Below are 125,570 nucleotides of genomic sequence, written 5' to 3'. Positions count from 1 at the left end.
TATGCAATATGAAATTCAACTGACTATAAGCATTTAGCTCTAAAGAGGAACCTTAAGGCCGATTTACAGTTTATTCTTAAAGACTCCTATTTCTCTCTGGATAGGACATAGAAAGGTGCCATCCCAGAAGACTTTGTTGTCTCAATCTAAATATTTCACTCAATTATGGAACACCTAGGAAAGATTCGTGTTACTAAAACATGATTGAGAAGGGATGTCTTGGCATCACTGAGATCTGGGTTTCAATCTAGGAGCCTCCACTTAAAGCTGCGCATCAACTGCAAACCAGCTTCATTCCAACTGCCAACACCTTCAGGAGCACAGTTTGGAGCCTGTTCCTCAGACCACACGGCATGCTAAAGTGCTATGGAATCGATGCTCCTGCAACAGGTATCCACCAGTGACTACAGGGATTTGGTGCACGTTTCAGTTTGCTAAAGATGCCAGAAAACAATATACCAGAAATAAGTTGACTTTTACAATGGGGATTTATTAGTTTATAAATTTATAATTCTAAGGCCATGAAAATGCCCCAATTAAGGCACCAGTAGGATGATACCTTCTCTGAAGAAAGGCCGACGGCATCTGGAGTTCTTCTGTCACATGGGAAGGCACATGGCCAACGTCTGCTGATCCTTCTCTTCCAGGTTTCATTACTTTCAGGTTCTGGCTCTTTCAGTTTCTGTGGGTCCTTGCTTTCTTCTCCCAGAGCTTTTCTCTCCAAGCTCTCTGGGTGTTTATCTCTCAGCATTCTCTTTTTTCTGTCCTTTATCCTCTCATAAAGGACTCCAGTAAAGGATTAACACTCACCCTGAATTGGGTGGGTCAAACCTTGATCAAAACAACCTAATCAAAAGATCCCACCCACAATAGGTCCACACACACAGGGATGGATTAAAAGAACATGGCCTTCTCTGGGGTACACAACAGCTTCAAACCAGCACAGTGCATAAATACCCCTAACTCCCTCACTATGGTGGGAAAACTCTTACGTGAGTGTTCTACATTGTGGGCTTCAGTTTCCCACAGTGTTAGCTGGTTGATAACACAGCCTGTATTGGTTGCCTTCTGTCCTGTCCACTTCCCTCCTCCCTTACTGGTGCTTCCTTCACTTCCCTAATAAATCCCTTATGCTTGAATGTTTGTCTCACAGTCTCCTTCTGGTGAAACCCAAACCAAGTGGAGAAATATTAACACACACCCTGAAGGATATCAGTGAAGACTGAATGACATCTCTTGAAATGCCTAGCATAGTAGGCATTTAATAAATGTTACCCAGCCTCTTCCTCTCCTCAAAATATCTTATGAATAAATTTCTTCAAAAGTTCTGCCTAATGCCAATTATATTAATTAGCCATATCAAAGCAGAACTAAAAATGAAAACTGCTAACTGCATGCAATGTAATAGATGAAGAGGGGAACATTTATGTTCACTCACATCACTCCAGCCCCACTGGCCTCCAAGCTGGTCTTTGAACACATACCACGATTGCTCAAACTTGTCTTGGGGCTAGTGCACTTGTTTTTTTTTCCTGCCTGGGACATTTTCCTTCTGCATATTAAAATGTCTCACTCTCTCAGTTAATTCAGGTCTCTGCTAACGTGTCATCTCCTCAGAAAGGACTTTTCTGATTTCTCTTTGAAAATATCCCTATTCCATGCTTCTTCATTGCATCCATCATCATCTGGCAAGGTATTACTTTGTTTGCTAGTCTGCTTATTGTTTTTTCCTCCAAGAATGCAAACCCATGAGGGCATACAAGGATGTAGTTTTGAACACTGTTGAAATCCCAGTGCCTGACACATAGTAGATGCTTAAACATATTTGTTAAAAGAGAGATTATTGAATTGCTTGAATATTAAAACTAACTTTGCAGCCTATATTGGTGCCCACCAACTTCACTCCTGAGTCCGTCTTTCTTTCCTTCTTTGATTTTTCTTACATCATTTATACACTTGCACATTTTACAATTATTAAAATTAGTATCGCCTTGCAACTGAAGTAACTGAGATGAAGAGGCAATTTAATAGTACATAATGAAACTTGAGCAGACTAAGTCCTGATGAAAATAAAGAAGAGAGATAAAGAAAGATAACGCTTTCAGCCAGTGGTTCTCAATGTGTGGTCCTGGGCAAGCAGCATCAGCATCACCTGGGAACTTGTGAGAAATGCAGATTCTCAGATCCAACCCCACAGAATCAGAAACTCTCTGTGGGGTCCAGTGATCTGGGCTGTAACGAGCCCTCTGGGTGATTCTGATGCTTTTGGGGGAATGGAATATAAAGGAAGATCTTTTTAAGAGACATAATTCCACTCAAGTTCTGTATTATTGTAACCAAAATCAGGTGTCTAACAGCTCATTTGGAGTATCATCTTAGTGAGTAAACTTTGAAATATAGACCCCACATTGCTTAATTAATCTTTTGACGGCACTAAAAGAAGTGGTTGGAGTTTAGAACAGCCTTTGTTAAGTTGTAATAATTAGATTGTTTAAATGCTCACATTCTTTCAGAGATAATACATTTTATAACCCTCTTCTCTAGGCCCCTTGCTGCCGCAGGCATAACATAACAAAACAAGTTCAGGTCTGTACAGGCTACTAAAGGTTGCATTTGTCCCCCCAGTTTGGAAATTGTGGCGGTAAATGCCAATGCAGATGGCATTCACTGGATTCAGGTCCTCTCCTTCACAGTGGCCAAAAGAATAGGGTTTTTTGTGTTTTTTTTTTTACTTTGGACTTTATAAAATCTTCATTTACTTTCTATTGTCACTGATATCCCAATAAAATGTTATGTGGAATGACAAGCCTATAATTTCCACAAACCTTGAGTATTTTCCAAACCACAGTGCCATCTGGAGGAACTCTTCTCCTGCTCTTTATCCAGGGAAACTCGGAATGGACCAGAAGGAAGTGACGAGAACACCACGTTCTCAATCGGTTATTCCCTTTTCACTTGCCTTCAGATGCAATTTTAACTCTTGCATGGAGATGGTCTATTTCCTGTTTCTATCCTTTTAAAAGTCTTTTTATTTTAAATGGGGTATAGGATTTGACTGAATCTTAGTCACCTCCACCATTTGAGGCCTCAGTAGAGGCAAAGTTTTACAAAGTCACAAGCACCCATGACTAGCAGGAGGCCAGTACACCCTCAACAGCTGCAGAGAGGGCTCTTAACAAGGCTAAAAACCAACCAATTGTGGTTTTACTTTGCATTAATCTGATTAGTCATGACTCCAATCATCTTTTTGTGGGTTTATTAGTCTTTTATTTTTCCACTTTTGTGAAATGTCTACTCATGTCTTTTGCCATTTTTTATATGGCATTTATTCCTTATTGATCAATAGACATTCTTTATGTACTTTAGACACAAATCATTTGTTGGTTATATGTGTCAGGCACATTTATATTAAGTTCTTGACTTCATTTCACACTAACTGCCAATGTTAGCCTCAAACTGGCATGGTTTTGAGTACATGGCTGGAAATCCTCAGTTTTCTTTCTCTCACTCTCTTTCTGTCTTCAACTTTAGCCCTTTTTTCTTTTGTCTCCATTTTCTTCTGTCTCCTTTCCTCTTCCTCCTCCTCATTCTCTTCACATTCTTCTTGTTTACCCCCTGCTCCAATCAGCCAAGGCCTAGACAGGCAAGTTGTCTCTAGCTGTGTGAATTATTTTGAGGGGATGACCCACTGAACGTATGGCTCCTTGACTTTGAGCTGGGATGGAAGGGTGTGCAAGTGATTACAAACTTTCGGTCAAGTTCTCCTCTTTCACGCTCTGCAACCTTCGCAGAAGTGGAGAAGAGTGAAGGTAGACATGAGCAGCGCAAAGGGTTCATTTGTGATTCTTCGCCATCCTGAGTTAAGCTGTTTGAGTACCCAGCTTCGCAGTGAAACGGTCCCTTTCATGTTTGGTGATCACTGGGTTCATCTTTGGTCTCCCATGATCCCTGAGGCCATTTTAAAGAGCTTCAATACCTGGTGAGCACATGCCCTCAGGAGAAAAGCAGCAGCAGGATTCTGCTTATTTTTCTGTGCTCCTGCTCTTACCAGATTTTGGTCTGTTTATTCTTTACTATTTTATAGGCACTTTGGTGCTTTTGGAAATATACTTGTTATATTTAAGCTGAATTGGCTTTTATGAAGGAGACTTATTAGGTTACAAATTTATAGTTCTAAGGCCACCAAAGTGTCCAAACTAAGGCATCAACAAGAGGATACCTTCACTGGAGAAAGGCCAATGGCGTCTGCAACACCTCTGTCAGCTGGGAAGGCACGTGGCTGGCGTCTGCTGGTCCTTTGTTCCTGGGTTGCATTTCAAAATGGCTTTCTTCAAAATGTCTCTGGGCTTCTGTCTCTCTTAGCTTCTCTCAGCTTTCTGCTTGGTTCTCCTGGGGCATCTCTCTCTAAGCATCTGGGAGTCCTCTCTTAGCTTCTCTGGGGCAAACTCTGGGCTTCATCTCTTAGCTTAGCATCTCCAAACATCCTTCTGTCTGCATCTCCAAGTGTCTCCAAGTGTCAGGGTCTTTGTCGGCTCTTGAACTCTCTTAAGAACTCCAGTGAACTAATCAAGACCCATCAGGAATGGGTGGGGCCACACCTCCATGGAAATAATCTAATCAAAAGGTCTCTCACCCACAGTTGGGTGAGTCACATCTCCATGGAAACAACCTAAAAAGTCCTACCTTAATCAAAAGATTAATAAGTCTGCCCCCACAAGACTGCATTAAAGAACACTGCTTTTCTGGGGGACATAATAGATCCAAACTGGCACAAGCAGGATGGTTGAGTCAACATTTTTTAGACCTCTCAGTTAGTATGAAAATGGGTCACAAAAAATTTGACTACTACTAGTTAAGAATTATGAGTTTTGTTTAGTTTTCAACAGTTTGTCCAGATCCAGTATTGGAGACAAGCCATTTTCCTCTTGGTCTTCATTTGCAGGGAAGAAGTTTTATTCCACATTATCCTTTTCCACAGCCTATGGTCCTCCAGGTTCCCATTTTATACAGGATTCACCAAGGATCTGTCTCCTCACTCCCATGTAGCTTGATGTTCAGGGCTCAGTAGATGTTCTTTGGACAACCTTCAGCTTCAGTATTGTTTCCCTTCCTGGATTTGGTTTTGCTTGTTTTTATTTTATTTTTGAGAATATTGTTACTTTCTTGCCATTTCAGCAATACGTTATAAAATATTTTTAATAGCTCATCTCCCATCTGCAGGTGTTTCGTGAAAGACATTTGGTAAACCTAGACTACACTATTTTCAAAAACTGAAGTCTATCCTTTGACATTAAAGGTCTCTTACTGTGCAAAAATAACATTTTTAAGGTAGTTAAATCTATCAATACTCTTATTTGTTGTTTGGGCTTCATAGTCTTATTTAGAAAATCCTTCCCTATATAGAGGTCATGAAAGCATTCTCCCATATTTTCTTCCATCTGGAACTGATCTTTGTGCACCATGGTAGTCACTATTGCTCTCAAGCAAATAGCTCTGCCATTTGTCTCCCAGGTCCATCCTAGGATTGCACTTCCTGATTTGCCTGGGTATGATTGGGCCATCAGACCTATTCTTCAGCAATGAATCATGGGTGGAAGTAGAGTAGTCATTTCTGGGAGAGAGAATTTAATTGCTGGTTGAGACCCTCTTGGATTCTCTTTTCCTCTACCAGAGCGACTCCATGATACTCCAGATAGTGGCTGCTCCATCAGCCTCAGTCCCCAAATAGAAGCATCATGGAACACAGACCCATTCAATGGCTATGTAGCATGAGCAAGAAATGAACCTTTGTTGTTCTAAGACACTGAAATCTTGAAGTTATTTATTACAGCAGCATAATCCAACCCATCCTATATAATAGTATATAGTATTATGTACTATATAATAGTATTAGAAAAAGGGTTAACAGAAAAGCTAAAATGCTGTATGTTTGTTTAGGGGTTGGATGGTGGGTGGTAGGAAAACTGTTGTCAAAGTCAGAAAAGATGGAAATATATGTCATACATTGGCAAAACCATTACTATTCTTGTCACCTGCAATAACTTGGAAGGCAGATCAAGTACCTAATGAATAGGTATTCCTAAGGGAAGAAGTTGGTAAGCAAAATATGTAGCATGTGTTGTATATGTTGGTTGCACTGGGTGAATTATTACAGAAAAAAATAAGTTAGTGAGACTTGGCTTTTGTGTAAAAAGGAAAAACGGTATACAGGCAGTCCAGAAAGGTGGGGATTTGCAAGGTTTTTAGTATAGAGGACAGACAACTGCTATTTCCTTGGTCTCTGGATCAAGGAAAACCACATTCAGACCCAATGCAAAGATTCCCATGCATCACCTCTGGTGTAGAAATTCCTACACCTTCACAGAGGAGATTCTAATCTCTGAACTGAACCTCATGATTGGATGGAGCTTTCTGTTCATTAGGGAAGGGGATGAGTTTATTTTGCCTACAGGAGGCAACAGGGGCCAAATATTAAGTTCACCACATATATCCAGCTCTTTCCTTCTAGCACAGGGTGAAAGCACATTTTCTGGTTCTTCTGTGGGTGGTGCCATACTAGTTCTGCGCTGTGTGACTAGTTCTGGCCAATGAATTGTTAGTGGAAGTGATCCATGGCCAACTAGGTGTTGGAGAATTTAGTCGCCAAAGCAAGACCCTCACAATTTCTCTTTTCCTTGCCACAGTTATGTTATGTTCTAACAGTGGCTGATTTGTCACCCTGGTTCACCAAATGAAGATGATGAGAAGAGTTCCAGGTACACATAATAGACACACAGCATGGTCAGAAATTATAATTCTGTTTTTCTAAATCACATAATATAGCCGAATCTTACTGATACATATAAGGCCTAAGGTAGGGATTTCTTTTTCCAAATAACTAACCAATTTTTTCACCATCACTTATTGAATAATCTGTCTTGCACTATTCATTTAAACTATTCTTTAAAAGAGAATATTTCATACTGTACTGATAACCAATAGACCCTAAAACTTGTTCTTCTGATTAACAAAAAATCTAATTTTATGCCGCAATATTTTCTCCTTAGATGTAAAGATATTCCAAAAGGCTAACGATGCAAGATATATAATCAAGACTAAAAATCAAGTTTTCCTGTAAGCAGTGTATGGAGAGGTAAATGAGCAGCCTCCAAAGGAGGCCATTCTTAAAACACATCTGTACTTTGAACAAGTGGCAAAGAATAGACTGGCTAATAATGCGATACTACACTTGCTAATTTCAGAAATCAGGAGTCAGAGTTGGAATGACCTTAAATGGTTCAGTTTTATTTAAACACCAATCTTCTACTAGGAGGAAAGGCTCTCAACATTTAAAAAGAAGACATATCTCTGGGTAGATAATTTGAAGTCAGAGCAAGAAGGACAGCTGTATGTAAAAGGTGATGCTTAAGGAACCTCTGCCCTTGGATGCACATTTGGAACAGATTCTGTTCTGTAAGCACTTTGTCTTTAGAGTTGAGACAGAAGAGCATGTAGTCTTCTGGTAAGTATTCAACTATTTGACACTCTGATGCATGTTATAAATGAAAATTAGTAACATAATCCTTGTAAATTATTCCATATCACTAAAAGCCAAAAGTTAAATATCCATGAATATGTCAAAGATTTTTTAGCATATTTGAAAACTAGAGAATTATTTTTTCTGCATCAAAGGGACCAGAATCTTCTTGAAATTGCTCAAATAAGAAAATATTTTTAGGTGAAATGTGTGTGGGGACCATGCATATTTATTTGAAACACAAATGGACTTGGGAAAAGGAGGAAATTGAATGGATTTCTATCACTCTTCTCATTCCATTGATAGGAGTAAGGTTGACAGATATAAAATAATAATAATAACTCCAATTTTTAAAGAACTGCAAATTGTTTAATATATTCTCATACTTCCACTCAACTGCTGGAAATATCCTTTGTAGTAAGAAAAGGTATCTGCCCATCACAAAGGAGAGCATAGGAAGAAAAAAGTTTAACATCTAACTTATTACCATCGAGGAACTAATTTGGCAGAAAAGGTGTTTCTTTCATTTACTTTGAGGCCAGCAGTACTGAATGGTTCAGTGTGAGATATGTTAGTTATAGGAGGATTGATTCTCAATTTTTAAAAATTCTGAATGGAAATGATGCATTTATCAAACATTCGGCTACACAGGCTACAATAATACAACATCTTGGCTTTTGACTGTAAAATATTCACTCAATATATGATATTGATATGTATTATATCATATGCTATATTACACATAATATGATATCATTATATCATAATACTAATATAAGCTCACTCATCAAAAGCTATACAGGTCTTAGGCTAGGGCAAAACTGGAAAGCATTAATTATTACTCATGAAAAGAAATATCTGGGCTGATTACCTCTTTAGAAATATTGGGTCCAAATGGAATGAGGGGGGATGGGAATAATAAGTGAGAGCCCCATTCTTTAGTGGAGAAAAACTAGAACCACTGCTCTGGTCTGTGTAGGGTGTACTTCAGCTTCATTCTCCACTGGTAACTCTAATATTAGTATATTACCAATTATTCTTAAAAAACGAATATTAAACATAGGTACAAGGATATTTCATGTATTTTATTGTTGCATCCTGGGAAACAGAAATCATGGTTAAATTTCATATTAGTATAATATGATGTCCAACCAGGATGTGTTTTAGGTGTAAAAAATGTAAACCTTACTCTCCACCTCCCACCTTGTCCCCATGGCCCACCGCTCTAAATAATCCTCTGTGGGGGCTGACTTACTTGGGAGGTCCATGCTTTGCCCTTCCCACCTTCTCTGCATTTCTGCCTGGAATGCAGAAAGCTTCCACAGCCATCTTGAGACTAGGAGGTGGCCTGAAGACGGATGCCAGAGCTAAGGATGGCAGAGCAGAAAGAAAAGCCTCAGTCCAGAGACCCACAAAACTGCCATGCCAGCTCCAACCCACTGCCCCCTGGCTTCTTGTGCCTCATAAACCCTAGATCTCTTTCTTAAGTTCTTTATAATTGGGGTGTCTTTTACTACCGTCAAAACACAGTTCCTCACTGAACCAGTCCTCAGCTCATGGGAATGCCCAGGAAAGGATGTAATGAGGTAGTAATAAGATACATAACATATTATATATACACATACACACACACACATATACACTAACATACAAATATATAATATATATGACTTTATATAAATACAAATGTATGAAATTGCAACTTACCTTATAATATAAGCAGCAATGTCTGGTTAACTGACAGTTAAATGTTAATACAGTATCTAGAGGACTAGAGGTATTAGAAGTGCTTGAAATTAGTCTCGGTAGGTACAGTTTCAGAAAATCCACTTAAAATATTTGTTCTTGTTTTATTTATTGGCATAAACATGTATATGTACATATGTTCTGTGATTTTGACACTCAAAATTAAAAGAAAAACCTTGATTTCAGGATCCTTTTCTGGCTCTTATCAACTGCAGTTTTCTAATATAATTAAATACTATCAATGAGGGCTGAACAGAAATTCTGAGAACATTCTAGTGTCCAACTGTAGCATCTGATGCCACAAGAGTAGAATGATTTTTTCCTTTCAGGTGTCCTTGTAAAATACTATTTTAAAACTATGTCTAAAAAAAAAAAAAGGAAAAAAAACAAAAGAAAACAAAAAGAAAAATAGAAAAAAAAAAACAAAAAACAAAAGAAAAATTAAAAAGATAAAAGATAAAAAAAGAAAAAAGATTAAAAAAATAAAAAATAACAAAAATTTTTAAAAACCCAAAAAACTACGTGTCCAAAAACTGGAGGACATTATCGTTTCTTAGATTGGGAATAGATAAAATATATAATCAACCACTAAGCCAGGTCACTTGGCCTTTTGAAATCCCAAAGGAAAATTTATTCTGCTCTGTACAAAGAAGATAGAGATAAGATATCACATTCCAACCCTGAACCCCAGCACCCACATGGACATTAAGCCTCACAGCCAAGGCAGAGTAATGCAATTTTCTCCCAAGTGATGGGCCTTTTCCCCAGTGATCCCATTCAGTGGCTGTCAAGTTCAAAGACAGACTCTTTTAAATCTATTGAATCTTTTGCTCTCCCAGCTCTCTCCTTGATGATGAATTACAGAATATTCACAAGGGTCTGTACATTCTTATAAATTTACCTCATGCCAATAGCCTCATTATAGTCAGGAAAACAAAGTATGCTTTTGAACTTCTGGGCAGCATCTGTGTGAAGTAGACTAGTCAGCTCAATAAAGAAAATAAAAATAGGCAATTTTTCAGGTGTTCAATTCCTTAAAACTCTGTAAAGTCCCAGAAATGGGCCACCCTTTCAGTAAAAACACAAATCAAGGATTTTTTTCATAGCTGGCTTTCTTTCCAAGTTAGAAGGAGACAATGTTATAATGAAACCTCATGGCTCTTATCCTTACTAAGCCATGCTTTACCCACTGTGGAATAACTCCAGGTGAAACACACATGTGTTTAAATATCCTCTGACTCCTTGACAATGAGAAAAAAATCATTAACAAGGTAGGGAAAGTGAAAGGAGAATGGTGAAATTCGAACAGAAAGACAATTGGACAACTCCATCTTCACATTCTCCACCTCTAGTAGTTTTTAAGTTAATATCTAAGACACTTGTCCTGTGGCCTCTGGTGTTAAGTGACTCTTCTGTCACTTCTGAAAACAGTATCAACAAATCAGTCTCTGGTGTTTTTTCAGAAGTCCTTGGCATACCAGCTTCTACCTCTTCTCCTTCTGGGTCTCCACATTTATCTCTTCCTCAATTAGACCATGTTGGGAACCTACCAACTCCACAGTTCCCAGACCTTTTATCATAATAAGATTTTCCAGAAAACATTTGGATATGGATCACACAAATTATTCTGCCCCTTCAGCTCTCAGTAACAGGAAAGTGTCTGTTAATGAGATTTCAGTATTGATATACATCAACATTTTCCAGAAAGGAGAAGGCATCATTTTCAAAGTACAGGAAACGATTTCTCAAATGACAGGTTCAAAAAGCACAGGAAATAGAAAATGATGGGCATAAAAATTATGGTCATATAGGCAGATTATTTTTGACCAATATTTCTAAGCAACAATAAAACATGTGTTTATGATTCCTTCAATCTGGAGTCAGTACCTAGTGCTGCAAAAATCAACGCTCAATCAGATTAATTATTTCCTGACCAACGAAGATACTTTTATCAAGTTCACAAAATACCTGACTACGTAAAAAAGTGAGCAGTACCTGAAATTCAACCTCATCTAGGGAGACACATAATTTATTTGGTATCTGCTTTCTTCATTTCCCTTGATTAGCACACTCACAGAAAAATGGCAACTTATAGTATTTCCCAAAATGGGTTCCATGGATCACCAACAGATATTCCTTGACTGAAAGCATCTGTGTGTAGGAAAAAAAATGTGCTTCAATGGAAAACTGTGATTGTTTCAGATCACACCCTTCTCAGTTACCTGGTTTAGAATCTCATTCACTTTGAACTATTTTACCACTTTGTAAATTGTAGATAATTGACAGCAAAGCAAAACAATTCTTGTTTATAGACATGAAAATGTGTCCTGTCCTGTAGAGGTTCCCAAGGACTTTTCTTTCCTCTTGTGGAAAAATCAGATTTGCCTCCATTTACACATTCATTTTTATAGTCTTAATTTATAAATGTGTCTGTTTTTCAACCTCTCCTTTGAACTGTTTGTAACCTCTATCTGGTTCCCTTATTGATTATGAGTTAAATGAAATCTTTAACATGTATTCAATTTTAGTTCTATATGTCAGTCATGATTTTGCCCCTTTTTGAAAATTCTTTCAACATGTGTGTGTGTGTGTGTGTGTGTGTGTGTGTGTGTGTGTAAACTACATCTTTGGGAAAGGTTGATAAAGAAAACACAGTAGTTGGCTGAGAATTCTGAGACCTGGTTTCTACTCCAGACTGCCATTAACTACAGGACACCTTTCTTTTAAATTTTTTTTAATGGAAAATTTCAAACATATTAAAAGTAGAGAGAACAGTATAATGACCCTCCTTCCATTTAACCACCACTCAGCTTCACAATCATCAACTCATCACCACTCTTGTCTTCTATTCCTTTCCCCCAACTTTCCCATCCCCACTGGATTATCTTAAAGCAAATTCCAGACATTGCATCATTTTGTGTATCTCTAAAAGAAATGGCTCATTTTTAAAAAAGTATAACCATTATCACACTTAGAAATTAACAAAAATTCCTTAAAATCATCAAATATCCAGTTAGCATTCAGATTGCAACTTGTTGATTAATCACTTTCAGTCTCTGAATCTCTTCTTTGGCAAAGGGAGGCAGAATACATAAGATCCTGTTCATCTTTGCTATATTATTTGAAAATGCATCTTAGGGATGCCTTCCTTTTTTATGCAGTGGCTTACTCCTGAAATACTGAGCTTGATCTGAAATTTTAGGAATCATATCCTAGTTCATATGTGCCAGGAGAATTACTACTTAAAACCAGCACTGAATATTTGTGACTGAGCATCTCCCATTAGTGTGTTCGTATGTCTAGATTTAAAGGTGTCAGCTTTCCTAAAATGAGGCACCCCTTCACTACTGCTCTACTTTAAGAAGTCTTACAAAATGATCCGACTTCAACTCACAATCAATTACGGAAAAGGGTCTTTAATTTCCCTACAAGGTCATGAAGGTAAAGGTACATATCTCATATCTATAGGTTTGCCCCAAACATATAAACCAATAGGAACAACTCTGGGATCAAGAGACGGAATGAATTGTCTTCATTGTTGGGTACAGTAGCATAATTCAGTAATTTCATCTTTCATGCAGACCAAAAACCTAGGACACATTACCAATTCTTCTATTTCTTTTGCACCATCCACAGCCAATCCAGCCTCAAGTCCTATCAGCTCTACTGTTAAATTATGTCCCAATTCCCACCACTAATCACCACTTCTATTTCAACCACCTGGGTCCAACCCACCACCTCCTCTCAAATGGACGAATGACCAGAGATGAACTTAAAACTTAAGTCAAATCACATCACTTCCATGTTTCAACTCTCCAATAGCCTGTCATCACACTTAGAATAAACTTCATCCTTCTTCCCAGGTGGGCTTCCAGGTGTTAAATAATCTGATCCAACCCCAAACTTGATGTTTCATCTCCCCCTTGCTCATTTTGCTTGAAGGTATCAAACTTATTCAAGACCCAGGGCCTTTACAATTACTTTTCCTTCTCTTAGAAATACTTATCATCTAGATTTTTCTATGGGAGGCTCCTTCTCCTCATTCAATAGACGTTGACATATCACTTTCTCAGAGAGGCCCTCCTTGACCACCTTTTTAAAATTGCATCCTCTCTCCATAGTTCTGCCCTTTACCCTGCTTTATTTTTTTTCATAGTACTTACAAAAATCTGGAATTACATCATTTATCCATTTATTTTTACTTATGTATTATTGGTGCCCCTACAAGAATGTAAGCTCCTTGAAATCACAGGCTCCTCTCTCCTTTTCACTGCTGAGTCTCCAGTGCCTAGAATGAGGTACGACACATAGGATGCTGAACAGGGGCCCTCCATAAATCTTTGTCCATGTCCTAACCTCCAGAACCTGTGAAGATGATAAATGGGAAGATTATCCTGGATTTTCTGGGTGGGCCTTAAATGTAATCACAAGGATCCTTATAAGAGGCAGGCAACAAGGTCAATGTGATGTCGATGTGACAGTGAAAGCAGGGATAGGAACCATCCAGGAGCCAAGGAATTCTGGCAGCTCTAGAAGCTGGAGGAAGCAAGAAATGGATTCTCCAGAAGGGACTCAGCTCTACCAACATTTTGATTTTAGCCCTTAAGATTCATTTTAGACTACTGACCTCCAGAACTGTAAAAGAATAAATCTGGGTTGTTTTAAGTGAATAAGTTTGTTGAAATTTATTACAGCAGCAATAGGAAACTAATACAGATACCTTCAATAGCTATGTGCTTAATGAATCAATTACTTATTAGAGGCAATATAATGATTAAGAGCACAGCCTGTAAAATAAGACTGCTTGGGTTCATATCTCATTTCTGAGATTAATGAGATAATACATGGAAAGCAGTTAATCCAATCACTATATAAATGCCAGCTATATTATTATTGTGTTTTAAAGTTCAAAGAGAAGCCCTAGTCCTGTGTTCCTTAACCATGGCTGCACAGTAAAATAACTTGGTGATTTTTAAAATGCTCATGCATTACCTCCCAAAGGCAGGGCCAGCTACAAAATATTCAGGGTCCTATGCAAAATGAAAATGTGGGGCAACTGGTTCATAAATTATTAAGAATCTCAAAAAAAGCAACAGCAGAGCATTCAACGAAGCTCTAGGCCCTTCTAAGCCTGGGGCACCATGCAGCTATACAAATTGAATCCCCATGACGCCTGCCTTTCCCAAAGTTTCTGGAATAATTTTCTAGGGTGGTGTGCCAGTTTGAACCTGTTTTGTACCCCAGGGAAAACCATCTTCTTTCAACCCAATCTTTTGGGTGAAGACTTATTATGGGTGGAATCTTTTGATTAGGTTGTTTCCATGCAGATGTGACCCACCCAACTGTGGGAGGGACATGCTGATTAGATCATTTCCATGGAGGTGTGACTACACCCATTCAAGGTGGGTCTTGATAGTTTACTGGAGTCTTTAAGAGAGCTCAGGGGCCAACACAGACCCAGACGCTTGGAAATGCAGACAGAAAGATGTTTGGAGATGCTAAGCTAAGAGATGAAGCCCAGAGTTTCCCCGGAGAAGCTAAAAGAGGACTCCCAGATGCTTAGAAATGCCCTGGGAGAACAAGCAAGGATGCGTGGAAGCTGAGAGAGAGAAGCTAAGAGAGACAGAAGCCCAGAGACATTTTGGAGAAAACCATTTTGAAACCAGAACCTGGGAGCAAAGGACCAGCAAACACAAGCCACGTGCCTTCCCAGCTGACAGAGGTATTCTATATGCCATCGGCCTTTCTTCAGTGAAGATATCCTCTTGTTGGTGCCTTAGTTTGGACACTTGCATGGCCTTAGAACTGTAAATTTGTAAACTAATAAATCCCCTTTATAAAAGCCAATTCATTTCTGGTATTTTGCATAGCAGCAGCTTTAGGAAACCAGAACAGGTGGTATTCTGGTATTCATAATGCTTAAAAGCTAAGTTATTCCAATATACTGCCAGAGTTGATAACCACTGATATAGTCCAGCAACATTGTTTAATAAAACAAAAATACTGAGGCTATGTCCAATGCTGCCTCACCAACATACCACTAAAACATCCTATTGACAAGACAAAGCTGAGTTTAGTACTTACTGTGGTAAAGGGGAGCACTACCTTGACAGTGACATAGTAAGATCTCAATATGTACTGAGATTTGGAAGTCTCATTTAAGGTGGGTTTTTCAGTAGGACAGGACTTGGTTAGGACAGGGTAGGGATCACAATACAATAGTTAGGATCTGTGAACACAACAAGGCAAACTGATTTGTAAACTACCTTTTGATGCTTTCTATTGGGTCTGCTGAGTCTTTCAGAAAGTACCTAGAAAGAACAAATAAAATTATTTGCAAATTTTATCTTCTTGGGTAAATGTTCCCTGGGATATTAAAATTACATTGATGAAGATGGTGGAAAAATAAAGCCATGATAATATAGACAAAAAGCTATATAAATGGTCTAGAGTCCCATCCAGAAGGGTTAAACGATTTGCACAGTATTGCAAGTAGTGAGTCAAAGTAGAACCTAAAGGTTCTGACTTCACAGATAGATTCTTACCATTTTATAGGTTGCCACTATACAACACGTGACATGCAACCATCTAATTAAAACCTCTCAATTAACAATCTGAATTTTCACATAACATATTTCAAAGAACAGTATCCTCAGCAGCTATTTCACTTGCAGGAAAACAGTACTTCCAACTGGGCATTGATAACAGAAGAGCTCAAAGTATCAATTTTTCAGCCTTACAAAGATATTTTCAAATTTAAAGGTAAATGATGAAAAGTTTTATTGAGGATTTCAAAACTGTTATGCAACATATGTAATACATTCGTAAATTTTGTGGTTAAAGCAGAGAATACTGACTTGGCACGGGAATCGGATTTGAGAAGGCTTCACATATTATTTCATAGCTATTACTGTAAATGAAACATATTCCAGTCCTTCAGTGTATGTGTTTTCCCTTTTCCAAATGATACAGCAGTGTATATTTTAGAAAATTTTCTAAGAAATTCTCATCTTTCTGTATTTTCTTAGTTATGTCAAGAATAAGTCTTTGATTCTTGGATTTTATCTAAACCAGAAAAGTTGGTGTTCTAGACAATCGGCCCATATTTTTGCAAACTTTTACAGTAAGAATAAGTTCTAGTTTCTCATCAGCTTTAGCCATTTTTCTAAAAGAAAATTGATGAATGATCCTGTCCTTGATGGAGGGACCATTTGCTTGAGTAGATAATGTTATAATGCTAAGAAGAAAATTGCCCTCTGGAAAGATTGTTACGTATAAAATTAAATCACAGAAAAACAAATATATTAGCAGTTGCACACTCTTTGTTGAGGACTTGTGATGGTGGCACAGAAGGAGGGACAGAGGGAAAATTCTTCCTGCGCTGAAGCAGCAAATGCGAGAATCTCTTTTTACACCTTCAAGGCTGATGCACTTCTGGGCAGACAGGGAAGACCCGAATTGAATCACTAACTTGGGAACTCACTCTAACACCTTTCACTCAAATGTGAAACTTGCTGCAAGTAAATGTTGTGGAAGAGATGAAGAACAATTGTCTTATTTCTAGTTTTAGGTTGGAGACCTGAAGAATCAGAGTCAAAGAGAGAAAAAATAGTGGGGACAAGGGAAAGGTGGTAGACAAAAATACAGTCCTTAGAAGCAACAAATTTTATCAGCATGGACATGAGTGTTGAAACCTTCCCTCCAGAGAGGAATAGCAAAGCTCTGTCCCATTTCTGCCTTTGGCCATGCTTCTACCCAAGTAGACTTTTTATGCAAGTCAGAGCAGACTGGGATATGAGGCAGAGGAAAACAACAACAAAAAAAGACCTGTTGCAGGAAACACAGGTTTATTTCTGAAAAGAGGAAAGTAAAGTCACATAAGTAAAGAGAAAGGAGAAGTAAAAAGCAAAAGCTCATGTAGAAAAAGTACAGGGAGACATTTGTGGGGGAAGAGAATGGAGAGTAAGGAAGGAGTGAAAGTTGAATGAGAGAATAAAAGAAAGGAGATGGAGCTCTTAAGAAATGTTACTGTGGATAATGAATTGGACTGTCCTCATTAATTTTCCCGAGATAAAAGTAATTATTTACGCTCCCGAACTGAGTTTCTTTGGCTGGAAAGACTGGACCATGTAGAGTCACTGGATTTAGATGGGTTACATTTTGGGAGTGACCCTCCAAGTCTTTGGATTTGTGATGTAATACCCAATGCACCTTGGATAAAATTATCACTTCAGCCAAACTGCATTTTCATTAAGAAGGCCAGACTCTTGGAACAATGGAACAAAGAAGTAGGGACTTAAGAATGGGTCCCTGAAATAGCTCCAGAAAGCCAGAGCCAATGCAGTTGAGGTCTTGCTAAAATGAAAACTGTGATTTTGGTGGAAATGTATGGTTCCAATTTGAAAAGCAGGCTTATATACCAAGTATAATGGAGTAAAATTGAGATTTTTTTAAAAAAAGAAAACTAAACTCCCCTTGTGAAATTGCGAATTGGACAATACAGTTCAAGACAGCTTCAATGAGCATCCAATTTCTTAAGAAATTCTATTATTTTCTTGACGGAGAAAGAAGATCTATGTCAGTACTGCTTGGAGCAGTCAAAAGTTGCTGTCCTGTTCCACTGGAAGGGAAGAGATTTCAGAGGGATCTGGCTGCTGCTGTGGAACTCAAATTCGAGCAGTCCTCGGAACCACTGCAATAGGCTAATAGCTCCCAGAAACTTAAGAAATTTGTGGAAGTATTATGCTAAGGCAGGCCAAATCAAAAAACTTTGACTTATTGAGTATTCCACTAAAGTGATACAAAGACACAGAAACAGATACAAAAATATAGGTGCTAGTATCTAATATGATACACCAAGGGTGACATGTGAAGGTAAAGCCAGAAAAGCTGCCACTGATGTGCTGGACATCTTCTCAAAGATGTACCCATAAGAAGTGGCTACAAGAATTCCTCTAGTGGGCTGCCTGACAAAAGTGATGGAATGAGGCTTGGAGCACATAAGTAAGCAAGCCATGATTTGCTGTGTTTCGATCCTGAAGCAAGAGCCACATGAATTCTACCTGTTGGGAAAGCTGACATATGCTGAGGAGAAAGAATGGATTTTGAGGGTTCACACCAGAAGCCTTGAGCAGATTTAGGGAACCGTAAGTGATGACCAGGATATTCCAGTCTAGTGAAGTCTTCTTGGGTAAGCATAATCAGAACTCAAATTTCAATCAGGGTCCCTGCAGAGATAGCTCTTCTTGGATGACGTGGGCACCAGTTTGCCTCCAGTACGATGAGGTTTGCTGTGATGAGAGGAGGTTTGGAAGAATGCAGCCTGGGTAAGTCCATGAGGTGATCACCCTCAGCTTAACCTGGTCAAACTTGGAGGACTAGACATGACCAATGTTTCCTTCAATTGTGGAGAAGTGGAACATCTAGTATTTGACCTCTGCCCTGTGGGTGTTTAGCAGCTGAATCATCTTTCATATATGAGGAATGAGGGCTGGGTGAGAGGAGTAGAGATTATCATGGGGAGGGGGTAATTGAATACAAAAATCTGACATGTTGGCTACCAGGGAAGTTCTCCATTCTCTGCCTCCAATGTTGATGGAGAGGATAATGATGAATTTTGGCTGAGGCAGCTGTGCCATACAGTTCCTCCTGTCAGAGGTGCCTGGCAGGGATTTTGATCTGTCCAGAATAAAACACAGAAGTGGGGGGGGCAGCAGATAGAAAGCACAATAGGCACAATTTCTTTTGATACATGGGTGTTCACGGCCTCCCTCTCAACTCCCAACCAAGAATTCTGGCAGGGCCATTTCAGCACTTACCACGTCCCTGGACTCTGTGACCTAATTGTGCAGTGAGGAGAACCTTAGAAGTCCAGACAGGGTATGCGTGTCAGAAAGGATTAAGGTTTCCTTTCTCCAGGATCTCTTTGTTTGGGATATTTGCTGACTATGAAGATAGTGTAAACTCTAGCTCTGTTAAGGCCGTGCCCATCGACCTCAGGAAGTCTATGCTTTTCATCAGTGAAGCCAGGCCAAGACAGGTAAGTTTTCCTGTAGTCTCCATGTGCTGGTGAGCAGATCTGAGTTTCACCTAGGTGGTAGCTGGGATTTCCAGCTTCCCACAGCCAAGGACCTGCATCCTATACATACATGGCCAGCAAAACACTCTCTAATGACCCAAGCCAGTGGCTCTCCTCTCCCACCACAATTACCACCACTACCAGGGCAACCAAAGTGCTAGTCATGTTTATTTTCTTTACGGTTTTTAATTTTTACTTTCCACTGAGCTCAGTTCTTTTAAGAAAGATGTCAGATTTAAGCCAACATTCTCTGTTGCACAAATATCGCTTGTCAGATAAGTTTTGGAAATGCTAAAGACTAAACTCCTCCTTGGAACTTTATGTCATTAGCCTATTAAAGGTCAACAATTTAAAAATTCCTTTGATCTCAAAACCCTCTCAGGCAGTGTACATTAAGATCTCTCCTTCAGTTTGCCTCCAAATCACCATTTTTGTTTGCAAAATATGAATGATGCAGTCCTCCCTGCCCATGAATAACCATGGGCTCAAGTGTTTCTTGTGGTTAGGACTTCAACCTGTCACTACGGTTGTACTGTAATCACAAGGGGAGGGGGTTGAACTTGTCATAGCAAGAGAACCGACCTTCAGCTTTAAAACAAATGCCAAGATTTTTTCATATATATATTAAAAAACATAGAAGAAAAAGATACTATCCCATCTTATGCCATTTAAGAGAACACTTTGATCTGTTAGAAGCTAATTCTTACTCTCTCAGGGTCAGGAGACTAGAGGCTCCAAAGGAAGACCAAATAACATGACTCCATCTTACAATCACATGGCTTTGCCCAGTTTATTCCCATCTATGGAAAATCTTACAATACTCTGCTCAATGCTATTAGTTAACATAGTAAGTCAGTGGTAACCATGTGTATCTTGCCAGTTAAAATATAAAGTCCACGAGACACACAATGCAGTTTGAAAACTTTGGAATCTTGAAGACTAATAATCACAAAATTCGGAAGACATCCAGCATTGGGTCCGCATGTATCCTTCTCTCTCCTACAATATGCACATGCATACTACTAGCATTTCTCAGGTACTTACTCTTTGCCAGGAACTACGGATGTAAAAGCAAGTAAGATGCAGTCATTGTGCCAGAGATCGCTAGCCCTCAAACATCCCTTTCTTCAAGCATATGGCAAGGGTACATTTCCCAGCCTCCCTAAGAGTTAAGTGTGACCCTGTGACTACCCCCTCTAATGCAAAATATGAACAGAAGTGATGCATGTGTGCCTCTTGGAAGCCTACCCCTAAAATCTCCCAGGAATGTTCCTCCATGCTCTTTCCCTTTCTGACTGGGGCAGGAGGGAGATGACCACAGTCACCTTAGAAGTCGTATGTTAGAGACAGCAGAGCCTCCCTTGACCTGGGTTCTGGAAAAACCTTCATGGAGCAGAGCCATTACTACCTGGACTGCCTGCCCTAGACTAAGTGAAAAAGTAATAATATTCTTGTTTTTTAAAATCCCAGAAAATTGGGAGTCTATTAACACAACCTAGCCAAGCCTATTACAGTTATTAACTCAAGGAGATCACATGTTCAAAGAAAGAATTCCTAGTATTGTGGAATATGTATCAAAGACCCTTCAAGATTGGGGCAGAGGATTACAGTTTGCAATTCAGTGTTGTTAGCTTAAAAAACTGCAGGCTTTGTTACCACCAAGAATGTAAGACCAAGTTCATGTGGGCTGAGACACAGCATAACTGATGTATTTCTCTGTATGTGCCAACAGTCAGGTATTCTGAGCCAGTTCCTCCAAGAGAGGGACTTAGTGGAGGGAGGGACCTAGTGATAAGCAAGTTTGATAATTTCCTTCTTATTACACAACACCCTATCAGTTTCCCCAAGAGAAAAATCAAATCTCCATTATTTTGGTCCATGAAGGGTATTTAAGAGTGGTTTCACTTCTTTTGTGTTTTCCCCTGCCATGATGGCAGGAAGAGTTGGGTGTAGACCAGAGTCTGAATGCCCTGGGAGACTGGGTCAGACCACAGTGCTGGGGAGGATTATCAGAATCCCTTGCCACTTGCTGAAGCTCTGGCCACCCCAGACCTCTGGACAGAACAGGAACATAAGAGATGTAGACATTGAGTTTCATAGGCAGCACAACGGGCTGAAGCAAGGAGGAGCCTTTGATCTCTGGTCTTGTCCTTATTTAGCACAGACTTTCCACAGAAGGTATAGGGTAGATAGGACGGGTTGGGTTTTACCAAGTCAGGGGGAGAGAGGGAGAGAGGGAAAGAGGGTGAGAGGGAGAGAAAGAGGGAGGGAGGAACGGGGGGAGAGTGGGAGGGGAAGAGAAATAACAGACTCTGGATATGTAGAGGAAAACCATTTTTTTTAACAAAGTTGTATTTCTTTCACTGCATAGGCAAACAGCTCTTCTGAAAATATTCATATGAAAAGGAATACACCATTTTGTTTTTACTCCTAGTTGTCACTAATTTTTGACGAAAATGAAAACTTACAGTAAAATCAAAATATAAAGGCCTAAGGATTGTGTACAGTTGTGATCAAGTGGTTTGTAATTCAAGCATTGTACTGCTGCAAACACATATCTTAATTTCTCATTCTAGTTATTCCAGACGCTATTTGAAGAAGCAAAGAATACATGGTTGAAGAGAAAAATAATCAAATCTCACAGGACTAAATAATCAAGACTATTACAAAGAACATAAATAACAAATTTATAATGTATTGCAATACAAAAAGCAGTATTCTTAGTATAAAATTGCATTTCCATGAAGAAGCTATTTACAACAAATGTGATTAAACTACATCAGAAACACATCAAAGTTGTATGAGTTGCACATATACAATGTCACAATCCACACGAAACTACAGAAAATAAGCCATCACAAGGCCACATCCTGGTCTAAAGGTAGCAAAGGCCTTTCAACTGACCTTCCTGCTTCAGAAACACCATCAAAAAATCACCCCATTGGATTTCAGCAGACTTGTTAACTCCACATTTGGCTTTTTCAAGATAAGCTGTAATCTTCTCAAGAGGATCAAAATGCAGAACTGAGGTAAAGTGATATTTAAAAAGAAGGAAAGTTTCTGTTGGCACAAAAGAGATATAAGAAAACTTCCCAAAGTGTTGGCATATTTGACAGGATGGGTCAACTACACAGTTATAATACTGGCAGAAATAACACTTCAACACTGAGATGAAGGATATAAACTTGACGCACATTAGCAAAAGCAACGGTCTTCCCCTTCTTTCTCTCACTTCATGCCAAATATAAAACTTAAAAGAAGATAAAACCTTAATCTTCTCAACTTGAGGCCTTTAGATTTAGGATTTATGCTAAAATATCAGGTTTACCCTACTTTTTCTTGCCCTTTTTTTTGGGGGGGGGGGGTCTTTAACCTTCCCCACCCCATAAAGCAACATACCCACTCCACTCCTGAAGGACTTGGTAATAAAAAGTCACATGCTAAGTATTTGCCTTAAAAGACATTTTTTATCATCTACACCAGAGGAGTTAAAGGACACAGGCTCTGTCGACTGACATATACCCAACAACGCCACAGCTATCAACAAGGTTTTTGCTAGTAAGTCAGCCAAAATTTGGCTTTATCCACTGTCAAAAGCCAATTCTGCCAAAGCTTAACTTTTTAATACAGTAGTTGTCTTGAATTTCTTTATGTAGTCAGAGAGACCTGTACCTAACATAGACATACGTATGAGATCAAATTGCAAGTTTGAGCCCATGCAGAGCTAGGCACTGCATGCCCTGCCCCTCATTCTTTTCAATGCTGACATTTCAAAAGGAAAGAAGAGGGATTGTTGCATCCATATGAGATCTCTAAGCAAGTTAAGATGGTTTATCAGATCTAGTAATAGATGAATAATAAAAGAAACTAATAAAAAAGGTAGCAAGAAGTTTCAAACTTTCCTTCTAATCCATGAAAAGGCACCCTGCTGCAACGACCCACACATAAAGTACTGCACCTCCATTCCAAAACACAAAGTTTCTTTGATTTAAAATCTACCTAATTTTAATTTACATAGAACACTATTTTGTATTTAAATGACTGATATTGAATATAGGAAAGCATGATTATTTCTTATTTTTTAAATCAAAATCATGTTTCCATGTATTTGACTTTTGGAATAAGTATATTCTCTACAGGAAAAATCCATAAAATTCTATTCAAATGTTGATCTAATTTTAAGTTTAAAACAGTTTATGTTAAAAGGTATCCTTTAGTTTTATATTCATTAAGTCCTGAAAATAAATCTAAAGGCCTCAAGTTGAGAAGATTATTAAGTGACTGTACTCATAGGGCTGTTTAGTAAAAAGCCCATCTTTTGCCAGAATGTTGAAGAAAACCAGGAGAAATGGTTCCCACAGCCAGATACTTAAACTTTTAATAAATCCTCTTCTCCAAGATGTTTTTCTCCCCTCCCTCCAGCTTTTTAAAAAAGTATTTCTGGAAAGAATATGTATTTTTCTTATTATGTATTTGGGTCCCATTTGGGATCCAATTGGAAATTGGCCCTAAATTTATAAAATGTCAATGTAGATTTTATTTATTTATTCTTCCACTCTAGTTACTCCACTAAGAAAATGAGTATTTCAGTTTTGGGGGAGGCATTACACAGAAAAGTCAAACTATGAAACTTCTTATCACATACCCCTGAACTTGAACTTACTAATCTTTGAAAACTTTGTTTCAGCTGAACCTAAGAAATGCAGTGATGGAGACAGCAGGCCCAGCTCAGCTGTGGCTCTGAAAGGCTTTCTGGGACCAGGCAGGCAGAGTCACCTCACCAACAGTGGCACTATGTGTGAGGATGTGTGCAGAGAGGGGCAGGAAATGGCCCATGTCCAGAGTCTCCCAGCCTGTCAGTTCCACGATGGCTTCAAACATGAGGCTCCATTGCTATCTGAAGACCACAATTACTACAGACTCTTAAGGAACCTCACTGTACTGGGGGAGCAGACTGCCTGGTATCTGACTTGGAAAGATGAAAAATAACCATCTCTAAATATAAGATTCTGTCAGAATAAAAACTCCCTTTGTTTGATGCTTGCAACAGTCTCATTCAAGCACACAAGGGTAGGGAGCTTCAGAATCCCCATCTTGAGCCCAGTGTTACTACAAGGAAAGGACTATCTAAACAGCCAGATACAAGTATACTGCATATTCATTTTAAAAGATGACAGAAACTTTCTGAGTTTCATAAACGCACATTCCTTATTATTCTGTCTGGACCCCTGGGGCATAGGATCAACTTTAGGCATCTTTCTTAAGCTTGGAATTTTATTTTACGAATTTATTCTAAAACATAAATCAGGTAGGACAGAAGAAGATGGATGGAATTTTTAAAACAAATTGGGTCCCCTGGGTACTTTTAGTAGATCTGGTATTGAGAGATTTACAGAGATACAATTCTTTAGAAGATTAAGGAAGGAAAGGAAACCAAATCTTTCACTCCCAGGTATTGACTTTCATTAATTCTGTCACCACAAGCACATCAGTGAAGGAAAACCAGAAGTGTTTTTTCCTTTATTATTAAAGTGTTTCATGGGCCAGGGAACCCCATGAGATGGAAACGAAACACACAGTATTCAAGTTTTCTGCACAAGACTACCTTGCACTGGCAAGACTTAGAGGACTTTTGGCTTCAGAAAGAATACTGGTAAAGCAACTTCAGAAAGAAAACTACATTTTGGGAAAAAAAAAAACAAACTTTCCTATAAAATACCCACTTTCTTTTGAAACTCCAAAGATTGCAACTTCATTTGAGATGCTTGGCAGTCATAGCTTCACAGGCTGTGGTTCCTGATTATCTAAACCCTTAAGTCAGAACCAACACAGCTGACATAAGCCTCACTAGCACTGGAGTCCTCTCTTAATACTGGGAAGAGTGTGCAGAGCCTACAGGCCCATGGTAGAAACGTTTAAAAAATTAAAGGTAAGAAATAAGACATAAGGTGATTTAGAGGGTTAGGATGACTTCCAAGCCCCTTTCTAAAATTGTATCCAGGGTCCTCTCAATTTCTAGCTGTAAAAATGTGTCCCTGCCCTGTGATGCCTGACATTTCTTACCAACTTTGACAAAAATAAATACTTAAAACAAGTAAAGGAAGCAAGACTTCTGCTACACTTTTGAGGATGCTCAAGAATAAAGGTTGCTTTGCTTTTGATTTATGAGGCCTGCAGCCTTGTCTCTAGAAGGTGCTAATGAGAACTGGGGGTTGCCTCCTCTGGTCAAGACTCTCTAGCCCCAAGTAAATGAACTTGTTCCCATCCCAAGCCCCCAAACAGATCCTGATACCACACTGGTTTTTCTGTTTCCTGATTGTCTTGCCTAAAAGATTCTCATTAATATACATGAGGCTTAATGCCCTAAGACATTGACTAGAGATCGTCTTTTAAGAGAGAAGCTTCTCATTTAGGAACAATTAAGGATTTGGTTTGAACTGTAGGCCAGAGGGGAAAAGATGCATTCCTTTGATCTGTATTACTGCAAATACCTTCATAAAACCTACGGCCCCTTATCGGCATGCTGAGTTTTGCGCTGCCTCAATGCGTCCTCCGTCACCTCCGTGTCAGCAGAACAGGGCTGCTCAAGGGCATCTCCTTCAGTCTCATCAGGTTCCACTCCCTCCCGGGACACGCTGTCCTCCATCAGGGGCCCCTGCTCATTGGCGTCACTTCTTTCCTCCTCTCCACCAGCAGCCAGGTTGTCCTCCTCCTCTTCTTCCTCCACTTCATCCTCCTCGCCAAGATCTTCTTTCTCTTCTTCATCATCTACAAGGCTGTCCTTGTTTTCTTCTTCATTTGAGTCATCCTTTTCCTCCTCTGCATCCTGCAACTGTTCAGCCCTATGAGCCTCCACTGACCTCTGATTCTGCTCTGTGGAGGGAAGAGAAGGAACAAAAACTTCCTGTAAATAAACAATATTAACTCGACTATCATTTTGAGTGTTTATCTGTGAAATAAATGCAAAAGGGGGACGGCAGGAGCTACTTGACAGTTTTCTCCACCTTGAAGCTATATTATTACACAGAACAGATTCTCTGCTTGGCATTAGAGCCCTGTCCTCTGGGGATGGGTTCTCTGTCTCTCTCTGGATATTTCCCTGACCATGTTGACTTTGGCAGAGCATGAGGGCAGAGAGAGCAAAGGTTCCTGCACTCTCTTTGCTTTGCACCTGTAGAAGGTTTAGCAATATGATGTAACCTAGGCCAGTCAGAGAATATACACCCCAGGAATTTTGGGCCAGAGTCAGGAGGAAAAGTCCTCCCTCTTTCTGCAGGGATTGCTAAACTGACGAAATGAGAGCCCCAAAGGCAGCCACATAGAAACAGAAACCTATTATCACTTGGGCAGTGCTTGAAGCCAGAACATCCCTGGACTTTTCAGTTATGGGAACTAATAAGTTCACCTTTTTCCCTAAGCTGGTTTGAACTGACTTTCTATTACTTTCAAGAATTGTTAAGGAACATAATATATTTTCTAATAATTTGTGGAAGGCACAAAGCCTCGAAAACTTCAAGAACTAAAAAGAAACATAAATTTACTTAATCTCCTACATAAAATTCAGCAATTATAAAGTCTTCATTATAGTCTTCATACAAATTCTCAAAAATAGTCAGGAATAAAGAAACAAGAATAGAGCACAACTTGGCTCCAGAAACAGCATCAAGCCGTGCAAGGACTTCGGACTCAGATCAAACTGTCATGATTCAAGTCCTGGCTTTGTGACCTGGGACAACTGATGTAGCCTTTTAGAACCTCTATTTTCACATCTGTAAAAGCTACTAGAAGACTGCTTTCAAAGGACTTGGGAGGGCATGGTAGAGGATCAATAAATGTGTGTTCCTTTCCTCCCTTCTTGCTCCAGAGCGAATGAAGGAAAACATGGCAACTGATTAATGAAGGGCATATACCTAAAGGGAAAACACGATTGCCAAAATGAAACATTCTCTAATTTAAGAAAGGGAACATAAGAATTTTGTTCAAATCTACCTAGAAAACATATTTCAGAGAATTTGGTAGTGGTGATGGTTTTGTCATCCAGCAAATCAAGGATGAAATCCACTATCCATCTGAGGACAAAAGGAATGAACACTAAAGAATTCAAAAGACACTCTGTTCTATGAGTTTATCAGGCTTACCAGAACGCTCAGACAAATGCCCTGGAAGTGGTACAGAGAAGCATTCTGATATTACCACCAAGACCTGGAGAAAAAAATGATTTTACAGTTAGTAGATAGGACATTTTTACCAAAGGGCCTCACAATTATGCCTTGCTTCTATAAACAGATATTCTTAGACAAATAATTAGCAGTTGGTCAATAGTCCTCAAAAAGGACAAGGGAATAACTAAGAATTTCCTATTTCTCAAATGTGGCATAATGTAGAAAAATACTATTTATTTGTAACGGGTCACAAAGTCAAATGTCTATAGAGAGTCCACTAGAAATAGATGAATCAAGAAGATTTAAGAAAATGAACACTATCAGCCATTAAAATGGTCTACTTAAAAAACTATTTTGGACAAACAAAACTAGTTTGTATATGGGTGATTCATCATCAGTGGGTAACCCCCACTTGAGTGAAAGAACATTTTAGGGCCTGGAATTCTCAAGATTACTATAAGAAATTTCTACAGAGACAAATTATAAGAAACCTCATCAATGATATGAACTAAATCCTATTTTAGACAGTGATTAACTAGCTTCCCTTTCTATGTATTATAAGCATGCTGTCCCGTTAATACACTCCAAGCTCCCTAAAGGCAGGATCATCCCACTCCACGTTCCAGGTCTGGGGATAGGAATAGGTCATGGTGATGAAGCTGACGGGAAGTTCCAAACAGGGCAGGGTTAGCTGAAGACACTCTCTATGTCTGCAACTTTTCCCTTCCACTACAGCACCCCAGAAGAGATCCAACCCTGGAAGAAAGAAGCGGCTATGCTGCGGCCATTTCCCAACAGGAAGGCTATACATTTCTTGTTGTACTTAGTTCAGACCAGACAGTGCCTTCACTTTGAATAAATGCCTATTCTTTAAAAGAGGAATAGTACTTCATACATTAGCATTTTAAAGGTGCTACAAAACATTAAAGAATCCAAAGATGTAGTCCTTTTGGTTCAATTTTATAAACATCAAATAACTACCCAACATCGTGTTTATGATTGTTACTGTCCATATATCCATTTATCACTTTACTCAATACCTGATTCATTAGGTTCAAAGGACCACAATAGTAACTAGAGGAGTAGGTTCAACATGAAGAAATCATCGTCCTGGCTCTTGAGTAGCAGAGAAAAAAATAGCAATTTAATAATAAGGCAATATGGAACATGAGTCTCGTAAGAAAAATGAACTTTGAGACTTAAGAGATAAAGAGATTATAACCAGTTACAGGATGGGGAAGGACCAAGAATGACCACCTGGAGGAGGCAGCAGTGAAGGCCCTGGGCATGGTCAGGAGAGGATGGGCAGCACCAGCTGTCTGCCTGCCCTTCTGCTTATTAGTGGTTCACAGGACATAATTTTCTCATGACTTTTATTTCTATTTCCTTTCTTAATTCTGACTGGAGGGGAAAAGTTTTGGTCCTTATATCCTAAGGGAAAGAAAAATCACCTTCCAGCAACAGGAAACACCAAAATTTACGGCAAAGCCTGGGAGGAAGTAAGTCCCACCAAGGATATACGTGGGCCACCCAGGAGGCTCGTTGTGTAAAGGGGACCTAGAAAGGATGGTTGGATGGTTGTCTCAACTTTATCTATCATTAGCTGTTTGACCCTGGACAAGTCACCTAACTGCTCTCTCACTTGCACTCTTTCTCTAAAAGATGGGTTTGGGCTAGCCTATGCTGAAGTCCATTTTAGGTCTAACAGTATACAATTGCATTATATAGTCTTTCTTCCCAGAAACTGGGAGGAAAAACCCTCCCCTCATGTCAGATTTTCTTAATTCAAGATCTATTTTCTGGTCCAGAAAACCCTTCCCTCTCTGAGCCACTAAGAATGGCACTATTTAAAAACAGTGTTTATAGGGGAATGGTGTCTTCCTCTTCATCGTCCATGATCACCCTCTGACAGTTATATTTTCAGCTTTCAGGTTCTACCCCAAGAGCCATGCACCTCAATGAGGAGAGCAGAGGGACCCACTATCTTTTAGAGGGTGACATTCCTGCCTGCTGATACTAGAGTCCCTCCTCTGGGGAAACTCTGTGCTAGGCATCAGTCAGCATAATCTAGAAAAAGAATCTTCATAAGCACCATTATTTGGACAGTGTCTATATACACATACCAACCAAAATGGAGACCAGATAATAGAGGCAAAAGAAACCCTGGCCTTTTATTTTTATGTTACTGAACTATGTGAGTTAAAGAGCCTTTATATCTAAGTCACCTGGATTGCTGCCCATATTCTCTGTTGATTTTCTGTTTGTCTAGAGCTTTGCTTTATTCTGTCCTTGAGAGCAGAGTCACTGACTGCAGAAAATGATGCTGCCAGAGTGATTTGGTACATAGGATATGAAACTAAGACTCTTTTGCCTATTGGTATAAAATGCAAAATATATATTTAATTTCTAAAACTGAGTACTTTGTTTTCATGTGAAAAGTAACATTTAGCAAAATGTTTCAACCATCACTAGGCTCACTCAAGAAGATAAACAAAAATGAAGTTAGCAGACTTGTTTTGCATTCCCATCATTAAAATTTGGAAAAAATAGGAAATATAATAGTCAGGTATATGGGAAGCCATGAAAATCAAGGAATCAATTCTCTACAGAAAGCATCCTGCCTCTCCTGGCTACTAAGTAAGTTAAACTCCATGAAGACTCATAAGAGAAAGTAAACTCTCAAAAGTCACCAAGACCAAACTTTGCCTGCCTGCATGCCTGGACTCTGCTTTCAGACCCCAGTTAATAGCAAAAGTATCACAGAGGCCAGAATCACACACCTGGAGAACTTACCTCTGATCCTAGCTCTGTAACGTAGAAAATGCAAGAAAATCCCAAACCTCCAAGAACTGCAGGTTTTCCATCAGGACAACATATGGAGCATCTCAAAGGCACTTTCCTTTGAGAAAAGGCAATTCCTATTATTCTATTTTGGGAAATTCCATTCCCAACAATTCCATGTCAGATTCATTCCATCTGAACTGCTCATTTAATTTAGTCTCAGTTGGTGAGGCTAGTAAAGAACCTCCAGAGCCCAGTTTTTCAAAAGGCACGTCAAGACAGCCATCCTCTCATCCCTCAGGGAGGCTGGACAGAGGGCAGGCAGTTGTCACCTTGGGTCAGTCACTGACAGCCTCAGGCAGTCTTGTCCAGCAGCTTTATCCCTTTACCTTCATGCATTACACAAATATTCTCAATGTGGTGAAGATGTGAAAATGATTGAGAAACACTTCCCTAGTTATAATCCTAGAAGTTAAATGAAAGTGCCATTTTGGAATAGATGATAAATTGGGAAAAGAATGTGGCTGTGTCAAGCTGTATAAAGCAGAATATTTAAATTGTATTTCTTTCCTGAATAAACATCCAGCTTTATGAAGAGTTTTCACAAAAGGTAAATAAAAAGGACATAAGAAATCAAAGGCTACTGAAGGCAAATTGCAGGCATTGTGTGTATCTTTTAATACAATTGTAGAAAAGGCCTTTGAACAGAGATGTGCTTGCAATTTTTCAGAACCATGTTAGAAAATTTACTAGCCTATTACTGCTTTAAAATTATAATTGCATTAAATAAAGTTCTCTTCCCAACTTATAATAAAGGAACAATGTTCCATGTTACTTAATCACTTGAACAGTCTAGAATCAGCTCTCTTCTTTCTTCAGGCCAAACCTCCTGGCATCCTTTCTACCTGATTATTTGAACCTAAGTTTCCAAATAAATTTAGGGCTCAGGCAGGACTGACTCAATTTCTTACACTTAAAGTCAACTTCAAAAATAAAATCCTAAAATTATTTATGCTGATAAGTTTTTGTTGATCTTCCAATAGGCTCATACACTACCTACATTCCCCATAACTCCACCTCTGCATCACCAAGACCTCCAACTATTTTCCCCTACAAGAACCTCACATTCCATGTGGCTCCAAAATACACTGCTAAAAAATCTAGCATTGACAATGGATGGGAGAAGCTGAGACTATCACATTACTTTTATATTCAAAGTCAAATCCCTTTAGGCAACAGCAATGTAGACATGTTAATTAGCAATAAAATTAATGCAACAAAATTAAACATACCCAGGACCTAATGAATGGTATATACAGGTATCTAAGTCCCGTTACCAGCCCCTGTAGCAGCAATCAAATCTCACAGGTAAGCTATAATCTCAATTAAGTATGTTTGTGGCAAAATAAAATCAAGCTTCCTTGGCTCCTTCGAGTTATGACTTTGTAGCACCAAGTTATGACCTGCCATACAGGCAACTGCTAACATTTAAGCTTACTTTTAAGAAGACTTTGATAACAGATCCAAAATTCACTATCGGAAGTAGGGATAGACTTTAAGATAATCTTACCAACGAGTTTTGTTTTTGTTTTTTTTTAAATTCAATTTTTGGTAATCATTAGCTATTCCCAACATAGTATATCAAGGTTGTATAATTAGTATACAGTTTAATGGCTGTTGAGAACTTCTTAACTTAAGTAGAGTTTAAAACTCAATAAAATTGATCAAGTGTAGGTAAAGGAAAATATAGAGTTATTTCACTTATATCAAATAGTAAAACATACTAAAATACTTATAGCTGTATTTATAGTTAAATAATAAATTTATTATTTCTACTCTCACCTAAAACATACCTAGGGAGAAAATGTACAGACACCTACTGGATACTGATTCTCATGCCCAGAGGAGACACGATAATGTTGCCTCGCATCTTACATCCTACTTTTTTTTCCTGACAGTACTGATTGGTTGCTTTTAGCCACATTTTCTTATACAATCCACCTTGGAAAAACCAAGGTGGATGTGCAAGCCGCTGGTTAGGGTTAGAGTTACAATCAGAGGAAATGAAAAGAAAACTCATCTTGTCTACCCAAGGAACAAGTTCACAGTTTTGGTCTTATCAACACTGTTCTAATCAAGTAGGCCAAAGTGTGAAATCACAGCTAACTCTCGGTTGTCTTAGAAACTGACCACGTCTAGATTCAAGTGGGGTCCCTATTTCTCCTTTCACATTCTGGATAGCATACATTTTCAGAATATTTAAGGAAAAGGATCAGGAGATAATTTAGTCAAATCTCCATTATAATTCAAATTACCATCAAAAGTAGGATCAAACAGTTAAAATTTTATTTAACTGCATAGATTACACACTAAAGAATGTTTACGTGCTATTTTTTAAAACATTTTTTTCTGGTTTTGCATGAAATCCACTTTGCTTTAAAGACAGAAGAAAAGATTGACATTATCTCTCACCAGACCCATGAAAAGGCCAAAAACCAAGGTGGCTACGACGAAAAAGACATAAGAACACCAAGCAGGAATTCCAAGGGTCACTGTGAAATAGTTGTGAAGATGCTGTAATCAGAAGAAAAAAATAAAATATTTTATTCACTTATAATGAAGACTAAAAATGTTTTAATTTCCTTCTCTAGCTATAACTGCAGTCTGCATATTGCTTCTCTATAAGCTCCCACAAAGGTCACCCAGTGGTTTAAGCATCCAAATGATTCCTAAAGCACAAACCAAATTTCACAACACTGGGAATCTGAGGCTAAGAATCAAGATCATATCTAATCAAAGTCATATTTCTCTGGAGTTCATGATCTGGATAGAACTCCAGTAGAATTCTTTTCCTAGTCCCTTCCACAGCTTTTTGGTTTGGTTTGGTTTGGTCCCTTTCCCTAAGAATTATATACACCTCAATGCTTTCTTATAATAGGGCATCTACAAAACTTCTTGGGCCTTTACCAATTTTTAAATAGAATCAAATTACTACTTATAAAACATGAATCATTTAAAATGTCTCTATACTTCTTTTTTTCTGGTTAGACTCATGCTATACCCTACCCTTACCCATCCCTAACATATTTCCTGTCACAATAAAATATAATACATTCTATTAGATAGAGTTAATTTTAGATATATATTTTCCCCTATTAATTCATTACGACTAAATGAGATTTCATCAGTCTCTTAAGAAATCTCTTCATGCTTACTGTTGCTTGGGAGCCATTTGATGACAAATACTAAAAAATGTGTTAAGAGATATCATCTTAGCTAGAAAGAATTTACTTCCTAAACTGGGCAGAAATTACATCAGTGAACCTGCTATTTGAAGTCAAAGCCCATTTAGATGTGGACTTGCCAATTCCACTAAGACGTCATCTATTTGAGATCCTCAGATTCAAAAATAGTCATTCATTACAATCTGCTTATTTAACAAGCAATTACCGGGCACTCATGATGAAATGACTTCAAGCTAGATGCTACAGCAGGCAGAGATAATGGCTAAATGACTTGCCTATAACTGAAGGTTGATGAAAATGAATCAAAGTTTCTATTTTAATTATTTCATAATTTTCTAAATCACTCAAGTATCTCCACCTGGTTGCTCACAGTTGGTAATTATCAGTTCAATCAAAGAACATATTTTATTCCAGTTTAATCCTGAATGATTAACAAACCAAAAAAAAAAAAAAAAAAAGGTCAATGATGTAGAATAATCTGAGATCTTCTCTATCCAATTTCTTATTCAGCGGAAAAAACAGATCTAAAGACTCAAAGCAAGTGTTTTAAATAATGAGACATGAACTTAAAGTGCTCAATAAATATTGTCAAAGTAAGGGGAAAATACTATAAAATCCATTCATAGGAAATGCAAACTTGTAATCTGTATTTGTCACTCTCTGTTGAAGACTCTGGCCATCATTCCACCTTCATCCAGGGCAAGTGTTACTAAGACTAACGAAGCACTCTGCAGCCCAGCAGGCAAAAGAGGTATTTGAGATATCAAAAATATCCCCTTCTGGACAGTGTCTTATACCCCTTCTGCAAAATAAAATACTGAGGCAACCTCAAGAAACCGGCTACATTATTTTCCTGAGTTCAGTAAATATTTTCCTGCATTCTCTTAATCTTTGCACTCTAATCCACATAGTCCATTCAAAAGCATCCTCTCATAAGCTCCTTTATGGGATTTATTTGAGCGTCTTATAGAAACCCTGCCATCTTGTGGTCTTTTTGGTGATGATTACAATACATTCATTAAGCAAGCTGTGTTCTTACATCTGCAGATATAAATCTAAAACCATAGAAGTAAGTTCACTATGGTTTTAGAACCCCTTTAAGAGTGTTAGAATTCATGGCAGTAGGTACTTAAAGTTTTGCTGTATATATTTTTCCAAAGTAATAACGAAATAAAACTGATCTAATTTAGTTTTGGTATTTGGGTTTTTGTTTCTTTAATTTCCAGGAAATGTGACAGTTTTTGCTTGTGGAAAATATTGATCCTTGTTCTGTACTGTATGTGTTCACAACAAGGAAACATCCTACTCCATTCATATAAAACGCACTCAAATGTCACCTGATAGGGATGATACCTTAAACCACTGTAACATATGGTTCATTTAAGTTAATGTTTGGCTACATACAGATGGAATGAGAGGACTAAATGCAAACATCATTACACTAGAATAAATGAGAAGAAAATTCTAATCAGTGATCAAACGGACTTAAGAAATGGATCAAGGCCAAGGCCTCCATGAATCAGAAGTAGAGCCTCCCATCCCTAGGGAAGCCAGCACTACCCTTGGGATCCTGAACAACCACAGGCTGGATTAGATGACACCCAAGGGAACCCAGCCAACCAGCCCAGAGTTAAACAGTCTCTTTCAGAGCTGGGTTGTCCCTGAAGAACACAGAGCCTTTTGGGATTCAGATCCTACCAGTGTCACAGAATATACTGTGAGGAGTTCTAGAACAAGCTCTGTGCCCTTTTCAGACACAGATCAGAACCATCATAGTATCTCCCCAGCCTGGGAATAGCAAGGAAGGACTCCTCAGTGATGGCTGAGGGCTCGCTGCCTCTTCCATGTTTTACCCTCACAACACTGGAAGACAACCTTGTAGCCTCTTGTGAGCTAAATGAGGTTATCTTGTAGCTGTAACATTGTTCTAGATATTTTTTAAGGGGGGAAAAAACACCAAGAGAAGAAAAACCCCTTTCTACAACACAGAGAAATGTTCTGGAGTTTCTAAATTCAGTTTGTTATTCTCCAATCTGAACACTCATGGCCTTTAATTCTTAAAATGAGCTATTTATAGAGCATTAAAACTTCTGTCATGTAATTTTAATCAAAAGAGAAGGTAGTATCCATCTTATATACTTTCTTCCCAAGGATATAAAACATCTTATTTTAGCTAGAACTTGTCATATGCCTTCTTTCTTTCATAAAAATACTAACCACAAAATCTGTCAAGAGGCTTAGGGAGGCTAGATGCTAACACAGAGGGAAATATCAGATTTCTAAGATAATGCACATACAAGAGGAGACAAAAAAAAATCCACAAACCTACCATTTAGGCTCTTTTGGTAATGTACACACACATAATTTATAATTTATCAGGGAAAAAGGGGTCATGATATACAATAATGAAATGCAAACACAGAAGTAACAATAAAAATGTCTTCTCTTGGAGAAAACGTCAGGCCTATACATTACTTACATTCGTACAAATTAGTAATAACAGCAGTCTGAGAACCCCTAAGCCAGTAAGACAACATAATTTTTCCAAACCAATGAAACCTCTAAGGCATAAGCTAGAAATAAATGTTAAATATTTTTGGAGAAAGAGGGTCAAGAAATTCCCAAGAGAAGAAAAACATAGCAAGTGTCAATAAGGATGAGCTCATAATAAAAAATTAAACACAATAAAAGAATTCACTTCAAATGAAAATCAGAAGAAAGAATAAACAGAAATTATGGAAGCAGAGACTTCAAAAATAAGACCAATGTAAAAGAGATTATGAAATAATATTTGTTATAAATATTTTTAAAAAAGCATCAAAATCCTTAAAAAACAAGAGGGTATAATTAAAAACAAGAATTGGAAAAAATATATAGAGAAGTTCTTTAAGTGAAAAACATGTGAATTCATTGTTATTAAAAACCCAGTGCATCAATTAAATAACAGACCGGAACACATCTGCAGAGAAAGACAAAGAAAGAAAATATGAAAGGAAGGTTAAGAGATATGGAGAACAGAATGAGAAGGTTCAACATATATCTGACAGGAGTTCTGGAAGGCAAGGATAAAAAGGATATGGAAAATAGCTGAGAATTTTTCAGAACTAATAAATAAACCCTTTTACAAACCATGATACATACCCAGAACATAGAAAATATATTCAAACCAGGACACAGAGTGAAATGGCAGAACACTGAAAACAGAAATATCTTATATTACCTTTAACAGAACAAAAACAGAAAACAGGAAGTAAATTTCCAATACAACAATAAAAGAGGTCAGAGGGCAACAGAATAACACCTGCACAGATTGATGGGAAAAATAATCGTCAGCCTTGAATTTTATTACAATTTTAACTCTCATTAGAGAAGGCAAAATAAAGACATTTTCAGCCAATTAAATACTACTCACAGATTTTCACTGAAACATTAAGAGGAAAGAACTTGGACCCAGCAGGAAGGCAAGAAGCAGTGGTGTGAAAATTAATTTGTAAACACATGGGTAAATCTACTGAACATAAAAAAAAACACCAAAAATAATTTTGAGTATAAAATATTGAACTAAAACCCTGGATAATAACAACACATATAAGCATTAAAGCATTCTAAGATCTTTGTTTTGTTCAGGAGGGTAGATAAAAGGATTGCCTTTAGACCTTGCAAACTAAGCATCTTTAAATTTAAAAATGACTTCTAAAAGAAAATAATAGAACAGCTTTCAAATAAGTGGAGGGAAAAAAGAAAAGTAAAATATATATTCAATCAATCAATGAGTTGTAAATAAGAAAAAAGAAATTTAAAAAAACCTAGCAAACGGAAAAAACAGCAGATAGAAAACCAGATAAATTATGAATGGAAGAAATTCATCAGTTAAAAGAATTACTCCTTGCTACATGGTTTTCACAAAACTCATTTAAAACATAACAACAAAAAGGTTGAAAGTAAAGAAATAGGTGGGAAAAAAAGATATTTTAGGCAAATGCTAATCAAAATTAAAAAAATGGTTATTATATTAGACAAAACTGACATTATAAAATATAAAATTGTAATTGCTTGTGTGTCAAATTTTGTGGTTTATCTTACAAAACTACTTTTTCGTTCCCTTTCTAAATACCTGGAAAGAAAAAATTATAAATATACATACACTGTATATACTGTACTTATCACTAAGAACAGCTAATCAGAGATGCATCACATTCTAATCTACAAATGGCACCTTCCTGCAGTCCAACGCATCTGCACAGAATCCATCTCTGTTGCCCACTACTGGACCCTGTATGTACAAAGATAAAATACCCACTCCTGGCCTTGATGTGCTCCAAATGCAAGATACAATGAAAAACTGTAACTCCTTATCTAAATTCTTATTTAAGCACTGAATGGCAAGCTATGTGAGCTGAGAGCAATTATTTATCTTTCCTGATACTGTTTCTGAAAGTAAAACTTCTCTTTAACAATCTGCAAAGGCCATGATCATCTTCCATCTAAGCTCTTTAAACTCATAGAACAAATTCATTCCTTAACTTAGGTTCTAAGATCTTGTTGTCAATGCCTCCTGATATCCCTCTATTACAATTATCATGAGGAATTCAACACTACAAGGCTACCAAGCTCTTAGCTGGCTCACCAGCTATATGGCTCTGTCAACATTTAGTGTCAGGATATTGCAAAAGGCAGAATCCCTTACTCTCAATTCCTAGTTTGCAATTCATAATTCACAGCCCTTGAATAGGTTTCTCACCAATATTAGAACAATAACAGAAGGAAACCCAATGAACCTCAAATCATCTGGAGGAAGGGAAACTATTTCTTATTGTTTAATATGATAAACAGATGCAAAAAAAAAGTTCACAAATTTTCACCACGTCTCTGCTTAACTCTGTCACTTAAAAAAATTAAGAACAAAAATTAAAACTGAAGTAGCTATTCCTATCTCACAAAGCACAAAACATAATTCAACTGAGAAACTGCAACAGAAATAGTTTCTCTTAAATTTCCCTCAACAAATATCAATGTACATGAGAAACAGAAAAAGGCCCTCATGAGCTCCTTGAATATTAAGTTCCAAGTGCAACAACATGACCTAAAAATAACAGTTTAGAAAAGATATATGTAGGGTGTATTAGCCAGGATTCTCTGGCAAAGCAGAACCAACAGGAGATATCTGTAAATATTATAACATTTTTGTTAAGAATTGTCTCACACAACTGTGGGAATGTGAAAGTCCAAATTCCATAGGGTATGCCACAAACTGGCAACTCTGTTGAGGGTTTTCAATGAACCCCTCAAGAGAAGCTGGCTGGATGAAGCAGAGATGGAAATCCTCTCTCCTGACTGCTGAAATCATCACCTCCCCTTTTAAAGCCTTCAACTGATTCAATGAGACTTCTCTCACTGTTGAAGCAATCTCCTTAGTTGAATGTAGATGCAATAAACTTACTGAAAATTTAAGTCCACAAAATGTCCTCACAGTAACAATCAGGCTAGCACTTGCTTGATCAAACAAAACTTTAAGGAGATATATTTAATTCCACAGTAATTTTGTTAAATCTGGTAGGATTTATCCCACTCCCACAGATAAAGAGGAACAGAAGACTGTGAAATATTCAAGGTTATATAAATAGGTTAACATTTTAACCTGAATAACAGATAGTAAATATTTTAGGCTTGTGGGCTATACAGTCTGTCACAATTACTCAACTCTAACGTTTCAGCATTAAAGTAGCCATAGTCATATGTAAGGAATGAATATGTCTGTGTTCCAATAAAACATTTACAAAAAAATCAGCTGGCCCACAGGCCATAGTTTGCTGACTTCTGATAAAACCATTCTCAAGCTTGGCACTCTTTGATCTATAGAGAGTTTATGACAATGGGAAAATAAGAAAGAAGTAAAATCACATAAGCCCTTTCAGCTTTGAGAAAGGGCGTCATTACTGACCTAAGAAAATATGACTTGGACACAGTACTTATGGCTTCCTGTTCAATTTTTACTTCCTACAGAAAGACATTTCCATTGGTGACGCCACATGCGAGTAGCTGTGCAGCTTAAGAAGAAAAGTGAAATTATAAAAGTATTTATCATGTTGATTTTTTTTACTGTTTAGAAGCTATATTCATACTCTTCAAAAACTCTGACAATATAATTGCAAAACAGATTAAAGATTACTCACCCATATCTTGCCAGAGATGCTAAAAAGACCAGCCATTCCAGACATTCTAAAAAAATAAAGGGAAGGAAAACCACTGGTTACCTATGCCATGAAAAACAAACAAACAAAATTCAGATCATAGGACCCATCCCTCCACTGACCCATCACGGTTCTGGCTATACATTGCCTTCTCTCCCTGAGTCACTTTCGTTCTTAAAAGCTTAAATTCCATGGCCATCATTTGAATCACTCCACTGGAAGTAATTAAAATCCTCTTGGCCCTTCCTCCCTCCATTGCACGCACCCAGCAAAAACCCCAACCCTAAGCAGTTGAATGTCAGAGAGGAAAAAAATCATGCCCAGCTGACTAGCCTCACTCCATAGTCACAAATCCCAATGAGCACTCAATACTGCCTAGTTCCTCTGTATTTCTTTAGGTTCTAAGTGAGATGATAGTACATTTCCTTTTCCCTGCCTTCAAGCTTTACATATCTTCCCCCTCCCATGTATTCTCAGCGAACAAACATTCCTCATATGTCACTGAGAGGTCAGAAGCCATATCTCAAGTAATAGCTTCTGACCTCTCTTATCTTCCAATCACCAAATCCGAGACTGGCGTATACCTGCATCTATCTTCTCTTGTTACAACAGAGAGTCTGTCTGACCTATCAGAATCTGAACCCTCCACTTGTGCCTTGGATCTCATCCTTTTGTCCTGTTAATGTCTTGGCTATTTCTGTCATCCCCACTTCCTGCATTAGCAATTCCTCCCTCTCTACTGGATCATTCTCATTGCCATGCATGCCTGCTCCAATGTCTTCCATCTTAAAAAATAAGTAAATAAGATGCATCCTAGGATTTCACATGGCCTCCAGCTTCAAAGACAAACTTCTCCAAAGAGAAGTCTAGATTCACTGTTTCTTCTTCTTTACCAGGGATATAGATATATATGTGTGCGTGTAATTATATTATTATATTACATATTATTAATATATATTAATCCATTCACATATGCTTTCCATTCTCCCTACTGCACTGAAACTACTTGTCAATGCCACGATGATCTCACATTGCTTCATTCAATATCCATCTCTCAGGTCTCAGACTTCATTTTCCTTTACACCTTGATAACAAAGGACACAAGCAACTACTCCCTCCTTTTTGAGCACTTTTTACTTGGTTTCTGGGAAACCACACCCTCCAGGTTTTCTTTTTACCTCACTGCAGCTCATTTTCAGTTTCCATTTGCTGACTCCTGCTCTACCCAACCTCTGTATGCTGGAGGCTCTCATGGCTCAGTCCCAAGGACTCTTCTCTTTTTTCCCCTCTCTTTCTAGGTGATCCCCTCCCTTCTAAAGCATTAACTACCATCTACATGTTGATGATTCCATATTTGTTATCTGTGTTCCTGAATTCTCCATGGAGATCCATCTCAAGCATTCAACCTGACAGCTCTACAAAGAAGTCTGAATTACTACCACCCCTAGGCTGGACTACGATGACAGTCTTCTAACTGCTCTCTCCTCATCCATTCTCATCCCCTCCAATGTCTTCTTCCCCAGTCAGCTTCTTATTCCTGATAATATCCAGGCTCCCCATCGTGGCACAAGAACCTGCATGACCTGGCTTTGGCCTGCCTCTCTTACTCTCCTAACACTATTCTCCCTCTCTTTCATGGTGCTCGACCCTGAGCACCTTTCTGATCCTCAAGCATACCAAGCTCTTTTCCAAATTGGTATGCTGTATTCTGTCTCAGGAATATTCTACTGCCTGCTCTTTACCTGCCTAGCACCTTCTATCCTTCGGATCTCATTACAGTCCTCTTCTCAGAGCAGCCTCTCCTGACCCCTCCACCTAAAGGAGAGCCATGCCCAGCTATTCCCTGTCTTAGTAGAGTATGTTTTTCCCTAAGAGCCCTTATTCAAACTATGAATATTTCTTTGTATCCTTAAGATTTTTCTTGATTTTTCTTAATCTGTCTCATTCACTGGACTGTAAGTTAATTGAGGGGAAGAAACCAAGTCTGGCTTGTTGGTATTGACTATCTAGCACTTAAAACACTATCTAGCATAAAATCAGTGCTCAAACGTTTATAGAATGAAATGTCATAGGTGAGCTGCTTTAAGAGTAAGCTATGTATTTCTTAGGTATTGCATGATTTCTTCATATTTCACCAGGGATTTTTCTTGTATTTGAGTATACCAACATCAAATTATTTACAAAAGAGGAAAATTCATTCAAAACTAAAATCAACTGTAGAAAAAGTTACTATGGTCACTAAATATTACATGCAGTTTGTCATCTTGGCCAAAAGTTACCCCAGTAGTACTCTGCTACGCAGTCAAACATACCACAGGCTTTATTTTCCACATTAGATACAAGAGAATTCCTTCATAAATGTTATTCAAGAAAGTTATTTCATCATTTTATCAATAATTTTTTTTAAAAGTAGAGTAAATTGTGCTCAATATCAAACTCTGTAAAGAGAAAAAATTTGAAGTGGCTTTAGGCAAAAGCTAAAGAAGAGGCTTGCTGCAACCCACCCAAATCTGACCATTTAATTTCTGGTATCCTAAGAACTAAGCTGAAACATGTGAGGGTCAAAACACCAGATACCACATAGATCAAGCACGGTCAAGTGTGGTTTCGGTAATCAGAAATGAATATACAGAAAAATGTAGGCTTTCAAGGCCCAATGATATTAACTTGATACCAACTGTCACTAAAAAAAAATGTTACGTTAGAGAAGCTGGGGATTTCCAGCCAGTCAGAGGCTCAACCGATTGCCATTTCTTCTCTACAATATAATTCTGCAGGTCTTCGAAGATTCCTGGGCCACGGTAACGGCGGAATATCCCATCCTTTGCACTATAAATTATGAAAACAAACAAAATAAATTCATTAAAAATAACAGGTATTATAGATAATAAAAATCAAAATGACCTGTTGGTCTTACATGTAAATTCCACTCTGAATTTTAAATTGGCTTAAATAAAGAAAAAATTTATAGTCAGACATAAGGTGGAAAACATGCATAAATTTTAATCTATTACAAATAAGAAAATCCAAATATGAAAGCACTAAACATTCTATTTTATTACTGAACAATATGCGACCAGAAGCAAAGTTCCCGGCAGGGTTTAAGCTGCCAAGTTACTTTTTATTATTTTTGCTACCAATCATTTCAGTGTTTTTCTTACAGCAGCAAAATAGCACCTGATACCAAGTTTCATAAATTGTATCAATATTCCAAATTTACGCTATTCAAGTTCCTCCCCTCAAAATCAACAGAATACCTCTTAGTCTCACATCCCCTTCAGATTTCCCTTCCTCTTGGCCTTCTCACCATAGTCAAGTTTCCCAGGGGAAAAATCTACTCTTGCTATTTTCTCCTCTTCATTACTCATTCACTACTTAGTGTGCTTGGGTATTTTACTTCCATGCCACCATTGAAATTGCTCATATTGGGGGTCTCCATTTACTACTAGATTTCATATCCATGAATACATTTCATGGGAGTCATTTTTACTTCCCTTGTCTTTGGCATTTTCACTACTAAACACCCCTTTCCTTCCTCCTTTCCCTCAGCTTTTATGACATGATCTCTCTGAACTTCTTTCTACTCCTCTGACCATCCATTCTCGGTTTCCTTGACTCACTGTCTTTGCAGATGTTCTAATGTTGGGCAAGCCCAGGTTCTACCCCTGATCCATTTTTCTTCCCATTCTATGTTCTTTCTGGACATATATCAACTATAATCTATCTCAATTCTAAAGAATTCCCAATGTGTATCTCCAGTCTAGAACTTTCTTCTGAGTTCTAGCTCCTCACATCAAACTGTCACCTGAAGTTCTACATTTGGAATTGGCCTAGGCATTTTACATTGGGTATCTATCTGCTTCATTCTGTCCTCTAACTCCCAAACCTCATCTTATACTAATGACTCATTATCTTTAAATGTGGCAGCAGCTTCCATTGGTTATACATGGCCTGACTGAAATCATCACAGACTCTTCCTTTCCTGTGGCTAAGCAGTCACCTGGTTCCCCAATGATCCCATCTCCTAAGTATCTCTAGAATCCATCCCCTCCTTTCTCTTTTCTCAGTCACTACCAGAGCCTCTCTCTTACTAGCCTTATCACATACAAAGACCCAACTTTACCCTTTGTGTCAGCCACACAGAACTAGTTACAGTTCCCAGATGGTATCTCATTTTCTCTTGGCCTTTTTACATACTCTCTCTTCTCTCTGGAAAGGCTTTTCCACTTTTTCTACATAACCAATTTCTACTTATCTATTAAGAATCACCACACTTCTACATCATCAGAAATCTCTTCTCTGATCCCCACCTCCCCAGCTATTCCCTTCCTGAAATTAGGTTTTCTTTCTCTGCATCACTCTAGGCACACTTCTCTTCTAATAGCTATCACTCAGTGCAGACCAGTCTTTCTCCCTTCAGACTTTAAGCTGAATCAGTGGTAATTATGGAAAACAACTTATAATTTCTAACATACATCTATTGATTTCTAATCTCTGCAGAATTTTTACTTAGAACAGGAAAGTATTTAAACTTACTGAAAAAATGCTGGGAGTGTGGTAACAAAGAAGCGGCCACTCAAACCTACAACAAATACAAATGAGAAAAAATTAAACTCCAAGAAAACCAAGAACCTAATTTAAGTTCCAAGAAGTAGTCTAGAGCTTTCTTTATAATCATTATTATTAAAATCATTATAATTATTGAACCACATTTACTATTTTTCTGACTTAAAGAAATTCAATTTCTACACATTTATATTTTCCTAACACTTTCCAGTCACTGAGATGCAAGTTGCTTATCTTCAATGTGTTATCCTGGTGTTTTCTGGCTCACGCATCATTTGAAACCGTACGGTAGCTGAGAGGACGGGTTCCTGGGAATACATTCTGGGTTAAATACTAACTTTTCTGTTTACTAGTTTCAAAACTTTAGGTAAATTATTTAACTTCCCTTAACCTCAGTTACCTCATTTGTAAAATGGGAATATTAAAGCCTAGTCTTAAGACTGTTCTGAGGTTAGATTAGATCAAGCATGTAAAGTGTTTACCAGTGCCTGGCACATAGTAAAGAAACTACAAGTACTATTACATCAGTTGTAGATTTAAAAGAACAAAGAGCATAAAATATTTAATGAGATCATGTATAATCTTTGCACATCTATAAATGTGGTAAATAATGTAAAGGGAATATATGTACATTAACACATTTACTTTGATTTATCTTAGCAACTCTTTCTAAATACTAGCCACATGTCAAGTGCTATGCTGGGTACACATGAAGACAAAGGTAAATAAAACTCTTAGTCACTCAGAATTGAGGACTGAATCACGTCTGCCACAAAAAGTTTTGTTCAGATCCCAACCCCTGGTCCTGTCGGTATGAACCCAATTGTAAATAGGATCTTAGAGGATGTTATTAAAGTGTGTCCAAACTGAATAAGGTTTAACAGAAGCCAGAAGTTAACAGAACCAAGAAGAGAAAGGAAAGGACATCGCCGCATAACAGAAAAGCCAAGGAATTCCAAGGATTGCTGCAGTCAGCCTCAGAGTGCCACAGTCTTTGCGGAGAAAGCATCATCTGGCTGATGCTCAATTTTGGACTTCTAATCTCAAAACCATTAGCCAATAAATTCCTGTTATTAAAGTAGACCCATTGCATAGTATTTGTTTTAGCAGCCAAGAAACTAAATCACTCAGCAAATTATTTACTAAGCACCTTCTTTGCCCCAGGGCCTCTAGTAACTGCTCAAGACACAAAGATAAGGAAAAAAACATCTCCAGTCCTTCCACACAGAGCTTATAGTCTAATGATAGAGAGAAATAAATTAAATAATCATGACCATTACTATAACTGAGATAGATGACATGAAGAAAAGGGACATGAAACAAAATATGGATAAGACTAGAAGTAAAGAATAGATCCTTCCTCTTCAGATGTTTACAAATAAACAATATGAGGGCACCAAGAAGTAACTAAGAGTGATATCATCAACATGGTGATGTAAAACATCCCCTGGAAAATCTCCCCTCAGAATCAACTAATAAAAAGACAAATCCCACTTGCATAGAACTCTGGAGTAGAGACTTTTTGTGGAGACTAGAGAAGGGCTCCACAAATGTTGAATCAAAGAAAAGAAAAACAAACACCAAAATCAGGTAGGAGATTTCTGTCTCAGACTCGCAAGTTCAGACCTTTCCCCTCACTCAGTCCCACACAGCTTGGAAGCTGCAGAGAGGCAACATAGCCCAGGTTTTCCTGCCATGGATATAGAGCACAGAATCACTCAGAGCAATGAGTTAGAATCCCACATATATCCAGGCACAGAGACCCAAGTCCACAGAGACCCGAGTGGATCACAGCAGCTGAGGAGTGCCACACACAAAAGCGCCCCCAGTGAAAAAAGAGACTTCAGCAGAACTGTTGGCAAGAGGAACACACGCTTTACTCAGTCTCTGTTTGTTGGACCCCTAAACCCAAAATGGACCTTTCTGGATTGACCCCACCTGGATCCTCAGGGCAGGATACTCTGATGGGGAAGAAACTGGCAGCAGAAAAGCCTTATAGAAAAAAGAAAAGGGAACTGAACTGCTGTAAAACAGAACAGGTCTCAGAAATGAAAAGTGTAATGAAAAGGGGACACTGATTGAGGGAAAGAATTAAACAAATCAAAGGAGCTGCACAAAAACAAGCAGAGCAGATCAAGATCCCCAGAGAAGGAACAGAGGAAAGGAAGCATTCTCCTGAAAGTGAAATGACTGCACACAAAAACTACAATCTTAAAAATTATATTGTTATCCAGGGCAAGAATCACATGCAGAAGAGCTGAGAAAATCTAAACAGTTAAACACGGGCTACTCTAAAGGTCCAGGATAAGCTGGACAAAGCGTCAAAGCAGAGCCTTAACACAACGCTGATCAAAAATGAAATCCTAGGCAAGAGAGAGAAATTGACCTTCAGAGTTGAGAATATACATATCCAAGAAACGCAACGTACTCCAAACAGAAAAAACCTTAATAGATCTACTCTGAGACACATACTTATCAGAATATTAAACATCAAAGATAAAGAGAGAATTCTGAAAGCAGCAAGAGAAGATCTCTTGTATGTGATGACTAAGTGCCAATTTTTCATCAGAAATCATAGAGGCAAGAAGGAAGTGGCATGATATATTTAAGGTAAAACTGTCAGCCCCAAGTTCGTAATCTAGCAAAACTGTCCTTCAAAAATGAGGGAGAGTTTAAAATATTCACAGATAAACAGAAACTGAGCGAGTTTGTCAACAAAATGAATTACTAAAGGGAGTGCTTCAGGTTGAAATGGGCACAGAGAACACGTATGCTATTAAAGCTAAGTTGGCATCTTTATAAATTAATATGCTACAGATGTTAAGTTGTGTAAAACAAACCCCAGGGTAACCAGAAGGAAACTATTAATAAAATACACGGGAACAGAAATTAGAAAGGGATCAGATACATCACAAAAGATTTACTATACAGAAAACAAGAGACAAAAAAGCTATGACATATAAACACCAAAGGACAAAATGGCTGAAGTAAGTACTGCCTTTACAGTAATAATACAGAATGCTAATGGATTAAATTCCCCAATCAAAAGAAACAGATGGGCACAATGGATAAAAAAGCACAATCCCACTATTTGTTGTTACAAAAGACTCACCTTAGATTCAAAGACACAAATGGGTTGAAAGTGAAAGGATGGAAAAAGATATTCCATGCAAACAGTCACCAAAAAAGAGCTAGGGTAACTATATCACTATTGGACAAAATAGACTTTAAGTCAAAAGCTGTTATAACAGACAAAGAAGGACACTGTATATTGAAAAAAGAGTCAATCCACCCAGAAGAAAAAACGATCATAAATATTTATGCACCTAACCATGGTGCCCGAAAGTATATGAGGCAAACACTGGCAAAACTGAAGGGAGAATAGACACCTCTACAGTAACTGTTAGAGACTTCAATACACTGTTATTATCAAAAGATAGAACATCTAAACAGAAGAAAATAAAATAATCAGAGAACTTGAATAATATGTTAAATAAACTAGACCTAAAGACATAAACAGAACATTGTATCCCCAAACAGCAGGATATACATTCATTTCAAATGCACTTGGTTCATTCTCCAGGAGAGACCAAATGTTGTGTCACAAAACAAGTCTCAAAAAATTTAAGAAGATTGAAATTATACAAAGCATCCTCTCTAACCATAATGAGAATGAAGCTGGAAATTGCTAACAGGCAGAGAACTGGAAAATCAACAAATAAATGGAAGTTAAAATACACACTCTTAAACAACCAATGGGTCAAAGAAGAAATTACAAGGTAGATCAGTAAATATCTTGAGACAAATTAAAATGAGAACACAAGATATCAAAATTTATGGGATGCAGCAAAGGCAGTGTTGAGAGGGAAATTTATAGCCTTAAATGTTTACATTAAAAAAAGAAGAAAGAACTAAAATCAAAGACCTAATTGCACATCTGTAGGAACTGGAGAAAGAACAGCCAAACTAACGCCAAAAAAGCAGAAAAAGAAATAACAGAGATTAGAGTAGAAATAAATGAAATGGGGAATTAAAAAACAATAGAGAGCATTAACAAAACCAAAAGTTGTTTTTTTGAAAAGGTCAATAACATTGACAAACTCTTACCCAGACTGACAAAGGAAAAAGAGAGAAGACACAAATAAATACAATCAGACCTGAGAGAGGGGATACTACAACTGACAGAAATAATAAGGATCATAAGGAGATAACTATTAACAACTATATGCCAACAAATTAGACAATGTAAATGAAATTGACAAATTCCTAGAAACACACGAACAACCTACACTGACTCTAGAAGAAATAAAAGAACTCAACAAACAAATTACAAGAAAAGAAACAATCAATCATCAAAAACCTCCCAGCAAAGAAAGCCCAGGACCAGATGGCTTCACAGGTGAATTCTACCAAACATTTCAAGAATACCAATCCTGCTCAAACTGTTCCAAAAAAATCAAACAGGAGGGAACACTACCTAACTCATTCTATGAGGCCAACATCACCCTAATGCCAAAGCCAGAAAAAGATACCACCAGAAAAGAAAATTAAAGACCCATTCCTTTTATGAATATAGATGAAAAAATCCTCAACAAAATTCTAGTAAATCAAATCCAATAGCACATTAAAAGAATTATACAGCATGATCAAATGGGAATTATCCCAGGTATGCAAGGGTGGTTCAACATACAAAAATTAATTAATGTAATACACCACATTAAAAAAGCAAAGGGAAAAGTCACATGATCATCTCAATTGAGGTGGAAAAGGCATTTGAAAAAATCCAGCATCCTTTCTTGATAAAAACACTTAGAAAAATAGAAATAGAAGGAAACTTCTTCAACGTGATAAAGGGCATATATGAACTCACAGCTAACATCATAGATCTGGAACAAGACAAGGATGCCCACTGTCACCACTGTTACTCAACATTGTACAGGGAGTTCTAGACAAGCAATTAGGCAAGAAAAAGAAAAAGGCATCCATATTGGAAAGGAAGATGTAAAACTTTCCCTAATTGTAGAGACATGATCTCCTATACAGAAAATACTGAAAACTCCACAATGAAACTACTACAGATAATAAAAGAATTCATCAAAGTGGTGGGGTACAAGATCAATACCTAAAATTCAGCAATGTTTCTATACACCAGTAATGAACAATTTGAAGAGGAAATCAAGAAAAAAATTTCACTTATAATAGCAACTAAAAGGATCAAATATCTAGGAATAAACCTAATCAAATATGTTTATGACTTATACAAAGAAAACTAGACAACACTGCTACAAGAAATAAAAAAAAGACCTAAATAAATGGAAGAACATTCTGTATTATGGATTAGAAGACTTAATATTTTTAAGATGTCAATTCTACCCAAAGCAATTTACAGATTTGATGAAATCCAAATCAAAATTCCAACAGCCTTCTTTGCAGAGATGGAAAAACCAATCATCAGATTTCTTTGGATAGGTAAAGGGCCTTGAATAGTCAAAAACATCTTGAAAAAGAAGAATGAAATTGGAGATTCACACCTCCTGGTTCTACAAGTTATTACGAAGCTATTAGCAAAACAGCATGGCACTGGCACAGAGACAGACACAAAAATCAACGGAATTGAATTGAGAGTTCAGAAATAAAGCTGCACATCTATGGCCAATTTATTTTTAACAAGGGGGCCAAGTCCACTCCATTGGTAAAGAATGGTCTTTTCAATAAATGTTTCTGGGAAAATTGGACATCCCTAAGCAAAAAATGAAGGCGGATCCCTACTTCACATCATTAACTCAAAATGGATCAGAAACCTAAATATAACAACCAATACTATCAAAATTCCTAGATAAAACATAAGGAGCAGCTTCAGGATCTTGTGTTAGGCAATGGTTTCTTAGACTTCACACCAAAAGCATGAGCAATGATAATAACAAAAAAACACAGATAAATGGACTTCACCAAAATTAAAAACTTTTGTGCATCAAAGGACGACAACCTACAGAATAGGAGAAAGTATTTAGAAATCACTTAAGGTTTTAATACCCAGAATATATATAAACCCAATCACAAAAAGACAAACAGCTCTATTTTTAAAATGGGCAAAAGCCTTGGATAGATATTTCTCCAAAGAAAATATCAAATAGCCAATAGCACATGAAAAGATGTTCGGTATCATTAGCTACTAGGGAACTGCAAATCAAAATTACAATGAGATACCATTCCACACCCATTACAATGGCTACTGTTCAAAAAACAGAAAATAGCAAGTGTTGGAGAGGATATGGAGAAAGAGGATCACTCAGTCATTGTAGGTGGGAATGTAAAATGGTGCAGTCACTGTGGAAAACAGTTTGGTATTGAAAGTTAAGTATAGAATTACCAAAGGACCCAGCAATCCCACTTTTAGGCATATACCCAAAAAATACTGAAAACAGAGACTCAAACAGGTATTTGCACATTGATGTTCATAGTGCCATTATTCACAATAGTTAAAAGGTAGAAGGGACCTATGTGTCCCTCGTTAGATTAATGGATAAACAAAATTTAGTATATACATACAATGGACTGTTATTCAGCCATAACAAGAAATGACGTTCTGATAGATGCAACAACATAAATGAACCTTGAAGACAACTTGTGTCAAACAAGCCAGACACAAAAGGACAAATATTCTATGATTTCGCTGATAGGAAATGACCAGAATAAGCAAATTCATATAGTCTGACACAGGTTTCCAGGGGCTGGGGTAGGTGTAGGGAATGAGGAGTTAATGTTTAACTGGTATAGAGTTTCTTTTTGGAGTGATGGGACAGTTTTGGTAATAGACGGGTGGTAATGGTAGCACAACAATATGAATGTAATTAGCACCACTAAATTATATATTTGAATGTGGTTAAAGGGGGAAATTTTACACTGTATGTATGTTTCTAGAATAGAAATTTTAAAAAACAAACGTGGGACTGTACAACATAAGCAGTGAGCCCTAATTTAAACAATGTACTATATTTGATAGTATAATTATAATAATATTGTTTTATAAATTGCAACAAAGGTTCCACACTAATGCAAAGAATTAATAATAGTGAGAACTGTGTGTGGGGGGGAATGTGGGAACTCCGTATTTTCTGCACGAAATTTCTGTAAACCTATAACTTCTCCAATAAAAAAAAAAAGTTTAAAAAAATTATACCAGGAAAAGAAAAGGTTAAAGAAGAGAGAGATGACTGAGAATTATATTTGAGATATGCAAAAAATATAACAGAAATTATTGAAGCTCAATATCAACAAAATAGGGATACCTAATAGCTTTTATTTTACTATTTAGTAACTGTGTTACTTTGGGGATGTTAACCTCTCTGAAACTCAATTTTCTGAGTAACAAGGAAATAAACAGTCTGTTCTTCATATTGTTTTTATAAAGGTAAAATTCATGGAAATGCTCTACATGACAGATGCCCACTAACTGTTACTTACTATCCCCTAAAGAGAGTGGATAAGATGCAATAAAAAAGTAGAAATGACTCTAATTTACGGACTGCCAATATAATACAAAAAGACTAGTTTATAGTTTATTCAATTATATTACTTCAGCATGGAAAACTGAATTCCCTTTCTCAATAATAGAGGGTTTTAAAAACCAGGCTTATTCTTGGTCTGGTAGGGGTCTGGTTTACCTCTAATCTGTTGAAATAGGCATCACCCATGTGCTCCATGAGCAGCTGGTGTTTTCCTGTCACAACAACAACTAAGCTCATCTGCATGGAACAGAATGTTCAAGTACATACTCATTAAATTTAACATTCCAAATTTAACTCAACTGAAACATCATAGTCTATGCAGTAGTATACAGGCAAAGTAATGCAACCTATCTACAGGCCTGTTCTTTCCTTAACTTATACTCTTCAACTATAAAATGCAATGCGTTTATAATCCCTACTTTTTATAATTTTGAAATCTTATTTTCCATTTAAAATACCTAAAAATTTCCTCTGTAAAATACCTAAAACTACCTTATTAGATATACTGATGGAAGAGTTACGGGCATAAATAAAGACTATGTATGAATACTTCAAAAATTCTTGTATTTTTAAATTTGAGTTGCAGGGAAAAGAAATGAAATTATATATTACTAGTACTTCTTTGGCAAGGCAGCATGATGAAAGAATGGAGATTTGAAACCAAGTAGAAATTTATATTCAGAAATATCCAATAATGTGCTCAAATGTGGGGAAAAATAGTGAACATCATTTCAATGGTGTTCACTGCTTATTTCAGGATCTTAAATTTAGTTAAAATGAAGTAAACGCTTAAACTGCTTCCAAGCATAGGGACAAGCTGCCATGGAGGTTTGCCAATGAGTTAGTGCAACATAAGGCACCCTTCTCTTCACTTGGCTTCCAGTACCTTCCTATTTCTCCATCTCCTTCCTTTCTCACTAGTTGCTCCTCATCTGCTGGACCTTCTTCCCCTTTTCTTCTTCTAAATGCTAGAGCATTTCATAGAGCTTGGCTTCAAATATCATCTACATCGATGGTCCTCAAATTTATATCTCTAACACATCTCTATTTGGATGTCTATTAAACCTTCCAGACTTAACCCATGCCTCAGTCTTCTCTATCACCTCTCTTTTCAACATCCTACAACCAATCCATCAGGAAATCCTTTTACATATTCCAGCCAAATTTAGTGTCTCAAAACCAACCACTTACCACTGCTGCTACTGCTAGCTTTCTAGTCCAAGCTACCATCTTCTGACACCCCCTCCCCCCAACAACCAGTTTTCACATTGAAGCCAAAGGAATTCATTTAAAACCTAGATCAGATCAAGTCATTCCTCCGTTCAAATCTTCCAACAACTTTCTTCCTATTCTACTTCAAAAAGAGTCTCAACTCCCTGCCATGGTCAAAAAGACGTTACATGATCTGGTTGCTAACTACTACTCCAGCCCCATTTATATCTAGTTTCACATTAGGCATTACATGTTCTCAGATAAGCCAAGTACACTCCTACCTGTACACGCTGTTGACTCTGCCTAGAATGTTCCTCTCCCAATACTTGCAGTTCACTTCCTCAATTTATCAAGAACCCTAGACAAACAGACCTTCCTTGGCTACCTATTTTAAATAGCTGTCCCATCATTTTCTATATTTTTAACCTGCTTTATTTTTCTTCATAGCTCTTAACACCACCTAACATTGTTGTATTTTATTTTTATTACTATTTATTTCCTTTACTAGAATGTAAGCTCAAAAAGGAGCCAGAACACTGTCTTCCTTATTCACCTGTATCATCTAGAACAGGGCACAGGGTAGGAATTCAAATATCTGTTGAATAAACACATTATTTCTAAACTCTATTAAGAAATTAATTGAAATAATTTGGTTTGCAATTCAAAGTAAAATTATAAACATAAAAGAGTACAATCTGAGGGCAAATAAATATTCTCCAAAACACTCAAACAATCATATAAATGTAGAATTTTGTCTCCTAATTTTTATTTATGACTGTGGTTTTTTAGGTTTTATCATTTAAAAGAATTCTAGAGTCTCTGTTTTTAAAAACTTGTTTTTAATACATAAAACAATCATATTTCCTTTTTTTTACTTTGCGTCTTTGCTATTCCTATGAATTTTAGACATGAGTTGTTTTTTCCTTTCTTCCTCGATGTATATTTCAAGCATACAAAGCTTACATTTACATAAACACTATGAGGAGTCATTGTTGCTTGTTTTTTAAATATTTCTTCATAATCAATTTCTCTCTTCATTATCAAAAGAGCACTTAATCCATTCATAATGGAAAAAATGAGTGTAAGTCTACATTTTAGATGGAAAGACTATATTCAAATAGACTTTCAGATCTGTGAATTAAACTCGGCTAAATGCTTAATTCTTCTAATTCAGATCATGCTGTGACTTCACGAAAGGTCTGCTGACTTAAATGTGAATTGGCCAGCTGCATTTCTGAGAAACCCATCACAGAATGTGTCTGGCCACCAATAACTGATAAGGCTTAAAACTGATTTCATTGTTCAAACTACTAACAGATGAAAATAAGTTTTCAGCAAAAATTTAATTGCAATGATGTGATCTCCAAACAGAGTAACTCATTATAACAACCAAAAATCATAAAAACTATAATTTGTCCATCTCTAAATAACACATGGGCATAGGCAGCTTTGCTTCAAATGCCTAAAAAGATAGAGGCTTGATGACTCATGGCTTTCAACAGAAATCTCTCTCTCTATGGCTTTGTTAACACAGCAATCTTAATATATGCCATCCATTTTGCTATCCAGGGAACTAGTAATTCATTACATGTGTTTTTTGAACTCACAGTTATTTTAGAAAGGGGAAAAGCTACAATTTCCATAATTATCTATGCTTGTTTTGCTCATGAAAGGATGCAATAGGTAAAAAAATCAAAGTAGATAGGAAGAGATGACCATATTCTGTAGACTAAAAACAGTTTATTCTCCGAATCTCAAAATATCCAAATTTTAGAGATTTGGATCAAAAGCCCAATTTTTCTTCTCAACTTATATATAATACATAAAGTTATTTTTAAGCTGCAAATAAATTTACTGTGTGTCTCTATTCAGAATTTAAATGAGTCTCCTCTATCTCCCTCCTCTCTGGAGTAAAAACAATTGTTTTTTTCTTTCTCTTTAAAAATTATAGCACTTGCAGCTCAAAAAATGTAGATGGAATGACAGAATTAGAAATTCACCTTTTTGGAACCTACAATTAAATATCTGATTCAGGCAAGGTATTCATGGATCTTGAAACCCCAAAGAATCACCCCAGATTACCTGCCAATCACAAAATGGGGTTGTTTATTTATAACTGAATCAAACATTAACCAAGTGCTCAAATTCAACATCACTCATGCGACAGTATGTACCTTCTGCTGGGGTGCAACATGCAAGTCACAGCCTCAACTATGAAGTATTCTTGCCATAAATGTCTAGTTCTCTTCAGCACGTCAATATTCATGAAACATCAACATCCTTGTCTTTCAACTTTTCTGTATGCTTGAAAAATTTAAAATTAAAAGTTGGAAACAAACTTTGGCATTCAATGTTCAACATGCACAGTACCTGGTTCTTGAATGACATCTACCTTCCCCACACTGATCTGAAGTGTTTCACCATTCTTTGCAAACGTTTCCCACTCTGAATCAGTTTGCTGGCAGGATGGACACCATGGGGCATAACTATAGGAGAAGAATAGCCAATTAATATAAACATGGAAAGAAACCTATGGAACAAAAGAGAGTATTCAAGATTTTTTTTTAAAACTTCTTAGCTAGGGTAATTATTAAAACAAGCATTTCCAAAGTCATTTGATACAGAAAAGCAGAAGTATTTTTCCCCTCTAGGATTTAATACATGAACATCAAATCCCTAAGGAAAAAAAAAATAGCGTAAGTTTGAGAAGAATTTCAAACATTACTGTAATATACAAAATATTGTTTCAATGTTATTCTTACAATCAATCCAAATTTTGTCACTTTCCTGAGAGCTTTTGCTCTTTGAGGGTAAACACTATTTTGAGTGTCCTACTAAAGGAGGACAATTTTTATAAGGGTGCCCCTAAACTAGGCAAACCCGTTTCAGATCCATCAAAGCTACAGATATGCTGGGTAGAGTCCAGAATATCTGCTGCTGATGGGTGCCCAGAAATGTGAGTCATTTCCAAAGATCTATGGCAGTTCTGAATCACTCTCAGATGGGAAACAGATTGTAGGTTAATCCAGTTGTACCTAATACTTTCTTTTTTTTTTTTTTTTTTTAAGATGGCAGCGGAATTTATTCAGCAGTTCAACAACCAGGTTTTCTCCGTGGGACAACAGGTAGTTTTAAATTTTCTTTCATTCCTTTCACTTTATAGACATTCTAAATTGCAGTTATCCCGAAGTAATCCTACTTTTTAAATACAAAGAGGAGCTTTGTATTGAAACAAGGGTATACAAGATGAGTGATTAAAATTGAGGGGAGATGCGCTTACTAGACTGCCAGGGGTCTGTGGGTCAGGTGTCCTCTCTCCTTGCTTCTGTCTCTGGATATCTATCCCTCCCACCCTTTGTTATGCAGAAGAAGAAAAAGAAAAAAAAAAAAAAAAAAAAAAGCTTTGCTTTGGGTAAGAAAAGTTCTGCCCAAGCCACAAGAAAAATTCTAAAATCACTTTTAAGTTGCATCATAATACAGCAACTGTTCCCCCTGCAATTTTGGAAACCCTGCAGACAGATATATATATATCAAATGTCTTACTTCTTTTCTTACTGTGGGATATTTCTTTTGTTTTGTGTCTGGAATATATCTTTCACTGATATATTTTTGTAGAAAAGTAGTTCTTAGCTTTTTTGAGTTATAGACCTTTCAGAATCTTAAAAAAAAAGTGTATATGTTTTTCAAGTTTTTCATGGAAACTCTGAGGCCCAGGTTTTCTCTCATTTAAAATGTTTGCTGATCTTGCCTCTTTTTTGGACCTCAGTTAATATTATATTATTAACCGCCTAGGAAAAAAATATTTTCTTTTAAAATTTTACTTAAAAATGTGTGAGTTCATAAATTGTTACTTGCCTGTACACATGAACAATCCTTGTTCTTTTGACTGAACCACTGCATTCGTCTCCTCTTACATTTCTTTTTTTTAATATTCATTTTATTGAGATATATTCACATACCACACAGTCATATAAAACAAATCATACATTTGATTGTTCACAGTACCATTACATAGTTGTACATTCATCACCAAAATCAATCCCCGACACCCTCATTACCACACACACAAAAATAACCAGAATAATAATTAAAGTGAAAAAGAGCAACTAAAGTAAAAAAGAACACTGGGCACCCTTGTCTGTCTGTTTGTTTGTTTGTTTCCTTCCCCCACCTTTCCACTCATCCATCCACAAACTAGACAAAAGGGAGTGTGATCCCCATGGCCCCCCCGATCCCACTGTGCCCCCTCATAAGCCACATTTTTATACAATTGTCTTCACGATTCATGGGTTCTGGGTTGTAGTTTGATAGTTTCAGGTATCTGCCACCAGCTACCCCAATTCTTTAGAATCTAAAAACGGTTGTCTAAATTGTGAGTAAGAGCGCCCACCAGAGTGACCTCTCGGCTCCTTTTGGAATCTCTCTGCCACTGAAGCTTATTTCATTTCCTTTCACATCCCCCTTTTGGTCAAGATGTTCTCCATCCCACGATGCCGGGTCTACATTCCTTCCGGGAGTCATATTCCACGTTGCCAGGGAGATTCACTACCCTGGGTGTCTGATCCCACGTAGAGGGGAGGGCAGTGATTTCACCTTTCAAGTTGGCTTAGGCAGAGAGAGACGGCCACATCTGAGCAACAAAGAGGCATTCGGGAGGAGGCTCTTAGGCACAATTATAGGGAGGCCTAGCCTCTCCTTTGCAGCAACCGTCTTCCCAAGGGCAAATCCTGTGGTAGAGGGCTCAACCCATCAAACCACCAGTCCCCTATGTCTGTGGGCATGTTAGCAACCCTCGCAGTGGGGCAGGCCAATACCCCTGCATTCTCCATCAGCACCTCAAGGGGGCTCTGCATATTTTTTTCTTGTTTTTTTTATATTTTTTTAACTTTTTTTTTTTAAATCAACTGTATGAAAAATAAAAAATAAAAAAAATTTTAAAAAACATACAATAAAAGAACATTTCAAACAGACCATAACAAGGGAGTAAGAAAAAGACAACTAATTTAGGCTAACTACTTTACTTCCAACATGTTCCTACTCTACCCCAAGAAAGTAACCTAATATAGCAACATTTCTGTGAACTTCTTCCTACTATACCCATCAGAAATCAACAGACCATAGTCATTCCTGGGCATTTCCAGAACGTTAAATTTACCCATGATAGCTTATCTGTTCTTGGATTATTGTTCCCCCTTCCTTAATTGGTCTCTATCGCTAGTTCCCCTACATTCTACATTACAAACCATTTGTTTTACATTTTTCAAAGTTCACATTAGTGGTAGAATATAGTATTTCTCTTTTTGTGCCTGGCTTATTTCGCTCAGCATTATGTCTTCAAGGTTCATCCATGGTGGCATATGTTTCACAACATTGTTCCTTCTTACTGCCGTGTAGTATTCCATTGTGTGTATATACCACATTTTATTTATCCACTCATCTGTTGAAGGACATTTGGGTTGTTTCCATCTCTTGGCAATTGTGAATAATGCTGCTATGAACATTGGCGTGCAGATATCTGTTCGTGTCACTGCTTTCCGATCTTCCGGGTATATACCGAGAAGTGCAATCGCTGGATCGAAGGGTATCTCTATATCTAGTTTTCTAAGGAACTGCCAGACTGACTTCCAGAGTGGCTGAACCATTATACAGTCCCACCAACAATGAATAAGAGTTCCAATTTCTCCACATCCCCACCAGCATTTACAGTTTCTTGTTTGTTTAATGGCAGCCATTCTAATTGGTGTGAGATGGTATCTCACTGTGGTCTTAATTTGCATCTATCTAATACCTAGTGAAGCTGAACATTTTGGGCTGTCTGTACTATCGTCATTGAGTTATAGGATTTCTTTATATATGCAAGATATCAGTCTTTTGTCAGATACATGGTTTCCAAAAATTTTTTCCCACTGAGTTGGTCACCTCTTTACCTTTTTGACAAATTCCTTTGAGGTACAGAAACTTCTAAGCTTGAGGAGTTCCCATTTATCTATTTTTTTCTTTTGTTGCTTGTGCTTTGGGTGTAAAGTCTAGGAAGCGGCCGCCTAATACAAGGTCTTGAAGATGTTTTCCTACATTATCTTCTAGGAGTTTTATGGTACTTTCTTTTATATTGAGATCTTTGGTCCATTTTGAGTTAATTTTTGTGTAGGGTGTGAGGTAGGGGTCCTCTTTCCTTCTTTTGGATATGGATATCCAACTCTCCCAGCCCCATTGGTTGAAAAGACCATTATGACCCAGTTCAGAGACTTTGGGGGCCTTATCAAAGATCAGTCAGCCATAGATCCGGGGGTCTATCTCTGAATTCTCAGTTTGATTCCTTGATCTATATGTCTATCTTTGTGCCAGTACCATGCTGTTTTGACTACTGTGGCTTTATAATAAGCTTCAAAGTCAGGGAGTGTAAGTCCTCCAACTCTGTTTTTCTTTTTTAGAGTGTCTTTAGCAATTCAAGGCATCTTCCCTTTCCAAATAAATTTGATAACTAGCTTTTCCAAGTCTGCAAAGTAGGTTGTTGGAATTTTGATTGGGATTGCATTGAATCTGTAGATGAGTTTGGGTAGAATTGACATCTTAATGACATTTAGCCTTCCTATCCATGAACATGGAATATTTTTCCATCTTTTAAGGTCCCCTTCTATTTCTTTTTTTTAATAGAGTTATGTAGTTTTCTTTGTATAGGTCTTTTACATCTTTGGTTAAGTTTATTCCTAGGTACTTGATTTTTTTAGTTGCTATTGAAAATGGTATCTTTTTCTTGAGTGTCTCTTCAGTTTGTTCATTTCTAGCATATAGAAACATTACTGATTTATATGCATTAATCTGGTATCCCGCTACTTCACTAAATTTATTAGCTCTAGTAGCTGTATCGTCGATTCCTCGGGGTTTTCCAGATATAAGATCATATCACCTGTAAACAATGACAGTTTTACTTCTTCCTTTCCAATTTGAATACCTTTTATTTCTTTGTCTTGCCTGATTGCCCTGGCTAGCACTTCCAGCACAATGTTGAATAACAGTGGTGACAGCGGGCATCCTTGTCTTGTTCCTGATCTTAGAGGGACGGCTTTCAGTCTCTCACCATTGAGTACTATGCTGGCTGTGGGTTTTTCATATATGCTCTTTATAATACTGAGGTAGTTTCCTTCAGTTCCTACCTTTTGAAGTGTTTTTATCAAAAAGGGATGTTGGATTTTGTCAAATGCTTTTTCAGCATCTATTGAGATGATCATCTGATTTTTCCCTTTTGATTTGTTAATGTATTGTAAATACATTGATTTTCTTACGTTGAACCATCCTTGCATGCCTGGAATGAACCCTACTTGGTCATGGTGTATGATTTTTTAATGTGTCTTTGGATTCCATTTGCAAGTATTTTGGTGAGGATTTTTGCTTCTATACTCATTAGGGAGATTGGCCGGTAGTTTTCCTTTTTTGTAGCATCTTTGCCTGGTTTTGGTATCACATTTATGTTAGCTTCACAAAATGCGTTAGGTAGTGTTCCATTTTCTTCAATGTTTTGAAAGAGTTTAAGTAAGACTGGTGTCAATTCTTTTTGGAAAGTTTGGTAGAATTCCCCTGTGAAGCCATCTGGCCCTGGGCATTTATTTGTGGGAAGATTTTTGATGACTGATTGGATCTCTTTGCTTGTGATTGGTTGGCTGAGGTCTTCTGTTTCTTCTCTGGTCAATCTAGGTTGTTCATATGTTTCCAGGAAATTGTCCGTTTCCTCTACATTATCCAGTTTGTTGCCATACAGTTGTTCATAGTATCCTCTTATAATTTTTTTAATTTCTTCAGGATCTGCAGTTATGTCACCTTTTTCATTCATTATTTTGTTTATATGGGTCTTCTCTCTTTTTGATTTTGTTAGTCTAGCTAGGGGCTTGTCAATCTTGTTGATCTTCTCAAAGAAGCAACTTTTGGTGATAGTTATCCTCTATTGTTTTTTTGTTCTCTATGTCATTGATTTCTGCTTTAATCCTTGTTATTTCTTTTCTTCTACTTGGTTTAGGATTGGTTTGCTGTTCATTTTCTAGCTTCTTCAGTTGATCCATTAGTTCTTTGATTTTGGCTCTTTCTTCCTTTTTAATATATGTGTTTAGTGCTATAAATTTCCCCCTCAGCACTGCTTTTGCTGCATCCCATAGGTTTTGGTATGTTGTGTTCTCATTTTCATTCAGCTCTATATATTTAGCAATTTCTCTTGCTATTTCTTCTTTAACCCACTGATTGTTTAGGAGTGTGCTGTTTAACCTCCAGGTATTTGTGAATTTTCTAAGTCTCTGATGGTTATTGACTTCTAATTGTATTCCACTGTGGTCAGAGAATGTGCTTTGAATAATTTCAATCTTTTTAAATTTATTGAGGCTTGTTTTATGTCCCAGCATATGATCTATTCTGGAGAAAGTTCTGTGAGCACTAGAGAAGTATGTGTATCCTGGTGATTTGGGATGTAATGTTCTATGTATGTCTGTTAAATCCAATTCATTTATCAGATTGTTTAGGTTTTCAATTTCCTTATTGGTCTTCTGTCTGGTTGATCTGTCTATAGGAGAGAGTGATGTGTTGAAGTCTCCCACAATTATTGTGGAAACATTAATTGCTTCCTTTAGTTTTGCCAGTGTTTCTCTCATGTATTTTGTGGCACTTTGATTGGGTGCATAAACATTTATGATTGTTATTTCTTCTTATTGAATTGCCCCTTTTATTAGTATATAGTGACCTTCTTTGTCTCTCAAAACATCCCTGCATTTAAAGTCTATTTTATCTGAGATTAATATTGCTACACCTGCTTTCTTTTGGCTGTAGCTTGCATGAAATATTTTTTTTTCATCCTTTCACTTTCAATTTCTTTGTGTCCCTGTGTCTAAGATGAGTCTCCAGCAGATTGATGGTTCATTTTTTTTGATTCATTCTGTGAATCTATATCTTTTAATTGGTGAGTTTAATCCATTTACATTCAACGTTATAACCGTGAAGGCATTTCTTGAATCAGCCATCTTGTCCTTTGGTTTATGTTTGTCGTATATATTTTTCTCTCTCTCTATTAATATCCTTTAATGTACCCATACTGAATCTCTTTAGTACTGAACCTTTCTCCATGTCTGTCTCTCCTTTCTTTGTTTCTCTGTCTGCAGGGCTCCCTTTAGTATCTCCAGTAGGGCAGGTCTCTTGTTAGCAAGTTCCCTCAGCATTTGTTTGCCTGTGAAAAATTTAAGCTCTCCCTCAAATTTGAAGGAGAGCTTTGCTGGATAAAGTATTCTTGGTTGGAAATTTTTCTCACCCAGAATTTTAAATATGTCGTGCCACTGCCTTCTCGCCTCCACGATGGCTGCTGAGTAGTCACTACTTAGTCTTCTGCTGTTTCCTTTGTATGTGGTGAATTGCTTTTCTCTTGCTGCTTTCAGAACTTGCTCCTTCTCTTCCGTGTTTGAGAGTGTGATCAGAATATGTCTCGGAGTAGGTTTATTTGGATTTATTCTATTTGGAGTTCACTGGGCATTTATGATTTGTATATTTATGGTGTTTAGAAGATCTGGGAAGTTTTCCCCAACAATTTCTTTGAATACTCTTCCTAGACCTTTACCCTTTTCTTCTCCTTCTGGAACACCAATGAGTCTTATATTTGGGCGTTTCATATTATCTGTCATATCCCTGAGGTCCATTTTGATTTTTTCAATTTCTTTCCCCATTCTTTCTTTTGTGTTTTCATTTTCCATTCTGTCATCTTCCAGGTCACTGATTCGTTGTTCAACTTCCTCTAGTCTTGTACTATGAGCATCCAGAATCTTTTTAATTTGGTCAACAGTTTCTTTAATTTCCATAAGATCATCTATTTTTTTATTTAGTCTTGCAATGTCTTCTTTATGCTCTTCTAGGGTCTTCTTGATGTCCTTTATATCCTGTTCCATGCTCTTCTTCATGTCCTTTATATCCCATGCCATGGTCTCATCGTTCATCTTTAGGTCTTTGATTAGTTGCTCTAGGTACTGTGTCTCTTCTCATCTTTTGATTTGGGTGCTTGGGCTTGGGTTATCCATATCGTCTGGTTTTTTCACATGCTTTAAAATTTTCTGTTGTTTTTGGCCTCTTGCCATTTGCTTAACTTGATAGGGTTCTTTTAGGATTTGTAGACCAATTGAAATCCTTATCTCTAATTTGTCAGTCTACAGCTTCATGGAGTACACTTTCTCTGACTAACCAGCAGGTGGCGTCCACGAGCCACCTGTTCCCCTCAAGCTGGTTCTCCCCTGCTTTGCCTCTGTGGTGAGTGGGGGAGTAAGTCTTGTGGGGTCCAATTGGTGTAACAAGCTTGTGTGTGTAGTTGGTGTTGCCCACCCTGTATAAGGGGCGTGTGTCTGGGCGGTCAGGGGGGGGGGCGGCTCTAAGAATCAAATCTCCCTGGTGTTCCTGGAGTTTTAAAGCTGCTGCAATAGTCTAATCCTTCAGTTCAGTCCCGCCACAGTTTGTCTCTGCCACTGACCCACAAGTCCTTGGTATTGGCGTGTGGCCCCTGAGACTTGCGAGTGGGTCCCTCTTCCAGGCCTTGCACCCCCTGGCCCTCTGTTGAGGCATGACTGTGCTATGTCACAGGTGAGTGCCGTCCTGCCAGGGTAGTTCTGAGCTGCTGGGCTGTGTAGGGAGGCTCCTAGTCTGCTGAAATGATGGCTGAATGGGGCTTGTTAAATTCACACTGCTCCACCTTCCCAACTCTGGGACAACCAGCTGAGGGTGCAGGGAAGGGTAATGTCCACACCCAATTTTGTGGTGTATGCGTGTTATTGGAAGCACTTCCGTCACACTCGGTTGTCTGGGGCAGCTCTGGGCTATGGGGCTGGTGACACGCAGGAGTGTTTCCTGTCCATCAGGATGATGGCTGTGAGCGGACGCCCCCCTTTTCTTGGGAAGTTGTGGTGTTCAGTGAATTTTCTCAGCCACTGGATTATTGCCTTTTGTCTCAGAGCTCTCTTAGTTCTGCTGTTGTCTTGATCTGCCCAGACTGCAAGTCTTTGAGGCTTTCTGTATTGGGCTTCTTAGAGTAATTGTTTTAGAAAAAGAAAAAAAGATAAAAAAAAAAAGGGGGGGGGGCCTCCTGGCAGATCTAATGGGTTATTGAAATGCTAAGAGACGAAGCAATTAGGGCTATTAAGGAAAGATCCAGGGGGCAGAGAGATCAGTTTTTCTTTGGGATTTGCAAATAAGCCTCAGGGCCTGAGCTCTGCCCTTCACCTTTCTATGTTCACCAGAACTCCAAAAAGCCTCTGCTTTTATTTTTGAGTTTTTCTTGCTGTTTTTTGCTATGCCTATCTCCTCTCTGCTGGGCTGGCTGCTCTCAGATTCTCTGGTGTCTGGTCTCAGTCTATCTATGGTTGGAGTTTGGATCAGTAGAATGAGTTTCCGATAAGAGCTGCCACTGCAGTTCTCCCTTCTCCTTCCCGGCGCTGACGGCCCCTCCTCCCATGGGACTGAGCCTGGCAGGGAGGGGCACGGGTCCCCTGGTTGCAAAAACTTACAGATTTCGCTGATCTCAGCAGTTCCACATTTTCATGAGTGTCCAGTCCACGCAGTTCCTGGCTTTCTACCTACTTCCCTGGAGGAGTAACTAAAACATACACCTCACCAATCCACCATCTTGACCCCCCCCCCCAATACTTTCTTATACAGGAGTTAGAAATACCTGGGACTTGAGGTCAGGGCCCTGACTTTTATTTTTTCATTCAATAAACATTAACTGAGCACTATGCTAGAAGCTGAGGCTACAACTGTGAACGAGACAGACTCAGTACCTCCTCTCCTGTGAACTATACAATCCTGAGATGTACAAATATAAACACAGAAGCTGCTACAATGGAGGGTGGCAAATGCTATGATTGAGAGTAAGGAACAGGTAAGGGAAAGTACAAGTCGCTTACAAGACACAGAGGAGCTGAGGTATCTCAAAGGACCCACAGGGAAAACATCTACGCTAAGATCTGAAGTAGAGGTAAGAGCCAGAGATGGGTCAAGCAATCCTCTAAAGCAAGCAGAGAGAACAGTATATGTGAAGCCTCATTAATAGTGAGAGAAGAGGGCGAAGACATCATCCAGTCTACAAAAAAGTTGTGTAAGTAGTTAGGATTTTATTCAAAGCTCCATGGTAAGCCCTAAGAAGTTATAAGAATTATGATCAGATTTACATTTTAGGAAGATCACTCTGGCAATTCAATGGAAAATGGATCAGGGAACAGTAAAATGAAAGCAAAGAGAAGAACTGGGCAGTCATCCTGGTAAAATGCTAGTGGTTTCACTTTGCCCTCCCATGGTCCAGAAAAACATCACAAATACTCAGACCACACTCTGGTGTGGCCCAGTTTACCTGCAGATGTTGGAATGGAAATCCAGAGAAGTTACCTGCTTGGAAAGTGTAGTGGATAGTAGAGTCCCCCAAAAGAAATGTCCAAGCCCTAACCCCTGGTATCTGTCAGTGTGACTTGATTTGGAATAGGGTCTTTGCAGATGTAATCGAGTTAAGGATCTTGGAATTAGATCATCCAGGACTAAGGGTCGGCCCTAAATCCAACAACTGATGTCCTGTGAAGAGAAAGGAAAGGGAGATTTAACACAGCAACTGGGGGAAGGCCATGTGAAGACAGAGCCAAAGACTGGAGTTTGGCAGTTATAAGTCAATGGGGCACCAAGGATTGCCAGTAGTCACCAGAAGGTAGGAGAGGGGCATGGAACAGAGACTCCCTCAAAGACCCCAGAAGGAACCAATTCTGCTGACACCTTGATTTTGGAGTTCTGTCCTCCACAATTATGAAAGAATAAATTTCTGTTGTTTTAAGCCACCAAGATTGTGATCCTTTGTTAGGGCTGCCCTAAAAAACTATACAGAAAGGAAGGCAATATCATTTGAAATTAGAAAGAATTGTGATTAGATAAATCTATGGCGACTTAAAGTGCTGGTAGGGCAAAGCTTAATACAAAATTAAAATGCTAACAAATGATACAATTAAAAGGAAAATAAACATTTACAGAAAAATGTCCCCCGAATGCACTGTACCATGGAGAAACAAAGAAGCTGTAAATAAAATAAATCAATGCTCAAAAAATAGAATACCGTATCCATAAAAAAAAAAAAAATCAAGCATTTTAAGTAATACTTCAGGATGTCCCTGACAACTAGACATATTTTAAAAATATGCCTAAATCTGCTTAAATTATCCTTAAGTCTAAAGAGTTAAAGGCATAATTGCCAGAGACATCAAAAAAGACTTGAAAATCACTGCACTGATCACTTAGAGTGACTCTTAGGGTATGTAAATTGTAACAGAAAGGGATAGAGGGCAGTGATGGATTGATTAAACAAGATTGGCAATTTATGGATAACTGTTGAACCTGGGTGGTAAGTAACAGGGGTTCACTATACTACTCCTTCTATTTTTGCATACGCTTGAAATTCTTCATAATAAATAGTTTTATTTTCCTTGATCAAATGGAGAGAGTTCTGGATAGGAAATCTAAGCATTATGAAACATCAATTCCTCCAAATTTACTTTTCATTTTTTCCATTCATTCCTAAATTGTTTTACATGTAACACCTATTTCTTCTAGACTAAGAGAGAAAAGGGAGGTAGGGAGAGGAATGGAGGTAGGGAGGAATGCCTGCCAAAAAACAAAAAACAAACAAAAAAAAAGGAAAAAAAAGTGTTTCTTAGGAAAGAAACAAAGTAAGGGGAGGAAGTACTAGAAAACTGATCAAATTCTGTCACAAGATTTTGGCTCAAAGGTGCTGTCAGGTCATCACTTATAAATCTTTTTAAAATCCTGAACTGTATGCAAGCTTGTTAATAAGTGCCATTCAAATATCAATGTAATAATGCACACAAACAAACTCTGCTGAATAACAACAAAAAACTCCACTGAAACTGGACAAGATTTTGATCTTTTACATTAAAAAAAATGTGTATGTCAGGCGGGGGGTGGGGAGGTGGTTGCTGACAAGTCAGAACTTGGGAGATTCATTTATTTTAGGATAAGAGGTGAGAAGTGGAAAGAGCCAAGGAGAGAAAAAAAAGCTGCTCAAATGCAAGGCATACATTTCTCTCCCCATCCAAGCCCCAGAAGCAGCTGACTTAGCAGGCATAGTTGTTTATTCTTCTCTATCTCCATCTCCAGAAAATACTATTATAGCCAATTCCAAGATCATTCTACAAGGTCATTAATCTTCCCAATACAGGCACTATCACAGACCAGGGATCAAGGAGATATACACCAGGGAACATCATCTAAGAAGAATCTACTGACATCTTTGAATATGGATTTTTTGTAAACACTTCTATCTCTACATTTCTAGGGCAAAGTATATTCGTGGTATAAGTAGGTGCTCAAAAATGTTTACTAAGAAAATAAAGAAATGAATAAACTTTAAAGAAAAATATATTCATCATCTGAAAAAATAAATTATTTTCTAAATAAATATCCTACTGGCAGATGAGACTGGTTCAGGTGACTAGCAAACTTAAAAAAAAAAAAAAAGAAGAAACATTTTATTATGAAATACACCTCAACAGGTAGTTTAGTATATTGGATAACAGCTCTGCCAGAAGAATCAGAAAGACAAACTATGAATTAACCAGGTGACTCTGGACCAGTTAACAATCTCTGCATGCCTAAGCTTCCTAAAATGCAAAATGGTAACAATAGCTACCTTAAAGGCTATTGAGAGATAAGATGACACATGTAAAGCAGGCACATTTAAGAATGATTATTAATGCAAATTAATTTGTAAGGTACTGCTTGGTTTCCAAGGCACTTTTATGATGCATTAGCTCATCTGAAACTTACAACCTCACTGTCAAAGAGGCATGCTTAAGGTCATGAAAGACCATCCAGAGCAAGGAATTTATATGATAAAAATTTTCAAATGAAGACCCAAAATACAGGGATAGGAGATGGGGGTGGGGATTGAGAGAGATTCAGTAAGAATGAAATTAACAAACATAAGAAAGAAATCTTGAAGTACAAGTTAATGAATTATAGATTCTCTTAGCTTTGTTTGTTTCCATGGGACTGTCTTTAAGGCATACAACTCAATCACATTTGGTAGATAAGTAAATAAATTTCATATATTTTTTTACAATCCCAATCCCTATTCTCTAGATAGACTATCATATAAATTGGGTTTCTGGTGAAATCGTTCCTCAGATATATAAATACCATTAAGGTAATTTTAGATATTCTCTCACCCTTTTCTATGTAGCTGCTACCCGCTGATCTATGGCACTGTCAATGCCACTATATTTTAGATTTAATCAGCTGAATTTGCTGGAATGCACTAAGCAAACATTATTCATTAACCTAGTGTATTCCTTCTCCGGTGTGGAGATACCAGCCTGAATCTCTAGTATGGGAGCTGGTCCACTGTTGCTGCAGCTTGTATTCTATTGTCTCTAAAGAACAGTAATTTAGAACCTACTACATGTAAAACCTAGTAGTTCCAGTGACCAAATGAATACACTTCCCTGAATTTCCCCACTGGCACCTTCCCTCCCTCTCTCATTTATGTACATATGCACATGTACCTATGCATCCTAAAACTCATCAGAAAGGACTGAACAAGATTCCTCCAAGAGGAATCAGACAGCACATGGCACACAGAAGTAAGCAATGTAACTGCTTACTGTGGTTGTCATGACGATGGTGGTGGTGATGGATGGAGATGATGTGGATGACAAGTTTTAATGAGACTTCATACTCTTTGTGGAAGCATTCTAAAATCAAATACTTCTATGTTAGTTCATTTTTTAGAATACTTATAATAGTACCTAGGGTAATGATTCTCAAACTGAAGCCTTAGGAAACATGTATTGGAAGTAGGGGACATTATGTATATTTTTTGTCACATGACTGAGCATTAGAATTTAATCGGCAGGGGTCAAGGCCAAACTTTCTGCAATGTGTGGGCCATCCCCAAACATGGAAGAAATGTCCAACCCAAAATAGCAATAGTGCCATCTTGAGAACCACTGATGACTGTCCATTAAAGTAAGCATTTGCTAAATAAGTGAGTGCTACTTACATCATTTATTTCCTTTAGAGCACAGCAGACTGTCATTCCCTCCAGATCAAGAGCTGTAGCTTGTTCATCTTTTTCGTACCAGGTCCCCAACCCTGAACCTGGCACATAATAAGTACTTAATGACTATCTCTTAAGCTTTCAAATCAACAAATCAAGACAATCTGTTAAAATGCAAGATACAACTATCTGACATGGGCAAGTTAAGGCAATAATGTTCAATACATTCTTTCCAGGTAAAAGAAAGATACTGGAAAATACTAGCACCTAGAGATCCTAGGGTTAAAAAAAAAAAAAAAAAAAAAAAAAAAGGCTTTCTTTCAACACCAGATGGCTCAATTACATTTTGAAACATGATCATCCCAAGAACAAAGTCAGAAAAAGTAGTGTTTCTAAAAATCTGTGTTTCACAGACAGTAAATTAATTTAACCCAAAAGACAAACTTTTCCTCTGGGTATCAGTTTAAAAGGAGGTAGACCAAAATTAAGCTGCCTGGATGTCTACTTAATTCTTTTGGGAAAGAAAGCCACCAAAACAGTATATAGAATGTATCAGATTGTATGCTTTTGTGTTTCTAAAGAACAAAAGGAGTATTCTCAAGGATAGAAATAATGTGAGTAAAGCAAATTTTAAAATAGCAAAGGTTGCAAAGAAACCAAATAAAAGATAGTATAAAACACTGGAAATGAAGAAAAGAAACCATCAGAAGACATTTTAAAGATTAGATAATTATTCCTGACTCAGAGAAAGGTCAAACTCTGCATCAGAGGTGAAGGGAAAAAAAAACACAGCAACCCAATAATAGTGACATGGCAGAAATAATATAAAAAATGTGAAAGCAGACAGGAACAGAAACATTGAGTAAAATAAGCCCAGGTCATTAAAGAAAATATAAGCAGTAATGGGATAATTTTTAAGACTTTATAAAAGTTTTCAGAATAGAAGTGGTGAATTATTACAATTATATTTTAACACTCATTTCTCCACAACAGAGAAATACTTTTTAAAATTGAAAATTCAATTGTAAGGATCCAGAAAATTGACTGTTTGAAAGAAAAAAAAATATTTAACAAATTAAATTTTGTAATAGTTGCTTCTCTTGTCTCAGAACATCAAACACTGCTAGGTCCTTAAAAACAAATTAAATTATTGATACCAATAGAAACAGGAATTGCATTACAGGGGCTTTGTTTGTGGTGGGCTATAAAAGAAAGGTTCCTGGAAGATAACACATAATCAAATGAACAAATAACTTATTCAAAGTCACACCAAATTTTTAATACTGCCATCAGAAAGCCTCCTAACTTGCTTTTGCAGAGAAGTTAAATATTCATCTGTGGATCCCTAACAATTTCCATTTATTATTACCAATTCACCTGAACAAAATATTAACATGGCTGCTGGTATTAACGCATTTTATTTTTCCAAAAATCAGATGGCTTATTGGCTGTATGGAATAGATGACTTCTTAGAAATTCATAGCAGACCCAAGCGGCACTGAGAATATAATGAATTTTATCTTTTTTAAGGTGTTGGATTTTTCCACCAGAGAAGAAGGAGTTATCATGCAATAATACAGGAAATAAGATCACAAGTAGACAGACTCACAATATTTCTTCAGGATGAGCACTTACATATACAGAATGGATGGATGGATGGATACCGCATATTTGGCAAAATGTTAAAAGCTGGTGGATCTGGGTATCATGGCAGGGCAGGAGAGGGGGTATGTTGGAATTCTCTGTATCGTGTTATTTTTGCAACTGTCTTGTAAGTTTTTATTTCAAAGTAAAAAGTTAAAACAAAAATCAGAGCTTTTCTAAACCATAAAAGAGATGACACCATAAACATCACAAGCTCTTTCTTGCTTTGACCTTCCAGTACATACATATATTCAGTTAATTAAAAAAAAAAAAAAAAAAAAAATCTAGAAATGCTCTAGTGTATAGGCACCTAATGATAAAAAGAATTTTCTATACTACTTGCTGAAAGAATGTATAGCTTCTCTAAAACTCTTAAAAAGAGTATTACAAGCACAGCAGTCCTAACAGCAAGCCCCACTTCTTTAAAGCAGTTTCTCTCCTAAATAGAAATGGCTTCCTCATCTCCATGCAAAGTAAAGTGATTTTTTTTAATAAGTACTTCATGTCTACGGATCTCTTTAATAATCTTAAGGGTTTATTATAATCCCCAAAGCATTTTAATTTGAGGTCTAAAACATCCCCTTCTTTGTCACCAAAACAGTAAACACATGTTTAAAGGGATAATGTACATTAAGTTCTTTGAACAACAAAATCTGCTAGATGAATTATAACATTTGGTCCCTGATCTAACACCGAGGTCTTCACACCACAGGCATCTGCCTGCAACTTATTTCCAGGCCATGTTCTTCACCATCTTAAACCGAAAGATTAAAAAATTTGGTCTTGGACAAATAACAGATAGATCCAATTGTGTGTCTATGTCCTCAACATAAAACTCATTATCAGATAGTGGTGATCAAAGTATATATCCTGCCTGACATCACAGCGATGTGGGTCTCAGGAATCATTTTCAGACATTCCTTTTTCCTTGCAAGGCCACCATGGTGGTCTCTAAAGCCTATTCAGCCATCTTCCCACTGCCAACTTCAAGCTTTCTTTCAAAGAATCACTTCTTTCCTAATGGAAGTTAATTTTAGGTTGGATAAAACAAATTCTTCACCTTTTCCTAACTCAAAACTATCATTTTCCCATCTCCTTCAAGCAGAAGCACTATCCACCATTTACCTTCTATTGTTCAAAAGGGGTAACTTGTTAATGTCCTTTTCTCTATGACACTGGCACAATCAAGTTATGATAATCTACCCAGAAAGTCCTACCTCCAAGAAATATAACAAATAACATTTATTTGAAATCTTGTTTTAAGACTTAAAAGGTTCTCTGTTTTCATTTTTACGAAGACATCTCAGGTGTTCAAAATGAAGGCTAAGACATTTTCTACCAACTGGGCCTGCCCTTCACCGTGCTGCAGTCAATTATTCATCCAACAAATACTTTGCCTGGCTCACACTTGGTATTTATACTGTGCACAACTGTCATTGAATGACCGCCCTTTTCCTACACACACACACACACACACACACACACACACACACACACACACCTAAAAGTACATAATTTTCTTGCAAATTTGCTCCGTCCCCACCCCCACCCCTCCTGGTAAGTGGCCCACTGCATCCCTAAAAGAGGGAGTGCTGTCAAAGCGGAGGTCCGAGCACGCATGCGCAGCACGCCCACCCACCCACCCGGGGTACCCGGGCCGCAGGTCGTTGGCAGCGCGGGTTCGGGGCCCAAGGTCTAACCCCGCTGCAGTCACGCTTCTGGTGCGGCCCGCAGGGGGTTGGGAGGGTGGGCGCCCGCGAAGACAGTGTGGTGCGGGCACACTCACAATTTCAGCATCCACTCTCCCTCCATCACCAGCGTCCAGTTGGAGGCGGTCATGGGCTGGACCCAGCTCCGCTCCGCCGGTAGCGCGGTCTGCTCAGGATCGACCGCCGCCGCCGCCGCCGCCACCCAGACCGCCAGGAGCGCGGCCGGCAGCGGGCCGCAGCGCCCGCCCGCCATGTTGGGGCGCGGAGCGAGGCTTCTCCACAGGGGATGTGGGGAAAGGGAGCGTCCGGCCTTTGCCAGCCGCCCGCCCAAGTACAGGCCCGCCTGACTTGGCCTTTCAGGGTGGTCGGAGGAGAAGACGGACAGCACCGCCTCGGCCCAGCCAGGCCAATCCCGAAGCCAGCAGCCAGCGCCGCCTCTTATCGGCCCCGGAGCGCCGAGACCACGCCCCCTCCCGCCAAGATTTGCTGTTGCCCGGGTGTCGGTTGCCTTGACAACGGCCGCCCTTTCCTCTTTGCAGCCAAGCTGAAAATAAACAGATGGCCCAATGCTTAAGTTATAACATGCACTGCGGGTGCCCAGGTGCCCAGGCTCCAGTAAAAAGGACTGGCGTGCGTGGGTTTACTAAAGAGAAATATGGCCAGTAATTTAAAAATTCATCCCTTCTTCAATGGTAGCAAAAATAATAACCGTGAACTGCAAAATAGAAATGTTTAATGAAAAAATGGAGGACATGATGGGCATCTCTTACTGAAAGGAAGAGGAAAATTTAAATACTCTTTGCATGTGTATATTGAAGCATCAGTGCTTAATTTGGTATAATGGTGAAACTAGATTTTGCAGTTGTATTTTTTGAAGTTCATAAAAATGTTAAAAACATGGATTCTAACAGATAAAGTGAGCCAGTCAATAAGACTATAGCCAATTGCCAATTGCAATACAATTTACATCGCACTTCTCTGAACTACAGTTTGTCAGCTCTAAAATAAGAGTTGCTTCAAATGATTTCCAAGTCTTTTCCCAGATACACATGAAATGAATCTGTACCTTGAGGCTGCCACAACTTTACCACGTAAGACTGGATTACAATTAGAGGAATGGAACAGCTTCTTCAAAGTGCTTTACAAGCACTTACCAGGTGTGTGAAGCATGAAACTGGGAAATATGGCCAATATATCATAAAAAATGTGATTTCTCTCCTGGACTTAAAACAAAGACAGCTCTACAACTAAGAGTACTCCAGGACACATAACATCAGTCTCTGATTAGTACTTATAAAAGAGAAAGACTGATCTTGGCTGTGGAGAAGATCTTGCCTGAATTAGGTTTAATTATTAGTAGTTAAAAGCCATGTGGACCCAGCCCCTATCATCCAAATATAACACCCAAGAGTTTAGAAATAAGGTAAATTAGGAAAATGCTGTTGCAACAAATGTTACCAAGACATACTGCTATTGTATACAGATGGATCTCAGATCTTACAAACTCAATAGAAAATATCTTACTGTGTTTATGAAAAGAAATGATCCATACAAAGGAACTCTATCATTCTTTTCAGTGCAGCTTTTGTGTAGGATATGTGGTTGATAAAGGTTCTTTAAACATACCATCTATATTAAGGAATTATAACTAATTTTGTGATAATGGAGTTATGGCCCTATTTTTAAAAGTCTTTATTGGTTACAGATACTGAAATTTATGGGTGAAATATGATGTCTAGAATTTGCTTTAAAATACTCCAGAAATAAAATGTGAATGGTGGAGGGAGGATGGATGAAAGAAGAGTAGCACAAGGTGAACCAGTGTTGAAACTAAGTTCATCATGGTTTCTATTTACTTTTTGTGTATGTTGGGAAATTTACAAAAGGGAAAGTTAATAGGAGAAAGAGAGCGTCTGAGGAAGAAAAGCAGCTCACTGCCGAAGCACTTCCTATTTCTGACAGAAAATGTGCATTCAAGAATTGCATTTCTTGGTCTTCTGTGTGCAGTGGAGAGGCCCAGACCGGGATAAGGAAGTGGTTGCTGTCAGACCGTAATAGCCACATCTCGGCCCTGACACTTCTTACTTGTGTGATGAGGGGCTGAAAATACTTAATACCAAGATTCTGTTTAAATGAAACTACCCTGTAAGGTGGTTGTGAAAATTAGTTAAGTACAAGGCCTAGTACATGGTAAGACTCAAAAAGGTTATGTATTATTATTTGGAGACAGCAGCATGCTTCAGTGCTTCTAAGGCTATTTTTCCTAGTTTAAAGTCAAATTCACTTAGAATGCTACACCAAGTCTTCACATTCCACCATCCCCACCAGCCTCTATATTCCAGTAACACAAAGCTATTCCCTGTTTCCCCTGTGCTTTTATGTCTGCTTGCCTCTTCCATCAGCTCAGAACACTCTCCTCTAGGTTCCTGGTGAATCATTATTCAGCCTCTATGATGGAGCTCACATTGTACCTCCAATAGCCCATTCAGAATTGATGGCTAACTCTTCTAGGATCCAATAGTCCTTCCATATAACTCTACCCCAACCTCTCTGGTATGGTAATGTACTTATGTGTAGTTATCATCCATTCTCTCCTCTCCTTTGACTCCATACTAAGAACTCTTTGAGGTTGAAGGCTTTGTCTTATTTATCTTTATGTACCATACATAGCGGAACACCCACCCCATAGCAGGACTCAGTAGGCAGCTTCTGACATGGCCCTCAGGGTCTCCATTTCCTGATGTTTAGGCCTATTTTGGGTTGAACTGTGCTTTCCCAAAACATTTGTTGAAGTCCTAACCCCCAGTAAGTGTGTGAGCGTGACCATATTTGGAAATAAGGCTTTTGCAGATGCACTCAAGTTAAGACAAGGTCATGCTAGATCAGGGGGGGCCCTATACTGATGTCCCCTAGGAAGGCCATGTAGAGAAACGACACTCACAGAGGACAATGGCCGTGAGAACACAGAAGCCAAGACTGGAGGGATGCTGCTGCAAGCCAAGGAATGCCAATGATTGCCAGGAACCATGAGAGTCGAGGAAGAGGTAAGGAATGATTCTTTCCTAGGGCCTTCAAAGGGAACATGGCCCTGCCACCACCTTGATTTCAGATTTCTGACCTCTAGAACATGAGAAATAAATTTCTCTTGCTTCAAGCCACCCAGTTTGTGGTAATTTGTTACAGCAGCCCTAGGAAACTGATACAGTCCTTTCCCCTTGTGTGTGGGCTGAGCTCAGAATTCACTTCAAATGTACTTCAAATACACTATGGCAAAAGTTATGGGGTGTCTCATTTATGATTACGTTACAAAATAACGTGACTTCTGTCTTGCTGGAACTCTCTTGCTCTCTTGCTTGTTTCCATGGAGATGCTGTATGAAGAAGTCCATACAATAAGGAAAAAAAGGAGTTCTCCAGCTAAAGGAACTAAGAGCCCAGTCCAAAAGCCCAGGAAGAACCAAATCCAGCCAACAACCATGTGAGTGAGCTGGAAGCAGATCCTTTCCCAGTAGTCTTGAATTGACTGAGACTTTTGAGTGATCCAGAGCCAGAGAGCACTCCTTAGCTGGAGCTTCTGACCCACAGAAACTCTGAAATAATCAACACATGTATGTCATCATTTTAAGTCACTAAGTTTTGGGGTAATTTATTATACAGCAGTAATAACTAGTTCAGTGTTCAATCTCTTTCATGTTTAAAACATGGAATTACAGTTGTAAGATATTTGGTGTCTGGTGCTAGGGGAAAGAGCTTTTGTCCCCATAGTAGTTTACAGTGGTGGCACTGCATGGCAGCTATGTTTAAACAAAACTTTCATGGTTCCTATTAAGAAGAGGAATTGCTTGGACTCTGATGAGCTGACAATGGTGGGAGGGAGAGGAGGAGTGCAGTGGATGCATATCTAGTTCCCAACCCCCTTCCCCAGTCCACAGAGGATTGTGCTTCCACACCCCTTTGAAGTTAGACACTTTTGAATGATTCTGGCCAATGGGATGGGAGCAGAAGGGATATGTATGCATCGCTTCCAGACTGAAGTATTTATCACTTGTGGGAAACACTTCAGTGATACTTTCCACTGCTCTGGAAATTTTGGAGAAAAGGTCATGATGCAGGAATCTTTAAGATCAGAGTAGTCTGAATTGCTAAGCCGCTTCATGGAGAACAGTTGCCCTGGATCCTCAATGGACTTTACATGAACAAGACATGAATTTTTCTTATGATAAGCCTTTTCTGATTAGCTGTTGCTGCATAACCAACCACTTCAAAGCTCATCTCTCATGGTTCTGAAGGTTGACAGGCTTAGCTGGGCTGTTTCTGCTTGAGGTCATTCATATGGAGGCTGAGGCTGGAATTACCTGAATCTTTTTCACTCACATGTATGGCACCTGGTACAAGATGGCCAAAACAGCTAGGGGTGGATCATCTCTACCCATTCAGCCTCTTCATGTGGCTTGGGCCTCCTGACAGCCAGGCAATTACAAGGTTGTCATACTTACTCTCCCAAGAGCAAGAGTTTTCAGAAGACTGGGTAAAAGTTGCACTGCTTCATAAGATCTCAAATCAGACGTCACAGAATATCATTTCTGTTGGCATTCTATTGGTCAAACAAGTTACTAAAGGCCATCCCAGATTAAAGAATGGAGGAATTAGACTTTACTCCTTATGAAGAAGTAGCAAAACAAATGGTGACCACTTTTAATCTATCGAAAAACCACTCTGAAAATTTGAAGTCGTCTGTTACTGAAGCGTATCTAGCCTATTTGTTCTAATGATCCTTGTCTTCCTTTGGTGATTTATTCCAGAGTAGCTTGGGAACTCTGTATTTTACATATGATTTTTATCTGTAAACCCACAACTTCTCTAATAAAACTAGGATTTTAAAAAGAGTAACTTAGAGCTCTTTTGTGGTGATACTTCCAGAGGGTGAAGTGGGAACTACCTCTCCCCTTTCACCTTTTAGGGGTAGGCCCTGTAAGGTGCCTGTTTGGGAAAAAGGCCTTGGAGATAATGGTTTCCAAGCCCTTGGCTGCCAAATTTTTTGTCACAATGATATTTAAATACTCATGAGACATCACAGGATTTTTGTTAAACGTGTTCAAAAATATAATAAAAAAAAATATAGTGAGGTTTATGGTGTATGTAACCAGACTTATAAGCACTGAATATTTTCTAGTTATACATTGAATAACTGGTGTAAAATGACAATTAATCAAGTTATGTAAGAATTTATATTCTAACAATAGAAACTTCGAATATAGTAACAAGCAAACACTTTGATAAAGTTATAATTTGGTACTTGATATTAAGAGGATAATCAATGATAGATAAAGAGATTGGATTCTTATTACAAGCTATAATAATAGGTTATAGCAATAATATGCAATGGGTTTCCTGTTAAGGGTAGTGATACTGGTATGGAAATATTAAATAAGCTAAGCTATGATGTAAAATTAGTCCGTAAATTAATAATAGTACAGGAATTTAATTACACAAACAGATTTGCTAAATGCCTTACAGGAAAAAGATGTAGAAGAGAGAATTTAAATAGGACACAGTACTGTTTCCTAGAACAGATGGTAGAAGAAACAATGAAGGATGGAAATCTACTGAATTGTACCCAGGCTAGTGACTAGAAATGAATCCAGGAAGAGATTTGATAGTAGCATACCCTTGGTGAAGGAGAACAACCTAATTTTTTTTTCCCAAACTAGTAAGTGAACTCAGGAGGAGAGCTCATACAAAGTAAGCATACAGAAATCGATTCTTTCTCCATAAATCAGTAAGAATTAATTTTAACATTTAATAGAGATCAAGATCCCATTCAATAGCAACAAAAACTGTCAATGAAATAAACCTAAACAAAACATGCAGGACATATGGAAAGAGCTAGATAACTTTATTAAAGACCGTAAAAGAAGATTTGAATACAAAAAGGGATACACAATGCAGGCAAAATGTGGCATGGATGTTAATTCTCCCAAATTAATCTATTACTCTAATGCATTATCATTCAAAATCTCACCAAGTTCTTTTTATGGAATTCTAAAAATGTTATCTTAAAATGCCAATGCTTAAGACTAGCGAAAAGGATTTTGAAGATCAATGATCTTCCCTCTCAGGTATTAAAATTTAATATGAAGGTGTAATAAAACAGGAAGATATCAGTATAAAAAGAAGCAAGTAGATAAATGGATCAGAATAAGGATGCCAGAAACAAAACTATATGCACACAGGTATTTATAGATGTTAAAGGCACTGTGTTAGTCAGGATAAGGTAAACTTAGGCTGCTGTAACACACGACTCCCAAACTCTCAAATGCTTAGCTCATGAAACTCATTTCTCTGTCATGCAATATCCAACGTGGAGCCAAAAACTCTTCAGGGAAGTTGTACACCAGTCAATTGTGTGCCTCAAATCTAGCAAATTGTACATGACAGAAAAGAAACTTGAAGGAATCCAAGTATACAAATTAACTGTTACGTTTGGTGAACCCTAATAATAACCAGGCCCTGGATATTGGAGCATACCAGCTGGTGTCTTCATTTCAGTCAACACATTTTATTGAGCATATATTATGTGCAAGTCTTCTGCTACAATTTGTGAGATCAAGAAAGATTTGAGCCTCTGTTCTTAATGAGATAAGATATTAATCTGATAATGAGTTAAATAATAAAAGTTAAATAATGTTTGCAAACCATAACACAAGAGATGCCATGCAGAATATATGAGAAATTGTTAAATGAATTTATTCATATAGTCAATGTTCAGTGGTCTAGACCATTTCAGAATGGGAAAGATGAGAACATGCCATAGAAGATACAGACCTTTAGATTTCTCTGATTTATGGGTGAAATAGCACAGGTGAAGATGGAGGGGCAGAGAAAATTCCAATTAAGGAAAATGCCATGAAGACAAAAAAAGTGTAAGCATCTCCAAGTTTAACTCTTGACCTAAAATAAAAAAGTAAATAAACCATGTTTATTATGAACAAATATCTGTGCCTGTATTTTGGCATTTTAAAGTCAGGAAATCAGGAACTGTATTCATGCACTTAAGACATTTAGTTAAGACTTATTTTTATTGAAAAGAAGAAACTGGAAGGAAACAGAGATGTCCATTGCATCTACCGCTTTGCTCCAAGGCAATAAAACATGTCAACGAAACGATCAGTCCTTGTGTGTCTATGCAAAAATTCACTTTCCTTTCAGATCTCGTTTTACGAAGTATTTCTTGATATTTAAACTAAATGAGCCTCAGGACAATTAAATCATGTATCTTTAAAAAATTTTGTTTTGTTTACATTCTCAGGGAAGATAGAAAACAACTGTCTTTGTATTGAAAACAAAGTAACCAAAGAACACACATATTTTAAGTGAATTCTTATTTATGTGTAACTGATGTTGAGTTCCTGTTTTCATCTGTTCCTGCACCCTAGCCCTCTTTAGTTTTTAAATGACTGGATTTAGTACAGGTGGTTGGGCTGTGGTGCTGATCTGCTTTCCAAACATGACTAAATGACGCTTTTCCTATGTTCCATGACAGATTTATGATACTACCTAAACCCTAATGAATCACAACATTGAGTTTTTTTAATGCACTCAAGTAAAAGACAACATGTACTTTAAAACATCTATAATATAAAACATGCACTGTGTTGTCAAGTTTTCAGTTTCTACCCTTTTCCAATAAAAATGAAAATAAATCTAGCTAACATTTAAAAATACTTGTTTTCCATACCAACGAGCTAGAAATGTTAGGCTAGTTTATTTTCAGATGTTTAATTTGAAAGTATAAGCACTTTCACCAATGATTTTATTCTATGCCATGCAAAAAAGAATTTTTGTCAAATCGTTAAAGGTGAATAAAAATTTATCTCATAAATTCGCAGTCCTAAAACTCACTGAAATAAAGGAATTATGGTATATAAGCAACCTCAAAGCCAGGATTGCAATGAATCAGCAGCCAGCAGAAAATTATCCTGCTGGTATAAGACAGAAAAATGCCCCAACATTTTTTACCTACATTAAAATGTGACAGGTTCAAGTAAAAATCATGTTGGTTATTTAAAAGAGTAAAAACTATTCTTGTATTAGTCATGATTTTCGTTAGAAGACTACTATACCATGGTTCTCAGTGGAGGACGGGGCATGATTTTGCCTCCCAAACAATATTTGGTAATGTCTGGAGATATATTGGTTGTCACAACTTGGGGTGAGGATGCAGGGGAAAGCTGGATAGAAGTCAATGATGCTGCTAAAAATCCTAAAATGCACAGGACAGCCCTCCACAATAAAGACCCAAAATGTCAATAGTGCCAAGGTTAAGAAACCCTGTAGCATACCAAAGCATTTACGCACATGTAAATCCACAAAGGTGAAGAAATGCACCAGCACCAGCACCCCTGAAGTTCCCAGTCACAACACCCTCCATCCCCTATGGCGTAACATCTATCTCAACTTATGTGGCAATTATTCTGTTGTCTACCTTTATACTTTTTCTATTTATACATGCATCACTCAATATTCTAAATGTGTTTTGCCTGCTTATGAATTTTATATGAGTGGGATAATATTGTGGATACTATTTTGGGTCTTGCTTCTCTCCTTCAACATTATGTCTGTGAGATTTATGCATTTTGTTGAATGCAGCCGTGGTCTCTTCATTGACAATGTTGCATACTATTGCATTGTATGAATAAATTATGGTTTAGTTATCCAATTTAATGTTGATGGCTCTTGTGTCTAGTTTGACACTATAGACAATGATGCTATGGCCATTCTCTTACATGAAACTTGGTACACATGTGTACCAGTTACTCTATATTACATCCATAGAGTTGGAATGACTAGATCTTGGGGTACATGGATTTTTAGCTTTACTAGGTTGTTTTCCAAAATGGTTTCCCCACAAGCAGTGTCTGATAATCCCTGTTAAAGAACATCTTCTCCAATATTTGCTATTATTAGTGCTTTAAGTCTACCAATCTATTAGGTTATGTAATTTCTCATTGAAATTTTAATTTCCATTTATCCAATCACTAACAAGATTGAGAATCTTTACAAACGTTTATTGGCCAATTTTCCCTCTTTGTGCTAGATCAAATTATGTACCCCAATTTAGGCATTAATCTTGATCTGCATTTCTGCAGGTGTGAACCCATTGTAAAGAGGATCTCTTGAAGATGTTACTTTTAAGTTAAGGTGTGGCCCAACTGAATGAGCTTGGGTCTTAATTTGGATTACTGGGGTCCTTTATAAGCAGAAGGAATTCAGACATAGTGAGAGAAAGCCACAGCGAGGAGCCAGAAACCAGAAATCAGAAGTTGGTAGTCAACTGAGCCTGGAAACTAAAGAAAAGGACAATCCTATGCAACGCCAGGCAGAGATACAAGTCGAGGAACTCTGGGGATTGGCAGCAGCTAGTACCAGATTGTTACTGATGTTGGGAGAGAAAGCATCACCTTGCTAACACCTCAATTTTGGACTTCTCCTAGCCTCAAAACTGGGAGTCAATAAATCCCTGTTGTTTATGCCAATCCGTTATGTGGTATTTGTCATAGCAACCTGGAAAATTAAGGCAGTCTTTGATGATGGATCAGCTGAGGTCATTTGCTTATTTCTTTCTACTGGGTTTTCTGATTTTTTTTATTTTAATTGATTTGTAGGAGTGCTTCATCTATTATGGAAATTAGCTCCTTGCCAGTTGTGTGCAGCTTGTTTTTCATTAATGTTATGGTCTCATTTTTATTAATAAAACTTTTTGTAGTTGAAAGAAGTTGTATTTACCTACATTTTTCTTTATGTTAGTGTCGCTTGTGTTCTGTTTAAGAGATTTCTCCTAATACAAGTTCACAAAGCTATTTTTCTCATATTATTTCTAAAAATTTTCCAGTTATGCTTTTAGTTTTAGGTCTTTGCACTCCTTAAAATTGTTTCTGTATAGGGGGTGAGGTAGGAATCTAATTTAATTTTTGTTCATATTGGTCCTCTTGAGCTGTCTTAATTTTCCCTAGCAGTTTGCTCTCCCACTCTGTCGTAGAGCAACTATTTGTGCATATGTTAATTTCTGTTTCTGAGTTGATATTCTGTTTCATTGGTCTATTTGTCTTCCCCAGTGTTAATAACATGCTGTTTTAATTATTATATTTTATATTATATTTTTCCAAATCAATGGACATAGCATAATCCTCCTTTAAATAGATCTTCTTTAATGTCTTTCATTAAAGTCTCCTTTCTCCTTTGAGATATCACACATTTTTATCAGATTTACTGCTATTATTTTAAATGATATCTTCATATTTTTATTTTCAAACTCTGTCGTATGTAAGAGTACAATTGATTTTTTATATTAATTATGTGTCTACCTACCTTTTAATATTTTTATTAATTCTAAAAAAAAAAAAAAAATTCTCTGATATTTTGTGGCAGGGAGAATTCCAAGATGGCTGGCCCCTGGGATTCCTGCCCCGGGTGTACACATGCTTTATAATTCCCTCCCTTGAGTGTGGGTAGGGCCTGTGAATATGATGGAATCTCTCTCCCATGATTAGGTTAAGTTGCATGGCACAGGTAAGGAGAGGATGCAGGTGTCATGAAGGTCACAAATCAGTTTGTCTTGAGTTAATCATAAGGGAATTTATCCTGTGTGGGCCTCAATCAGGTGAAAGACCTTAATTGAGAGACTCAGCTCTTTCTGCAAGATGTACTCTCCTGCTGGCTTTGAGGAAGCAAACAGTCATGTTGTAAGCTGCCTATACTGAGGGGTGGCCTCTAAGACCTGAGGGCCTCAGTCCTGCAACCACAAGAAACTGAATTCTCCCAATACCTGAATGAGCTTAGAAAAGGACCCTGATCACCATAGGAGAACACCCATGTCAATATTTTGACTATCGCATTTTGAGACCCTGAGTGGAGATCTCTGCTATACCCTCCCTGGACTTGTGACCACAGAAACATTAAGACAAAAATGTGTGTTTCTTAAGCCACTAGGATTTTGGTTTGCAATTTGTTATGCAAGATTCTTTTAGATTTTCTACATACACATTTATAAACTAAATGAATAATGAGACTTTTGTGCTTTCCTTTCCAGTCTTTATTTGATTTAATTTTTATGTTTCCCTTATTCCTCTCAGATCTGTAATCTCAAGTTGACTAGCAATGGAAATGGTGGTGGTGGGTATTATTGTCTAGTTCCTATATAAATGGAAGTTTTCAATGTTTATTTAATATGATATTTACTTAGGGTTTTTTGGTAGAAAATATTTATCAGATTAAGCAATTCCTATCTGTCTCTTGTTTTCTGAGAATTTTTGCCATGAATGGATGTTGAATTTTGTTTTTGAATATTTAACAAATTTAATAAGACAACCAACATTCTGCTTTAATTTGCATTTAATTTATGATGAATTTATTCCCAAGCCATAAGTTTTTGTTTCTTTGGTTTCTTCTGGGATATCTTTTTCTTCGGTGCAACCTCCTCTTCTGGTTTAGGAACAATCTGTTCTTTCTCAGTAAGGATCATCTCAGTGTGGCAGGGGGGACTCATGTTTGGGTTAATCCGACCATGAGCTCTGTAAGTATGGCAGCGCATCTTGGGGGCTTTGTTCACCTGCATGTGCTCAATGACCAGGGAATCTACATCTAAACCCTTAAGTTCAGCATTACTTTCTGCATTAAGCATGTGCAACAAAAAATTTAGCACTCTTTTTGGGCCACCGACCCTGCATCCAGCCCCACTGTTTGGCCTGGGCTCACCTACCAACACCACCGTTGTAACGACGGAATGGCCCACACTGCTTCTGTAAGGTGACATCTTTCAGATACCTGGTGGCTTTTTGAATATGCATACCCTTGATGGCCTGAGCAGTTTCTCGGGTGTTCTTAAAGTGAACACGAAGATTTGAACCTCTTGATTTGCATGATTTTGTGGGGTTTTCAGGGTCAAGTGAATAGCAAACCATTTTCAGAGATCACCTCAGGCCGCTTACAGGAAAAGCTGGATGTTGAATTTTATCAGACACTTTTTATGCATTTATAAAAGTATAGTATGCTTTTTTTTCCTTTAAATGGTAAAAACATTGGATTATATTACTATTAAAGTGATCTTTCATTTCTGCAGGGTGTGGAGTGCTATTTGGTCATGATGTTGTGTCCTTTTAAAAAAATTTTGGATTCAATTTGCCAATATTTGTCTAGGATTTTTGCAGCTATGTTAATGAGTGAGAATGATTCTTTATTGTTCTGTCTTTGTGTTTTGGTATCAAGAATATGCTAGTATCATGCAATAAACTCTTCGAAAGAGCTGTGCAAGATGGTTATGTTTTTTTTCCTTGCATGTGTTTTTGAAGTGAGTGCTGAAGTGTCTATATCTGGAGGGCAACTGAAGAATTGGATATGGTGTCTTCAGGTTGTCAAGATAAATATGTTAAGTATACTAACACTTAGAAACACCCAAATATTAGCAAGCTAAACTTGTTATCTCAGTTAATTACTATCACCAAAACATATCTGCAAGAATTGAATGAGACTATAAATCAGTGTTTCCTAAACTTATTTGCCCACTGAACACTTGTTCAATTTTAATTTGTGAGATAAAATGTATTCTGTTCATTTAAAACTTTCTTCTTTTAGTCAGAGATCCATGGAAAAGAGTTTGTTTATTATAGTGTTTCTTAAGTACTAAATCCTGAATGATTTCTTAGATACTTGCTAAATTTAAATAACGAATAAGCCTCCATTGGTTTGTAAATATTCCTGATGTACTGAAGCTCAGATGTGCATTCATGATGTGCATAAAGGTGTAAAATATATGGTTCAGTTCTGGAGCAAGAGCACAAAGTTATTTCAAAATAACCCTGAGTTCTTACGAAAGGTACACTTTAACCACATTTGCTTCCTAAAGAAACAAATACAAAAGTAAAATTCTGTTTCCCCTCCCACCCACTTCCTCACCATCCAAGCTTCCTTCAAGCCTTACTCTAACACACACACACACACACACACACACACACACACCTTCCTGAAAAGCATATCCCCCTGTCTTGGAACTTAGCCTCCTGTTCCCCTCCTCCTTCAACAAGAACCCTTATGGTTACAGGCTCACCTCAGGGATGGGAGAGGAAAAGAGACTGGGGGCGACAAGACAGACTTCATTTCAGCAAGGACATGGAAGGAGAAAGCTGGACACTCATTGATAAATCATGGGCCTCATGGGTTTCCTGATATACATTGATAGAGGCTTTAATTTGCCTCTCATTTGTAAAGGCAAATGACATGCACACAAGAGCAATTTTATATGTATATACATACTCTATACTTTTATTTATGAAAATTTTCCAAGAAAACGTTTCCCTGTGCATGATTTTTTCTTCCAATAGTATATCAATCAATTTCCTATAGAATACCAAGTTTCCAAAAATGCAGTTTGTACAAAACTTATTCTGTTTTTTTTTTAACTTTTCAAATCTAGGCTTTAATATAGATTTAATTCCACAGAGACTCCATCACAGAAATTTGATTATGCATAAAGCTTATTTTTTTATTGAGGATACATATAAGAAACAACTGGATGAAAAATTATTCTAATATATTGTGACAGTGCTATTGAAGGCATGTCCATTAAGTTGTTCAACAAAGCATTTATACAATGAATTTTTCTTTACATTTAGAGCCAAGAAAAGTTTATTTTCCTCTCCTTATGAATTTATTTACTTCTTTTTATTAGATAATAGGAACATTATAACTGACGTCTGTCCTATATTTATTTTGATTTACAGGAAACCTTAGTCATATTTTATGTTCTGAGTTACAATGCCAGTCTAGCTTTTCTTTTAATGCAATTTTATTGAGATGTACTCACACATCATATAATCCATCCAAAGTATACAATCAATGGCACATAGTGTCATGATATAGTTGTGCATTCATTAACACAATCAAATTTTTGAGCATTTTCATTACTCCAAAATAAAGAAAAAAAAATTTAAAATATGAAAAAAATTTGAATTAAAAAAGAAATAAAAAAAAATCCAAACCATCCCACACCTCTTATCCCCCCTATTTTTAATATTTTTTTTCACTATTTTATTACTCATCTGCCCAAACCCTGGTTAAAGGGAGTGTCAGTCACCAGATTTTCACTATCACATGGTCACACACTAAAAGCTATATAGTTATATATTATCATCAAGAATCAAATCTACTGATTACCGTTTAACAGATTCAGGTATTCCCTTCTAGCTATTCTAACATACTAGAAACTAAAAAGGAATACTGATATAATGCAAAAGAATAGCCTCCAGATTGATCTCTTGACTCTATTTTAGATCTCTCAGCCATTGAAACTTTATTTTTTTTCGTTTCTTTTCCCCCTTTTGGTCAAGATGGCATTCTCAGTCCCACGATGCCAGGGTCAGGCTCAACTTACTGTTTTTTAAAGTATCTTTTAGTGTTTAGACACTTTTCTAAATCGGTTATTTCAAATCACCATCATTAAGATGATGATTACAGATGTCCTTGTTGAAAATGTACTGAAAAATAAAATTTGTATATGTAGCACATAGCCAGTGTCAACCATATAAAAGATACTCAGAAAATGTTTGTGGCCTTAATCCATTAGAGGTCTTTGTCATCTCTAGTCATGAGAATTAATATGAATAGTTTCAGCTTCACATACGTCATATCATGAAAACCTCACAAGCTCAGATCTGTACAAGATCAGCTGAAGTTTTAGTAAAAGGGGCACTGTAAGAAGTAAGTTGATTTACTGTTGGAAATTAAAGTAATAACTTACCTTATGTTGCTAATAGACAGTATTTTGCAGTTCCCAAAATATAAAATTTAGACTATAGAGAGAGAACTACAATTTTTGGAAATTAGAATTGAGTTTGAAGAAGACTGGCTACGAATTCATGAACAAGTCAGATGAGTGCAGGCAGTGATTATAGTGGGTAACACGAGTGTTGTGAAGTGGGTTTGCTTACTTTGTGGTAACGCATTGATCTATGTGCTGGCATTTGTATGGTTTTCTATATTTTGTTATTTTAATTAAAACATTTAAAAATTTCATATCATTGAAATTTATTAACATGATGTAACATTAATTATATTGGAAAACAAGTAGGTTATGAAATAGCATATTTAGTATGAAATATTAGAAAAATATATAAATGTGTTTGTGCACAAAAAAATGCTTGAAGGAGATCAGCCAATTATTTCCTAGCAGTTAATAACAAGTATTATAGTGTGTAGCTGTAGTTAATAATGTTTGTTGCTAACACTATAAAGTATATAATGAGCTTCTGATTTTTAAAAAATGGTTTCATGTATATATGTATAACTTAATCAGTTTTTGTTTGATAGCTGTGGTAGATTGAATTTTGTATCCCAATTAGACAACTAACCATCATAATGGCATTTCCAAACTTTTACTCTTATAAACTGCATTGCAATGAATGATCTTGTACATACACTGCATTGCATGTCTGCATCTGTAGAAGAGTGTCCTAGAAGTAAAATTGCTGACTCAAAGGATATATGCATTTGTAAATTTGACAGACATGGCCCAATGATCCTCCATAGAGATTGTCTCAATTTATGTTCCCATAAGCAATGTATAAAAGTGCCTTTCCGGGGACCTCTGCCAAAGCAGCTTGTATTTAAATTCATTTTTTTTTAAACTTGCTTACTGCAGAAAATGAAAATAACACACAAGTGAATATTTTGGTGGTATTATAAGTGATCCCCTCTCCATTTATTTATTTGTTTATTTATTTATGCTTTGTAAAATTTTTCAAATAAACAGAAAAAAAAAAGTGACAGACCAGTGTGTCTAATATACCACCATTTGTGTAAAAAAAAAATGTTGGAAAAAGAATAGATGTTAAGTATGCATATGCTTACTTATAAAATCAGACTCCCATGAATCAGAGATCTATCCCAGTGTCAAGTCTGATCAAGGATGGCCAGAGGATACACAGTCAGAAGACTCAGATGGAGCAGAGAGGTGTGAGACCTCCTGGCAGCTCCCCAGGACCTGTTCCATGTCGGTCATGACCCTCTGGTTCCATCACATAGAGATGTGCTCGCTGTATGAGGTTCACAGGATCACCTTCCACAGTGGGTGGGAGCATTTAATTGTGAAACATCTCCCTTCTGTACCCCAAGTATACCCCAAGTATATAGCCTGACATTCTCCAAGGAGCCACACCTCAAGGATGCTAGGTTCTAATTACTGGCCAAGGACAGCCAGTTAAGGGCATTTCAGAGATAATGCCTCCTCCTCCTAACAAATATCACTAAATCACTTTACCTGGAGGTCTAGATGATAAGGAGATTAGACAGATCCCCTGTCTTTCCCCTGGGGACATCTTCCTTGCAAAAGAAGTGACTGAATCAGAGGCCAGGTATTTTAACTCCTTCCTCACAAAATATACAACAGTGTCTTTAGGAAGCTGGGTGGTTGGGAACAGGGTAAGATGGAGAGTTTAAACTGAATATCATTTTAATCCAAGTAAATGTATCACCTATTTAAAATGATCAAATAAATACAATTAGTAAAAATAATAAAGTAGAAGCATGCAATTTATAATTAATAAAATATTTCTAGACTCTTATTTTGTCCATGTTGATGGAAAAAGTGCTTCTATGCAATACTTAAAACATTGCCAATTTAATTTTGATAATGGGATATTTGGCACTAGGGAAGATTGAGAGAGAGGAGGTGAATGTGACAAGATTAAAGTCCTTTGGCTAAGAACAGGACAGATTCTCGTATTTAGTTTTGGAGCCCTGCCTAATAAAATTTTTTTTCTTCTAAAATATATTGATGGATTTTATATCCTTTCCAAATGCATTAATGCCATATTCATTTTTAAGTTGAACCTGCATATTTCATTATGCTTTCTGAAGTAACTGGTAAACTTAAGGACATGACTGTAGTTGCCCTGCCTGGCATTTTATTGTTGCAAGCAAGACATAACATTTATGTCTCACGTACATGCATAGCATGGGGTAAGGGAAGAAAGCCAGGAAGACCGAGGGTTTTGGTTGGATTTGGCCTGCCACTTGCTATATGTATAACTTCAAAGTTACTCATTCTGAGTTTCACTCGTATTATACCCATCTATAAAACGGGGACATTAATGCCCAGTGTTTTAGTCCAGATTCCCTAGAAAACAGAGCCTGGAGCCAGACGGAAAGTGCTGGTGCTTCACTGATGGGGAAAAGGTGAGTATCCAAGGGATACGGAGCTAGGTCAAAGACTGTGTGCACTTCATGATAATCAGCAGATGTATCCACTGGCACAGGGTTTCCTGGATGGCTGCAGAGAAGCCACGACTCAGATCTGTCCATTGAAGGGAGGAAGAAGATGGAATCTGTTGGCTTCACACATCTCCTCTTGCCCTCTGGTCAAAGCTTGCCTTCATGGAAGTTCTCTCCCTCAAGCTGCCACATGATAACATTTGGCCCTTCAGCTGCCTCTTGGGATTCTGTATCCCATGCCCAGAGGTGTGATGCTTCATCAAGGTCTGATTGAATACTTTTTGGTAGTCACGAGGGGCGTTCCAGCACTAATGGGACAAGTGACTGTCAGCCTCAAAAAGTAGAACTACACGAGCCTGAGCAGAGTTGACACGGCTTGGAAGTGGCTGAGACATAGCAGATAGCTGAGGTTCTGGGAGGTGGCTGGTGCCCAGAGAATTGAGGAGGGGCAGAACAGTTGTATCCAATATACCCACCTGGCTCTGTGTGTTGTGTGTGTGTGTGTGTGTGTGTGTGTGAGATGCTTGAATAAAATGAAGAGTGCTTCATGCCTAATACATAGAAGTGCTCAACTGATAATTTTTTGAAATGAATATAACAATACCTATCCTTGTTTTATCTCTTATAGATGTGACTAAAATTAAGAATATATTAGACATGTTTATACTTTGAACACTCAAAAATACATCTCTGTGTAGTTATCATCTAGCTTCAATAATTAGCAGTATTTTGCCAAACCTGTTTTGCTAATATCACCCCCTTTGTTTTTTCATTTTTTAATTCTCTGCTACACATTTTAAAGCAAATCCTAGGAAGAATATTACTTTACCTGCAAAAACATCAGAGTTTATCACTAAAAAATAAGGACTTTTCTTCCTTTTTTTCTAGCAAAACTACATTGCTATTAGCATACCTATAGGAATGAACGGAATTTCTTAATATCATCTAATACTTACTGTTCAAATTCCCCGAGTTTTTCAAGTATGTCTTTTAATGGTTGCTATGTTCAGGTTTCAGAAAAGGCCAGCATATTTCATTTAGTTGATATGTCTCTAAGTTTCTTTTAATCGGTAACAGTTCCCCTTCCCTTACCCGACTATTCTTCTATCCCATTTATGTTTTATAGCAAGTTAGTCAGTTAGTCCTGTAGAATTTCCCCCATTTCTAATTAGAGTGATGTAGTAAAATCCACCCCCACCCTTAACTCCTGGTAACTACGTAACTGTTCTCTGTCCATACACTTTTGTATTTTCCAGAATTTCTTTTAAATGGAATTATACAGTATGTAGCCTTTTAGGTCTGGTTTCTTTCACATAGGATAATGCCTTTGAGACTACATTGTTATGTATATATCATTAGTTTGTTTCCATCTATTGCTGGGTATATTCCATTGCTTTATATCTATTTTCTAGTTAAGGGACATTTGGGTTATTTCCAGCTTACTGTGGTAACATATATACAACAAAAATTTCCAATTTTAACCACTTTCATATGTAAAATTTGTTAATATAAATTACATTCACAATATTGGGTTTCCATCACTTCCATTAATTACCCAAATTTTTGGTCACCCCCAAAAGAAATCGTAAACCCATTAAGCAACAACTCCCCATTCCCTGCCCCTCATGGTCCTTGGTAACCTGTAATTTATGTTCTGTCATTGAATTTGCTTATTCTAGGTATTTCATGTAAGTGAAATTATATATTTGTCCTTTCATATTTGGTTTATTGCACTTAATATGATGTCTTCAAGGTTCATATATGTTATAGCATGTATCAGAATTTCATTCCTTTTTAAGGCTGAATAATATACCATTGTAGAGATATATTGCATTTTGTTTATCCATTCATCTGTTGATGGACACTTGGTTTGCTTCCACCTTTTGACATTTGTGAGTAATGCTGCTGTATACATTGTGTACTTGTTCCCAGTCTTGAGCTATTATGAATATTCCCTTAATGACTTTTCACTTCCCTCTTAGTCCTAATACTTTGTACTGACAGTAGGGCTGGGTTTTTGTTTGTTTATTTGTTTGTTTTTCCTCCACAAACTAAGGAGCTACTGATTAGGTGAAACAATTTAAGGGCATTGAACATTGCCCGTTAGACTATCATAAGGACTGAAATTCTAACATTATTCATTTGCTTGGTCTAAAGGGAGTTTTGGTCTTCAAAAATTTCAAATTAAAACTCAAATACTCTTATATGGTGAGACAACACAAGGCATCATCAGAAAACCATCTAGGACTTGAAAACTATATCAGACCAATACAAGAAAGGTTGGTAGAATAGAAAGTAGAAGGAGGCTAGGACTAATTTGCCTGTTGTATAATTTTTTACATCAACTCCAGAAAACACTGGCAAAGGAGCTTCAATAAAATGTAACCAGTTGGGGCATGTGCTTAAGGAATGCACAAGTTTTCTTGGTGAGCACTATAGTGAAATTAACCTCTATGAGATATCATTTAGTATAAAGGTCGAGTGTGTGTGCTCTGCAGCCAGACTCCCTGGGTTCAAAACCAATAGTGTCTCCGATAACACCTTGGAAAAGTTGCTCAACTTATCTATAAAATGGTTAAATGAAGAATAAATGAGTTAATGTAGGTAGAGTTCTTACAATGTGCCTGACACCCAACTAATCTTAACAGTCAACTTTCAGCTACTTAATGGATTCTGAGCTCTTCTTCCTACTGCCTCCTCTGTAACTGGGCCATCAGGATCTTTGAATGAACAGAGTCACCACCATATGAGCTAAACATATTTTTTATCTTAAACTATCTTTGTTGGAAATGTCTATGCTCCGCTCTGCTTGTATCAAGTCCTTTGTGGAAGTCAAGGAACATTCCCAAAGTTCCAGTATGGTAGATATTTCTTTTCCTAACTATGTAGTGTTTCCATTTGGCCATGAAACCACCGCAGATGCATTCTACCCTGGGGTGCCAGGAAGACAATTGTGGGGAAGATAATTTTTACATATTGATCCATTTACACAGCAGTAAAGGACAGTAAATCTCCTTGTATCTAAGAGGTACTTTGAGAATTGATGGAATTGTAATCATAAAAATACTCTTAATGCATCCATCTGGATTTGAATAAACAATGTCAATTAAATTTTTGCCACTTTTCAATGCACATACTAACTTTAAAAGAGAAAGCTAAGACACGATGGCTCCCTTTAGACTTTTTTCCAGACAGTAAAATGATTGCTTTTCTTATTCTTTAGCATAATTGGATACTCAATATTTTTTATATAAAAACCACATTGTCATGGACAGAATAAATTGTAATTTTCACTCCAACAATGAGCTGCTTAAATTGTCTATTTGAAAACTAATATGTAAAAGAGGTGCAGAATATTGTGTAGCATTCATGGAAAAATATGCTTCAAATTCAACTAATGACTTCTGGTCCAAAAATGAGTTTGGTGGCCATTATCTTTACCACATTCTCTCAATGTCTGAAGAAATAAAGGACTGGATTTATATTATGCCTTTCCTTGTGAATGAAAACATATTAGGGAACACCTGAAAAATATAATATATTCACATATGTTAATATGTATATAACTTACCAAAAGGTTATTCTCTTTGGGTGATAGTATTATGGGTGATTTTTAGTTTCTTTATATTGTTCAATTTTAATTTTTATATATCTAATAATATATCTAATATGCAAGAAATATATTTAATAATATATATATGGATATATCCCTCACAAACTCCATTCCAGCTCATCACATGTTTCCAGGTTTATCCTTTCTTCCTTCTGCATCTGCACCTTAGAAAAGCCATATTAGAAAAGTTTGTTCGCCTTGTATCTCATTTAGAAATTATATGATAAATTTAACTATAGTAGATGCAGAAGAGATTACAAATAGGTCTATGGCTCTGCCCTTAAACTCTGAAAATTATATCCCTTTACTTGCTGGGTTATTTTAATTTCCTTATATTAATTATTGGCATTTAATGCCAATTTTAGCAGTATAGCATCAGAAATGTATTAAGGATAACACGTAACCCTGAAAAGTTATAGGACTGCATGCCAAAACGTATGGGGCACAGAGAAAACAGAGAAATTTGTAGTTGAAAATATGTTCAGCAAGAGAGAGAGGGAGGGAAAGAGAAAAGAGAATGTGCACAAGTAATCTAATCATTTAACAGAAAAAGCTAGAAAAAGAGAAGTATAGATAAAGGCAGAATTCAACAAAGCATAGAAAGAAAAATGGGGATTTATCTATGAAAACAGAAATATAAACTATTTTCAAGATTCATTAAGAAAAAATTAAATGTTAATTTAAAATGTCAAAAATGGGAAATATATACAGACACTGAGCTTTTAAACAATCATAAAATTGTTATGAAAACTCTATACCATTAAATTTGAAAACTTAGAAGAACCAGATACATTTCTGGAAAAATATAAAATGCCAGAACTGGCACAAGAAGTAGAAAACTTGATTAGGACAAAAGCATTAATTAAGAAGCACTAAAAATGCCCCATGACTTTCAGATGAGTTGTAGAAATTTTCCCAGAAAAGGTCATCTCTGTTTTAAAAAAGATCTTCCATTAACATTTTTAAAACGTCCATCCTTCCCAACATTATCTCAAAGTTCAAAATAATTTCAATCAAAATCCCAACAGCATATTTTTAGAAACTCAAAAACGTATTCTTCAATTCACATGAAAGAATAGATGCATACAAATGATAATGCTGACTTTTAAAAGAAAAGGAACAAGGGAGAACATGCTAAACCAGAAATACGACACATTATAAAGCCATAGTAATAAAAGCAAAGTCCTGCACTAACATAGAAAGCTCAAAAGTAAACTCATATACAGATGGAAACTTGGAATAAGATGGAAGTGGCCCCTCAAATCAATGGGCAAATGATGACTTATTTACTAGAAGGTGTCATGTTAGAAAAAGTGGATAAACCAAAGAGAAAATTGAATCCCTTCTTCATACCACATGGACTAATTTGGGATGTGTAAGGACTACATGAGAAATACTCTAAAAAATATGCAAACTGTAAGGTGGAAAAATGGATAGATTTGCCTCCAACATAGTTGAGAGTTCCTGTTCAATGTACGACATCATAGAGTTTGGGCAAGGTTGGCTGCTCTGTTAAAAACCTGTAAGACATTAATAACAATAACATACAAGGAAATAAATAAGGAAAGAGTGGGCACCCCCCACCCCCACAAATAGGCAAAATAAATGAGTAAGCAACTCACAGGAGAAACAAAAATGGCCAGCAAGTAAATGAAAAGATACTTGACCACACTAGAAATTAGAGAAATAAAATGCAACAAAAATGACCCTATCTGTTTGGGAAAGAGAAGAAAGGAAGGAAGGGAAGAGAAAGACAGGGGAAAGGAAGAGAAGTCATATAATATCAAGTGTTAGCAAAGATATGGGAAAATGGGTGTCTTCATGCACTTCAGGTAGAAGTGTGAACAGTGTAGCATTGTGAAGAGAAATATTCATTACTTCATGAACTTACATCTGTAAAAACCCTATACAAGACACCAGAAAAGTTCTGCATTAGATCTTATGCAGGGGCTGATAGTGTCTAAGCATTGCTTGTGGTGTCAATAGGAGGTGACCTGGGCTGTCTATAAACAGAATAAATGTAAACATGAAACGTGTTGGATACTATGCTGTATAACAGCTGGACACAAATAACTAAAGTAGAAGCAGTAGCAGTGCATATATCTTAAAAAGTTGCAGGTGAAAAGAAATTAAGAACCTGAGTGAGATCTAGAGCACCATATGGGAGGGGGTGGTGGGATAAAACAAGATAAAGCAAGACAGGGCTTTGCAAAATGAAGTAATAGTAGTGCCACAAGAATTGGGGAGCATGGTGATTCTAACTCTGTATGCAGATAACCAAACCAAACATTTTGCATCCTTCTCCAATGCAGATTTGCAACCTGTCTTATTTAACCTGACCCTTTGCTCAGGGTCTACATAATGGATGACGAGTAAAGGAATGCAAAAGAAAAAAATTTGTATACTTGTTCTAGTTTGCCAATGCTGCCAGAATGCAAAGCACCAGAAATGGATTGGCTTTTATAAAAGGGGGTTTATTTGGTTACACAGTTACAGTCTTAAGGCCATAAAGAGTCCAAGGTAACACATCAACAATCGGGTACCTTCACTGGAGGATGGCCAATGGCATCCAGAAAACCTCTGTTAGCTGGGAAGGCACGTGGCACGCATCTGCTCCAAGTTCTGGTTTCAAAATAGCTTTCTCCCAGGATGTTCCTCTCTAGGCCGCAGCTCCTCTTCAAAATGTCACTCTCAGTTGCTCTTGGGGCCTTTGTCCTCTCTTAGCTTCTTTGGAGCAAGAGTCTGCTTTCAACGGCCGTCTTCAAACTGTCTCTCATCTGTAGCTTCTGTGCATTCTTCAGAGTGTCCCTCTTGGCTGTAGCTCCTCTTCAAAATGTCACTCTCAGCTGCACTGAGTTCCTTCTGTTTGTCAGCTCCTTTATATGGCTCCACTGATTTAATTTAGACCCACCCTGAATGGGTGGGGTAACACCTCCATGGAAATTATCCAATCTGAGTCATCACCCGCAGTCGGGTGGGGCGCATGTCCACGGAAACACTCAAAGAATTACAATCTAATCAACACTGATACGGCTGCCCACACAAGATTACATCAAAGATAATGGCGTTTTGGGGGACATAATACATTCAAACTGGCACAATACTCTACACTCCTGTTTTCTACTCAGCAAGATTAAAAAACAAATCAGTTTTTATTATAAATCAACTTACATACTGGTAATTTTAACATAAGTTAGGACACCCTAATAGAAACATACTTATTCACTCACATGTGCTGTCTTTCCCACAAGGCTGAGTTAGCAGCTTACTCTTTAAAATGGCTTGTAGATTAATAGATAATTATTTGGCTTTTGTTTTACTAAGGTGAAAGTGTTAAAGTTGAAGTGCTCTCAATAAAGAAACCTTGTTTTTTAGTGACTTTTTGAGAGAAGAGGGGAAAAGAACTTGGGGGAGGGGACAGAGATGTCTATATTTTCTGCTGTGGTTTGGAATGTAGTTTCCTTGTCTGATGTTCCCACAAAGTTATCAATCAAGTATCTACTTCTTTTCAAAATAAGCCAATTAAGCATTTGCATCTTTTTATTTAAAAAAAAATATTACAAAAGAAAATATTATAAATGGTATGTCTGAAGCAACAAGTGCCCTGCTGGTAAAGTGATTATAACTTAGTTTTTAACTAAGTGAAATGATGGGCAAACATGTTTTGTAACCCCTTGACCTGATTTCCTTCCATGCCCTTATTTTAGAGTTTAAATAAAGACATATATATATAAACTCCTCACACCGACTCACTCTCCTGCATGCTGACCAAGAACAAAGAGAAAAAAAAATCGCATCCTATGACATTTAGTAAAGCTTAGGGCTCCCTGGCAGGTGGGGTTTTTAAACTGTTTCTGATGATTTATGACTGCTGCCACTAGATGGCGATAGAGTTTATAACTATATAGTCAATCCCAGTAATTGATGAATCTTTTCAATGCTCCATTATTGATGCATTTGACTGATTTTTTTTTTATTAAATTCAGTTTTATTGAAATACATTCACACACAATACAATCATCCATGGTATACAATCAACTGTCCACAGTATGATAACATAGTTATGCGTTCATCACCACAATCTATCTCTGAACATTTTCCTTACATCAGAAAGAACCAGAACAAGAATAAAAAATAAAAGTGAAGAAATAACACCCAAATCATCCCCCCATCCCACCCCATTTGTCCTTTAGTTTTTATCCCCATTTTTCTACTCATCCATACACTAGATAAAGGGGGTGTGATCCACAAGGTCTTCACAATCACACTGTCACCCCTTGTAATCAACATTATTATATAATTGTCTTCAGGAGTCCAGACTGCTGGGTTGGAGTTTGGTAGTTTCAGGTATTTACTTCTAGCTATTCCAATACATTAAAACCTAAGAGGTGTTATCAATATAGTACATAAGAATGTCCACCAGAGTGACCTCTTGACTCCATTTGAAATCTCGCAGCCACTGAAACCTGTTTCATCTCATTTTGCATCCCCCTTTTGGTCAAGAAGAAACTCTCAGTCCCATGATGTCAGGTCCAGATTCATCCCCAGGAGTCATATCCTGCATTGCCAGGGAGATTTACACCCCTGGGAGTCGGGTCCCACATAGGGGGGAGGGCAGCGAGTTCACCTGTCGAGGTGGCTCAGTTAGAGAGAGAGAGGGCCACATTTGAGCAACAAAGAGGTACTCAGGGGGAGACTCTTAGGCACAATTATATGCAAGTTTAGACTCTCCTTTGCAGTAACAAGCTTCATAAGGGCAAGTCCCACGATAGAGGGCTCAGCACATCAAACCGCCAGTCCCAATGTTTGTGACAACATCAACACCAGTCCAGGTGAGGAAGTCCAACACTTCCGCACCTTCCCCCAGATCCTCGGGGCTGGGGAAGGGGAGGCTGTAAATATATTTTTATTGTCTGCCCAAATTACTCTGGGATGTGTCACTATTTCACTCCAGCCTGTGCTAACCTACCATATCTCACTTCGTATTCAAAGTTCCATGCAATTGTGGTGTTTGAACAAACCGACTGTAGAGTTGTACCATTTAGAAAATTTAGATCCTGTACCAAATAGACATCTCTTCCCTTGGTCTCATATGGAAGTTGAAGTTTTAAAACACAGTCAGTTTTGACCTTTACCCTTTGGCCTGGCTTGCCCTGGTCTTAACCAGACCTGCTTCATTCATATCACTAATTGAAGTCTGGGCTCTTTTTCAGCTTTTTTTTTTTTTTTTTTTGACAGTGGCTGTATGCACTAATACTGACATTCATATCTGCCGAGCTCTAGCTCTGAGTTTCAGGTGTCTCAGAGATATGCATTGTTCCAGAGACCAATCAGGTTATACGCTAAGGGATCAGCATCTCAAAGCTTACAGATAGGCATTACAATTCAGGGATAGAGTTAACTGTTGTAAGAGCTTACAATCTAGGGACTATTACAATAATTATTTCCACGTTAGGCTATGTTCTAAGATTCAGTTCTGAGTTTACACATTGTAGTTAGTCCATATTGGTGAAGCATTAAAGTGTTTGCCTTTATTTCTGGTATACTTCACTCAAATACTGTGTACAGGATCCATTCACCTCATTGTGTGTCTCACAGCTTCACTCTTTCTTGTAGTTGCTCAGTGTTCCACTGTATGCGTGCACCACAGTACACCATTCCATTCTTCTTGACTTATTTTTTAATCTGTATTATAAAACATAAAAGACAAGTGTTAAAGAAACACAAACATCCATCTTTGTTCGCTGTCTGATTATGTTAGTTCCAGAACTTGCTGACCTTCACACTTGAAGATGCAATTTTTCATTCACCCATCTAGTATAGTCTGACAAACAGAAAGAACTCAGCAAATATTGGCCAGATGAATGAATGTGGTCACTTGACTCTTGCCTTTTCCTACTTTCTAATTTCCCTGAATGACTATGATGCTGGAGACCATAGAGTGAAGCCTCTCAATTTAATATACTGAAGCGAATCATCATTTTAGGAATATATACACTATTTCTTTAAAACCTCTATAAAAATAAATACTTTATTTGCCGGCTGTAATAAGACATCAGATTCAGTTTTTAAACTGATTTGAGACTTTGTTGCATCTCCCCAAAGAATCATATTTTCCTACATTTATTTTAGAAGTTTCCCTAACACACAGGGAGAAAGAAAAACTATACTTCTTCAAGTATCTAAAATCGGAGGAAGCCAAGATAGATTACGTGATTTCTAAATAAGAAACAAAAAAATTCCATATGTGCACTGTTCTCCTGACTTCTTGTGTAACTTAACATTACTTAACAACAATTTAACAAAAGAGTTCCACTTAATTATAAAGCATGGGTAGAATGGCTTTAGTCAATGGCTATGTTTTTCCTTTGTTGTCCCCTTATCACCAGAGAGCAATCCATTTATGAACCAGTCCTGAAATTTGGAATTAATTTTATATGTGCTCAAGTTCTCTAATTCTATGAGGGCCCTCCTCTGAGCTCAGATAGTCCAGTATCAGCTGCCAGTGCCCCTCCTCAGAGATCTGGGTCCTGAATACACTGGGTTATGAAAATGACAAATAAGAGAAACTAAATTTTGTCTAGATATACGTGTTCATCAAAGATGAGCAAGGGAATGTTAAAGCACCATAAGCCAAGATATGAGTTATCTCAGGGTGGGGTGTGGCAAGGGAATGAGCTTCAGCAGAATTTGGGTCATGGGTTTTTATTTTACCATGCTCCAAAACACGTATGTATATTACAGATGTTCTTTTGTATGTATAAAATGTTTCACAATAGAAAATACGTATCTTTTCCTTTGTTTATTACCCCTTTCTCCCTCTTTCCAATCTCATGGCCATTCTGGCATATGTCCTTTCATACAATGAACGTCATGGAGATGTACTGCTTGGCTCTGTCTATAAGAAAGATCTTGTCATTCAGGTACAAGGAAGGCAATTAGTTGACAGCTCCAGTAGTGAGGGCTTTCAGGCTCCACCTACCTTTCAAGTTGATGCCACACTCTTCCAGGCACAGACCCCAGCCAATGTCTAAGCAGCACCTGACCATTTCTGCCCAGTGTGAGGGCCCCTCTAGTGGGCAGTCCTTGCTCCAGAGTGTCCCGTTGGGTTGGCCAAGATTTTGACAGTTCTGAATCATAGCCTAAGCCTCTCTCCACCCAGTCTGCTTCCCCTCCCTTTTATCTTTCACAGCTTCTATCCCCAATAAACCTCTTGCACTCCTAAGAATGGCTCAGCAGCTGCTTCCCAGAGGATCCAACTGTACTACAGCTTTCTTCAATTAGCTTAATCACTCCAAACAGTGCTTTAATAAATACCCTTATATGCACATCTCTATGTACCAACTCTTTTCTTTCTGTAGGATAGATTTTGAGAAGTACAATTTCAGAGATTAAGGTATATGTATTTTAAATTTCAAAAGTATTGGCAGATTGCTTCCCAAAGGTCCTAAACAATGCATCTCCATATCAGCCAAGTGAGATGAACTCTTCTCCCCACATCCCTGCCAGTAGCAAGTGTAAACAGACTCAATGAGTTCATGCCAGTCTGAAAATTATGAAGTAATGCCATTGTTCCTTAAATTTCTACTCACTGATTACTAGAGGATTTGAGCACTTTTTTCATGTTTGTTGTTCATTTGTATTTGCTCTTCTATAGACTGCCTTTTCATACCAACAGTTTATTTTCCCTATGATTTTTTCTTATTAATTTGAAGGAGATCTTTGAATATTATATAGTGTAGCTATATGAATTTTTAGTTTGTGAGTAGTCAGAAATGTTTATCTTTTATTTTATAGCTTCTTGGGTTTTGTACTTAGTTACAATGGTTCTATAATCCCAAGTTTTTATTTTTCAGATAGTTTCCGAAACATTTTTCTTAGCAGCTTATTGTTTATTTTGCTTTCTTTTTAAATGCATGATTTTAATTCAATTATACTTATTTGATTTATGATATGAGGTTGGAGTTCAGTATTGTTTGCTACTGATATTGTAAATCTAGATGTTCTAGATGGATAAATCATTGTGCCATGACCATTTCTTAAAAGGATCATGTTTTCCCCACTATTTTGAATGTCATCTTTGTCATTTATCAAATTCCTACATATTTTGTGATTTACTTGGGGAATTTCTAGTCTGTTCTATTCTGATTATAGTGAATATGGAGTAGGTTTTAGTATTTGGGAAGTCAGGTTCTAACCCATTGTTCTTCTTTACTCTATCTGGTCTTCATATTTATTCTTTCATATGAATGATACATGAATTATATCATTCAGTAAGATTTTATCATTTTCTTCACATAAATCCTTGACCTTATTTTCAAAATTATTTGAAAGTATTTATAGATTTGCCAGTAATATGAAGGGCATATTTGCCTAATTTCTACTTATAGCTGGTTATTTCTATTGATTATTGCATGTTTATCTTTTAATTAGCTGTCTAAACTTCCTTAATAATTTGATTATTTTTTTTACTAGGGTCTATTTTGCTTTCTACATAAGAATAGGTAATTGTATACATTTAAAAATGTATTCTTTTGTTTTCATGCTTTATTGAATTCACCAGAATCTCCAAAGCAATGGGTAATAATAATGACCATAGCAGGCATCTCTGTCTTATTCTTGAGGATTCCTTATTTTCTATTTTTAAATTTCAGTTTTTATCTTTATTCATCCCCTCTTTAGACTTTCATTTGTATTGTGCTCTTCCAACTTCTCAAGACTTTTAACACAGTTAAGGATGTACACAGGAACCAGACTTCTCTGGCTTCGAAGCCTAGTGTTAACATTTCCTAGCTGTGCCTCCTCTGCCTGTTTCTTCATCTATAAATAGGGATAAGACTTTTGTGAGAATTAAATAATTTGATGTATGTAAAGAATATAGAACATTATCTAGCACATAGTAAACCTTCTGAAGTATTGGCATTTTTAATACATGACTCTGTCTTTTGATAATAAAAACATTTCACACTACATGTTTTCCTCTGCTTATAGCTTCAGCTATGTCTCAACTGGTGTAAAGTGTTTCCTTTCCATGCCTTTCTATGAGGATTTTCATTTTCATTTTGTTTTCCTAAACAACCCAAAGGTCAGTTGGTATTATGCTTCATAATTTCCACGGGGTCAGTTTTTGGACATGTATTTATTATTTATACAGTTTATCAAAGCTTTTTTTCTTTTTTTAGTTTTGGGGTAATAGTTATATGATTTTTATACATGTACCATACAGCTGAGAAAATTGGATTTTTGCTACATGCAAATATTTACTGTGTCAGTTAAATCAATTTTTGATTTGTTACTGTGCCAGTTTGGATGTATTATGTTCCCCAAAATGCCATGTTCTTTGATGCAGTCTCGTGGGGGCAGACGTATTAGTGTTGATTAGGTTGGAATCCTTTGATTGAGTGTTTCCATGGAGATGTGACTCAATCAACTGTGGACGAGACCTTTGATTGGATAATTTCCGTGGAGGTGTTACCCCAGCCATTCAGGGTGGATCTTAATTGAAACACTGGAGCCCTGTAAAAGTGATCACAGACAGAAGGAGGTGTGGCAGCCCAGAGGGACACTTTGAAGAATGCACAGGAGCTGAGAGTGGAGCTGGAACACAGCCTGGGATCAGCAGACGCCAGCCACGTGCCTTCCCAGCTAACAGAGGTTTTCTGGATGCCATTGGCCTTCCTTCACTGAAGGTATACTTGTGTTGATGCCTTCATTTGTACATTTTCATGGCCTTCAGACTGTAACTTGGTAATCAAATAAATCCCCTTTATAAAAGCCAATCCATTTCTGGTATTTTGCATAATGGCAGCATTAGCAAACCAGAACAGTTACACATTCTTTTCTTGCTGATTCTTAAATTGTATGTTACAATATCCCATTGTAGTTGTATTTTTCATTAAGTTTTGCCTGCATTTCTAACTGGTTTTGGTTTTCATAGTTGGCTGCCATATTCATTAGTTTTTAATCTGTATATGTCTTCATTAATTGTGCCTTCATTAATTAAGTACATAGTATTCCTTTATCATCTTAGTGCTTTCAATCTTTAATTCTATCTTGTTTGCTACTGATATTGTAAATCTTACCTTGCTTTTTTTGTTTGTTTGCTTGTTTGCCGTGGAGCTACAGTGTTGGTATGAACAAGTCTCCTTTCTTTAAGGAGTATTTTCTTTATTTCTTAAATATGTACAAATTTCTATTTACTCTTGAAGTTCAGAAATTTTTCCAGGGTATGCCAAGTCTCCTTTCATCAGTGCTGCCAGGAACTCTTCCAGTCCTCTGACTAAGAAGAATCGGTCTTTCTTCAACTCTGGGTAAATTTCTTCTATTATTTAATCATTGCCTCTTCTCTGTTTCTTTTTCTCTTTTTTGGAGCTTTTTTTGTTTGTATATTAGAATTCCTGGAGTTGTGCTCCATTTTACTTTTGTTTTCCCTCATGATATCCAAATCTTTTTGTTTTGTGCTTTGAGACATTTATTGCAATATCTTTCCGGCCAATATGTCTGGTTGTGGGGTCATCCTCCCTTTCAGTATTTCTCCTGAATTTTTAAACTTGCACATCATTTATTTCTGTTTCCCAAAGACCTTGCAGATGGATCTCCTTTTATTCATTTCATTAGTTAGTTAGTTAAAGCTGCCTCCTCGAATAACTCTCTTTTGCTAGAAGCCACCTGTTAAGGTGACAAGAGCTCTCCACCTACCCCCACTACTGGCCTGACTCCTGGGTTCTCCTCACTTCATTACTATTTTCCTTCCTATTCAGGGTTGACTCATCCTGAGAGCTCAGCCCCAGCTTTTGGGTCCTGAAAGCAGTGGCCACGTTGAGAACTATATTGATCTTGCCACCTAGGGAAAACTGAGAAAGTAAGGAAATATCTTTAAGCAGATAGTTGGTATCTAACAGAAGCTTCCAGAAAAAAAAACAAAAAATGAAAAATGATTTATTGGTGAAATATCAGAGAAATTCCCATTAAAATAATCGACAAGGCAGAGATATCTGCAATCGTGGTCAGGGTGTCGGTGACCATGATCAATGCCATTAAACAAGAAAGAGAAATTAGATAGATTGATTATAAAGGAAATGACAAAACTGACATTATTTGCTGATGACATCATCTGCCCAGAAAATATAAAAGTACAAACCAAAATATTGTTAGAATTAATGAGGGTATTTATCAATGTGATTGGCTGTAAGATTAACTTACAAAATGCAAAATCTTTTTTAATGCTTCAGAAGTAATCAGCTAAAATGTGTAATATAAAAAAAATACCATTTAATATCTGTAACAGATATTCTAAAATAGGTAAAAATAAACCTACCAAGAGATAAATTGTGGTAGTTTGAAGCTATGTACCCTAGAAAGGGCCTTGTTCTTTTAATCCATTCCTGTGACTGCAGACCTATTTTAGATGGGACCTTTTGGTTAAGTTATTTCAATTGAGATGTGACCTGTCTCAGTCAAGGTGGATCTTGATCTTCTCACTGGAGTCCTTTAAAAAGGGACAAAACACATGCAGAAGCCAAGACTTGAAATTAAGAGAAGCTCACAGAAAAAAAAAAAAAAAAAAAACCAGAGAGAAGCTAAAGTGTGGAAGCCACTGAAGCTAGAAGCTGGAAGCAATGGAGCCCGGGAGAGAAGGACCAGCAGACATCGGCCATGTGTCTTCCCATGTGATAGAGGTGTCCCAGATGCCAGCAGCCCATCTTCCAAGTCCGGGTATCGTCCTGTTGATGCTTTGAGTTGGACATTTTTACAGTATTAACTGTACATTGTCAGTTAATAAGGTATACTGCATTTTGGCAGCTTTCACAAACCAAAACATGAGTATAAGAGATAGAAGAAACCTACAAAATTCTCAAATTCTCTAAATGTACAGAGAAATGTGCAAAAATCTTACATGAAAAAATTCAATTTTGTAGATGTTTCAATTTCCATACATTATTCTATAAATTCAATGCAATCAAATAAAATCCACATTGAATTTTTTATTATATAAAAATATATAAGCTAGGAAACTATAGCTTTAAACACTGAATGAACCCCAATGTAAACTAAGAACTTTAGTTATTTATAACTTATAAATATATACAATTATATATAAGCTAGGAAACTATATTTAAATTTCATCTGGAAGAGAATAGTAATACAGGGTTTTTTTTTAATTTATTTTTTTTTAAATTGAGATTGTTTAGATACCATGCAACTATCCAAAGATCCAAAGTATACAATCAGTTGCCCACAGCACCACCATACAGCTGTGCATCCATCAACACAATTATTTTTTTTTCAAGTTTTAGAACATTTTCACTACTCCAGAAAAGAAACAAAGACAAAAAAAAGGAAACTCACATCCTCCGATACCCCTAACCACGCTCCCCCCCTCCATTATTGATTCATAGTTTTGGTATAGTACATTTGTTACTGTTGATGAAAGAATGTTAAAATATTACTAACTGTAGTATCTAGTTTGCAATAGGTACATATTTTTTCCCTATATGGCTCTCTATTATTAACCTCTAGTTATAGTGACATACATTTGTTCTAGTTTGTGAGAGAAATTTCTAATATTTGTAGAATCACGGACATTGTTCACCACAAGATTCACTGTTTTATACATTCCCATCTTTTAACCTCCAACTTTCCTTCTGGTGACATGCATGACTCTGAGCTTACCCATTCTACCACCTTCACACACCTTTTAGCACTGCTAGATATTCTCATTACATGCTACCATCACCCCTGTCTATTTCCAAATATTTAAGTTCACCCTAGTTGAACATTCTGCTCACAATAAGCAACCGCTCCCCATTCTTTAGCCTCATTCTATATCCTGGTAACTTATAGTTCATGTCTATGAGTTTACATATCATAATTAGTTCATATCAGTGAGACCCTGCAATATTTGCCTTTATGTGTCTATCTTATTTCACTCTATACAGTGCCCTCAAGCTTTCTTCATCAACCCATTTCTTTTAAGATGGTTTTGTTCAAACACTATACATTCCATCCTAAGTAAACAATCATTGGTTCCCTGTATAGTCACGTATTTATGTGTTGAACACCATCGCCACTCTCTATATAAGGACATTTCTTCCACAAAGACAGAGAAGAGTCAAAGAAGGCAGAGAGGCAAAAGAAAAAGGCAAGAGAAAGAGAGAAAAACAAACAAACAAACAAACAAAAAAACTTGATAGCTAGAAGGTGACAAAAGGAAAGATAGCATTAGCCTAAAGTAGAATAAAGAGTCAGACAACATCACCAATGCCTGGAGTCCCATACCCTTCCCCTATTCCCCCCCACACACCATATGCATTTAGCTTTGGTATATTGCTTTTGTTACATTAAAGGAAGCATAATACAATGTTTCTGTCAATTCTAGCCTCTAGTTTGCATTGATTGTACTTTCCGCCTAATCCCACCCTATTTTTAACACCTTGCGATGTTGACATTCATTTGTTCTACCTAGTGTAAAAACATATTTGTACCTTTTATTACAATCATTAAGCACCCTAAGTTTTCCTGAGTTACACAGTCCAAGTCTTTTGTTCTGGTGTCCCACATGATCCCAGCCTTCCTCTTTCAACCATAGTCACAGTCGTCTTTGTTCAGTATACTTACATTGCTGTGCTAATATCTCCCAAAATTGTTTTCCAAACCTCTCACTCCTGTCTTTTCCTTTCTGTCTGCAGTGCTTCCTTTAGTGTTTCCTGTAGAGCAGTTTTTTTGTTCACAAACTCGGTAATTGTCTGTTTGTCAGAGAATATTTTAAGCTTTCCCTCATATCTGAAGGATAGTTTTGCCAGATATAGGATTCTTGGTTGGTGGTTTTTCTCTATCAGTATCTTAAATATATCGCCCCACTTCCTTCTTGCCTCCATGGTTTCTATTGAGAAATCCACACATAGTCTTATCAAGCTTCCTTTGTATGTGATAGATCGTTTCTCTCTTGCTGCTTTGAAAGGCAGATAGTAGAGCTGGGCCCCACCCCTTTCCTCTTAGAGAAGATAGACACGCTAGGGGGAGGTCATTAGCATTTCAGTGGTCTCTCTGGGCCTGTGCTATACCCTTGTCTGGCTCACAGAACTGGGAACTGAAAATGGCTGAGGCTTTCTCCACTGTGTCAAAAAAGGAACAGAGCTAGTCTGAGGCGACCTTCCGGCTCTCCAAGGTCAGTCGTCACCCATAGCCTCTGTCTACTTGTTGGGGATTCATAGCTTGTAATGAGCAGTTCACACTCGCTAATTAAAACCCCAGTTGGAGCTCAGCTGAGCTATATTCGCTTGCTGGGAGAAAGCGTCTCTCTGGCACCAGGAGGCTTTGTAGCTCGGGCTGTGGGAGAGGGGTCTCCCAATTTGGATCTGCAGTTTTTACTTACAGATTTTATGCTGTGATCTCGGGCATTCCTCCCAATTCAGGTTGGTGTATGATGAGTGGATGGTCACGTTTGTCCCCCTGCAGTTATTCTGGATTATTTACTAGTTGTTTCTGGTTTTTTTAAGTTGTTCCAGGGGGACTACTTAGCTTCCACTCCTCTCTATGCTGCCATCTTAGATCCTCCTCCCATATAGGGTTTAAAAAATTAATAGGCTTTATTTTTTAGAAAAATTTTAGGTTTACAGAAAAATGGAGCAGATAGTGCAAAGAGTTCCCATATACCTCTTTCTTGCACAGTTTCCCTTATTATTATCTTGCTTTAATGTGGCACATTTGTTACATTGATGAATAATACCGATACATTATTGTTCTAGTTTGCTAATGCTGCCATAATACAAAACACCAGAAATGGATTGGCTTTTATAAAAGGGGGTTTATTTGGTTACACAGTTACAGTCTTAAGGCCATAAAGAATCCAAGGTAACACATCAATAATCGGGTACCTACAATGGAGGATGGCCAATGGCATCCAGAAAACCTCTGTTAGCTGGGAAGGCACGTGGCTGGTGTCTGCTCCAGAGTTCTGCTTTCAAAATGGCTTTCTCCCAGGTTGTTCCTCTCTAGGCTTCAGCTCCTCAAAAATGTCACTCTTAGTTGCTGTTGGTACATTTGTCTTCTCTTAGCTTCTCCAAAGCAAAAGTTGGCTTTCAAAGGCAGTCTCCAAAATGTCTCTGTAAGCTGAAGCTCCTCTCTCAGTTCCAGTGCATTCTTCAAAGTGTCCCTCTTGGCTGTAGCAAGCTCAGTCCTTCTGTCTGAGCTTATATAGTGCACCAGTGAACTAATTCAGACCCAACCTAAATGCACAGGGTCACACCTCCATGGAAATTATCCAGAGTTATCACCCACAGTTGGGTGGGGCGTGTTTCCATGGAAACAATCTAATCCAACATTCCAACTTAATCCCCACTAATATGTCTGCCCCACAAGATTGCATCAAAGAATATGGCTTTTGGGGGGACATAATACATTCAAACTGGCACAATTATAAATAACTAAAGCTCTTACTTTACACTGGGGTTCATTCAGTGTTTAAAATAGTTCCATGGGTTTTGACAAACACATGTTATATATCCACAATTACAGTATCATACAGAATAGTTTCACTACTCTGAAAATCCCTTTCCCTCTCTCCTCCTTCCCTCTCCTCCTTCCCTTTCCCCTTTCCCCCAGACTTCTGGAAATCACTGATCATTTTACTGCCCTATAGTTTCGTCTTTTCCAGAACGTCATATCGATGGAATCATGCAGTATGTAGCCTTTTCACCCTAGCTTCTTTCTTTTAACAAATAAATTAAAGTTTCCTTCATGTCTTTTCATGACTTGTTAGCTTGTTTCTTTTTATCACTGAATAATAATCTGTAGCAGATGTACCAGTTTGTTTATCCATTTACCTATTGCAGGTCATCTTGGTTGCTTCCAGTTTTGGACAATTATGAATAAAATTACAATAAAATAGAAGATTTTTGCATGGACATATGTTTTCATCTTACTTGGATAAAAACCTCAGAGCCTTTTATAAGATATATGTTTTGTGAATATTTTCTCTCTGTCACTGGCTTATCCTTTCATTTTCTTAACAGTGTCTTTAGAAGAGCAGTAGTCTTTAATTTTAATGAAGTGCAACTTAATTTTTTCTTTCATGGAGCATACTTTTGGTGTTATTTCTAAAATGTCATCACAAATGCAAAGTTGCCTGGATTTTTTTATATGTTACATTCTAGAAATTTTATTGTTTGCATTTTACATTAAGTCTTGAGTTAATTTTTGTGAGAGCTGTTTTAAGGTCTGTGTCCAGATTCATTTTTGCACAGGGATGTCCAGTTGTTTCAGCACCATTTGTTGAAGTCTGTCCTTTCTCAATTGAATTGCCTTTGCTTCTTCATCAAAGACCAGTTGACTATATTTGTGTGGGCCTGTTTCTGGGCTCTCTATTCTGTTTCACTGATCTACTTGGATTTTTTTGTTTGTTTGTTTGTTTACCAATACCACATAGTCTTGATTACTGTAGTTCTATAGTAAGTCTCGAAGTCATGTAGTATCACTCATCTGACTGTTCTACAGTGCTGTGTTTGCTGGGATTTTGATTCAGATTGCATTGAACCTACAGATCATGATCTGAACTCATATCTTAACAATGTCAAGACCTCCTATCCATGAAAACATTATAAAAACTGTAAAACAATATGAAAGGTGAAGAAAAAAGAAAAAAAGTGTATAGAGAAACATGCAAGTAACTTAGATGAGAAAAATTTTTTAACCATTCCAATTTCCATGCATTATTCTATAAATTCAATGCAATGCCAGTAAAATCAACATGAAATTGTTTATATAAACATGAGAAACTATATTTAAATTTCATCTGGAGGAGCAAAAAACTTCTTATAGAACACAAAAATAATAAGGGGTTATTTGGCCAGCAGAACTTACTCTAAACCCACAGTAATTAAAACAGCATGGTAATAATTCTGGAAAATGTTAGAGGAGTGTGACAGGCTAAAAAAGCTGAAAACACTCTTACATTCAATCAGAAATTTACTATATGATAAAAGGTGACATTTTAAATTAGAATAGGATGAATTGTTTAATAAAAGCATTGAGATGGTGAACTATCCATTTGGAAGAAAAATAACATTTGGTTAACTGCTTTAAAATAGTTGCAGATTAGGGGTGATGTCATCAACATGGCGACATAAACAGCTATTGAAAACTCCTCTCCAGAGATTCAACCAAAAAAAGGACAATTCTGAATTGTATGAAACTCTGGAGGAGCTTATAGACTGAAAAAGGACCCTGAAAATGCCAAATTGAAGAAAGAGAAGAAATATCAGTTATGAATCTTCCATCTCAGACCAGCCACTCCTCTCCCCTCCCCCTCACTTGGGCTCAGTGTGGGAAAGGCACAGAATCAGCAAATGGGAACCCTCCCACCAGGGACACAGATTTAAAAATCTCTCACAGCAGTGAGACATACCCCTACTCTTTGAAGACCTGGGGGACAGGGGAGGACATTCAAGGCCCAGGTCAGTGAGGGACAAAGAGACTGAGAAAACATGGACAGAGACTGTGTTTTCAGCCTGGGTCTGAAAACCCTTCCCTCACCCTTGAGGATGGCTAAAGTACTGGGTCAACTGACGGAGTACTTTGCCAAAGGTGTAGCCCCACTTGAGCCAGATTCTGGTCGGCAAAGTGAGGGCATAGGAATCTCGCAGTTTCAGCTCACCTGTGTAGATGCAGCCTTTGCTCAGAGGCAAAGCAGCCTCTGAGGATGAATAAGTTACTGAACATCACCATCTGCTGGACTGTCCATAAAGTGCAAGGGAATAAAACATTTTCAAAAAGGTGCTCTAGACCCTTTATTAGGACCATAGGAGCTGGTCTACGCACCCTTCACAGAAACCCAGCCCAGTTTTGGCTGAGAAATATGGACAACACAACGGTCAAATAGGCTCTAAAACAAACCCAGGTCTTACTGGCCAGCATAAAACAAAGCACCACTGGAAGCCAACAAATCTATATTCCCACACACAGTGAACTTGCTGGGGTGCCCAGTGCCTACCTCCCAACCTGTGGCAGGCCACAGTGGGTGCCTGATTTTTGGGGGAAGACTGGAAGGCAGAGCCAATCTGACAACTGGCCAGTGAGAGAAACAAAGAAAAGATAGAGATCAAAGAAAACCAACAAGAAAACCCAAGGCAAAAGAGAGGAAACAACCACCAGAATAAACTAATCAAGAAAATCAGATGCCTAGACAGCAAAAAAATCATGAGCCACACCAGGAAACACGAAGATATGGCCCAGTCAAAAGAACAAGCTAACACCTCAACTGAGTCAAGATTGAAACAACTAATTAAAGAGGTTCAAACAAATCATTTGAATCAAATCAACCAGTTGAAAGAAAATGTAACAAAAGAGAAGAAGGATATAAAGAAGACACTGAGTGATCATAAAGAAGAATTTGTTAGCTTGAAAAAGCAAATGGCAGAACTTATGGGAATGAAAGGCACAATAGAAGAGATAAAAACACGATAGACACATAAAACAGCAGACTTGGGGAGGCAGAAGAAAGGATTCATGAACTGGAGGACAGGATATCTAAAATCCTATACACAAAAGAACAGGTAGGGAAAAGAATGGAAAAATATAAGAAGGGGCTCAGGGAACTAAATGACAACATGGAGTGTATGAATATACTAATATATGTGTTATAGGTATTCCTGAAGAAGAGAAGGAAAAAGGGGCAGAAACAATAATGGAGGTAATAATCAATGAAAATTTCCCAACTCTTATGAAAGACATAAAATTACAGGTCCAAGAAGCATAGTACCTCAAAGAGAATTGATCCAAATAGACCTACTCGAAGACACTAATCAGACTGTCAAATGTCCAAGACAAAGAGAGAATCCTGAAAGCAGCAAGAGAAAAGCAATCCATCACATACTAGGGAAGCTCAGTAAGACTAAGTGTGGATCTGTCAGCAGAAACCATGGAGGCAAGAAGGCAGTGGTAGGATACATTCAAGATTCTGAAAGAGAATCCAGAAATGGATAGCACAATGCTGGGTGATGGTAGCACAATATTTTGAGTACACTGAACCAAGATGACTGTGAATACAGCTGAAAGAAGAAGGTTAGGGGCATATAGGAAACCAGAAGGAAAAATAGAAGATAAAGATTTGGACAGTATAACTTAGTGAAACCTAGAGGGGTCAGTGATATTGATTAAATGTACAAATATAAGAATATTTTTATATGAGGGAGAACAAATGAATGTCAATTTTGCAAGGTGTTGAAAATGGGATGGTATTGGGGAAAAATACAATTGATGCAAACTACAGTCTATAGTTAACTGTAACATTGTAATATGCTTCCATTAGTTGTAAAAAAGGCAATATACCAAAGCTAAGTGTCTGTAAGAGGGGGACATAAGGGAAGGGTATGGGATTCTTGGCATTGGTGTTGTTGTCTGACTTTTTCATTGTATTTTATTTATTTATTTATTTTTATTTTTTGTTGTTTATGTATTTATTTATTTTAATTTTATTTTGAAATAAATTCAAAGTTATAGGAACAGTTGCAAAAACAATACAAACCCCATACACAGAACTCCAGCATACCGTGACCCCCCCTCCCCCGATACCCCAATCCACCAGCTTTAACATCCTGTCACACCACCATTTCTTTCTTTCCCTCCCTCCCTCCCTCCCTCCCTCCCTATCTATCATCCATCATCTATTGCTTTGACTTCTGAATATATGAGAGCAAGCTGCACACATCCTTGAACAAACACTATAATTCACATATACAATTCCCGTGAACAAGAACATTCTTTTATGCAATCCCATTAAGCGCAGCTAAGAAGTTCAAGAAATTCAACATTGATACAAAGCTTACATTCTATATTTCCTTTTTTTTTTTTTCTTATGTCCCAGCTGTGTCCCTTTGAGACTCCCGTCCTCCATCCTCAAATCCCATCCAGGATCATCCTTGGCATTCAATTGTCATCTATTTAGACTTTTTTTTTTTTCCAATTGTGGAAACATTTATACAGCCTAAATCTTCCCATTCCACCCCCTCCCTAGCATTCCATTAGTGGGATTAATCATGTTTAGAATGTTGTAATGCTATCACCTTCCCACCATCCACTACTAGAAATTTCCCTTCACCTCAAACAGCAACCCTACCCTCATTTCTTAACTTCCCATTTCCCCTTCCCCCACTTCTCATAACCCATACTCTACTTTTCATCTCTATGGTCATATTCTCTGATAATTTCTTTGTGTTTACTGTGCGGCTTAAATTTAACCTCTTAAATCCATAACAATCTTGTTTTTCTTTGATACCAACTTAACTTCAATAGGACATGTAAACTATGTTCCTATACTCCTCCATTCCCCCACCTTTATATAGTTCTTGTCAAAAATTACATATTTTACATTGAGTCCAAAACCACTGATTTGTCATTAGAGTTTACGTATTTTATATCCTGTAGGAAGTAAACAGTGGAGTTACAAATCAAAAATTATTGACTTCTATTTGTATTCCATTGTGGTCAGAGAATGTGCTTTGAATATATTCAATTGTTTTTGTTTTTGTTTTTAATTTATTGAGGCTTGTTTTATGTCCCAGCATATGGTCTATTCTGGAGAAAGATCCATGATCACTAGAGAAAAATGTGTGTCCTCGTGATTTGGGATGTAAGGTTCTATATATGTCTGTTAAAATTCTGTCTCTCTCTCTCTCCTTTCTTTGTTTCTCTGTTGGTAGGGCTCCTTTAGTATCTGAAGTAGGGAAGGTCTTTTACTGGCAAAATCTCTCAGCATTTGTTTGTCTGTGAAAAATTTAAGCTCTCCCTCAAATTTTAAAGAGAGTTTTGCTGGATAAAGTATTCTTGGTTGGAAATTTTTCTCTCTCAGAATTTTAAATATGTCATGCCACTGCCTTCTCACCTCCATGGCGGCCACTGAGTAGTCACTACTTAGTCTTATGTTGTTTCCTTTGTATGTGGTGAATTGCTTTTCTCTTGCTGCTTTCAGAACTTGCTCCTTCTCTTCAGTATTTGACAGTCTGATCAGAATATGTCTTGGAGTGGGTTTATTTGGATTTATTCTATTTGGAATTCACTTGGCATTTATGCTTTGTGGATTTATATTGTGTAGAAGGTTTAGGAAGTTTTCCCCAACAATTTCTTTGAATACTCTTTCTAGACCTTTACCCTTCTCTTCCCCTTCCGGGACCCCAATGAGTCTTAAATTTGGACGTTTTATTTTACCTATTATATCCCTGAGATCAATTTCAATTTTTTCAGTTTTTTTCCCCATTCTTTCTTTTGTTCTTTCATTTTCTGTTCTGTGGTCCTCTAGGACACTGACTCATTGTTCAGCTTTCTCTAATCTTGTATTATGAGTACCCAGAGTCTTTTTAATTTGGCCAACAGTTTCTTTTATTTCCACAAGATCTTCTATTTTTTTATTTACTCTTGCGATTTCTTCTTTATGCTCTTCTAGGGTCTTCTTTATGTCCTTTATATCCTGTGCCATGTTCTTCTTCATGTCCTTTATATCCTGAGCCATGCTCTCATTCTTTGATTGTAGTTATTTGATTAATTGCACCAAGTACTGTGTCTCTTCTGATATTTTGATTTGGGTGTTTGGGATTGGGTTCTCCATATCATCTGGTTTTATCATATGCTTTAAGATTTTCTGTTGTTTTTGGCCTCTTGGCATTTTCTTTGCTTGATAGGGTTCTTTCAAGTTATAAAAAATACCAATCTAATCTTTCAAATCTACAACTTGGTGGCATACACTTTCTGTAATTAACCAGCAGATGGCATCTGTGAGTCACCTATTCCCCTCACGTCAGTTCTCCTCAACTTTGTCTTTGTGGTGTGTGGGGAAATGATTCTTGTGGGGAAATGATTCTTGTGGGGTTCAATTGGTGCACTCAGTTTGGGTGTGTTGTTGGTGCTGTCCGCCCTGAATGTGGGGCGTGTGTCTGTGTGGTTAGGGAGGCAGGGCAGCTTTAATAATCAAACCTCCCAGGTGTTCCCAGAGATTCAGGCTGTTGCAAGAGTCTTAGCCTTCATTTCAGTTTTGCCCCAGATTGTCTCTGCTGCTGACCCCACAAGTCCCCGGCATTGGCGTAGGGTCCCTGGGATTTCCAAGCTGGCCCCCCTGTATTTTATTTTAATTTTATTTTTTTCCTTTGTTGCTTTTTAGTTGTCATTTTTGCTTTGCTATTCTTTTTTTCTTTTTTCACCTCTTTCTCTTTCTTTGTAGAAGAAATGGAAATGTCCTCATATAGATAGTGGTGGTAAGTGCATAACCATGTGATTATACAGGGAACCATTAATTGTTTACTTAGGAGAGAATGTTGGGTGTGTGAATAAAACTATCTAAGAAATAAACAAAGAGATACACATGCTGGAGAACATGTAGAGAGAGAGATGTCCCTAATCACCATTGGTGGCGAAGTAGAATGGTACAGCCCATCTGGAGGGCAGTGTGGTGGTGGCACAGGAAGCTAAACATGGGGTTGCCATATGGTCCTGCAGCCCTGTTATTGGGTATATACTTGGAAGAACTGAAAAGAGAGACACGTATGGACATTTGCACAGTGGGATTTGTAGTGGCAGTATTCACAATTTGCAGTGGATGGAGGTGGCCTAAGGGTACATCAACCAATTAATGGAATGGCAAAATTGTGGTGTATACATTCAATGGAATATTGAGCTGTAACAAGAAGGAATGAAGTTGTGAGGTATGCAACTAGGTGAATGGACATTGAGGTGGTATATTGAGTGAAATAAACCAGAAATGAAAAGACAAACAAGGTAATGCCTCACTAATATGGGCTAACTATAATGTGGAAACTCTGAGAATTGAATCTGAAAGCATAGGTTATCAGGGGAAGGCTTTTTGCAAAGGTTCTCAGGTTGGAAGCTCTTATAGTAGTTACATCTATTCCTGAGTTGTAATGGAATAGATGTAAATTCTGAGATGCTGAGCTCTTTGTGTATACCTGATTGTACACTGTGGATGATTGTATGGTTTGTGAATCTGTGTGACACCTGATACTCAGCGCTGATACTCAGAGCCAGAGTATAGCAGCTATGAATGTCAGCATTATCCCATACAACAAATGTTAAAGAGTCTGAAAAAGAGATCAGACTTCAATTAGAGATATGAATGGAATGGACTTGGTTAAGACTAAGGTAAATCAGACTAAAGGGTAAAGGATGATATTGACAATGTTTTAAAACTTCATCTTCTGTGTGAGACCAAAGGAAGAGATGTTTATTAGGTGCAAAATCTATATTTTTGTAGCACACTATATGATTTAACTTGTATGGTCAATTTATTCAAACACCATAATTAAATTACATGGAAATTTGAATAGGGAGTGAAATCTGGTTGGTCTGTTCAGGTTAGGGTGAAGCCCTGATACATCACCGAGTAATTTGGGCAGAGAATAAAAATATATTTGCAAAGCCCCTTGAGGGACTGTGGGAAGACGTAGAAATATTAAACTTCCCCACCTGGGGAATTACTAATATTCTCACTAGCATTGGGAACTACCAATTTAGAAAGCCGTGCTCTTGGTCTTGGGGCTGGCCCCTCTGAAGCTCGTTGCTTCAAGGAGAAGCTAACCCTGCTTATAATTTTGCCTAAGAGTCTCCCCAAGTGCCTCTTTGTTGCTCAGATGTGGCCCTTTCTCTCTAATTAAGTCACCTTGGTGGGTGATCTCGCTACCCTCCCCCCTACATGGGACCTGACTCCCAGGGGTGTAAATCTCCCTGGCAATGTAGGGCGTGACTCACGGGGATGAGCTTGGCCCTGATCATGTGATTGAGAAAAACTTCTTGGACCCAAAGGGGTAAGAGAAATGAAACAAAATAAAGTTTCAGTGGCTGAGAGATTTCAAATAGAGTTGAGACGTCATTCTGGAGGTTATTCTTATGTGTTATATAGATATCCCTTTTTAGTTTTTAGTGTATTGGTATAGCTAGAAGGAAATACCTGAAACTGTTGAATTGCAACCCAGTAGGCTTGATTCTTGAAGACGATTGTATAATTATATAGCTTACACTGTGTGACGGTGTGATTGTGAAAACCTTGTGGCTCACACTCCCTTTATCTAGTGTATGGACAGATAAGTAGAAAAATGGGGACAAAAGGTAAATGAATAATAGGGGGGATGGAGGGATGCGATCTTTTGGGTGCTCTCTTTCACTTTCATTTTTATTCTTATTTTTATTTTTTATTTTTTGGAGTTAATGAAAATGTTAAAAAAATTGATTGTGGTAATGAATGCACAACTATATGATGGTACCGTGAACAATTGATTGTACACTGTGGATGATTGTATGGTTTGTGACTATATCTCAATAAAATTGAATTTAAAAAATTGTTGCAGATTGGGTTCCCTGGAGGCAGTTTTTGAGACAGATTTTTTGGCAGCAAGTTTAATGGGAAGTTGCTCTTAGGACCAACACTGTGGGGGATGTGAAGGAAGCAGCAGTGGGTGGGGGGAGAAGTTTGGCTCTGCTTTAGGCACAGGGGAGCCTCAGCCAACCCTAGGGGAAGCCCTGAGGCTGGGACATTCCTTTAAAGCTGTCCAGTCTTGGGATCTGGACCATCTTTTTCTTTCTTTCTTTCTATTTTTTTTTTAAACTTTTTTTATTGTGAAATATAACATATATACAGAAAGGCAATAGCTTTCAAAGTACGATTTAATGAGTGGCTATATAGGTAATTTCAAAGAATGTTATGGGTTACAGTTCCACAGTTTCAGTTATTTCCTTATGGTGAAATATAGCATATATACGGAAAGGTGATAACTTTTGAAGTACAGTTTAGTGAGTAGCTATAGAGCAAATTTCGAAGAGTGTTATGGGTTACAGTTACAGGTTACATGTCCATCATTTCCATTATTTCCTTATACCCTAGCATCTCTCTCTATATATGTTTATTTATATAAAGTTTCAGTATTCGTAATCCTTTGTTAACTTGTACCTTATCTGTTGCTATCCCTTCTTCTTGTTTAATCACTTTCTCCATCTTCAGAGATGTCAGGAACCACCCTAACTTGTTCATATTGAAAAGGGGTGTTGATATTATAGGGAAAGGAGATACATCTGATTAATATTCTTGGAGAGGCTGTTGCCTCTGGGTTTGGAGACTTATCTGGCAAAGGAAAACTCTGGGGGATTTACGTTTCTGAAAAGTAAACTTAGTGAGTGAAACTTTTATAGAGCCTCAGATAGGAACCTAGGTACTTTGGGACTACTGTTGGTTAGGGCTTGACATACTGTGGCCATTTGGGATATCTGGCTGGGGCTTGCATAACAGTAACCCCCAGGAGAGCCTTTCGACTCTATTTGAAATCTCCTAGCCACTGTAACCTTATTTTGTTACCTTTCTTTTCCACCTTTTTGGTCAAGATGACATTTTCGATCCCTCAATGCCAGGGCCAGGCTAATTCCTGGGAATCGTGTCCCACATCACCAGGGAGACTCACTCCCCTGGGAGCCATTGGACCATCCTTTTCTATTCCCACATCACTTAGCATTGGGGTGAGCTGTCCCTGAGAAGGGGGAGCAACCCTGGGCCAGGCACCTCTCCCCAGCTGAGGGCCATTTCCCAGAACAAGTTGTTATCACAGTGACATCAACAAAAATGGATTCCAGATATATCTACAAGCCAACTGTTGGAAACAAAAATATGGAATTTGAATTAATAAAAAAGGAGAATATACTCATAATCATATGGTAAGAAGGGCTTTTGAGAGATGGATGAACTTCATGAGTTAAAAACTGAGAATCTCTATAAATATATTGTAACAGATAGAAAGCCAAGGGATACTGGGGAAAATATTTTCAAAGCATTTTAACCAATGCATGATGTGTGGGATGTGACAAAAAATAACTTTACTTTTGTCTCCCAACAACATCTTAAAAATTATTCAAATAGAAGGCTCTTTAGGAACCATGACTTTTCTATTCTATGTCTGTGTTAAACTAAAAAAATACACTCTTATTTCAATCCAAAATATTAATCATCACTTGAAATTTCATTCAAGAAAATATTTCCTGCTCTGTGCTGCATTTGTTACCAGTTTCAGGGAGGGGAGGGGGCAGCTCAGGGAAGGGGAAGTGGTTGGCTTCCTGTTCTTTATCTCTTTCACCTCATAAACTTCTTGCTAGCTGTGGTTTTGTACCCCGCCTGATATAAACAGGGTGGAGAGAAGGAAGGAGAGGTGAGGGAACAGGGCGGGAAGGTTCCTGCTTGGCTGGGGACTGGTTTGCCACAGCTGACTTCTCATGCTCCGGGCCAGGCTTATGGGGGGCTCTCTCTCTCTGTCTCGTGGGCAATTTGGTGGGGTCTTTTGGAGATGCTGATGACCCTTCACCCCCACCCTCATGTCTCTCTTCAGCCTCCAGTTCACTGTCACTCTTCAGCCTCCAGTTCACTAATGGACCAGTCCTCAGACTGTGTTGATCGAGTTCCCTCACCTCCCAGGTGGTTTTGTGCACAGATGGGAAAGACTTCCACATTCCTGGCCCCACTATGAGCGAGAAAATAGATACTTCACAAATGCAGCCATTTACACTCTCTCTTATTAGTTCTTCTGTCACCTTCCAAATATCTTGAGCAAGACCCATACATCAGCTCATTTTCTCCCAACTATAACTCCATGGAAAAAAGCCGTTTCCTAGATACAAGGAGAAACGAAGAGTATTCCTGTTTACCTGGAAAAATGGGGGCATGGATTGAACTCACACTGGGCAGAAGCTCCCTCTTAAGAAATCCCTCACAGATCCTTAACCATTTTCTCAACCCACTGTGGATAAGGTTGCTTAACTGTTTATTTGCTGTAGTTTCAAATATGTTCTTTCTGAAAAGATCCCATCACCAAATTTAAAAGTGATTAAGATCCAGAACATATAAAGAGCTTCTAGAAATCAATAAGAAAAAGACAGCACAGTAGAGAAATGTGTAAATGCTAAGTGTGTACAGTCAATTTATAGAAGACAAACTCATTAGTAATCATCAGATTGGAATTTAACACAATTGGCACTTGGATTTTCAAAATTAAAGAGATCCTTAATATCTAGTTTGGCAAAGATGTGGGGAAGTGGATTCTTATTTACTCTTGTGAGATAGTGATTGGCAATTTGGCAATTATTTAAAATATCGGAAGGCACTTTGGCAATGTGATTAAACACTCATATCTTTCAATTCAGTATTTCCACTAGAAATGACAATGTTAAGTTTTTCAATAATGAGTGAAAATGGATCCTCAGAAATCAAGAAAATATGCACAATTGTAAAATAGAGATTTATTTGGTACACATCTGATTTGTGTCTATTAGAGTGATATCTGCAGCATATATCTTACCAGAGTTTTTACAAGAATATATTCCTGTAATATTTGTGCACTTAAAATAATTTTGAGATCATTTTGCTTTACTATTATTTTGCAATAATTTAATTTCACAAATATGACATTTGTTTCTTAAGACAAACAATTCCATTAACACACTCTCTTTGTTCCCTTCCTTTTGCCCTTTTCCAGGACATTAGCTTTGGAAAAGATAGGCAACACCTTTGTTTTTTTCTTTCTCTCTTTTTTTTTATTAGCAAAGTTTAGGTTTACAGAAAGAGCATGCATAAAATACAGAGTTCCCATATACCCACTCCTATTTATATATCAATGTAGTACCTTTGTTACAATTGCTGAGAGAATATTTTTATAATATAATATTAACTATAATCCATAGTTTACATTAGGGTTCACTGCATTGTACAGTCCCATGTTTTTTTTGTTTTTTTTTTAATTAAATTCTGTTTTATTGAAATACATTCACGCACCATACAATCATCCATGATATACAATCCACTGTCCGCAGTATGATAACATAGTTATGCGTTCATCACCACAATCTATCTCTGAACATTTTCCTTACATCAGAAAGAACCAGAACAAGAATAAAAAATAAAAGTGAAAAAAGAACACCCCAATCATCCCCCCATCCCACCCCATTTGTCCTTTAGTTTTTATCCCCATTCCTCCACTCATCCATACACTAGATAAAGGGGGTGTGATCCACAAGGTCTTCACAATCACACTGTTACCCCTTGTAATCTACATTATTATATAATTGTCTTCAGGAGTCCAGACTGCTGGGTTGGAGTTTGGTAGTTTCAGGTATTTACTTCTAGCTATTCCAATACATTAAAGCCTAAGAGGTGTTATCTATATAGTGCATAAGAATGTCCACCAGAGTGACCTCTCGACTCCATTTGGAATCTCTCAGCCACTGAAACTATTTCGTCTCATTTTGCATCCCCATTTTGGTCAAGAAGATACTCTCAGTCCCACGATGCCGGGTCCACATTCATCCCCGGGAGTCATACTCTGCGTTGCCAGGGAGATTTACACCCCTGGGAGTCAGGTCCCACGTAGGGGGGAGGGCAGCGAGTTCACCTGTCTAGATGGCTCAGTTAGAGAGAGAGAGGGCCACATTTGAGCAACAAAGAGGTACTCAGGGGGAGACTCTTAGGCACCATTACATACAACTTTAGACTCTCTTTTGTGGTAATGAGCTTCATAAGGGCAAGTCCCTTGCTCGAGGGCTCAGCACATCAAACCGCCAGTCCCAATGTTTATGACAACATCAACACCAGTCCAGGTGAGGATGTCCAACACATCCGCACCTTCCCCCAGATCCTCGGGGCTGGGGAGGGGAAGGCTGTAAATATATTTTTATTGTCTGCCCAAATTACTCTAGGATGTGTCACTATTTCACTCCAGCCTATGCTAACCTACCATATCTCACTTCCTATTCAAAGTTCCATGCAATTGTGGTGTTTGAACAAATCGACTGTAGAGTTGTACTGTTTAGAAAATTTAGATCCTGTACCAAATAGATATCTATTCCCTTGGTCTCATATGAAAGTTGAAGTTTTAAAACACAATCAGTTTCAACCTTTATCCTTTGGCCTGGCTTGCCCTGGTCTTAACCAGACCTGCTTCATTCCCCATGCTTTTTTGTTTGTTTGTTTGTTTTTTAATTTTTGTTCTAGCAACATAGAAACCACCTAGAATTTCCCCCTTTTAACCGTGTTCATATATATAATTCAGTTATGTTGTTCCATTCATGATGTTGTGTTACCATCACCAATATACATTACCAAAAGTTTTGCATCACCCCAAACAGAAACTCTGCGCCAATTAAGAAATAATTCCCCATTCCCTATCCCATCCCCCCACCCCCCAATAACCTGTATTCTAGTTTTTAACCCCATGAATAGCAACACCTTTTAATTAGCAACCATTTTATTACAGGGAAAGAATTTTAAAATGGAAGCATTAGAAGGGCAGGACACTCCTTTAAGGCCTGGTTTCCTAATTTCACTAGGCCATTTCCCATATTCTCTTGAGAGTATAAACATCTGATTCAACTCAAATTTTACAATTAAAATCATTTTCATGACCCGGAAATGAAAATATTTTTATTTCCACCAACATTCCAATTACCTTCTAATTAGGAAGGGATCTGCCCAGCCCATTTCCCCTTTCTCTTAGAGCTGCTTTTCCAAGCACATATCGGTTCCTACAGCCATGTTTTTACTACGGAACTCTGGTCAATCATTTCTAAAGCTGATCGGATCAGAAGCAAACACATGATCCATAATCAATTAATCAGAATAACGAGAGACACTAAAATGTCTGGACTGGTTCTTGAACAGAGGACACAAACTGAAGGGAGACTGGGCAGCACTGTTAGACGTGCATTTAGAAGGAGGTCACACCAGTCTGTAGAGAGAGTGGGGAGATTAAAGCAGAGGCACAGAGACAAGCTGAGGGAGAGGTGGAGAGCAGCTGTCTGGGATCACAATGATCTTCCTTGCCCTGGAAATAGTCACTAATATGATAACAACTATTGTGCACTTGCTGTATGCCAGACACTGCCCTAATCACTTTATACTATACATGAACTCTTTCAATCCCTGTAATAGCCAGATGACTAAGTGCTTTTAGCAATCCTGTAAATGGAGGCAGAGGTTATGTACCCAGAGCTAGTAATGCATAGAGCAAAGGCCGAACCACTCCAAAGCCCAAGTTTGCACTCTCTTTCTCTCTGTTTTTAAGATTTGCTTCTTTTTTCCCTGCAGCTTTTTATTTTGAATATTCCATTTTTTCCTAATATTTTCTTTGAGTTTTCTCCCCTCCTCGCATCCGGTATCCAATCAAGATCATGTTTGCATTTAGTTGTCAGATTCATTCAGTCTCCTTTAATCTAAAATAGTCCCTGATTTTTGTTTTGCTTTTTGTCCCATGACTGTTCATGGGTTGCATAATAAACTATCCTGAAACTTGATAATCTTAATACCAATAAACAACTTTATCATGGTCACACACACCAATGGGTCAGAGAAAAATTGAATAGGGTAGAGTGGAAATGGCCTATCTTTGTTCCAAGATCCCTGGGGCACTTGAATAGCTGAAGTCTGGAATCATCTGGTAGCATTTTCACTCACATGTCTGGTGCCTGGGCTGCAGTGACTCTAAGGCTGAGCTCAGCTGTGATTGCCAACTGGAGCACCTCATCTGTCCTCTTCGTGTTCTTTAGGCTTCCTCACAACATGGCAGCCTCAGAGTAGTCAGACTCTTACATGGTGGCTCAGGGCTCCTCGGCCATGCGTCCAGCACCACATGGTGGAAGCTGCAAGGAATAACATAGTGATCCTACTGCTCTAAGGTACTAGCCAAAGCTGTTACAGAGGAGCAGAGTCAGACCCTCCACCTTTGGATGGGAATACCATTCAAGACTTTACAGCCGTGTTTTAAAATCACCATAATATCATGGATCTCCTTGAAGAATCCAGGCTAGTTAAATAGGCTCTTAACTGCCATGTTGGTGCTCATTACAAGTTACCCTACTAGCTTTCCAATGTTTCTTTTCCAACTCTAGTTTGAAACAGGTGTTTGTTAGTTAAAATTAAAAAAGGCTTAAGCAATAAGGGAGCATATTTCAAAAATTTTAATTATTTTGAACTCTAACTATGTTGTGATGAGAACAGGTAGGTCTTCAACAAAACCACCCTTTATTGCTGCAAAAAAAGGGGTTGACCTTCACTTTCTCTTACTCTCCCCAGCACATCAGAGCAACAAGTAATAACCATAACTCGGAAGGAATATCGAATCATGGTGCCTTGTAGCCTGCATCAAAGCCTTTTGAAAAAAGAAAGAAAGGGCTTTGTGCTGTTCTTTTAACAAAAATCAGAAGGAAATTCAGTTTTTAACCAAAAACATTTTTAAAAGTAAGGGTTTATTGATGTGTACCTTGCTTAGATTAAAATTCATGCTTTTTCATGTAATCTTCTGTGAGTTTTAATAAATCTGTATAGTCATAGTAATGTAACCACTACCACAATTGGTATATAGAATTCCATTACTCGAAATGATTCCCTCCTGTGTCTTTGTGGTCAATCCCCTTCACCCTGAGCCTTTGACAACTACTGATCTCATTTCTCTCTCTAATAGTTTCAATTTTTCCAGAGGTCATAGATATAGGACTATGCAGTATGCAGCTTTGTGTGTTTGCCTTCTTTCACTTAGCATAATGCATTTGAGATTTACCCATGTTGTTGCATTTATCAGTAGTTCATTCTCTTTTATTGCCACATACTACCATGTGTTTATCCATTCACAAGCTGAGGGAAATTTGGGTTGATTTCAATACAGGACATTTTAAAAATAGCAGAAAAGAGTAAAAATGAACTTTGTCATGGAGTTTTTCTAACTATCCTCACATTTTCAGGTCATTCTGAATACTTGATAAACAAAAGTTAGAAATCACCATCCTGCGGGAATCATGCAAGTTTTGGGGGGAATGGCCATCCCTTTCTAAGCAATCATTTCCCCACTGAATTTCTCCTTGTTTGATGCAATTTCTCAGCAGCGTGTTTACAGAGAGCATTGAAGGAGGATTGTGTTCCACGGATGACAGCAGGCAGCATAACAATCGGAGGACCAAAGGACCATCCAATTTATAACTTTTAAAAATTGGGCCAGGAACAGTAACTGCCCTCTTCAGCTGACACTTTCACCTTTGATTATCAGTAATGCTTTCAATTAGACAATCTGGGATTTTCTCAGGATGGGGAGTCAACAGGCAAAGACAGAGGCACCATGTAGAAAAAACACAGATATTTCTGCTTTTTCAATGACCCCATCACCCTCTCAGCAATAACTTACTTAGAGTGAGTCATTTCACCTGCTGTGCAAGATCTCAATAGTTAGAAACTAATTTAAAATCCATTAAAAATGAGCACATGTCAGCA

At 37.6% G+C, this 125,570-nt stretch overlaps 2 protein-coding genes and 1 pseudogene across 5 annotated transcripts; 1 reads left to right on the top strand and 2 right to left on the bottom strand.

Annotated features, from left to right (window-relative positions):
* Positions 1-8,792: 8,792 nt before the first annotated feature.
* TMX4 (thioredoxin related transmembrane protein 4) lies at positions 8,793-72,874 on the bottom strand. Of its 4 annotated transcripts, XR_005212981.1 has the most exons (10): positions 72,493-72,874; positions 55,376-55,491; positions 44,256-44,301; positions 42,420-42,548; positions 39,702-39,747; positions 32,756-32,857; positions 27,479-27,542; positions 25,832-26,213; positions 15,529-15,573; positions 8,814-8,883 (listed from the first exon to the last, which is right to left on the bottom strand). XR_005212981.1 is itself a non-coding variant. In XM_037810879.1 (9 exons), exons 1-8 carry the CDS (start codon positions 72,666-72,668, stop codon positions 25,843-25,845), a joined length of 1,050 nt encoding a protein of 349 aa, XP_037666807.1. In that variant the 5' UTR covers positions 72,669-72,874; the 3' UTR covers positions 8,793-8,883; positions 25,832-25,842. The 4 variants fall into 4 exon arrangements, 3 of the variants coding, with proteins under 3 accessions (XP_037666807.1, XP_037666806.1, XP_037666809.1); XM_037810879.1 differs by lacking the exon at positions 15,529-15,573 and having other exon boundaries at positions 8,793-8,883; XM_037810878.1 differs by lacking the exons at positions 8,814-8,883; positions 15,529-15,573 and having other exon boundaries at positions 22,011-26,213.
* Positions 64,872-72,995, top strand: LOC119515243. The gene is made up of 3 exons (XM_037811129.1): positions 64,872-64,988; positions 72,291-72,476; positions 72,576-72,995. Exons 1-3 carry the CDS (start codon positions 64,872-64,874, stop codon positions 72,987-72,989), a joined length of 717 nt encoding a protein of 238 aa, XP_037667057.1. The 3' UTR covers positions 72,990-72,995.
* Positions 72,996-83,821: 10,826 nt separating this feature from the next.
* Positions 83,822-84,386, bottom strand: LOC119515831 (annotated as a pseudogene).
* Between the last annotated feature and the right edge of the window lie 41,184 nt (positions 84,387-125,570).

Source organism: Choloepus didactylus, chromosome 19 (assembly GCF_015220235.1).
Source record: "Choloepus didactylus isolate mChoDid1 chromosome 19, mChoDid1.pri, whole genome shotgun sequence".
In the NCBI taxonomy this organism is placed as follows: domain Eukaryota; kingdom Metazoa; phylum Chordata; class Mammalia; order Pilosa; family Megalonychidae; genus Choloepus; species Choloepus didactylus.
The sequence above is the reverse complement of the archived record's forward strand: the minus strand, read 5'-3'. Positions and strand labels throughout refer to the sequence as shown.

Coding starts and splice junctions, on each gene's coding strand:
- TMX4 (XM_037810879.1), bottom strand. CDS start 72,668: ATGGCGGGCGGGCGCTGCGGCCCGCTGCCGGCCGCGCTCCTGGCGGTC. Junction 44,302..55,375: donor AGATGTCATTCAAGAACCAG/GTACTGTGCATG, acceptor TATTTGTTGTAG/GTTTGAGTGGCCGCTTCTTT. Junction 32,858..39,701: donor GCATCTCTGGCAAGATATGG/GTGAGTAATCTT, acceptor TTCTGATTACAG/CATCTTCACAACTATTTCAC.
- LOC119515243 (XM_037811129.1), top strand. CDS start 64,872: ATGATTGAGAGTAAGGAACAGGTAAGGGAAAGTACAAGTCGCTTACAA. Junction 64,989..72,290: donor CGCTAAGATCTGAAGTAGAG/GTAAGAGCCAGA, acceptor CATCCCTAAAAG/AGGGAGTGCTGTCAAAGCGG. Junction 72,477..72,575: donor GCGCCCGCGAAGACAGTGTG/GTGCGGGCACAC, acceptor CTCCGCCGGTAG/CGCGGTCTGCTCAGGATCGA.